General features: G+C 44.1%; 2 protein-coding genes across 3 annotated transcripts; one reads left to right on the forward strand and one right to left on the reverse strand.

The window, feature by feature from the left end:
• Nucleotides 1-35,984: 35,984 nt before the first annotated feature.
• Nucleotides 35,985-58,997, reverse strand: SRD5A1 (steroid 5 alpha-reductase 1). The gene is made up of 5 exons (XM_081088778.1): nt 58,518-58,997; nt 49,057-49,223; nt 44,984-45,085; nt 42,136-42,286; nt 35,985-37,179 (listed from the first exon to the last, which is right to left on the reverse strand). Exons 1-5 carry the CDS (start codon nt 58,796-58,798, stop codon nt 37,113-37,115), a joined length of 768 nt encoding a protein of 255 aa, XP_080944904.1. The 5' UTR covers nt 58,799-58,997; the 3' UTR covers nt 35,985-37,112.
• A 137-nt stretch (nt 58,998-59,134) lies between these two features.
• Nucleotides 59,135-85,945, forward strand: NSUN2 (NOP2/Sun RNA methyltransferase 2). Of its 2 annotated transcripts, XM_081088779.1 has the most exons (19): nt 59,135-59,514; nt 59,620-59,777; nt 61,939-62,043; nt 64,190-64,295; nt 67,271-67,342; nt 68,320-68,404; nt 69,342-69,534; nt 71,367-71,441; nt 72,691-72,821; nt 75,900-75,973; nt 76,798-76,928; nt 77,310-77,406; nt 80,149-80,333; nt 80,652-80,744; nt 81,313-81,448; nt 82,077-82,157; nt 82,482-82,620; nt 84,250-84,289; nt 85,004-85,945. In XM_081088779.1, exons 1-19 carry the CDS (start codon nt 59,410-59,412, stop codon nt 85,293-85,295), a joined length of 2,298 nt encoding a protein of 765 aa, XP_080944905.1. In that variant the 5' UTR covers nt 59,135-59,409; the 3' UTR covers nt 85,296-85,945. The 2 variants fall into 2 exon arrangements, with proteins under 2 accessions (XP_080944905.1, XP_080944906.1); XM_081088780.1 differs by lacking the exon at nt 82,077-82,157.
• The last annotated feature ends 33,597 nt before the right edge of the window (nt 85,946-119,542 follow it).

Below are 119,542 nucleotides of genomic sequence, written 5' to 3' on the forward strand. Positions count from 1 at the left end.
CAAGGTCTTTTTAAGAGCATTATATTTTAAACTAGAGGCCCAGTGCACGAAATTTAGTGCACGGGTTGGGGCGCGGGGGCGGGCGGGACCTCAGCCCAGCCTGCACCCTGCAGTCCGAGACCCCTGGCTCCTTACCAACTGCAGGGGAGGCCATTGCAGAGACCCCCCGCCACCTCTGCTGTGCTCTCCAGTCCTGGCTTCTGGCTGAGTGGCGCTCCCCCTGTGGGAGCACACTGACCACCACTGACCACCAGGGGGCAGCTCCTGCATTGAGTGTCTGCCCCCTGGTGGTCAGTGCGCATTATAACAATGGGTCCTCTGTTCTGTGGATTTGCATATTAGGGTTTTATTACATAGGATGCTCTTTTCATCTATATCAGAGATGAGTACATATTACTAAGTGCTTGACACTTCAGACATTTTACCAACATGAAAGATCATGTGTTGCTTACTAAGGCTTTTTGGCAAATGGTGTTAATGTAAAAACTGAACATTTTGGTTCATACGTTTTTCAGCCCTTGTATATTGGACATGTGCAAATTATGATAAGGATTAGAACATGTGTTAAACTATAAAAAATCACACAAAAGTCAGAAATATCACACAAAAGTGAAAAAAAAATAATCGTTATTCTAGGACCCTTTGCTTCCAGTGACTCAGACCAAAATCCTTGCAGTCATACCGGGCTCCCCTCTCCATAACCAACACATCCTCTTGGCTTCATCTGCAAGAAACAGCAAAACCCAGCTGCTATCCCCCACTTCATTCATTCCCCCACCTTTACCCCCTTCAAGTCATCACTTTTTCTAGCCTTTTTTAAAACAGTGCCTCCTAGCTAGTTTCCCACATTCCATTCTTGCCCCTTTTGCCATTTTCTCAACACAGCAGCTTGAGAGATCTTAAAAAAAAAAAAAAAAAGTACTACTCTTTAAAAATTCAGATTATATCACTCTTGTACTCAAAACCTTCCATGGCTTTCTTTCTCAATCAGCCTTACTATTACCTGCAAGTCCCTACAGTGCCTGGTCCTCCCTCTTCCTCCCACTTCCTTTCCCAGCTCTTCCTCTAACCCAGCCTGCTCCAGCCACAGCACAGCTGGCACACTCCCTCGGAGCCTTTGCACTTACTGTTACATGCTTGGGATGCTCCTCCCCCAGATGTCCACATGGCTCCCCACTCCAGTCTCAAGGTCTTGGTGAGGACTTCCAAGTAACTCTTCTTAAACTGCCACCTAACCTTCAGCACTCCCTACTTCCCTTGCTTTATTTTTCTCTTAGCATTTATCTTCATTAGTTTCCTAGAGCCATGAAACAAAATACCACAAATTGGATGGCTTAAAACAACAGAAATTCTCTCACAGTTCTAGAGGCTAAAAGTGTAAAACTGAGCCCTAACCGGTTTGGCTCAGTGGATAGAGCGTCAGCCTGTGGACTGAAGGGTCCCAGGTTCGATTCCGGTCAAGGGCATGTACCTTGGTTGCGGGCACATCCCAAGTAGGGAGTGTGCAGGAGGCAGCTGATCGATGTTTCTCTCTCATTGATGTTTCTAACTCTCTATCCCTCTCCCTTCCTCTCTGTAAAAAAATCAATAAATATATATATTTTTAAAAAAGTCTAAAACTGAGATGTCAGGACCACTGTCTCTAAGGGCTGTAGGAGAGAATCTGTTCCTACTTTCTCTTAGCTTCTAGTGAGTTGGCATTCCTTGCTTATAGGTGCATCACTCCAATCTCCAATCACTGCCTCCTTCATCAGTGCAAGGAGTTCTCCCTGTGTCTGGGTCTCTTCTCTTGTTATAAGGACAGAAGTCATATTGGATTAGGGCTCACCCTAATGATCTCATCTTAACTTGACTACATCTGCAAAGGGCCTGTTTCTAAATGAGGTTACATTCTACTGGTACCAAAGTTTAGGACTTAAACATATCTTTTGGCCAGACACACAATTCAACTCCTCTACACCATCTAATATAAATTTTATTTATCTTTTCATCAGCTGTGCCCCCTCACCCCAGTAGAATGTAAGATCCACAAGGAGAAGAATTCTTATTTGTCCTTTTCCATGCTGTGGGCCAGCTCAAGGACTGTGTCTGCCACATGGTAGGTCCTCAGTGAACACTGGTGGAATGACAAAGGGTCTACTGACAGACTGAATGGGAATGAAAGCAGGCACTTACCTTGCCAGCTCCCAGGATCTATTATGTAGATTGCCATTGTTTACTTCTTTTCAACATTTTAAGCTTTTCCCCTCTATAGCCTGATGCTCCATCTTTGCTGTTTGCCTCTAGCTAATTCCCTTAGTTTGATTCATCAGCCACCATTCAACTTCTTATAATTAGACCTGGGATTTTATTACTTGTGTATTTGGTCATAAATCTTTTTATGTAAATTAGAAGCAATATATTTCTTAATGTAAATCAAGAAGAACTGCTGAGAGTAAAATGCAGTTCCTGAGACTCTGGGCAAGGGAGGTCTTTCTCATTGCTTACCTAGTTTCACAGATGAGCCCAGCATTTTCCCTTTTTGGCCAAAACCCACTCTTGTCTCTCTCTCCTGATATTAGAGGAGGGGTAATAGTAGAGATCACATTATGGTTTGTTCTCACAAATAAATGATTTCCAAAGTGTGGCCTACAACGGACTTCTTGCACCAGAATTAGATATGCTGATTAGTTTAATGCAGATATCTGGCGCTCACCTGACTTTCTAGGAGGGAGGCCCAGGAATCTGTATTTTAAGTAAATTCCTGAGCAGTTTTAAACACAGTAAAGTTTGAAACCTCTGCCTAATATCGGGTTCCCAAACTCAACTGTTCACAGGAACTGAATAGGTAATGTAAGTAACTGAAAAAATCAAGGATGTGTATGTGTGTGTTAGTCAGCTACTGCTGAGTAGTAAGTCACCCCCAAACTCAGTGGCTTAAAATAAGTATTTACCATTGCTCACAAGTCTACAGACCAACTGTGGTTCTGCTGATCTAAGTCAGATACAGCCAAACTTGGCTTATAGATCACTTATATGCTGCAGTCAGCTGGCAGGTGAGCTGAAGGCAGGTGGTCTAAAGTGGCCACACTCACATGGCCGACAATTGGCTGGCTGGCAGTTGGGGCACCAGAGACTGGCCCATGTGCCTCTCACTATCTAGCAGGCTAGACCCAGCTTGTTCTCAAGATAGCTGAAAGGGAAAGCAATTGGACATGCACAAGGTCAGAACTGTCTCACCTTCACTTCCTCACCAAAGCAAGTGATGAGGCCTTGACAAGATTCAAGTGGTAGAGAAATAGCTTTCACCTCTTGATGCAAGGAGCTTCCTACTGCAAGGGGTGTGGGATACTGAAGGGCAATAACTGGGGCCCCAAAGTGACATGAATGAAGAGTGGTGGGGACCCTAGCCGAAAGGGTCCAAAGCTGCTCCTCTCCAGGCTGCCAGAATGCAGGCCCCACCCAACTGGAAAATGCAGTTGTGAGCCTGAAATCGCCTGATCTGAAATGTCAACCTCTAAGTAGATGCAGCTGGTTGCCCACCCAAGTCTTTTGACCCTACTCTGCTCTAGCTGGAAGGGCCCTGATGCTTCCCGGGTGTCTTCATGGCCAGGTACAAAGGAAGATGCCACATTCCTCACACCACAGAGTCTGTGGTTCCTGGTGATCAGATTCTTCCTGCCAGCGCTGAGGTAACTAAATCCTAGAGGAAAAGACTTTCAGGAAAAGCTGCCAAGACACTCCTGGGAGTCTCCCAGTTGAATAAAAAAGACTTCTAGGAGGAAACTCCCTTCTTCACCACTGAACATACTTATATCTGCATCGGACACCACACAATGCTGTAGCCATCTGGAGGCCAGAAGAGAGACGTGACCAACCCTCTGGGGGATGGGCCGAATGATGGAAAGAAGATGCTCTCAATTGCTTGCGAGCAGCAGACTTAACCATACCATGGCTCCCAGACCCTTTGGCATCTGATGTGATAACATTCCTTACTAGTTGAAGTATTTTCTGGACAGGTCACACTTTGATTTGCTGCCGAAAGCACCACGATATAGCAGTTAATTAAGAAAATGCTAATGTACTGTGAAACCCAGACTAGAACAGTCAGTGGGTTATGTCTAGCTTGTGGGTAATCTCTTGTCACTGATGGGGAGAAAGGGAGGTAGAGAGAGAAAGAAAGAGATCTGCACCTAGCAATTTGGACTTTGTGTTCACGAAGAGAGGTTTTCTGCAAACGTGAATGCTGAACTTTTTGGAAGTTTCAAGCAGTGGTGCCACTCAATTAAAGGAAATCTTTGGAGTGAGTTTTTCTGTAAAAATGAATGATCTCTCCTTTTTTTAATTATGGAAAGTTTCAAATGTATGTAACAGTAGCGAGAACGTATGTAATGAGCCCCTGTGTACCCATTACCCAGCTTTCATAATTATCAACTCATGGCCATGCTTGTCCATCAGAATCCTCACCCGCTTCCTCCCTCTTCAGCAATTTTGAAGCAAATCCTACATAATATATTATTTCATCTGTATATATTTTAATACATATTTCTAAGTTCTAAGCATTCTTGTTTTAAAACATAACTATATTATCTCATCCAAGTATAATTACTGTCTTACTTAATCTAATCAAATATCTGACCAACAATAAATATCTGAGTATCTTATAAAATTTTTAATTGGTTGTTGTTTTTTTCAAAAAAGATCTATACATTACAATTGGTTGATTTATATCTTCTAAGGCTTTTAATCTGTGATTTCTGCCTAATCTTTTTTTTTAATCTGTTGTTGTTTTCCCACAGTCTGTATTTTGCAATTATATCTCCATGTGGTATCATTTAACATGTTTCCTGTCATCTCTATTCTCTGTGAATTGGTCTCTGGATCTGGAGTCTTGATGGAATTTCAGTTTGGTCTTTTTAGTTTTGGCAATACGACTGCAAAGGTGGTGCTGTGTCCCACCTGGAGGCTCCAGCATCTGATGTTCTCTTGTGGTGACGTTAATGCCTTGGGTGAGCATTGCCTAAAACACAAGGTCCACTGTTTCCTCAGAGCTGAGTCATCACATCCAACCAGCACAGGATCCCAAGACTGCTCCACCCACCTAATCTGAAAAGCAGAGCACCCTGCAAATCCTCAGGTCTAACGCCTTACTTTCTAGGTGAGGGTTCTGAGGTTTGTCTGAAACCACAGCCCAGTCAGGATGACGAGAGTGGGGACCTCAGCAGAGCACATACTATGAGTTAGATCCCATAAAAAATTAACTTCATTCAGTCACACAGAATATGGAAGGTATATTCCAGTGGAAGGAATATGTACCAGAACTGGGGAGATGGTCTGTAGGAGACCTATAAACAGGGAGCCCCCAATTATGCTTTGATTCTCTTTATCCACGGAAGCACATGATCCTTCACCAGAAGGTGAGCTCTAGGGGGACAGGGAAGATTTTCAAAAAGCTCCACCCCCCCAAAAAAAGAAAGAAACTTTGTGAGGAGATGGATACATTAGCTTGACTACTAATCATTTCACTGTGTATAGTCATATCAAATTACCATGCTGTATACCTTAAATGTGTACAAATTTAATTAGAGAAACAGAAATAAATAAATGAAATATTTTTTTAAATTCATACATAAGTTAAATCATGTTAAAAAACAATCTTGGTTTTGAAAAGTAAAAAATATAATTTCAAAATTAATGTTAAATCCTATCTAATAAAAGAGAAACATGGTAATTGGCGTACAACCGCTAGCCTTCCCATTGGCTAATCAGGGCCATATGCAAATTAACTGCCAGCCAAGATGGTGGCCGGCAGCCAGGCAGCTTGAAACTAACATGAGGCTTGCTTGCTTCAGTGACGGAGGACTCCAACGTTCCCTGCCTGCTGCTGCAGGCCTCTGAGCTGCAACTCTAAGCAACTATGTAACAAATATAGAAGCTAAACAAAACCCCAGAAACCTGCTTTAGTCTGCCAGGCTTCAGCCAGCAGGATCGCAACATTGTAAGCAAAGGCCAGAAACCTACTTTCAGCAGCAGAGGCCTAAGAGCTGGAGCCAAGCCTCAAAGCTAAAGCTGGCCCAGAATAAAATTTTAAAAAAGAAAAAAAAGGAGTGATTGGGAGCTTCAGTCACCCCCAGCCTGAAAACAGCCCTCAGCCCCTCACCCAGACTGGCCAGGCACCCCAGTGGGGACCCCCACCCTGAAGGGTGTGTGACCAGCTGCAAACAGCCATCATCCCCTCACCCAGGCTGGCCAGGCAGCCCAGTGGGGACCCCCACCCGATCCAGGACACCCTTCAGGGCAAACCAGCCGGCACCCACCCGTGCACCAGGTCTCTACCCTACATAGTAAAAGGGTAATATGCCTCCCAGCACCGGGATCAGCGGAGCTGCAAGGCCTCCCGGCACCGGGATCAGTGTGACAGGGGCAGCGCCCAAACCCCCTGATCGCCCTGTGGCTCTGTGTGTGACAGGAGTCAGGGCCACAACTTCCCTATCCGCCCTGCTCTGTTCGTGACAGGGGAAGGCGCCCCAACCCCCTGATCAGCCCTGCTCTGTGCCTGATAGGGGGGAGTGCCCCAACCCCCTGATTGGCCCTTCTCTGTGCATGACAGGGTACAGAGCCCCAACACCCCTGATGGGCCCTGCTCTGTGAGTGACAGGGGTCAGTGCCCCAACCCCCTGATTGGCCCTGCTCTGTGCGTGACGGGGCAGCGCCCCAACTCCCCAATCGGCCCTGCTCTGAGCCCGACCAGGGGCTGCACCTAGGGATTGGGCCTGCCCTCTGCCACCCAGGAGCAGACCTAAGCCAGCAGGTCGTTATCTCCCGAGGGGTCCTAGACTGAGAGAGGGCACAGGCCGGGCTGAGGGACCCCCCCTCCCCCCTGAGTGCACAAATTTTTGTGCACCGGGCCTCTAGTAGATATATATTAGAAAATAGAAGTTTGTGAACATAAAAAATGATAAGCCTCAGGTATCTGTAATAGTAATTTGTGTGAAATTCTTATTACTTCACAATAAGGTAAATGGAGTGTTATGCATGCATTTTAAATGTCTAGATGATACATAATAAAAATAAATTAGTGGCCTCCTCTCCACAAGACTCCTTGTGTTCTCTCCTCTTCTTATAAGGACACCAGTCATTGGATTTAGGGCCCACCCTAAACCCAGGATGATTTCATCTCAAGATCCTTAACCAATTACCCTTGCAAAGACCTTATTCCCAAATACTATAAGGTCATATTCTGAGGTTCTGGGCAGACTATAACATCATATTCTGAGGTTCTAGGTAGACATGAATGGGGAGGGGGGAAGCACTATTCAACCCACTTCAGGGGATTATACAAAGCAGAGATCTTTTTCTACCAAAATAAGAAATCAAGAGATAGAGGGCTCTTGCCAGGGTGAAGCACCACTCAGGATGTCTGAGCTGACCCACTGTGACTCCCCTGGCTTGGCACCATGGCTGTCCCAGTCCTAGCCATATGCCCACAGTCAAGGATGGAAGGGAGAGGAGGGGTGTCTGCTGCTTGTGGCCATTTTTATCAGAAAATCAAAAATTTCAAGAAACCCTCACACTGGATTTCTCCTTATATCACATTGACTATAACTGATTATAAGACCACCCTTACCTGCAAGAGAGGCTGGGATATTGATACACAGAATGATTGGTAATGACTTGGGGTGGGGAACCTTTTTTCTGTCAAGGGCCATTTGGATATTTTAACCTCATTCACAGGCCATACAAAATTATCAACTTAAAAATTATTTGATCTATTTGCTATAGACCAAAAAAATATATTTGCTATATTTGGTCAAACAGTTAATTAGTGCCTTGGTAGGGCCAGGCCAAATGATTTTGCAGGCCTTATATGGCCCAGAGACAGGACATTCCCCACCCCTGGCTTAGACCAATCACAAGACGTGCTTGTGCTGGGCATATGGCCATGTTGGAAAAGACCGGGGTCATTAGCCAAAAGCAGATGGTGGGTTTGTGTAAGCCCAATGTCTGCCACCCCCAATCTCTTCTGAATTTGGTTCCTACAAGTCTGCTTCCAGGAGCCTTTTGTGACAAAATCCAGTTTCAGGTCATCATTGACAAGGTTGACTCCACCAAAATAATGTGCCTTGTGCTTTCTGGTCAGGGTTAACGGATCATCCCTTCTCCCACGTGACCCCGAGCAGGGCTTCTCAAGGGCTGATTTTGTCTCCCAGGGGGCATTTGGCAATGTCTAAAGACATTTTTGGTTGGCACATCTGGGGGTAGCTTTTGAGCACCTGCTGTGTGTCAGGAGCCTAGACGACCAACACAATCTCTGTCCCAGGTGCTCTCAGTGTAGAAAACACGGGCGCGCATGGTGTGCGGGTGATTCGGGAGTTAAAGTGGAAGGGAGCCTGGAAGAAGTGTTGCCCAGAGAGGTTAAGTCGACAGAGGGCGGTAGAAGGCAGACAGATGAAGGATGTTCCCGAGGAGGCATGGTGAGAGAAACAGTCCTGAGACAGAAATGCCCAGCACTCCCTGTGGCCAGGCCCGGTGGGTGGCAACAGAAATGTAATGTGAGGGTTACACTGTAGACCAAAGCCAGGCATGGAGAGACCATCTGTCAGGTTATAGCAGTTGGAGGCCATATCCGAAGTCATTATTAAAAAGTTTACACCAAGAGGCTCCCCCTGCCTTAGCAGGTGGAATTGTGATGGACAAGGTTGAAGGTAGGGACAGAGGTTGGGAGGATGTGGCCTGTTGAGAGAAGTAGAAAGTCAGTCATGGGTAGAGTATTAGATTTAGGAAGAATTATTTAGGAGAAGGTCAATTAAGGTAAGTAGCCTAAAAGCTCAGTGAACATGGTATAGTCAGAGTTTATTTCCTACTTCCATCCCGGTCCAGTGTGGGTCTGTGATGGAGCCTGGGTGTGAGGAAGGAGGGTCCCGGTCCATGCAGTCATGCAGGGATGCGGGCTCTTCCGTTTAGGAATTCTGCCATTCCCTAGGGCCTGCCTGGCAGTACTCTTGGTTCTCTGCAGAAGGCCAGCAGGAGAGGGAAGAAATAGGATGGAGGACCCTGCAGGAAGCTTAGAGGCCAGGCCTGGGAGTGGCCAACATGGACCTTCGGCCCACATCCTGGTTGTCAGAACTCAGACTCGTGGCCCCACCCTGGTACGAGGGAGTCTAGCAAGCATAGTTGAGCTGAGCGCTCAGAACAGAAAGGAAATGGGTCTGGCTAACATAACACTGACTCTGCCACAAAATGTTTCGGGGGTAAAATCATCAGGGCCCCATAATTGATTCCACATGGAGGAATGGGAGAGGGAGAATCGGAGAGCATCCAGGTTTCCACCGAGGAGCTTAGGGCAGGACGCCCTGGATGGTGAACACGGGAGCCACTGCCTTAGCAAGGAGGACAGTGGGTCTATTTTAAAAGCACCACAGGCACTTAGCATTGACTGCCTGTTTTACTGAGCAACCTGTGTTCCATTTATAGGAGAAATGCTCTCATATAAATGTATATATAAACATATTTCAGAGGCTTACTCTGCCATAGCAGATGGAATTGTGATGGACATGGTTGAAGGTAGGGATTTTATATAAATGAATATAAATCTACGATGTAAAAAGACTTTGTGAAACAGGAAAATTCTCATTTTTTCAGTATTTCGTTCTATCTAGTAAAGACCCTTCACTCTGTTATTTCTCCTTGATCCCTGGTGTTAATATTTACAGCAAGAAGCACTGACTGTTTATACACCAGCTCCACAGCTGCCACTGCCATCCCAGACACCGCCTGCAGATGGAGTCGTCCGTGGGCTGCTGTGCCCCACTCCCACTGAGCTCATTGGCAGCCAATCCAAACCTTTCTGCCATAGCCCAATGTATTAGTAAGCTGTGGCTCTGTGCAGGGAAGCAGTTCTAGGTAAACAAAACCTGGCTCTCTGTCTTATGGAGTTTGCTAAAATTTTCCTGTTCTAGGGCTTGAATCAGGGCACACAGCCCAATCTCAAACTCTTTGGTTTCTTTGGTTAAGAACAGGGACTGCAGAGCCAATTTGCTTTGCTCACGCTGCCTCTCCTCGCTGTGAGGCCTTGGGCAAGCTGATTAACCGCGAAGGCCTCAGTTTCCTTATCTGCAGAATGGGGACAATAGTTGTAAATTATGCTTAGCATTGTATAAAGGCATGAGGGCTTACCAGAGTGACCAGCACATAGCAACTGTCCTTCAGAGGTTCTTTAAAAAAGCTGGAATTCCCCTGGTTTCTTTTGGGTCCTGCTTATCTCCTTCTCTGAGGGGAAGACACGGTTGAGGGCACTGCTGCCTACTTTCTGCTCTTGGTCAGGCTCCAAATTCCATGTTAATTGAATTGAATATTGTACTGCTCCCCAGGTCTAATGAACTAATTAATTTTTCTATTTCTCTAACTATTCCCTGCTCCCTGCTGAACCCTTTGGGCATCTGTTTTGTTCTGTTGTGCAAACCGGGACATGAAGAGGAAGCTGGAGGCATCTCTAGTTCCTATCCTTGCCAAACCATCACTCAAGTTATAAGCTTCTGTACCTGACATTTGACAACCACAGACTCGAGACCCACAGACACGTGTGTCTTTCATCACAGGGTAGGGCAAGAGGTGAAAAACTGGAGGATCTGAGCCTATCAATCAAGATGGAATTTATATTCTCGAACAGATTACCAGCGGGCTATGTGAAAGCTAATTAACTAGGCAGGGAAGAATAGAGACAGTAAGCCAGTCTGGGGAAGAGACACGGTGTGGGTACCTGGCTGATGGGGGTTGAGGGGGACCAATAGGCAGATTCAGCGTGGAGCTTGAAGGTAGAGTTATCAGGATCGACTGCGGAGTGAGGCAGAGAGAACAGAGGTCTGTCTCTGGTTAGTGGCCAGTGTGCTGAGGGGAGTGGAAGCAGTCCCTGCGGGAACATTAGGTTTGAGACATCCCTTGACGTCCTGGAGAGATGTCCAGGAGGCAATTAGACACGCAAGTCCTACGTTTGGAAGAGACGGTCTGGAAAGGCGTGTCTGGGAGTGAACACTTCCTTGCTGGCCTGCAATCGGCAGCTCTGCATGAGCTTGCCCATTGGGTTGGTGAGGGGGGGTGGGAGGGTGACAAGAGCAGAGGAGCAGGATGAGTGGGACCAGGACCAGGAGGCTTGTCGTGTGTCTTTGTGAATTAGCTGTGTGGCCATCTAAGCCTGTTTAAATTTCTGAGTAGGTTTAAGATGTGTGTTGTCATTGTTCAAGGCCCCGTTCAATAAAATATTTGGGTAATTACTGCACTTGGTAAACTGGCTCAAATCCACCAAGGCCTAAAAATAGCGAGTTTACAGACCTGTGGATTCTTTTCTCATGACAGTGAAACCTCGAAGTCCCAGCCAGGCAGCTGGAAGGGGCAGGCCCCTCTTAGAGGCACCGACAGAGGCTGGACACAGAGACTCGCTGGCAGAGACCTTTCCAGTGAATTCTGTGCAGCCAGTAAAACAGATGCAGGCGATGGCTGGGCTCTCGCTAGTCCACCAGTCAGCTATTTGTTGAGAAAAAGTGCTCATCATAACGCTGCCTTCCTTCTGAATTCGAGCCATGAAGGGACGATGGCTGGAGGTCCCCAACTCGAAGGGTAGCCACAGTAGAAATGAGATGGTGGGTTGGAAAAGCACAGGGCAGGACGTGTATGACTTGTGACTGAGGAAGTCCATTTCTACGTTTTGATCTAGTAAATGATGCTACAGTGCTTCCTAATAGAACACAGTAGTTGTGGAAAAGACGTGGCATTCACTACCAGCAAAGAACATAATCGACAAGTGCCAATATTTAAGAAGAAAACATAGGAGAGGTTGTTCTTCCTTGCTATTGCCCATTTATTTACTTCCTGGAAGGGGAGGGGTGTTGAGTTTCAGCGATGAAGTGCCTCAGAGCAGCTCAGAGAATATGATCATTCCATGGAGTTTGAGGGCCCGACTCCTGGTTGGATTGGAGTTTGCTGTTCAAAGAGGGTGGGCTGGGTGAGCAAATCCCTTGCACAAAAGGGATGAGGAGGTCTGCTCCTGCCTGGGGACTATACTCACCTGGCCTCACATAGACGCTTTGAAGGAGGAGGATGCCTTAGGGTGTGTGATGGAAGGAGTCTCAGTGTCACCCGGATGGAAGTCAGACACCTACCTAGGTCCTGCCCCCCTGAGCAAAAGGCAGATCCTTCAGAGCAGGTGCTAAATGCTCTGGGTGAAGAAAACCTCAGTGTGACGGACAACGTGCACACCGGATGGAATGTGAGCCATCTCAGAGGGATGCGAAATTGGTGTTTCCACCAGTCGTCCTGAGGTCAGAGTTTCTAAGGGACAGAAGCAGCAGAGAAGCCGTGCCGTTGGCACACACTGTTATTTGAATGGCGCTAATATGCTGGTTTTCACTGTAGGTTTACACACGTATGTTCCTGTATAAGCAAACCCCCATGGGAGTTAGGGAGAGTGCCAGCCCTGTCCACTCTGTATGACAGAGCTCAGCAAGGCCTGGCTGAGAGCTGTGTCCCATATACACAGTGTCAGCTAAATAACAGGTCTGACATTTGGGATATTCCCTGCCAGACCTCGGTCTCCAGACCAGCCTTCCTTCCAACCACTCACGGTTTGCTGAAGCCTGAGGCCTCAGAACTCTTTGCTCAGCGAGCCACTGGCTTTCCTGTCTCTGACCTTTGGTTGAGGGTGCACCAGTTTTCTGGAAGATTTTCCCAGTAGGGTCTTTGCCTCTCCCAGTGCAGCCCAAACCTTCCAGGAAGAGGTCCAATGTGAACCTTTACAAAGCTTTCTCGGCCACATCGACCTAAAGTGATAGGATTAGGAGGTAGCCTTAGTATATGCAGGGACTGAAACTCTACCTCTGTACAGGAGAGCAGGGAAAGACCAAAGAAAGAGGATGGCCACTTCTCTCTGGGAAGTGATGGACATTATTAAGGGAAACTTATACAGTGGAACCTCGTTTCTCAAATGTCTCCCATCTCGAACAATTCGCTTCTCAGCCTGGCAACCCTTTCATGCTGATACCTGTATGATCAGTCATACATCTCTCAGGTGACAAAGCAGATAATGCACAAATATGAGTCTGTTTACCACTGTTAAAATCTCAGGATATTATGCTGTGAATATTTTGGGTTTTTTTTTTTTTTGCCTTTGTTGCTGCTTATAATTATTGTTAAATTTTCATTTTTACTGAACATTTCCTTTCCTTTTTTGTTAAATTTTCATTTACATTTCATGTCCTTTTTGTTTTTAAAGTATTTATTTATAGATTAAACAGTATAATAGATATGTACTGTATATAAGAAAGGTTAAAATAGGGAATCTGGAATTTGGGAGTCTGGAATGAATTAATTCAATTTACATTATTTCTAATGGGAAAAAGTTAGTTTTTTCCCATTAGAAATAATGGGAAATAGAACGAATTAAGTTTGAGAAACGAGGTTCTACTGTATATGAGGCACGTCTTGGATGGCTGCAAGATAAAATAGTTTCCCACACAGCTTGGCAGGTACTAGAGAATTATATAGGGGGAAAGGACGGTCATAAGTACTAACTAGTACATGAATGCTACCAGCTACAGAAATTACTTTACATGCTTGCCCAGGTCAAGACAACAGCCTATTCCAGGAACCAGCACATAGCAGGAGGCAGGGCACGGGTGCTGATGTATGTCAGAATGGACATCAGTTACCATTGGACAGTCTGTAAGGGGGGCTGTGAAAAGCAACCTTCCTTTTTGCCTGTGTCTAGTTCCTGGGACAGACAATGGCCACCTCATAGAACAGGCCTTCCTCCACACGTAGAGATTTACAATCATTGGGAAAATTACCATACTGATTTGGAAAATAAATGAGTAATGGGCTGCTCTCATTGCCTGGAACTAGGTAACTCTTGCTCTACGTAAAATTTCATTCATGTACTCAATGTTCCAACAGGGCGGCAGGCTGTGTCATAGCAGGAGTCCTGCAGGCAGGAGGCGCTCAATACCAGTGGGTGCGGCTTGTATTTGCCTGCCCGCCTCTCTGCTCCTTTGTAATTCGCAAGGCGGGGCTAGGGTGGTCCTGGCACTGCAACAGGCAGCCCGGATTCAAGGGGGAAGAAACGTGCCCAACAGCAATTGGGTATAGACCTTTTAAAAGAACTACGAAGTCCCGAACTAACATGAGACAGACACGATTCACCTCCAAGTGCTCCGGACCAGCAAAAGGAGGAGTCTGAGGACAGGCATGCATTTGAGGCTAAGGATTTAAGGAGTAACCACTGCATTCCAAGGGTGTGAGCCTCTGAGCCGGTAGCTTCCCAATGACCTCAACTTAGGGAACGACAGAAAGAGCAAGAGACAGAGGTTTTTCACACTGGTTTGAAAAATGTAGCACATCAGTAAAAATTAAAAGATCGAAATGAGTCAGTTATTAAAGTAGTATTCATGAACTCAACACAATTGCTGACATCTGGGTGCTAAAACGTACAAGGAAAATGTCCCTTAGAGGCAAAGAAGATATGTAATTTATTTGTCTTCATCTGTGGCTCAGTCAAATAATATTTCTAAAATCATTTCCATTTCTTTTTAAATAGAATATGTGCTTTTTAATTGGAACACTATATTTTATCATCCAGTAAGAGAGAATGATCTTGTTTTTTATTTTTTGTTTTTCCCAAAAGAAGCTGGCTCTTTTCCAGACAATGCACGTAGCATATTTTAGAGACATAGGTCATCACACATGTTTTGTACAAGACACAGAACTGTGGGAGGTGGGATGGGAGAAATATTCACTTTGTTCTTTTGCCACGAATTTCTAAGAATGAGTTTGTGAAATAGATGTGTCATAGAACATATATGCATAAATGCTATAGTTATGTTACTAGTTAATAAAGGCTTGATTAGTGACAGACATAAATCCCTTTCATGTCTAAACAATAAAATGACAAAGAAAAATCATGGGAATCATGGGTGTGTTTCTCACATTATTTCAGGGTGAGACAGAAAATTCTGTTTCAAAAGCATCATCCTATTTGCAAAATGCCTAAAATGAAAAAAGCATGCTGTGGAGGCAAAGGCATTTCCAGAATTCAAAATGTTAAAAGAGCCATGAACCATCGTTGCCAACACTGACACATCCTATATAATCCTATATAATAAAAGGCAAATATGCAAATTGTCCCCATCGGGGGAAGTTTGACCAACTGGGAGTTAGACGTGCACTGGCCACCAGGGGGCATGCAGAAACATGGCGGGCATCAGCAATGCAGTGCTGGCAGCGGGCAGCAGTGGAGGTGCTGGCAGCTGGCAGCAGTGGAGGCGCTGCCGGCCCCCATGGGCCCCAACTAGAGTGGGACCATGGTAGGATGGTGGAGCAGGTGAGCGGACAGAGCCAGGCGAAGGTGGGTGCAAGTGGGGGCCCCAATTGGCCCACTGATTGTCCCACAGATCAGCCCTAATTGTTGGCCAGGCCTAGAGACCCTACCCATGAACAAATTTCATCCACTGGGCCTCTAGTTATTTATATTCTGCTAGTTAAAGTTTCAAATGCTAGACAAGTTTAAATTCAAATTGTGGTGACTCAGGACCCAGTCTTTTCATGTCATGTAAGTTCATGGGGGGAAAAAATGGATGGTAAATATAAACCCAACACTAGAAAAATATATTTTATGTTTGTGAGTTTTTATGAGAGAATTATTTGAGGGAAAAACATGTATACTGTTTTCACCTGGTGGATAACGAAACATAAAATAATGGTTCAGTGGGTTAGTACAATATTTTAAGAATAATGCACGAAAGAGAAAAGAACTACTCACATACTACTTTTTCTTATTATGAGTCATGCTTAGAATTTTCTCACCCATTTCTGAATAGTAATTTTGCATTCTGCTACTTTGCCAAATTAATTTATTAGATCTAGTAGAATTTTTGGGGTTTTCTATGTACAATATCATGTCATCTGCAAATAATGACAGTTTTACTTCCTCCACTCCAACTTGCATGCCTTTTATTTCTTCTTCTTGTTTGACTGCTGTGGCTATACTTCCAGTACTATGTTGAATAAGAGTGGTTAAAAAGGCATCCCTGTTTAGTTCCTGATCTTAAGGGGGACATTTTTACTTTTTGCCCAGTGGGTTTGATGTTGGCTGTGGGTTTGTCATATATGGCCTTTATTATGTTGAGGTGTGATCCCTCTATTCCCACTTTGCTGAGACTTTTTATCATAAATGGGTGCTGGATTTCATCAAATGTTTTTTCTGCGTCCATTGATGTGATTATGTGATTTTTATCTTTCATTTTGTTTATGTGATGTATCACACTTATTGATCTGCGAATATCGTACCAATCGTGCATGTCCAGAACAAATCCCACTTGATCATGGTGTATGGTGTTTTTAATGTATTGCTGGATCTTTTTTGTTAATATTTTGTTGGAGATTTTAACATCATCAGGGATATTTGCCATAATTTTCTTTCTTTGTAATGTATTTAATTGCTTTTGGAATTAGTATAATGCTGGGCTCAGAAAATGAGCTTGGGTATCTTCCCTCCTCTTGAATTTTTTAAAATAGTTTGGGAAAGATATGTGTTAGTTCTTCTTTGAATGTTTGGTAAAATTTGCCTGTGAAGCCAGTGCAGGACTTTTTTGGGGGGAGGGTGTGTATTACTGCTTCGGTTTCATTAGTTGTAATCAGTCTATTCAGAGTTTCTGCTTCTTCCTAATTCAGTTTTGGAAGATTGTATGTTTCTAAGAATTTGTCCATCTCGCCCAGGTTGTCCAATTTGTTGGCAGATAGTTGTTCATAGTGTTTTTCTTACTATCTTTTGTACTTCTGTGGTGTCAGTTATTACTTCTCTTTTATTTCTGACTTTACTTATTTGGGTACTCTCTCTTTGTTTCTTGATGAGTCTAGTTAGAAGTCCATCAATCTTATTTATCTCTTGATTTTATTGATCTTTTGTATTGTTTTTTTAGTTTCTATGTCATTTATTACTGCTCTGGTTTTTATTTTCCTTTCTTCTACTTACATTGTGCTTCATTTGTTATTCTTTTTCTAGTTCTTTTAGGTGTAGGGTTAGCTGTGATAGGTTTACACAATGAAATACCACTCTATCATAAAAATAAAGGATGTCATACCCTTTGAAACAGCATGGATAGACCTGGGATTATTATGCTAAGTGAAATAATCCACCATGTAAATATAGGAAAAATAAAATGATGCAAATATTTGATTAATACCTAAGTCATGAAAAGAGAAGAAAGGAAAATAAGGCAGGTGGACCAAATAAAAAGCAAGTAATAAGATGGTAGATATAAATACAACTATGTCAGTAAGTATATTAAATGTAAATGGTCTAAATAGTCCATGAAAATGATTAAGACTGTCAGTCAAAGTTTTTAAAATCCAAATATGTGCTGCTTACAAGAGGCAGCCTTTAGCTATCAGGACACAGGAAGTTTGAATGTGAAGGGATAGAAAAAGATATGCTGGGAAAACCAAATGTGTTTGTTAAATATGCTCCATTCAGGCATAAATTATAATGCTACTGGCTATGAATTCAACATTAATTGATCAACTATATATGAAATAGATGTCTTTAATAAATAATTACTTAACAATGAAACAAAGCTATGTATTGATTGGTTGGTAAAAATGTTGTGACAGAAGCTCTTCATTTCATTTAGGAGCAATGGTTCAGTATTTGATAATTTGGTGCTGGTGGCAGCATTATAGAATCTCACTAATGTGAATAACAAGAGCTGACTGTATATAATGTCATAGAAATATGACATGCATCATGTCATAGATGGTGTCATAGCCCTTCCACAGCACCCCCTGTTCACCTGAATTCCCAGCCTCAACTTTTGGGGAATAAGATGAAAAGATTCACTTGTTTACCCTTTTATCTCTTTTATTTGTCTTGATTATTGGTAGGCTTGGGCACATGTCAGCTCTCTCTCTAATACTTATCTTTGTTTTGTTTAATTTAGTTTTTATAACCTACAAGTGTCCCAAGACCCAAGTTAAGGACATCTATTGTTTGGCCTGTGCAGCATTTTTTATATTTTTTAATTAGTTGCTCACATTTAAAAACCCAAAGATTCCATATACAATTTTGAAAGGATCAGGCATATAACTCTTCCTCACAACTCCTTGTGACCAACCTTTCAAGCTTTTGCCTTATAAGTCTCTGAGCATCTGCACAAATCAGTGGCTGGCACCTATAACTGAGGGTAGATCTGTCCTTCTTGCCATTCTTGTCGATACAAAATGGATAAGCAAATGAACTGCCTAAAATTCTGCCTTTTGAGAAGATCTCCCTCTAGCATGGTCTTCCTGGGATTTTCCTGACTGGGTTGACATGCTGCAGCTGTCCACTTCTAGTCGGTTCCTCCATGATGTGCAGCACCAAGCATAAAGCAGGCATGAGGGCTCTTCCTTCCCAGCCAGCTACACAGAAAGAACTCCTGAAGGAAAAGGTCACAATGCCCAGGGACAGGTGTCAGAGTCTGAAACACATGCTTATGCAACTTATTTGTGTCTCCTATAACCGCTGGAGGCCAGTTACATAGATGCAACACCCACCTGGTGATGAACTCGCTTCATCAGACAGCTTGATCCATACTTTTTCAGGGCCAAGTAACAAGCAAGAAACTTTTATTCAAAATGGAGAATATCGTTCTGCAGAAGAGTGGTCTTTGCTTCAAAACCTCTGGCTCTGTCCTATGATTTTATTGTTGAGACTTGCCAGAGATGCCCCTTACTTAAAGTATCATTTGATCTGCTCTATCATAAGGCTCAAGTGCTAGTGCAATTGCATTGCAACCTGGACTTGATACAGAATCTTCTCTTGCTCTGGTACCTTTGAGGTTATTCAGTAAATGGGTTGGAGAAGCACAGTCAAGTGTGATATATGCTGCCTCCAAAATCCTGAAGGCTCCCTAAGTGTGAAGCATCTTTTTAGTTGTGGGTGGAATAATGTGCAGCAACTTTTCTTTATCCTGGAAAAGAATTTTCTGACATGCTTCAGACCACTACATGCCTAGGAATTTTATTCAGGTTTTGGTTCCATGAATTGTCCTTGCATTTATCTCTTGCCCTCTGGCTGTCATGGGTCTTAGTAAGGCATCTATTATGGACTGAGTTGTGTTTGTATTCGCACCCCAATTCTCAGTATATTGAAGACCTAACCCCCAAATATGACTGTATTTGAGAAAGGGCCTTTAAAGGGGTCATTAAGGGTACATAAGATCATAAGGTGGGGCCCTAATCCTATAGGACTAGTGTCCTTATAAGAAGAGGAGATATTAGAACTCTCTCCATGCATGCACAAACAAGGCTGTATGAGGACAGAGAGAGAAGGCAGCCAACTTCAAACCATGAAGAGAGGTCTTGCCAAAAACCAACCCTGCTGGCATTTTAAACTTAGACGTCTAACCTCCAAAACTGTGAGAAAGTAAATTTATGTTATTTAACACAATGTGGTATTTTGTTATGGCAGCCCAAGCTGACTAAGACAGCACCTAAGGTACTTGTTACCTACTAATCATCAGATTCAATCTGAATAATTCCAGGAATGTAGAGGGTGAGTGTAATATTTCGTAGGATAGCATAATAATCAAGTTCTCCACAGACTGGATTATGGCAAAGGAAGGTGGACATAACTCTGAGACAAGATTGTAACGGCATATTGTTGGCTTGCCAAGTGAGAGCAAACTTCTTTGTGAAAGAAAGAAAGAAAGAAAGAAAGAAAGAAAGAAAGAAAGAAAGAAAGAAAGAAGAAAGAAAGAAAGAAAGAAAGAAAGAAAGAAAGAAAGAAAGAAAGAAAGAAAGGGAAAGAGAGAGAGAAAGAGAGAAAGAAAGAGAGAGAGAGAGAGAAAGAAAGAGAGAGAGAAAGAAAGAAAGAAAGAAAGAAAGAAAGAAAGAAAGAAAGAGAAAGAAAGAAAGGAAGGAAGGAAGGAAGGAAGGAAGGAAGGAAGGAAGGAAGGAAGGAAGGAAGAAAGAAAGAAAGAAAGAAAGGAAGAAAGAAAGGAAGGAAGGAAGGAAGAAGTGCATTTGTGAGATTAATAGCTATATATCAAATGCCAGGAGCTGTGTTGATATTTTCCAGCAAAGGTACCACATCTGGAAGAGCAGCTGCTATTGAAGTCTCTGTGTAACTAAATTAATGGTGTCCAGAGTTCCATTACCTTTGAAATGATGCAAGAAGTAAGTTAAATAAAAATATAATACTTTCAACTTATAAAAAAAAAGAGTACTCTGGTCAAAACTTCTGCAGAAAAACTATATGACCACCACCCTGTATCTATCAAGTCTTTGGCAATCATACTGAGCTCTGCAGTCCACCCAGAGACATGGTATTTTGTTGTTTATTGTCCTAGAAGAAAGGAAGCGTTTGAGGGACTTCCACTTGTTGCCTCCTATCGTCTGAGCATTAGGGACCCAATGTGCAGAGAGCAGAGCACTCTAGTGTGTATTCCAATCACTACTGTCAGGCACTGGAAAAATAACAACAAAATGAGTCCACAGCCAACAGGACCCACTGTGGGATTTGGATTACAACCCATTTATTATTTGACCAACGTAAGTCTTCACTTTGGTGAAACACAGTGATTAACATCAATTCAGAGTCAGTGTCTAGTGACCCACAAAAATCAGAGAGTTTCCCTTTCTCCATGGCACTTCCATCCTACTAACTGGATGCTGGCCATTTTGGGGAAGGTTTAGAGGGTGATGTACAGAATATACTTGTAGCAAAATCTCAGGGTTTCCAGTTGTACAATATTTTTAAAAAATATATTTTATTGATTTTTTACAGAGAGGAAGGGAGAGAGATAGAAACATCGATGAGAGAGAAACATCGATCAGCTGCCTCCTGCACACCCCCTACTGGGGATGTGATCACAATCCAGGTACATGCCCTTGACCAGAATCGAACCTGGGACCCTTAAGTCCGCAGGCCGACGCTCTATCCACTGAGCCAAACCGGATAGGGCAAGTTGTGCAATATTTGTTTAGTGACAGTGGGGCCTTGGACTCTAGCTCCATAAACACAGGGATCATGTTACTTGGCTCACCTTCATATTCCAGAACCAAGCATAGTGCCTGACACAAAAGGGAGCACATGAGTAGTTTCTGAATGAATGAAGCAGGGAAGAGTGTGGGAAAGGAACATACCCAGCTCTGGGCCCAGCTCACATACAGGTTTGGAAACAAAGACCATCAAGACTGGTCATAACCGTGGCCTGTTTGGCTCAGTGGATAGAGTGTCGGCCTGCAGACTGAAGGGTCCTGGGTTCGATTCCAGTCAAGGGCACATGCCTGGGTTTCGGGCTGGAACCCCAGTGGGGGGCATGCAGGAGGCAGCTGATCAATGATTCTCTCTCAACGTTGAAGTTTCTATCTCTCCCTCCCTCTCCCTTCCTCCCTGAAATCAATACAAATATTAAAAAAAAAAAAGACTGGTCATAAAGAGTTCCCAGTACACAAGGGTGCATCTGTATTCCTGGAGCGCTCCATTGATGACAACTTGACTGGACCAGAGCCTAGGTATCCAGAATTCTGAATCTCAGTCACTTTCGACCTCATTTGGCAAAGACAGCCTCTTTTCCCCTACTTACCTCACAGGTCTCCACCTCCAGGGTTATCCAAGTCTTAGTTCCAAGGATGAATCTTGACTGAATACAAAGAGGATTACAGAAGCACCAGATCCAGATCGTTTTCTGCGAATGAATATCAAATCACCTTTGACATCCATCTGATTCTGGACTCATGCCCCATACAAGTGCATGGGCGTCGGGTGCCTTAGAATCTGAGGCCTTGGCTCTAGCTTGTTGTTTGCTGGCTAAGATCCCACTTGCCTCTCCTTCTGCCCCACTTAGCTTGCCAGGCCCCTCCCACCTCTTGCCTGAGGCCCTTTTTGATACCTCTTTAGGTATTTGATCTAATACCATGCTTCGCAACATATTTTAACATTCTCTTACTTTTATTTTGTAATAGGTGTAGATAAACACAGAAAAGTTACAAAATAGTACAGAGTTCCCATATGCCCTTCCTGCAATGATCAAACCAGGAAATTAACCATGATAGAGCACACATCACTAAACCATGGATCTTGTTGAAATTTCATTGTTTTTTTTCCATGAATGTGCTTTTATTATCCCAGGATCCCATCTCTTATTTAGTTGTGTTGTCTCTTTAGCCTTCTTCAGTCTATCACAGTTCCTCAGTCTTTCCTTATCTTTCATGACCCTGACATATTTGAAGAATACCAGTTAGGTATTTCAGAAAATCTCTCAATTTGTGTCATGTGAAGTATTTTTAAAGGTAATATTGCATCATATTACGTCTAACTTAAAATTCCTATTTCCATATCACTTACAGAATAATAACTTAAATTTCCCATCTGGACAAGTGGACTCTTGATCATTTGATCTTGCTGTCATTTCATTCTCTTTATGGCTCTTAGAATCACCCAGTTCTGCAGCCATCCGAACCTATTCTAATAAATATGCTCCAGCATTTTCATCCTCACTACACCTAAAATCCGTTTTCCTTCCCCCTTATCCAGGTGAACTCCTAGTATTATTCAAGACACTATTATTCAGGCAAGTGATGTTAGACGCTACAAAATGTCGGAGACCACCTATCGTCTTCACTAGCAGAGAAGAGTAGAGACCCCCAAAAGCTAGTGACCTTTGAAGCCCTAGCAAAGGTCGAAGCTGTGCACCACCCAGTTAATCCAGATAATGGTAGCTGAAGCAACCTCCCCACCTTTACTCATGTAAATCCTTATTGATAAGATAGTCTGTGTGTCACTGGAACCTCCCTGCCTAAGGGCTATCCCATACCAGTAAAAGCTTGGCGAGGCCTGAGCTCCTGTGGAAGTCCCTCTCCTTGAGTTGGACTTGTCCGCCTGGTCCCCCAATATTTCCAAATTATCTCGGGTCTTTTCTCTCTCATTTGTGTGTGGCTCCTCTTTCAGACCCGAACCCTGAACCACGCAGGATGTGGAAGGAAACACACTCGACACAAAACCCCCACAACTTAGTGGCTGAACATAATAACAGTTCATTTCTCATTCACGCAAGGTCTCATGTGAACGTTCCTAGTTGGGTAGTTCCCCTGGGAAGCTCTCCTCCAAGTGGTGGAAACATCTTGTGGCACTGCCATCCTCAACAAATAACCTCTAAGATCACCATGGGACGGAAGAAAAAGAAGTTTGTATATATGTCTCATGCTAATACGTGTTCATGTCATTTCTGCCCATATTACATTGGTCAAGACTAATCATATGGTCACAGCCATATGCAAGAGGTTAGGGAAATGTAGTTTCCTGGATCCCAGGTAGAAAATGAAGCAGTTCAATAAAATTATGGCATTTCTATGTCACTGGCCACCCGCCAGTGAACAAATTGCTTTATATTTCTTCCCACATAATACAACTTGCTCACCCTCTTCCCAAGAGAGAGAACTCAGACACCTATCCAGCTGTAGTGTTATGCCCAGATTTCAGGATCCCCAAAAGACGACCAGGGAGCCAGCTGAGTCCGATGCAAAAGCAAAGAGTCTTCATTCGAGCTAGCTCGAGCTCCCCGTCCACCACACTCAACGACACAGCGGCAGGAGGCAGAGAGAGAGTGAGCTCTGTGTGGAGAGGGGTTTTATAGGGGGGTTAGAGTAAGGGGAGGAGAGAGGACTGTGGGTCCTGCCGATTGGCCAGGCGCAAGTCGGTGTCTTGTTACACAGGATGTGGTCGTATCTATGGTGCCCACTTTCTTTGATTATCATTGGTTAGTTTAAAGAAATCCTAGGTGTGGCTAGCAGAGGCTTGGGCTTCCGGGAAGAAGCTCCTTGATGAGCACATGGCTAATGGCTGCTGCTCAAAAATGGAGGATCCAGGGTAAGATGGAGGGCATAGCTCTCGCCTTGGGGCATGATGGAGGGCGTAGCCCTCGCCCTTTCAATAGCAGGCAACTCGGAGCCCAGGATCTCTGCATGGTTCAGGCCTCCTCATGAAAACAGCAGCAGTTCTTTTTGGTCTGATCTTCTGTGACCTGAGGGATAAGATCTGCCACCCCACTTTCCTGATCTCCAAAATACAGTGGTGGACCAGGACAGAAGAACTGCATGAAACTCTTCCATTTGGAGAATTATTCTATTAATTTTGGGAAGAAAGTCACATATGCGGACCTTTATACATGGGGACCCACTGTGCTATACTTTTATACAATTGGCAACATAGTATTTTTGTTTATACCAGTATCACCACAAACACATAAATAGTGCATTGTCCTATGACATTAGGATGGCTATGGTGTTGGGTGGTAGGAATTTTTCAACTCCATTATAATCTTACTAGAGGCCAGGTGCACAAAAATTTGTGCACTCGGGGGGGGGGGGGAGAGGGGGTCCCTCAGCCCGGCCTGTGCCCTCTCGCAGTCTGGGACCCCTTGGGAGATAATGACCTGCTGGCTTAGGCTTGCTCCCAGGGGGCAGAGGGCAGGCCCAATCCCTAGGTGCAGCCCCTGGTCAGGCTAGGAGTGGGGCTGATTGGGGAGTTGGGGCGCCGCCCCCTGTCATGCACAGAGCAGGGCGGATTGGGAGGTTGCGATGCCACCCTCAGTCACCCTCAGGGTAGGGCCGATTGGGGGGTTGGGGCGCCGCCCCCTGTCACACTCAAGGCAGGGTTGATGGGGAGGTTGCGGCGCCACCCCCTGTCATGCACAGAGCAGGGCCAATCAGGGGGGTTGGGGCTCCATACCCCGTCACGCACAGAGCATTGCTGATCAGGGGGTTGGGGAGCTCCCCCCTGTCATGCACAGAGCAGGGCCGATCAGGGGGTTGAGGAGCTCCCCCCTGTCACTCACAGAGTAGGGCCCATAGGGGAGTTGGGGCACCACCCCCTGTCACACACAGAGCAGGGCGGATCAGGGGCTTGGGGTGCCGCACCCTCTCACACTCAGGGCAGGGCCGATGGGGAGGTTATGGTTCTACCCCCTCACACACAGAGCATGGCCCGTCGGGGGCGGGGGGGTTGGGGCACCGCACCCTGTCACGCCCAGAGGCACAGAGCCGCAGGGCGATCAGGGGCTTGGGGAGCTCCTCCCTATCAGGCATAGAGCAGGGCTGATCAGGGGATTGGGGTGCCTTCCCCTGTCACAAACAGAGCAGGGTGGATAGGGAGGTTGTGGCCCCGCCCCCTGTCACACACAGAGCCGCAGGGTGATCAGGGGGTATGGGTGCTGCCCCCTGTCACGCTGATCCTGGTGCTGGGAGACATATTACCCTTTTACTATATAGGATAGATGCCTGGTGCACAGGTGGGTGCCGGCTGGTTTGCCCTGAACGGTGTCCTGGATCAGGGTGGGGGTCCCCTCTGGGGTGCCTGGCCAGTCTGGGTGAGGGGCTGAGGGCCGTTTTCAGGCTGGTGGGTGACTGAAGCGCCCAATCGCTCCTTTTTTTCTTTTTTTATTCTGGGCCAGCTTTAGCTCTGAGGCTTGGCTCCAGCTCTTAGGCCTCTGCTGCTGAAAGCAAGTATCTGGTTTGTTTGGGTTCTATAATTGAAACACTGTTTCAACTCCAGCTCTGAGATCCCGGCTGGCTGAAAGCAGGTTTCTGGGGTTTTGTTTAGCTTCTATATTTGTAACAATGTTTCAAACTGCAAGCTCAGAGGTTGGCAGTGGCAGGCGGGGAACGTTGGAGTCCTCCATCACTGACGCAAGCAAGCCTCATGTTAGTTTCAAGCTGCCTGGCTGCCGGCCGCCATCTTGGCTGGCAGTTAATTTGCATATTGCCCTGATTAGCCAATGGGAAGGGTAGCAGAGTGACACCAATTTGCATGTTTCTCTTTTATTAGGTAGGATGGGACTACCATGGTACACGGGGTCCTTCATTGACCAAAACATTATTTTGTGGTGCATGGCTATATTATCTTTGATTTGCAAATGAGAAAACTGAGGCACAGAATTAAAAGGTGACTTGCTCAAGGTCATGTGAGTAGGAAAGAGTGGAGTCAGGATTCAGCCCAGTGCTTTTAACTGCTCTGCGTGTCCCACTGCTGTTCACCTAAGTTGGAGCCATGAGGGGTAAAGAGTGTCTTCTAATGAATGTTAACTTACGCTACTGAAGCTCAGAATCGCTGGGCAGGTGGGGACTTGATAGAAGATCAAGATAGTGATTTGGTGATAAGAAAGGAGTTGCATCAGGGCTGGGAGAGAGGCAGTTGAGCCCCAAGGAGAAACAGAGTAAGGAGGTGTGACCAAGAAGCTGGGATGGCACCCTAGTTGCTCCGTCAGAATGATAAGTCAGTGCCAGCCATGTGACCAAACGGCAGATCACCAGAGTGCCTGGCTGCAGCAGCAGCAACTCGCAGAACAAAGCTCCAGCAGGATGGCTGGGGCAGAATTACAAGGTGCCTTTCCTTGTGATGAATTGCGCTAAAGCCTCTGAGGGTAAAAAGTAAGGAACGAAGTCCCTGCCAGGGAGAAGTTAAAATGCTAATAGGTTAAACAGGGAGAAGCCAGGGATTCTGCATCTATAATGGAAAGGGACTGGTGGGCTGAGGGAAAACTATTTGGGGTGACCTCAGAGGGCCAGCTTACCTGGTCCTCAAAACAGCCCCGAAATGTCTCTAGAAAACAGCAGGATGTGAGTTTATCTCTCATAAATTCTCCTTTTATTGAAGTCATATCTGATGTCTTCTCCCTGCCACCCCCCCACAATTGTTCTAAAATATAATTGGATTTCTAAACTATGGATTTAAATTTTATTTTAAGATTGTGAAAACTTGATTCAAATGAGTATTTTAGAGCTGAAAATCCTTTCTCTGATTCCCAACAGTATCTGCAAATCTCAGAACTCGGGTTACGAGCCTGCTTTAGAGGTGGGCTTGATCCGCAGTAGTCCTGTCCCCTCCTGCCTGGCCAGGCGAGGGAGGCTGCCACCGGAGATGGCTCTCCCACACAAGCTGATGCTGAAGCATAGTGGTCCCTCCTTTGGAAAACTGCTGTTTGAACTACTCTGTTATTCTGAGTCTCTTATTCTGTAGGACAACTCTGTTATTTTTAGACTGTAAAATACCTTTGTTTTTTGCTTGAATAGTAAAGATAAACTTAACTGTCTGACTTTTGCAAGCTAGCCCTCTAAAGGGGCTGATACACTGATACTGATATTAATTCACATATTCTGCCGAGTGTTTGTTCATCCAAGGTTACAGGTGTCTACATAGATATGATATGTACTCAAAGTTACAAGTTGTCTGACAGGTGTTTGTTAGATATGATATGTATTCAAGGTTACAAGCTGTCTTACACAAAGAACTAGAAGGATATAAAAAGGAAATACTCCCTCCTGTGTTTGTTCAGAATTTGACAGAGGTAATCTGCTCTGAACCTGCATGCAATAAAGATGACTCCTAACTAAATGGGTCATTAGGGGTCTTGTCCAGCTCGCTGATTTGTGATACAACAATCCAATGGGTGTCCAGACTCTCTGGCATTTCTCTTTTTGAGCCATAATGTACAGGGGTCCTACCAACAGGACAGGGGGTCTGGACATGGAATCAGTGGGGCAGAGCGATCCAAACTGCAGTGCCTTGAAACCCAGAGCAGAAATCTCCCCTGGAGGCAGCAGAGATGTGAAACAGGAATTTTAGGGGAATATAGGCAGGCTTAGGGAATTTTTAGAATTGGGGTCCATGGAAAAACACAGGGCTACAGGTGGGAGAAGGTACATTTCCATAAGACAAGGAAGCCAGATGCAGTTACATTTCCATAAGACAAGGAAGCAGCAACAGGTACATCTCCATAACACAAGGAAGCCAGGTGCAGGGAGCAGCCACAGGTGCATTTACATAAGACAAGGGAGCTGGGAGTAGCCAAAAAAAATCTATATTTACAAAATAAACAAGAAGGAAGAAAGCCAGAAAGAAAAAACAATGAGGGAGGAGGGCATCACATGTCCCATGTGGTGTTTGACCTTTGAGTTCAGGAGTTGCTATCGTGGCCAATCAGAGGGGATATCCAGACACAGGGTAACCAGTTTGCAGCCTTTACAAACTGCGGAAGAAGGGACGAGGTGGTTCCCTTTCCTTCTCCCCATGTGGGAGTCCATTCTGTGGGGCTCCTTCCCTCTCCCCATGTGGGAGTCTGTACTTGCTCTTTAATAAATTTCCACCTTTGCTATACTACTCTCTGTCCGTGGATTCATTCTTTGACTCTGGTGGACAAAGAATCTGGGTTCCAGTCCAAAAATTCCTTTTGAGATGGACGTGGCTGGAGGAGTTTGAGCAAGGATGTATCATGATGAAGCCTGTGCCTGCTGCCAAAGGACAAGGGGACAGGGAAGTGGAGGTGGCTTCTGCATCTCCAGAGGCCGGCAGTGGGAGACAGCCTGGAGCACGCTGGTTCGTGTCTGGACAAGGGTGGCAGCGTTTGACCACCACAGTGGCCTTGGGTGGAAGTTCAGACAACACGGAGGGTCATAATCCCCTACGAGACCTTGTGTTTATTTTTGTCACGTTTTCCTCCCGGCCATTGTTTTAGCTACTTATCTGTTTCTTGCCCGTCACTGTGCCTAGGCAGGGAGTATTTCATCTGCCCTCTGCCCCAGCACTTCTGACTGTGCTTGGCACACACATACTCAGTGCTCAGTAAATCGTGTTGAATGGACACCTTGCCCCGAAGATGCATCCACTGAAGAGGACACAGGTACAGTAAGTTTCTGCCTTGCTGGATTTCACCTTTGTCCAGGCAGCGGTGGGTGTGATCTTCCCACAGACAGTGGCAAACTGAGCAGAGAGCAGACAACAGGTGACTGATGCCATGCCCAGAGGCCTCCCTGAGGGAGGAGCCTGGCATGCAGATAGTTTTGGTGAGAAGCAGGTAAAAAGTAAGGAACGAAGTCCCTGCCAGGGAGAAGATAAAATGCTAATAGGTTAAACAGGGAGAAGCCAGGGATTCTGTGTCTATAATGGAAAGGGACTGGTGGGCTGAGGGAAAACTATTTGGGGTTAAAACAAGCCAGGCAGCTGGCAATGGTAAGAAGGTGGCCACTTCTGGAACATGACCTGACCTTACCCCTTCACACTAAGCCAGTCCCTCCCTCTATCCTGTGCCTTGTGCAACATTAAAGTGTAACCACAGGTTGAGGTCAGAAAGAAGGCCCAGCAGGCAACAGAGGCCAAGATGGAAGCCGGGGACAGTGAGAGGAGGAAGTCTGCCCCTTTGAACCCGGGGACAGTGAGAGGAGGACAGTGAGGACCGGCAAAGGGGCAGGGTGAGGCTCAGATGAACCAGGAGAGCACAATAGGAAGGGCTTTTGGCCACAGCAAAGAACATTTGTCAGGGGAGGCCAGGTGTGGGGGAGCAGCAAGCTCCTAGTAGGCTGCAGACTTGTGGGGGGGTGGAGTGGGGGTGGGGGATGGCCAAGAGGAAACAGAGCAGTGGGCAGGGTGGCCAGGGGCTGCCTTTGCTAGGTGACGAGCTGTGGGCTAAGGCGCCTGGATGCACCTGGTGCCCGAGGACCCCGCACCACAGGAGCAAGTGAGGGGCCACTGGCCCTGAGCAGACAGAGGTTGGACCCAGGGTCCCTGAGGAGAGGCTGCAGACCCCAGCAGCAGTAGGGCCATTTCCCTGTGGAGCAGGCTTCTGCCCCGCACTGGGGGGTCAGTGCCAGGGTCCCACATAGAATCTTAGTAGAGAGCTGGTCACAGTGCAGGCGGATGAAACATGTTCAGGTGGGGAAAACAGACAGCGGGTCATAGAAGGGTTCCCCAGGGTCATAGAAGAAGGTACAGGAACTACTGAATCAGCTTAAACCACAGGTTCTAAAGCCATGACTTATTTGGCAATCTTGGACTTACTCCATCATAGCCCAAGGTCATCCCCACATCTCCTCCCTGGTGAAGCTATCAGGGCTGTGGCAGCACTTGGAGAATGAGGTCAAATATCAGAGTGGAGAGGCAGACATGGGGGGAGGGGGTGGCTGGTGGTGGCAAACTGACCCAGACAAGGGCTTTAACTTCTGGCAACCCCCAGAGCCCAGGGAAGCATTGCCCAGTGGGTTGTAACGCGAGCCATGAAGGCCACAGCAAATTCTTGGCACCCAGCTCCTGGGCACTGATCTGTCTGGGTGAAAGGAACCTCGGGGTTAAAGTCTATTGTTATGACAGGGGCTAGCATGCTGTTCAGGCAATAACTCAGGGAAGTGCCAGAGAATGGCCACAAGATTTCTGTCTATAGGAGGACTTGCCTGCAGAAAGTGGGAAGCACAGTTGACTGAACATTGGATATAGTCTCCTAGCTGTTCTTATTTTTTATAGAAATCAATGTTCTATGCAAATAATGAGCACATAACTGTTTACTACCTGATCAATGCAACATATTAACAATAAGCCTCCTGATTTTGTTGAGTATGTGTCTGACAGCCTCATACACAGACTGCCTTTATCATAATGCTTTGCAAATGCTGTTTTGGTGTGTCAGAGAGACTTTGTGAGGAATTCTAAGGCATAGAGTAAAAATAAAAATACTAATGTCTCTTTCCCAATGATTTTGAAAAGATACATCTTTATACAGCCTTTTTTTTTTCACTAGCTTTTTTTAAATGACAAAATTGGGTTAAATTTTTTTTAATAAAGATTGCATTATTAGTCAATGGTTGCTTTTTCTGGTCAAACCAGTTGTGCCTGGAGAAACTCCACTATGAGCAAACCTGTAGTTTTTAAACTTTGAAATAAATGTAACAATATTTAATGGAGGGAAGTAAATAAGTTATGACTTACTAGTGTTAATGGGATAATGCTCATATTTGGGGGACTATCAATTTGAGAAGGAATTTTTATAGATTTCAACACTGAACATCAGAGAGCTATGTGAAAAGTTGACTGAGGTAGAAGCCTGGGAACTCGTGCATTATAAATCAAATCATTTCTTGACTTGTCCTAGAAAAGTAGGACAACTGTGCAGTAATAATTCTTGTGTGTGCATTCCATTCTTTGCAGTACCAAGCCTTTAAAAAATGAAATGATTTTTCTTTATTCAAATTCAAAAGTTATGTCCTTTTTAAATACAGCACTTGAAGTCTAAATTGTGTTTTGACCTCTAACTTGAACTGGAATTTCTTGTGGCAGCATGGTCTATATTTAGTGCTGTGATAAACTGTTTCCAAATCTCCTAATACCACATTTGTAATACAGTATACCATGTGATAAACACTTCTGAGCTTTGACAATGAAAGAAAGCTTTCACCAATTTTAAGTGCAGAAAAGATGAATGTTAGGAATATAATTTCTAAAATTTGTAATGGTTCACTTGTTAAATTCACACTGTGAATAATCTTCAAAGAACAAGCCCAAAATTAAGAAATTCCATCATTGTTTATAGTTAAAATTTCCCAAGTTTCAACAGAAATTTAGCTAAATTTTCAAACTCAGAGTTAAGAGATTGAGAAAATGTTAGTGTTTGCTATTTATGATCAAATGGTGATAAAATTGCAAGAGCATGAATTACCTGGCCTTTAATTAGCATTAATTATTTGACAATTAAAAAAAAGGAAGAGAGAGGATAAAAGAAGGAAAGGAATAAAGGTGGGAAGGAAGAGAAAGAAAATAAAAAGGGAAACAAGGGAAGGAAATTGCTAGTTTTCCAAAGTCGGTCTTTGCTTTCCATTCTCATCAGCGATGTATGTGTGGGAGTTTCAGTTGCTTCATGTCCTAACCAACACTTAGGCTTTTTAAGTTGTAACTGTTCCATCACATGTGGGGTGATACGCTTATGGTTTTAATGTGTTTTCCTAATGACTAAAGATGGCAAACATCTTTTCATGTGCTTATTTGTCACAGGTACATCTTCAGTGGAGCATCTGTTCAAATCTGTTGCCCATTAAAAAATACAGCCTTCAAAACACTCCTATTTTTCATATCTGCCTCCTTCCCCTACCCCTGGGAACTCTTCTCTAGTTAATTCTCATTTTATCTGATCTAAACTCCCTGTTGCCCAGCCCCTTACCCTGCCACCTCCCTGCCTCTCCCACAGTGCTACCAGAGACATCTTCCAGTGTCTAGATGTGCTGACGTGTCATTCTCTTGCTCAGACAAGTGCAGTGGGCCCTGACAGGCTCTCCATCCTCCCCGAGGGTGCCTCCTTCATGTGCTTCTCACCTGTTTTATTCCAGAGCCTCCCATTCCCCCTTTTGTTTAATTTGTTTGTTTTTCACCAACAGGGGACTAAATGCAGACCCAGGAAGCCTCCCTGTTCTTTCACTCCTGTGGCCTCTACAGGTATGAATGGCCTCTACCCAGGTTGTTATTTCCCAAGCAGACCTGTTGGGATCTCTGTCCTGAGTAAAAGAACCTAGCCCATGGCCCATCTCTGTATTGTTTTAAAATTTTAAATAAAACTACAAAGTGTAACATAACTACCCAGCTTTCTCCCTTGGGGTAAGGCAACTCTGGATTTAGTACCCATTCTCTGTTCAACTGCCCCATTCAGTGTGAAGAAAGTCATCAGACCTCAGCGGGGCTCATGAACTCCTTGTGCAGCCCCCCAACGCCCAGCAATGTTGGCAGAGAAGTGTGGAAGACCCTGCCCTGGGAATACAGGCCTTTGGTGATTGCCGAGAGCTCTCCATGGTCCTGCAAGTGCCGCTGTGCACAGCGCAGATTCCAAAGACTGGCCTTCCTCATTGCCCATTTTCTCCTGTTCTATTTATAACATCCTAGCTTTCCTTTCCTCACAATCTACACTTCATGGTCCATCTCTGTTTTAAACTTTTAAAAATACATAAAACTACAAAGTATAACTTAATCACCCAACTTAAATATTACTTGAAAAAAAGAAGATATATTTGCAGACATCTATCATCTATCTATCATCTATCTATCATCTATCTATCTATCTATCTATCTATCTATCTATCTATCTATCATCTATACTAGAGGCCTGGTGCACTAAATTTGTGTATGGGAGGCAGGGAGGGGTCCCTCAGCCCAACCTGCACCCTATCAAATCCGGGAGCCCTCAGGGGATATCCTACTGATGGCTTAGGCCTGCTCTCCGTGGTTCTCTGCTGTCTGTGGGGCCCACTTGACCTCTCCTGGGTTGCTGCTGGCGACGGCCAAGCAGGCCCTGTGTCGCCACTGCAACACGGCAGGCATCCCGCCCCGCACCCGGCTGCTCAGCGCCTGAGCATGTGCGTGCTGCCTACAGGTCTGCCATCTTTGCCAGGTTAATTTACATACTTGCTCCTGATTCGTTGTGGGTGCCGTGGAGGGATGGGCAATTTACATATTTGTCTATTATTAGTGTAGGTAAAAAGCCAGTGACCGTAACGCCTTAATGACCAGAGACCAGAATACTGTGGCCCCTGGCCCAGGCTGACCCTGCCCCTCAGTGAGGACCCCCACCCTGATTGGAGACGTGGCCAGCCTGCAAACTGCCTGCGGCCCCTTGCCCATGCTGGCCCCACCCCCAGCCGGGACCCCCCACCCAGGTCTGGGGCCCCCATCAGGGTAGGCCAGCCAACCCCCATCTGTGCACCAGGCCTCTATCCTATATAATAAAAGGGTAATATGCAAATTGACCCTAAAGACATAACGACCAGAACAACCACTGGACCATTCACTATGAGGCGCACTGACCACCTTTTGGTTTCTTTCCCCAGCCGGCAGGCTCCGATCACTTGATGGTGAACAGGGAACTGGGGGTGGATGGATGTGGGTGGCGCCAGGCCAAGGCCCTGCACCACTGGTTGCCCCACACACAGAGGGTGACCCGCAGCAGGGGCAGGGCCAGCAAGTGGGCAGGAACACTCTGTCCCTTCCCCCGGCCGTCAGGCACTGATCACCCGATGATGGAAGGGGAACTGGGGGTGGGTGGCAGTGGGGGGTGGGACCAGCTGTGGGCAGCTGGGGACGATAGCCTTGATCACAGGCCAGGCCTAGGGACCATACCTGCACACGAATGTCATGCGCTGGGCCTCTAGTTAATAAATAAGGAAAATACCATAATAAAAGGTAGAGTAGAATAACAATAAAAAACCTTTGAGAACATCTAATGAATAACCTACAAGATTAGAATGTCAACATGGACATGTTCTAGTTTGCTAACTCCTCTACGTCTGTTGGCAAACCCTCTTTCTCATTTCTGATCTGTATGAAACACATTTGAAAATCTCAAAAAAGAGAATTTTTTTTACAAAGTAAAGAAATAATCCCAATGGCTAAAGTAGAAATAACCATGTAGAAAAAGAAAAGAATGCTTAAAATAGTAATCTCAAAAAAAAGGCATTCCTGTTAAAATGACATGAGAATCCTGACAATCATCTCTGTTATCAAAATTGTTCTTAAATTTCTTGCTAATTTAATCAAACAAAAACAAAAGGAATAGATTCAAATGATGCCCTGGACAGTGTGGATCAGTTGGTTGGGCATTATCCCATGCACCAAAAGGTGGTGGGTTTGATTCTACTGACATGGCACATGCTCAGTTTATCAGCCAATCCCTGGTAGGGGGCATGGAGGAGGCAGCCAATCGATGTTTCATTGTCACATCAATGTTTCTCTCTTTCTCTAAAAATCAATAAAAGGTATTTTAAAAATATTTATAAAAAGATATTTGCAAATGTTATGACTGCAAAGCTGGAGAACCTAAGAATAACAATAACAACAAAAAAGTTGAGAGCTTATCAAGTAATTTCAGAAGCATGGCTAGATACGACAAATTAACAAACTAGTTATAAAAAACATTTAGGAACACACTGTCATTCACAATAAGCAAAATATCAATTATCTAAAAATAACCTTAACAGAAATGCATAAAATTTATAGGAAGAATGTTACTTGGCCCTATTGATATAAATAAGAATACTGATGTTATGAAATGCTAATGTAGGTAGAAAGTTTTCAGGGCTAAAAATTAACAAAAACGATGAGACTTTTGACAGAAATTTTATTAATCTCCTTAATTAGTATAATTAACAGAAAGACTGAAGATGATTTCCTAAGCTGTAAGGAAATGAAGGGCAGAGCAACAAGATAGAACAGGATTTCTTTCCATGTTAGTCATCCATCCAGTGTGTGCCGGGAAAGCAGAAATTCTGCATCAGATCTTGAGTTAAGCCAAACTTCTGCACACGTGGACCATTCCAATCAAATAGCAGCACTTAGAAGTAATCCTCACAAGGAGCTTCTCTGGCTCTGAACACATCTTCTGCCCAGCTGCGCCTTCCAAAACACAGGGGCCCGAATCCATCGAGATTGGCTCAGCTAGTGGAGTTTTCCTGAGATCCCAAATATTTATTGCTTATAGTTTCAAGTAATTATTTGGTCTGAAAAGGAGCCAAAGTTCATTTAATGTCTGTGTAATTCTAAACCCCTAAGGGACTCCAAAAGCCCATGGAGAACAGAGTTTCTACATGAAAACTAATGAGGGAGGGAGGCCCTACTTGGTAGGTGAGCGAGGGGAAAGGTGGGGGAGCTGATGAGGTACCAGGGTCTGGAGAGATGGGGGGCAGCAGTGAGTAAACTGACAGGACACAACTTCAGGTGTGTCCTGGAGGACTCCGGAACCTAGCACTGTTAGCAGATCAGAAGTGAACAGTCTCTTTCCCACTTCTTTTGGTTTTCACCTCTGCAAATGTGGCAGCAACTGAGGCAACACTGCCCCAAGAGACAAGGGAGGGGACCTTTACCAGTTCATTAGATTTTCACAGACAGTTAACAGCTTTCTAGTTGGAGATTCCTTTTAAATGTCTGGCCCAGTAGTACATTTAAAAATATATATATATTTTATTGATTTCAGAGAGTAAGAGAGAGGGAGAGGGAGATAGAGAAACACCAATGATGAGAGAGAATCATTGACAGGCTGCCTCTTGCACGCCCCACACTGGGGATTGAGCTCCTAACCTAGCATATACCCTGACTGGGAATCCAAACGTAACCTCCTGGTTCACAGGTCTATGCTCAACCACTGAGCCATGCTGGCTGGTAGGTAGTACATCTTTTTTTTTTTTTTACTGCCATTTATATTAGTGAACCTTCAAATGCATCTTAAACAAGAAATTCTGCTTCAAGATATCATTTTGCAATGTTGAGAGGTACTTTAAAAAAAGTGTCTTCAAAATTTCTAGTTCTAGCCCTGGCCAATGTGGCTCAGTTGGTTGAATGTGGCTCCATGCATCAAAAGATCACTGGTTTGATTCCATTGGGGCACATGCCCTGGTTGTGGGCTTGATACCAGGTTAGGGTACGTGTAGGAGGCAGCTGATCAGTTTCTCTTCCATCAATGTTTTTCTATCTCCCTTTCAAAAAAAAAAAATAATAAAAGAATTTCTAGATCTGGAACTTAGAAAAAACATCTCAGACCAGGGAATAATGATGGTTTATGGCGAGTGACCCGAGACGGGAATGTGCAGGAAGTGGCGACTGCCCTGCTGCACCTGCCTACTCCCACCCTCACACCTCCACAAAGTCCTTTTGTGGGGGACAGAGTAGCTTGCTCCTTATAAATATCTCAGCATCCTGCCCTGCCAGCGCAGTCACCTGGTGGGCCAGGCTGGAACAGTGGCAGGTGCCTTTCGTCCAGGCCTCAGACATCTCCTTTCTCCCTTCCCAAATTCTCTGCCTGCACAGCACCCGCAGGTAGAGGCCGTGCATTTCCCTGAGTCCCTGACTATACTGTGGGTACCCAGTGGGATGAGAGGGACCCAGAAGACAGACCATGCCTCTATGGGAGAAGGGACAACATTGCCTTGATCTTGTCAGAACTGTTCTATGGGATTGTACAAGGGCTAATGGAAGGTTTTGGTCCATAAAGGTCTTCAAAGATGGTGTGTACATTCTGGTCTTGTGCACATTCAGCTGGATGTAACCAAAAGTCCAAAATCAGAGAAATGGTCAGCAGTCATTACCCAGAGCTCCAGAGTCCTACCCTGGTATGCAGTAGAATACTTCAACCTGCATTTCAGTTTGACTGGTAAGTTATTAGGTAGCTTACAAATTTACTAGGAAAACAATTCCTAGGGTAAATCTTGGAAAAGATGAAGTAGCAGGAAAATGACAAAGAAATAATTCATTTATATAATCCCTAGAGAAACATTATAAAAAAAGCATCAAGTTGAAGATAATTCCACTGATAATGGACTTAAATCAAAAATGGAATTAGAGTTTTCCTGGATTTTGGATAATCTTCAAATTTCTCAAGGTACCACCTACAATAAAAAAAAAGGACATTAAAAAAGGAAATAATTTTGTCTCTTAAACATGTAATACATGCTAGCAAAAGGAACAATTTTTTTATTCTCAAGGCATACATATAGTTTTTAATAGTAATAAAAACTTTGGCATTTCAGATACATAGGTTGATTTTGTCTATATCATGGATAATTAGGTATATGTGATTAGAAAGTATGAGTCACAAGAAGTGACTCATATAACCCACCCTTATATTGGCAAGAAAAACTACTGATTTGTGATAAAGATGCAGATTCGCATATGGAGGAGACATCTTTCCAGACCTAGGAAGCGTGTAGACTGGGGAAGAGAGGAACCCAGTAGGTGTATCTTAATTATTTTCTGGTGACTCTGTTAGTGTTTTCCAATCCCCAGAAGAGAACTACTGCTTCATACCCAGAGTCTGTGGAATGGGCACCCAAGCTGGTAACTCTCAAACAGATCTGGGAAAATGCAACATGGGCTCATTCATCATTGAGCCCTGCACTCAGAACAAACAGGTCTTTTCCGTTCTGATGTAAATTATGTCAACAAAGGCACACTCATTCATTTTGGGGTAACAGCTAGTTGGGAAGGGCGGAAATTAGGTAGACAGAGTAAAAATTTAAAATAATTTGACATGATGAAGAAATAGAAAAATGGAGTTTCCGTGAGCTCAAAAGAATGCTAAACAGATTAAAACTCATGATGGAAAACAATTAGTTATTTGTTAATGTGACAGCAATATATGACAACAGCAAACAAAGTGAGTGAGTGAAGTCCTATGGAATTTAGATTTTGGTGAGGTTTAGCACTGTAACCCACAAATAGAGAATTATGGGAGACTACCATGTTTACTTTCAGATGCTGTTCTGTACAGCCAAAAGGACATGTAATGAGAAAAGTCCTGAGGAGCTGAGCAGTGGACCTGTGGATCAACAGCCTTTCCCAGATCAGTGATGTGCTGCAGACAAGAGTGCCTGTGGCAGATGTGGCCACAGACAACAGCAGTGCAAAGTGTGTAAAAGTGCATTATACATATATTTACTCATTAATCACTGACATTTTTTAGAGGCCTATGCAACTGTCTGAATGTGTATCCCCCAAAATTTGTACGTTAAAAAACCTAAGGTGATGGTATTAGGAGATGAAGCTTTTGGGAAGTGAGACTGGAGCCACATGATAGGATTAGTGTCCTGATAAAAGGGCTCCCCCCCAAAAGCTCCTTGTTCCTTCTGCCATGTGAGGACACAGTCAGAAGGTACTGTCTGTAACCCAGAAGAGGGCCTTTGCTAGAACCTGACTGTACTGGCACCCTGATCTCAGACTTTCAGCCTCTAGAATTATGAGAAAGAAATGTTTGTTATTTATAAGGCACCCTGTTTATGGCGTTTTGTTATAGCAGCCTGAACAGACTAAGCCTGTTTGGCACTTAAAACATGAACCATGGACTAGTTTCTAAGAGCTTCCCCATGAATCAGCAGTGTTGGGCACTGTGTTAGGAGAGGCAGGAGGTGAGCTCCTCTCCTAGAAACATCCATTGAAGAGGGACACACTAGCCTAAAAAGAACAAGAATGGAAACAAAGGACAGCCTAAAATTAGAAAAAGCAGGCCAATATGCCCACACGCCTGCAGAATGTTAGAGGGCTGTGACAGCCCTGCTGTGAAGTGTTATGCAGCAGGCTAAATTCTACCCACTGTCACAAAGAACCTCTATCAGAGCAGAATTTTCTCACCCAACAAGAAATATGTTAAATGAACTTCATAGAAACCATTCCATAGGAATAAAATATAACTTGTTAAATGATTAAACATTTCTCAATTATTTCATCACTAGGATCACAAATCCACCTCAAAAAATTATATTTAAAGATTTATGATTAAAGGTATCCTATAGCCCTAGCTGGTTTGGCTCAGTGTATCGAGCATCAGCCTGTGGATGCAAGGGTCCCGGGCTTGATTCTGGTCAAGGGCACATGCCCAGGTTGTGGGCTCAGTGCCCAGTAAGGGGTGTGCAGGATGCAGCCAATCAATGATTCCCTCTCATCATTGATGTTTCTATCTCTCTCTTCCTCTCCCTTCCTCTCTGAAATCAATGAAAAACTATTTTAAAAAAGTATCCTATATAATAAAGAGGTAATATGCAAATTGACCCTCACACCCCCACAAGATGGCTGCCTATGACCAGGCCGGCAGGGGGGTTAGTGGGGGACGACCAAACGACTGAACAAGCAGGCTGCGTGGGGCGACCAGGCTGGCAGTGGAGGTTAGTGAGGTACAACCAAACAACCGAACAGCAGGCTGCGTGGGGTGACCAGGCCGGCAGGGAGGTTAGTAAGGGATGACTAAATGACTGAACAAGCAGGCTGGGTTGGACGACCAGGCTGGTGGAGGGGTGGTGCAGTTGGGGGCAACCAGGCCGGCAGGGGGGGGGCAGTTAGGGATGACCAGGCTGGCAGAGGGGGGCAGTGGGGGCGACCAGGCCGGCAGGGGGGCAGTATGGGGTGACCAGGCCAGCAGTGGGGGGCAGTTAGGAGCAACCAGGCCAACAGGGAGGGGGCAGTTGGGTGCGACCTGGCCAGCAGCGGGGAGCATTTAGGGGCAACCAGGCTGGCAGGGGGGGAAGTTAGGGGCAATCAGGCCAGTAGACAGGTGAGCGATTAGGAGTCAGCAGTCCAGGATTGTGAGAGGGATGTCCGACTGCCTAAACCGGCAGTCAGACATTCCCCAAGGGGTCCCGGATTGGAGAGGGTGCAGGCTGGACTGAGGGGACTCCCCATCCCTGTGCATGAATTTCGTGCACCAGGCCTCTAGTATGCACAAATATTTTTAAAAGTGGAATAAGTAGAATGATTTCTATTATATTTTTCACTCATATTTCTATCTCTAGATCAAAAAGCTCTCACTCATGTAAACAGACCAGGGTTGGATGCCAATTTTTTTGTATTGATTTTGTGGCTATGGGGCCTGAACTAATGCACCCTTGCCTTCTGGTTGAAAGTGAAATGACTTCTGGCTGAGGACTACCCACTTCATCTAATTCAGGTTATGCTAAATCTGAGGTAATTCTTCAAAGCTGTTACTGTTTTTCTGGCTCAGTTTCATGATCCTACATTTCTCTTATGGAAGTCTTTCTCTAGCAGAGACAGGTCAGTGACAGCTGAATAAACACTTTGCAAGTGCTCACAAGTCATGCTCTTTGTATTCGAGTCTGATGAATGGGGCTGTGAGACCAAGGCAACATTTCATCAACATACTGTGTGTCCTTATTTTGTAATCATTACACTATCAATCAGTGTCTTAAAGACACACTGAATTTACAATGAATTCACTTTTTAAGTGACATTAAACTTAACAAATGGTAAGCCTGTTATTGCAACAGAGCCCCTCCTTAAAGGCTATCCTCCCTGTCTGGGGTCCAAGGTGCAGCTTTGAGACATGACAAGTCTACATCTGTACTCTATCACCTCACAGCTGCAGAAGCGTGGGCGGCCTGTGCTCTGGTCCAGTGCATAAGCATGATTGCCCAAGGCAGATGGAAGGAAGCCATGTGAAAACATGCCTCCTTAAAATTCCATGAAATGTTGCTCTCAAACCAGAATATCTGTTAGCACTTGGCACAGCTGACCCGTCCGACCTAGCCCTTAATGATCAAGATAATCATTTATGAATTAAATACTTCCATTACAGACAGAAATTTGTTGTAACAAAATGATGCTTTGATGCAGGAATAGCCCTGTGGACTGTTTTCTTTTGGAATCAGTTTATTTGATGGGCTAATTAGTTGGGTTCACTGGATTACTAGGAAAAAAAACAGCTTTCATTTTGTACTCAGTTTGTAAATCCAACATTTGTAAACATACACTAAACTGAATTGATTCATTGTTCAGCAATTACATTTGGTTTGCACCAACATTAATTTAAACATCAAACAAATGGCAAAGACCCCTTTCAATTCATGAATCTTTGTGCAAAGGATACCTCAGAAAATGAAATTATGTATTTTCTATTTCTGTATGTTACATATTCCAATGCTAAGAGGGATTCTCCTATTTCATTTTCATTTGAGGAGTGAGCCTGACAACTGGCCTGGCATGCTCTTGTTCAATCCTCCCCTGATCCAGTTTCTTAAAATACCAGCATAATCTTATTTGTTTTGATTATTAGAAACCAGCCAATATTCGCTTCTTAAATCCTAACATAACAAATATCTGGGAGTAGCATCTTCTCCCAGAGGTGATGGTAGTTAGAAAGGTAGAGGAGGTGGAGAGGGACGGGGGAGAGCACAGATTCCCTGTACACAGGACCTCAAGTTTGGCTGAGATTAGCTGGCTGTTGTCATCATTATTGATGCATGAATTCTAGCTTGTTTTATTCATTTTCTAGGACTTTGTAATGTGTATTTAGTCTAAAGTACTGACATATTATTTCAGTCAAGCCTGTTTAGAGTATGAATCCTTCTGGTTCTAAAGGAAGCATTTGAACATGATGTGGGGAAGGGTGGGGAGGAGTGCATGGAGTCCATAGTCCATCAGGAACCTAGGTGTGAATGGGCTCTGTGGGGGAGGATGCTGGGCCCTGCCTCCAGCTGCAGGCCTTCTGTGCTCTCATTACTGCACAGTCAGCATTCCTCCTTTTAATCAGCGTGTTCCAGGTCAGATCCCAAATGCCCTGCTTGACATTTAACTTGACCATCAAGTCCAAAGTCCAGCAGTGTAAATTCAGAGCCTCAGAACAGGTGGACAAAATGATAATGCTGATGTGTATCCACTGGTTTCTTATAGCTGGATTAGTCTTCAGATATTTGCATGGTTTTGTGCTTTTTAGACACAGCATGGTATAAACTGGGATTTGGCAATTCAAATTAATATTAACATTTCAAAAGTCTAACCTAAAAGCTGGTATAGTAAGGTCAGAGAACAAATTAAAAATGTTAAAAATGTTTTAAACTTACTGATGATGCTGTTGTGCTCTCGTGAATAAAACACAAAATGTAAACAGAGCGAAAGCCCCGCCTTGAACAGACCAGGTGGCCAGGCCATAGCCACACCACTCAACCACTTCTCCAAAGTAGTTGGCTGCACTTACGTATTCAAATAAGCCTCCTAGAAGAAAGCACAGACCCAGTGGTGCATTGACTACAAAATAATGCCTCAGGAAATATTGACTTAAGAGATAACAGTAAATAACTACTTTGGAGAACATAAATTCAACTATGGGAAAATATATCTTTTACTGAATTTTAATCAATGAAACACTTCCAACATTACTAGTTTTACTATTTCATATCATAAATTCTGGTAGTAACTACCTACCTGTATCAATATCTGTTGTTTTAGCTGAGAAAAAAATGCTACAGTTTTCATATACTTTAATATATATCACTTCATTAATTAATGGATCAAACTGACAAAAGCTGAGCAAGGACAGAGAATACAGAACAATTAATGAACCAGCTTAATAAAATGGATCTGTATAGAACTCTAGACTAAAAATTGAAGAAAATATTAATTTTCAAGGACAGATTCATTCATTCATTCATTCATTCATTCACTCACTCAGTCACTGGTTTACTCACTCATCAAAACTTTACCGATTCATCAAGTCTACATTATGGCCAGACCCTGGTCTAGACACTTAAAGTGAACTATGGATAAGATCCCCACCCCCCACATCTGGAACGTTAAACTTCAGTGTACTAAACAAGGAAAGCACAGTCTGGCAGAGGGTGTGGAGTTCTGTGGGGAGCAGAGCAGGGCAAGAGGGCTCAGAAGTTGAGTTGGGGAAGAGGGAGGTCATGGCAACAGACAGTGGCTGGGAACAGGCCTCCCTGGGTAGATGAATTTTGATCCCAGACTTCCTGGGAGGGTTGGGCTGCAGCTATTAGGGTGGAAGCCCTCTGGGCAGGAGAAGCAAAGGCTCTGAGGCCAGAGCTGCACACTCTGCAGGGCCCCAGTTGAAGTAATTTGAAATGCAGGATTTTTTTGTCATTTGTTCCTTACGTTGCTATTCTCCTTGTATAGTTTCCAGGTATGTAAGTGTGCTTTCCAGGTCCAATGAAGTTTTAGTCTTACCTACTTGATTCCTGTTTTAGAAGCTCTATTGATTTCTAACTTATACTTGCTAGTCCTTTTTATAGTGCGTGTGTGTATGTATGTGTGTGTGTGTGTGTGTACATATATATATATGTATATATATATGTATATATATATATATATATATATATAAAATCATTAACTTAAATCCCTTTTTATTTTTTTAAACATTTAAGTATTCACTGTATAATCTGTTTCTATTAACTCTAAGATCTGAGGTGTCTCACGTTTAATCGTGCTGTCACTCTGGGCGCCAGATTTCTTCATTGGCTCTGTAACCTTGGAGTACGGTCTGTGGTCTGTGGGGCTCTCTGAGGCCTGAGCTGACAGCAGGTCCCTTCTGTGTGCCCTGGCCCATGTATGAGGACATCACCCACCAGGATGACATGGATCTTGATTCATGGCTTGAGGTTTTTCAGACCCTCCAGGTGGCGCTAATGTGGGCTGCAAAGCAGCATGAGGGGAGCAATGGCCACAGATTCTGATGGGTGTACTTTGGACACTAGGACTCAGGTTTTGTCCTCTGATGATGACTTCCTTCCCTGACACCATATTCATACATTTATAATGACTTTTTAAAAATTTCATCCAGTGAAAGCAAAGCATGGAGAAAAGAAGTACAAAGCCAATTTGAGGAGAAAATGGACTAAGATAATTTGATATACAGTGGAGCCTTGACTTATGAGTGTCCCGACTTATGAGTTTTTGAGATACGAGCTGTCTCTCGGCCGATTTTTTGCTTTGAGTTGTGAGCTAAAATTTGGGTTACGAGCCAGCTTCAGATACCCCACCACTAGTTGGCGCAGTGAACGTCACAGTGAACGCCACAACATCAGCCCAGCATCACGTATCTCACTCGTTCACTTTTTGATTTGACATACGAGTAATGTGAGTTACGAGCTCCATCACAGAACGAATTAAACTCGTAAGTCAAGGCCCCACTGTATTTAAATTGTACCAGGAAGTAGCGGAAAATTAGATGAAAAAGGGTAGATAGGTTTTTATTGGTGTTGAGCATCTAGTGGTTTGGTTGACTTTTTCTTATTAATTTAATTAACCCTTTATATGTTATGAGCAATAATAATAGCTCTCAGTTAAACCAAGAAAGTAGATTTTATTTTTTTTTAATTTTTTTTTTTAACAATCGATGCGTCTTTTATTCACAAATAGAAGCCACGGAAAGTGAAATCTACACATTTGTACAAAGGGGTGGGCGCCCCCCGAAAAGCGCACCGCGGTCAGAAAACAGCCCGCTGCAGCGGGGACGCCCCCCCCCCCCCAGAAAGATTTTATTATCTCCATTTCATAGGTGAAGAAACTTGAGCTCTCCCCACCTCCCACCGCAAATTTCACCCAACATTTTTAATTGTTTTCAAAGGGAGGGCCAGTCAAGGTTATCTATTATGTAATATTTTTTAAAATGAAGTTTTAGACACCCTTTGTAAACCATAAATTCTTTCTTATATTCTCTCTTTCCAAAGAGAGATAACTAGTGTTTCTTTTTTGGTTAATAACCATTCAGCTGGCCAGAATTTATCATTTTAAAACAATATTCATAGTGACTGCTATGAATAATAGTGATTCACATTAAAAACTACAGCTAATACATATTACACATTAGTTACTAGATCTGACAAAATTAGAATAGCAAGGCATCATAGAATAGCAATGCAATTTTAGAATGAATTTTCCACTTTCACTACATACCCCTTGGAATTTTGTATCCAGTCTCCCCTGGCTGCCTGAGATTCCTCAGGATGTGATCAGAGTGAATGTTTATCAGCATGCCTACCAGCCACAAGACAAAACCTGAAGGAAAAAACACACGAGAGTATTACAGTTCATAAACTACAAAATTTATAAACCAAGGCCTGAAAGGACAGTATCACTATACTTCTTTATTATCATCCTATCTAATAAAAGACAAAAGGGGTAATTAACCATAACTCCGCTACGTTTCCCATTCGCTAATCAGTGAGATATGCAAATTAACTGCCAACAAAGATGGCGGCCGGTAGCTACGCAGGTGAAGTGAGCAGGAGGCTTGCTTGCTCCAGTGACGGAGGAAGTCAAGGTTCCCCGCCTGCTGCGACCTGCTCTAAGCTCCAAAAGCAACATCTCCAAAAGCAACAAAATTTCAATTATAGAAACTAAACAAACCCCAGATACCTGCTCTCAGCCAGTGACGGCAACAGAGTTTCAATTATAGAAGGTAAATAAATCCCAGAATAAAAAAAAGAAAAAAAGGAGAGGTTTGGAGCTTCAGTCGCAGGCCAGCCTGAAAACTGAAGGGCCCTCAGCCCTTCACCCAGACTGGCCAGGCACCCCAGTGGGGACCCCCACCCTGAAGGGGGTGTGACAAGCTGAAAACAGCCATCAGCCCCTCACCCAGGCTGGCCAGGCACCCAAGTGGGACCCCCACCCTGATCCGGTACACCCTTCAGGGCAAACCAGCAGGCCCCCACCCATACACCAGGTCTCTATCCTATATAGTAAAAGGGTAATATGCAAACTGACCCTAAGAGCAGAAAGACTGGGAATGACTGGTCACTATGACACACACTGACCACCAGGGGGCAAACGCTCAATGCAGGAGCTGCCCTCTGGTGGTCAGTGCGCTCCCACATGGGGGAGCTCTACTCAGCCACAAGCCAGGCTGATGGCTGCCAGTACAGTGGTGGTGGTGGGAGCCTCTCTTGCCTCCTCAGCAGCGCTAAGGATGTCCAACTGCAGCTTAGGTCTGCTCCCTGCTGGCAAGTGGACATCCCCCGAGGGCTGCCGGGCTGCCAGAGGGATGTCTGATTGTCTGATTGCCATCTTAGGCCCAATCCCCCCAGGGAGCGGGCCTAAGCCAGCAGGTGGTCATCCCCCGAGGGGTCCCAGACTGTGAGAGGGCACAGGCTGGGCTGAGGGGCCCCCCTCCCCACCCTGAGTGCACAAATTTTTGTGCACCGGGCCTCTAGTTATTAGTATAACATATCAGCCATAATTGATAGTAAAAATCATAATATTGTCCTTTATTTAGAAAGATAATTACTGTTCTCAGGTATGCTCAATAGGGCTGTTTTTCTAATAAGATTAATTATCTGATCTAGTCAAAATACTTTGACATGATGGCCACAATCCCTCTTTTTAGAATGACTGGTAGAAGTATTACTGATGGTTATAACAGCTGTGTGAGGCATGGCTTCCCCCTCCATTTGGCAGAGGAGAAGACTGATATCTCAGGGTGTGCCTCATCATGATGCACACGGGTCCCCAGAGGGGTGCTGGTTTCCAGGAGCTAATCTCTGGTCCTTCTCTCTTCCTTCTTTATAACCTCATTTGAACATTTTCATACATATACATGGCTTCCAACACTGCTGATTTCCTGCTCACTTTATCAGTATTCCTAGGTCTGCTCACCTGCCTCAGCTCCCAACAAAATCTTCCACTGCCACTGCATGCATGTGGACACTCCATAGCTTCCAGAATGCTTTCCCTCCCATTCTTAAAAGTCTTCAGAGAGCTATCCTCACTTACAGGAGACTTATTAGCATCACATCAATTAATGCCAACAAGAAAATGCAAAATGCCAAAATAGTGTTTTATGAAAGAAATAACTTGATTTGATTAAAAAAAAAGAGTTAACTTGATTGTTCTGAGATACTTCAAAAATGTGAAAGGCAGATGTGGCTTTTATGGCGTCATTTCATTCAGTATGAAAAAAATATGTATGCTTGAAGTAACATTATGAATTACTCATCAGTCATCCTGATGGTATTAGTTTTTTGCAATTAGAACAGGGACTTTAAAGCACTCTGGTCTGTGGTAAGGGTCTCAAAATGTCCTGATTTCGCCACTGTAGGCTGCTTTCTTCCAAGCATGTTAAACTTGTGGCCCACCAACTACAAGTTTGACATGCTTGTAACAGTTCCTACCAGATTTTGTAATATAAGTCACTTATGGAATCCGTGAATTTATAGCTGATTCACATTTTTTTTTTTTTCATTTCAGTATGTCACTGCTAGGTGATGTGGTCCCCAATTTGAGGTCCCAGAAAGTATCATGTTCTCAAAATTCCATGCTTACTTTATTCTTCTTCTAAGAGACAAGCTCCCTTTATTGTCTAGGTTAGGGTTCATCTAAGCTAAATATTTAATTCCATTTCTGGGGATCTTAAAAATTTTTGTATAAATTCTTTTAGATCAACAACTTTTACTGTTCTGGAAAATCTTCCGTTAGAATATTATCATTATTATTTGCTTATCTTTTCATGGTAAGTATCGTAAATGTAATCAATTAATTATTCCTGCAATTTCTTGTTAGTCTGTTATAAAACCGAGCTCTATGAAATAAATATAATGCAAAAAGAGTAACTTAGTTTGTTTTCCTATTGTTTTTTTTTTTCTTTTCATTTTCGATTCCTTCTCTTCAATTGTAAAGAAGCCAAGAGATCTGTGTACAATTTATTGGTGTCTTAAATTTTACAATGGCTTCCAAGGCATCTGCAGGTGATGTGGTCTGTCTGCAAAGCTCCTTTAAATGACATCCACAGACCAAAATGATTCTTTTGTTTTGTTATTATTCATCGAAATTATTCAAATAATTCATCTAAGGAATGATTCCTGTGAGAATCACAAATAAGCATTAAAATCCTTATCTTTTAGATTAAAAACAAAAACCCTTTCCTCTTGCCCCTCCCTTGCTACTTTTGGGAAACCAGTGTGGTGAGCAGGTTTAATGCCCTGCTCTGCTACTTACTCAATTTAGATGGTGGGCCATCTGCTTATCCCACTGATTATCCCTTTCTTCTGTGAAAGGACCCAATTTCTACTCTTCTGTAGTGTACAAACAATATTGTAATTTAGTGTTTTCTGGAGGCATGGATTTGTGGAGTTAGAAAAGGATCCGAAACACTTTTTCATCCATTCTTCCTTTGAAAGATAAAGAGGCAACTCCCTCCTATTAAGAATTCAGGTATGACTAGGGCACTGCCCTGGGAATAAAATTTTAATTCACAGAAAAAACTATGACTGAAAAATGTAAAAGTACTTTGTCAACAATAAAGTACATCAAATGTTAGTTTTCTCTATCATTACACATTTATATAGGGAAAAAGCCAAATGACAGGAAAGGTAACTTTATGGAGCTTTAGGATAAAGGGCTGTGGGGCAGCTTGAAAATTTGAGGTTTAATTTCATATCTCTTAGGAGGGGCTATAGGGGCAAGTTACATCTGAATGTGTGAGAAGTAACTGTAGGAGGTGCTCGGCTGTCTTGGATAAGATGGACAATTACTGCCTAAGTTTTCTCAGTGTTCTGGCTGCTCAAGATGCTGAACTTTATTGCTATATTTAGTTTTGCCTTAAGAACAGATATTTGTGCCCTGGCCGGTTTGGCTCAGGAGGCTGGAATGTTGTCTGATTTGTGCACAAAACAGTGTCGGGTTCAATTCTGGGTCAGGGCACATACCCAGGTTGTGGGTTTGATTCATGGGAGGCAGCCAATCTCTCACATCAATGTTTCTTTCTCTCTTTCCTTTCCTTGATCAAAAAAGCACAGGTATTTGCACTTTCAGTGTCTGAGTGGGCACAGGTGCTGCACACCTGCATCATCTCCTGGCTTCTGGGACACTAGGATAGCCTGATTCTGCCCCTCACCCCGCCGGGCAGCTAGGTCATGAACCATTTCACACTTTTTGCTCTCTCAAGAAGTGTGGGCTTTCGCACTGCAAACAACTGGAACATGAACATTGAAGTGATGACTGACAGGGTGGAGTGCATCACTAAGGTCACTCACCTGTTAGGAATCGGGGGTCAGTGACCCAGTCAACAGCATACACTGCATATTCGCTTAAGTATCTGCTCTGTAAGTAGCCATTATAGGTACAGAATATGAATGCAATTACACATGAGTACAACGGTGTAGGCTTCCCTCCTCGGATCAGAAATGGGAAAATCAAGGACCTGAGAAAACAAGAAACAGAAACAAGTTAAAAAGAACAATATAGTATTTCTACAATTCTATTTTAAGTGTCTTGGGGTTTCAATCTCACTTCCTTGTACAAAAATTATTCTCATAACACATACTGATTTACTCTATCTGTTAAAGGCACAACTTATAGATAAAAAATTAACCATCTTTCAATAATGTACACCATAGTGCACAAACTCAGGATTCTCATTATAAAGAAAGTGAAACCAATACAGAGTTACAGAAAACCAAGGGTTTCAAGAGGCTCTCAAAACCTCCACTATCTGAAAACCCATAGCTCTTTCTAGTCTGAGCATTTTATCACCCATCACCATCACCATCACAAATGGCTCGCTCTCATTTACTAAGCACCATCAGCTATAAGGCCTCCCAGCTACCTGCATAGCAGAGACTTTATACACATTCCACAGAAGATGAGATCAAGACTTGGAGTGATTAAATAATCTGTTCCAGATCACAGGGCTAGTGACTGGCCAAGCGTGTCAATCTGGGTAATTCAAAGATTGTGTTTTTCTGTTATACCATGCTGGCTTAGGTGCATTCTAAGTTTAAAGAGAGAGAGAGAATAAGGACAAGAAATTACAAACTTATGAAGAAAAGAGGATGCATGTTTCAAAATTATAGATGAATGAAGTGTTAAAGAAGCGACTCTGAGGAAACATTCTGCAAAGGGGGTAGTGTTTCCCTCCAGGACGTGAGAATCATGTACAGGGCGGCTAACATTTGATAGTTCTCCCAGTTCAGTTTCCAGTGCAGGGCTGAATTCTGAATGCAGCAAACACTGGCTGGCACCTTGTAAAGGTGAAACCCAAACCTCTGTTTTTCCCTCACACCCCTTTCCTACTCCATCACTCATGTCCTGTGCTGCGTAGTAACCTGAGTCTAGATTTGGTGTCAGCACTACCACCTGTTTTTGTACAGCCTGTGAGCTAAGAATGACTTTTACATTTTTAAGTAGTAGGGAGAAAAATCAAAAGAATATTTTATGACACATGAAATTCAAGTTTCAGTGTCCGTAAATAAAGTGGTATTGGAACAGGCCTGGTCACCTGTTTACATACTTTCTGTGGCTGCTCTGCAGTTACACTCGCAGACTTGAGTGGCTGTGATAGAGCCTGTTTCAACCCTCTGCATGGCTGCTTGGTGCACTGTAAATTACCATGACACAGTGTTTCGAGTGCTACGGGTATCCTTGTTTGACACATTTATTTTAGTATCAGTGATATCCTTGCCAAGGCAAGTGAAGTGTTCATGCTTTGAAGGCACAGTGGAATGCGGATATTACTAGAGGTAGCGAAACAATCTTTATTATGCAATGACATGCCAGTTTTGCCAAAAGCATAGAGGTTGGCACTACCAGACTACCCGCTCATCAGAGTATCCCCAACTCACAGGAAAGATCAGAAAAATGAAGAAAATTTAAAACAGAATCTCATCACAGAATTTCTTTACAAAAGAAATGAAAATGAGGCCACAACCACAGGAAGTTCAAGTTAGGCAAGCAAGCAAAGCCATGCCCCCATGGGGAATTAATCAGCTGCAGCTGTAGCAGCAGCCAAAGGAACGTGCCAGACAATACAAACTTGCAGGACTAGCCTTTCCTTGAGAGCAGCTGCTTGAGGAGTCGGGACACCAGGAGCAATGCCAATAGTCGAATAAAAAACAAGGCACAAGATCGAGTGAGCGGTCTTCCGAACTCTTGTTGGGTCCATCGATGTCACTGATACTGCTCAGTTGTTTCTTTTCTTTTTTTTTAAATTTTTTAAATTAAATCTTCAGTTGTTTATTTAAGGAATCAATGCCAAGGTTGACCTGACTGAGGAACAAGGCTCTTAAAATAGTCTGCGTGGAACAATTGGAAATAAGAGTATTTCCAAAGAAGTTGAGAAAACACGAATTCTATACAACCCAAAGTAGAATATACTGTTATAGCTGATGATAGTAAAAATGTGTGGAACAGAAAAATGGACCCATTACAAATTTATAAAACTTGTGAAGATGTGTTTAATGCTACTCCCTGTATCATCAGGTACTTTCCAGAACAATCTATGTCATGTGATTGAACCAATAGGGTCAACAGAGAATTTTACATTCTCTTCAGGGTTTATACAGAAAAATTGCCCTCACTATTATTGAGTTTTGAAGGGCTTTGGAAATTAGCTTTTGCTGCAGATCTGATAATGTTTCTTAGTGAATTCAACGCTAAACTATAAGACAATCACTTAAGTGCAAAACTTACACTGTGTTAAAGGCATTTCAATGCTACTTGACATTGTTTGAATGGCAAGTCATGTCAAACTGCTTTATATACTTTTTATGCTGTTAAAGTTAAAATAAGAGTGATGTCTCCATTCTTACAGAAACTTGCAGTGGATATAATTTCTAGAATCAAACTAGCTTTTTGAACCTTGATTTCTATATTTCAAAAATCATTTAATTGTGTAATTGAGGAGTTGTCACCTAATATTCAATTGGAAAATACTAATCTACAAAGTAATGACACACTAAAAGGCAAATACCGAGAAAATCTAATAGAATTTGATAAATGGCTCTCAAGGAATGAACATGCTCAATTAAAATCATAAACTCATGGACTGATATAAATATTTGGCAATGCCTCTGTGGAAAGACATTCTCTAAGATAAAATTTCACTGCAGATCAGCACTAAGAGGTGAACACTTACAACAGACTTTGGGAATAGGAAATACCAACGCTGAAGCCCAAGGATGTGAAATGTCATCACCCACCAAAGGAATAATTCCATCCTTCTCATTACAGCTGCATGACAAAAACTGCACTGAGATATTGTTATATTTTAAATTGTGTCAATAAAATTTCTGTGAAAATTTGTTTTCTCCTCTGTTATAAATGCCTACACAATATCCCCTATTTTGTCTGTTGGCCCACAAAGTTTCAATATACACTCTTTGGCCCCTTTCTAAAAAAAAGTTGTCAATCCTTAGTCTAGATCAGGGGTCCTCAAACTTTTTAAACAGGGGGCCAGTTCACTGTCCCTCAGACCGTTGGAGGGCCGGACTATAGTTTAAAAAACAAACAAACTATGAACAAATTCCTATGCACACTGCATATACCTTATTTTGAAGTAAAAAAACCAAAACGGGAACAAATACAATATTTGTATTTGCATGTGGCCCGTGGGCCGTAGTTTGAGAACCCTTGGTCTAGATTAACACATTGCGGACCAATAGTTTTATTGCTAGCTTTACCCAGTGGCCAGATAAGTTTCTATTGAATGAGTACAAAAACGTTTTACATAAATATTAAAGGCATGCTTTAAAATTAAATAACCATTGCATTTTGAAGTTATTTATTACATGTTTTTACAAGCTAATATCCTTTTAAAATATGATCTTTGTAAAACACTGTATAATATGAAGCGAGAATTCTCATGATCTGTCCACAATGTGTTAAAAACAGTTACAGTCTGGAAACATCACTTAGACTTCCTTAGAAAAATGTTCTTGCTCAAGACCCCGCACTTGGCTTTCATGCAGATGCTGCAGTCTGGGACATTTGTGCTTGAGGTGGAGACCATGCATCTATGTCCTCAGTTATGCAGAGTCACACTGACTTCTGCCTCAGCATGTGCCCTGGGGAACTTGGAAAAGACATTCATGAAGGACCCTGGTAGAAGAATTACTTCTCTTTGGTCTCATGAGAATGTCAGGAAAGTGGCCATGGCCCAAAATGGCCTTAAAAAGAAACACACGCCGAAACCGGTTTGGCTCAGTGGATAGAGCGTCGGCCTGCGGACTGAAAGGTCCCAGGTTCGATTCCGGTCAAGAGCATGTATCTGGGTTGCGGGCACATCCCCAGTAGGAGATGTGCAGGAGGCAGCTGATCGATGTCTCTCTCTCATCGATGTTTCTAGCTATCTCTCTCCCTTCCTCTCTGTAAAAAATCAATAAAATATATTTAAAAAAAAGAATTATATTTAAAGAAAAAAAAGAAACACACACACACACACAAGAATGACACAGGTCTATTCTATTGCTCTCTAATTTCTGCCCTTGAAGAGGACAGCAGTGACCCTGATGCCACAGCCAACGTCAGGAGAAGAGGCAGGCTCGGGCAATGATGCCTATGCCTTCAGAACTCCAGGAGGGAGAGAAGGTCCTCCTCTCCATCCTGTCCTTCCCCCAGCCTGAGCATCCTCACGTGGACCAAGTACTGCTGGCTCTGAAGACACAAGAGCCCGGTCTTTAGTAGCCAGACTTCTAGATGCAGGACGCCTTCCAGAAGGGAACACTCTGCTTCCTCTCAGCAGTTTTCAGACTTTCTCCTTTTATGTTATTCCTTTAGTTTTACTTTTCTTTGGAAACCCATGCAGTTGTTGTCAGAAAGTTTTCCTCTGACTTAGACCAATTAGGAGCCAGAATGGGTGGAGAGAGTGGCTTCCAGGTATGGCTTTTATCTGACCTGTCATCTAGTTAGACAGCAGCAGTTCAAGGATCCAAGCGGCCCCCGGGCAGTTTCTCACAGTGAAGAGTCACTTAGGGACGGAGTCAGGCTGAGATAGTAAAAAAAGCAGCACACCTGCTACCAGAGGTTCTCAACCTGTGGGTCGCGACCCCTTTGGCGGTCGAACGACCCTTTCACAGGGGTCGCCTAAGACCATCCTGCATATCAGATATTTACATGACGATTCATAACAGTAGCAACATTACAGTTATGAAGTAGCAACGAAAATAATTTTATGGTTGGGTCACAACATGAGGAACTGTATTTAAAGGGCCAGAAGGTGGAGAACCATTGTCAGACTGACATAACTTAGCACCTGTCAAGACCCAGGGTCCAAGGTCCATAGTGCCTGTTACAGCAGGTCTGGGTATTCCAAAGCCTTTTCTCATCTAAGAACTGCAGGGAATGAGCATTCCTCCTCTTTGAGAAAAGGAATTAAGTCAGACTGAAGTTGAAAATCCTTTACAATGGAAATTATCTTTAAGAGTAACTATGAAGTACTTGGACTTAAAGGTAGTTTATTTAGGTAATGTGTTATATAAATCCATTTTCTGTTGATAATGAGCTGAAGGCTCACAATAGCCAGGTTCCATGGAGCTACAAAGCATTTCAATTTTCTCACTCATCAGGCTGGCTGTGGACAGAAATCAGCATTTCTTCTCCATCATGTTACAATTTTTCCATTTTACTTTCTGTTCCATGTAAGCAGACTCCCTTTCACCAAATTGTTTTAATTACTTGTGGAAATTTGCACATTTTTGTGTCTGCAAGGCAACAAGGAATGTGGGACACATCTGATGATGGGGATCTGCTGAGCACAGACCTAGGGTGTCTGTCAGGAAGAAGAGACCCTGTGGGTATATGAAAGTCTGCAATCTGGGGGCCATTCAATACTCTCCCCCTGTGGGTCCCAACCTGTCATAGCAAAATAGTGACACCACATGCTTGAGTGGGACTTCCCTGTTGTCATGGATTAAAATGTTCCCACAGATGACCTGTGCCACCTATCAGGAAAGAGATCAGGTCCCTGGCACATTCCTTCCCACAGCTGTTCCCTCTTCCCATTCCAGACAAGACTTTCCTTCCCTCCCTGGCTCTTCAGCCAAAAAGATCTCCCAGATTCTCTACAATCTGTCTTCCACTCCTTAACCCCTTGAGTGCCAGGGAGCGCGATTGTGCTCCTCCTGTCTTTCGCCAAAAGTGCCAGGGAGCGTTATCAAAGCTTTGAAATGGCGTCCAGTTCTAAGTCTGCTTTTATTAGTGATGATGATATTGCTAAATATGTCAATGTAGTAAAGGTTTCCTTAAGTTTTTGAATATGTAACTTCATTTACTTGCGATTCATAATTTTTTTCCTAAACCTCTGCAAAATCAGCAAAAATGCCTTGGCAATTTTAGCATAGTTCCTAGGATATTGGTTGGCACTCAAAGGGTTAAGGGCCTATCTTGTCTCTATATCCCCAATAATGTGTACAGTGACGGATACACAGCTCAATCCTCAGTAAATATTTGCCAGATGAAGAAAAATGTCCAAGTTTCCCCTCTCCTGTAAGCAAATACCCTTTCCCATTTACCTTAGGGAACCCCTCCATCTGGCTTCAGTTCTCCCCACCCCCTCGAGAGGCTAAAACTCACCTAGAACAGGGCCTAGCCTCCCTCCTCAGAGCTCACACTGGGCCCCCACAGACAGCTGCCCTCTGTAAGTTGCTACCACTTGGGCCTGGTCAGTCTCTCTCTGGAGCACATCCCGATTAATGCTTCTCTTGCCATCAGCCAGACTCTGGCTTCATTCATACAATCTCCTCTCTTATTTAGGCCAGTATCACTTGCATTGCTCTGTGCAAATAAGGAACTCCATTAAGTGTTTCTGAGCTCGGCTGCATGGCTTGTAACAAGTGCTAAATGCAGCTGGTGCTTCTGTTCTCTTCCAAGTGCTCAATGACTTAGGTCAGATGACTGTTTAATAAATTAGTTGCTTGGGTAGAATGGAAAATGTTTATCTTTTCTATTTGGAAAAATTCAATGTCCCGAAACCACACAGGCTATGTGTAAAGTGACATTGTACAACTTAGATTAGGGAGGCGGCTGAATTAGGGAAGGGGATTTCAAAACTATACCTGACCTGGCAAATCCTCAGGGCAGAGTTTCTAGAGCTACTAGTCTAGGCACCAGGGGTTGCAGTCCCAGCAATCTCTAGTCCAATGGCCTTACATAAAATTCTAGAAACGATGTTGGCCTTTTGGGAGGCTGCATTCATTACTTTCCTAGAGTGAGCATAGAATGTATTAAACATCGTAACTTAAGTTCAAAAGCTTAGCCAGGCTTTCAAACAAAGCTCTGTAAAGTGCGCTCTTCTTTTCCAATGCCATGTCTTCAAAAATTTTTTATTGGCACTCAAAGCTGGCAGCAGCATACATGAAAGACACACAGAAATATAGGCATGGATCGGCGCACTTGTATGACAATCTAAAATGGTATTATTTATTATGTATTCAGCATTCAGATTTGCCAACACTATGAAAGCATTTTATGGAGCTGCCTTTGTTTAATGTCAATCCCACAGGCTGGCATCATCACTGTGTCTGTTTCATAGATGGGGAAACTCACTGGAAAGCAATTTAGTAATTCATCTCGGGTCCCAAGTGAAGGGAATTAGATAACATCTGGCAAACTGACTCCAGAGACTTCTTTTAGCCACTAGAGAAACGGACATATGGACAAACACAGGTCTGGTATATGTATGGCAAAGTGTATATAGACACGAGAGTTCTACTGATATTCAAATTGCATCCACAAATTTGGTAATGTTCAGCCACATTATAAAAAAATCTAGCAGTCTGACAGAAACTTTGTTTAATGAAATACTCTTGGAGTGTTGGGGTACAGTACTCAGACAGGCTTTGTTGAATATGAACTCTGCCTGCATAAAAGCAGATGACAACACACTGGACCAGGCAGGACTCCTGTGTCCTTATAACCATACAGAAGAGAAGTTCCTAGGTAGACACACACAGAGATACAAGCATGCTTACTTCCTCCTACCTCTATGCAGTGGGTGTTGTAAGGTAGGACTCCAAATCAGAGAGGTTCAATAACCTGCCCACATTCACAGAATAAGGGAGCCCAGCTTTCTTGATGTAGAAAACACTATTTTTAACTGTGCAGCCTTCTGAAGGCTGAATCAAAATTTTTAAATTTTGATTTCCAGCTTTTGTTCCACCTTTTGGTTTCGCTGTGTAAAAGTCAAAGCCTAAGAGCTGGAGAGCCCAGCTTATCAGAAGAACCTGAAGATCTCTCAGACACAGCCATTAAAATTCTTCACAAAAACCAAGATTTGGAAGTCCTCTATCTGTGTCTAAAGTCATTTCTTGGAAAGCTACTCCCCCTATCCTTGGTCCTGTGAATAATGTGGAGGTGAAAGTCTCAGAAGGGATCAATTTCTGCCCGAGTACTATACAGGGGACTTACAAAGTCCTTCAGGAAAGCAGCTTTCCAGGCAATCACCTACCCAGGAGAAAACAGCCCCACTGACAAGGATACCAAATGGAAAAGGCAGAAAAGGAGCCAGAAACGTTGCTGGGGGTGGGGCGGTGGGGGGGGGGGTGGGGAGGGGGCGGGGGGAGAAGAGGGGGTCACCTTTGGCCAGATGCTCTGGTCTTCAATAAAGCCCAGGATTATTGTATAGCTAACACTTTTCTAGGTTGAAATTTTACAAACAAGTGTTAATGTAAGACACATTCAAACCTGTCAAGAATTTTTGTGAGTTTATTTGAGCCCAACGGATTGTGATAATGTTCCAGAGAAATGGCAGTTTTTCACCTTGCTTTTATACATGACCATCAAAGGGGGAGATGTAAGTGGGTTACGTGAAATGCACTGGTCATAGATTAGGGAGGCGCGTGAAAGGGGATTGGACAAGTGAAATGACAGACACATGCTTCTTTCACACAGGTGGGTCACAGGACAGTGAAGCCAAGAATTAACTGGATAACAACAATGAGGAACTTTGTGGTCTCTGTCCCTCCCGGTGCATTAGCTGTGCCCAGCAGGGTCTCGATAAAGGGAAGTGACCTGGACACTCCAAAGGCATGTCATGATAGATGCAAAAAGACAGTACTACGCTCGTTAAGGTTAAGTTGGTCTTTGTCGGGGAAGATACCCGCCTAGGGCTGCTTTTAAAGTTTTAATTTCAGGCCATCCTTTGTGGTTACTGTAGGTCTCTGAGTTTGCAAGACCTCCACCGAGGCCTTCCCTGAGCTGGTCAGGTTAGCACGTGGCCCCTTTTCATCCACACAAGTCTCTTCTAGTGCCTCCCCCCCCCCCTCCCCTTAAAGTCCTTTCTAATGTTTCACCCACTTTTCCAGACTAATGTTTCTAAGCTAACTCCCTGTGCCAGGCACAGAAGTGGGGCCAAGAGGTGTAGGGAGAGGACACCGGGCACTGGGGAGTGGGGGTCCCTCAGGGAGGGGTCTGCAGGGGGAGGGAGGGTGCCTGGGGGCTGGCGGGAGCCCAGAGTGTTGGCGCCAAGGACAGTGGGGGAGGAGGGACAGGTAAGAATGGAGGGGCTGTCTCAGAGGGAGACTGGGGCACACACAAGGAAAGAGCAGCAAACTCGGGTGTGTGTGTGTGTGTGCGCGCAGAAACAGGCGGAGGGAGCCGGCTGGGGGGCCCGGGACAGGGGGAGGAAGGCGGGCCAGGGGCTCAGGAAAAAAGGAGAGCCGGGCGCAAGCAGAGGGAACCGGGTCGGGGGCGCAGGGAAGGGCGCGGGACCGCGGGCCGTTACCGTTGTACGTAGTGGACGAGGAACATGGCCAGGAGGACGCGGTTGGGCCAGTGGCGGAGGCGCTCGGCAGCCGTGCAGAAGCACACGAAGAGCGGCACGACCAACGAGGGCAGCTCCTGCACCAACCAGGCGGTAGGCGCCGCCAGCCGCCAGGCCGAGCGCTGGGACGCGTAGCGCCCATAGGGCGAGCCCACCAGCGTGAGCAGCACGAAGGCCACGAAGCCAAAGGCGCACTCAAAGTAGGCGAGCGCGTCGAGCAGGAACCGCTCCGCCAGCTCCATCACGGAGGACGGCAGGCTCGCTCCATTGCTGGGCGACCGTGGCGGGCCACATATAGGCGGTGGCAGGGCGGTGAGTGGTTGGGAGGCGCGGTTACCTGAGGCTGGGGTGGGCCGCCGCGCCCGGGACGCAAGCCGCTCTTCCCGGGCAGGTTTGAGGCGGCGGGGTGCGACCCTGGGGCCAGTCCCACCAGTCGCCCGCGCGCGCGGTGCGCCGGGGGCGGGACGGAAGGCGGGCCTGCAGGCCTTCCCGCCCCGCCCACGCGACGGAACCCCGCCTCCGGGGCGCCGCGCTCTCGCCGCTCTGCGCATGCGCGACATCGGGCTGTCCGCGGAGCTGCCTGAGGCAACGCGGAGAACCTTAGCCCCCGACTCAGAGACTCTCTGGGGCTGCTCTCTTTTGCCACTGTCACACTCAGGCTGACAACGGATCCCTTCGCTCGTTGTTTTCTGGGCGTAGGGGTCGCAGTGCTTATCACTTGCGTCTTGAAGTTTCCTGCAGGCCCGGGAGAGGCGGAGTGCACCTGCGGGGGCCTTGAGCTGCAACCCGGAAGTACGCGCTGCCGACGGTGGCGGGTCGGTGGGTGCGGGCAGCGTGCGCGACCGCGTGGGCCATGGGGCGGCGGGCGCGGTGCAGGCGGCTCCAGCAGCAGCAGCAGCAACGGCGGCCCGAGGGAACGGAGGACGGCGCCGAGGGCGCCGGAAAGCGCCATGACGCGGTAGGAGCCGGGGCCAGGCGGGCCGCGCCCACGTGGGCCTCCCAGACCCCGAGACCTGTGGGGCGGCTCCCCGAAGCCTGAGTAATTCCCCTTTTTTCCCCTCAGGGCTGGGAAGGCGGGTACCCCGAGATCGTCAAGGAGAACAAGCTCTTCGAGCACTACTACCAGGAGCTCAAGATCGTACCAGAGGGCGAGTGGGACCAGTTCATGGAAGCGCTCAGGGAGCCCCTCCCGGCCACCTTAAGAATTACTGGTTACAAGAGGTAAAAGGGGCCGTGCATTTATTTCTACAAGGGTTGGGATGCCTAAGGTTGAATTTTAAAAACGGGTGTTTTCCTGAGAAGAGTTAAAGGGCTGGATAACCGCTGCAAGTCAGCGGTGTGGATCCTAGAGTCTTGAAGCGTGGAGGAGGGAGCGCAGGGTCCAGCGGGGTCGGTCAAGGAGGCTGGAATAGGAAATGAAAAAGCGAACTGAGAAAGGGTGGACCCCTGGGGGTTCGTGAGCCAAGGACGCTTACCCTTTGGAACTCATGAAAATTTCTGACATTATCGAGTTTGGATAAAGCTTCTGTCTCTCTCATCCATCCATCCACCTATCCACCTATCCACCTATCTATCTATCTATCTATCTATCTATCTATCTATCCACCTATCCATCTATCCATCTATCCATCTATCTATCTATCTATCTATCTATCTATCTATCCACCTATCCATCTATCCATCTATCCATCTATCTATCTATCTATCTATCTATCTATCTATCTATCCATCCATCCATCCATCCATCCATCCATCTATCTATCTATCTATCTATCCACCTATCCATCTATCTATCCATCCATCCATCCATCCATCCATCCATCCATCTATCTATCTATCCACCTATCTATCTATCTATCTATCCACCTATCTATCTATCTATCTATCTATCCATCTATCTATCTATCTATCTATCTATCTATCCATCCTAGAGGACCAGTGCACAAAATTTGTGAATTTCTGAATAAGGGGCATTAGTACCCACACATATATCAACCGTGCATATATCCATGCATAAATCTACACATATAACCATGTATACATATGTGATGCTCAACTTGGAAATAAGCCTTAACAGAGAATTTTAAAAAACGAGCTGATAGGTTTCCGTGGGTACTAGTTATCATATGTTATTCTGGTGACAACTACTTTAATGTGGAACAGGACTTTGTGAATCAACAAATATAACACATTTTTAAATGTATGGAGAAATCCTCTTGATTCCTCAGCATGATGTTAGATAAATGAATTTGTCAGAAAATTATCAATATATACTGTGTACCAATATTATTTATTTGCCTTCTCCTAAAGTCATCTGGATATTGTATTATGAAAGCCGGATACACCAAACCTCTGTCTTTAAGTTACCTCATTCTCTAGGGCTTTCTCTGTAAATAGCAAATTTTAAATGAATAGTCTCAGTCCCAATCCTTAAATAGAAAAACACAAACAAAAATCTAAAGAAGTGGTTTGTTTAAGCCCTTGTGCATTATGAAGAGAGTTTGTTCTTTTGCAAGCTACATTCGGGGCCACACAGAAGTAGGAAACTGGGATAGTGTTGGATTCTGGTTTTATGTATAGCTAAAATCATTGTATAGCCTCAACTAGTATCTCAACTGTAGGTGTTTCGTCAATAATGATACCAAAACAGACTGCGTTGCGGTTTTGTAAATAAACTATTGTCCTGAAAAAAAAAAAAAAATTTGTGCACTGGGGGCAGAGAGCAATTCCTCAGCCCAGCATGCGCCCTCTCGCAGTCCAGGAGCCCTCGAGGGATGTCTGACTGCCAGCTTAGGCCTGCTCCTGGGGGACATCCTTAGTGCTGCTGTGGAGGCCGGAGAGGCTCCTGATACCGCAGCTGTGCTTGCCAGCTGTGAGCCTGGCTCAGGGCTTCTGGCTGAGCCACGCCCCCTGTAGGAGTGCACTGACCACTAGGGGGCAGCTCCTGTGTTGAGCGTCTGCCCCTGGTGGTCAGTGCATAGCCACCAGTCATTCTGCTGTTCAGTTGCTTTGCATATTAGCCTTTTATTATATAGGATATATAGGGTGTCGTCACCCCCCAAAGGTGTATATGCACATGTTGAAAATGAAATTATTTTAATAAACACTGCCTTTATAATTACTCAAAGTGTATACATTTTTTTGTAGTTAATATCCTTTCAAGATGAGTTGCAAGCAAAAATGGAACTGTAGGAATATTTAGGAGGGAAGGAATGCAGTAGTAGTGTATTTAGTTTGTCATCCTTTAGTGATTAAACAGTGAGTATTGTTTAGCTTTGAAGGAATAAAGAGGCAGCGATAAAAGAATGTCTTCTCTCCATGCAAAGGTGGTTTTAGCCTTTCAGGTTGGTTTGAAACTTGCTTTTTTTTTTTTTTTTAATAGCCATGCAAAAGAGATTCTACATTGCTTAAAGAACAAGTATTTCAAGGAATTGGAGGACCTGGAGGTGGATGGTCAGAAAGTTGAAGTTCCACAACCCCTGAGTTGGTAGGTACAACAAGGCTCCATGCTGTTGCATGTGTGTTTGGGATTTTAATCTTTCTCACTTGAATATATGTCTTGGTTATGCATTTGCTCTTAGCACAAAAGAACTTGAACATACATCTGAGATATCCTCATGTTTTTCACCCAATGCTTTTTATCGTTATTACTTTACACTGGTGTGCATGTTTTCATGTATGATTTGCAGCTGTCTGTATTTGAGTCATTGAGTTCAGTTAACTTTTTTCCAGTCAATCCAACCCCTTTGCTTTTGTGACATTACCACTTCTACCATTTCCATTTAAGCTCCTTGTTTTCTCATGTCAAACTGTTGCTGAGTGTTTACTTTCAGAAAAATGACAGCCTTAACCTGGCAAAGGTGCACAAGACTGCTCCAGCTGACTGTCTTACTGTCTCTGGTGCCCTGGCATGCTCCTGATCTTTGTGCTAACCTTTTTTTTTCTTTGCCCTATTCTGTAGGTTACTTATTTCTCATGGCCCATGTCAAGCCTGAGCTGTCTGAAGACATCTCTTGTGTCGACAGCATAGTCTGTCTTGTAAAATGCCTGGCATCAAGTCGTGGGGAGTCATTAAATTGTTATAGTTCCACATTTCATATTATCAACTTTGAGGTGTTGAAGATTCTTACAAAATAAGTGTGTGTGTGTATTTAGATATTTAAATAATTGCTGTAAAACCGTGAATTTAACCAGCATTTTCTGATAACTTTTGGAGGTTTTGACTATTCAAGTGTATGATATTATCTTTCTTTTTTACATATCCTTTAGTGATTGTAAACCAGGGTCAGGTTTTCATTAATCATGGGCTGTAGATTTGCTTGCTTTTCTTTCTTTCATTGGCCATTTGGATTTTTAGTGTCCATATCACAGATGTGTGCAGGGTACACATTTTGAATGAATGACAAATGCCAATGCTAAAGTCAGTATTCAGCTGAAGTTCTCTGTGGTTGAAGAATAGAAGTGAATCACTGTCTAATAATGGCCAGTCATTCTCTTCATGTTATTGATTGTTTTCATTTTCTGAACACAACTGAAGCATGTGAACAACATATTATATGATTTGGGTTTCCAATACTTAGGTTTTGTTTGTTTTTCCTCCTCATTATCAGTGATAACTGCATGGCAGTTTTATTGTATTAACATTTACTCAATCAAATTCACTTATCAGGTGTGGACTACCCATACATCTCTCAGCAAGCAAGTAAAGCAGACACCAAGATGCCTGATGGTTTTCTGTATTGCTCAAAATGCGGAAATATATAATACTAGAGGCCCAGTGCATGAAAATTTGTGCACTGTGGTGGGGATGGGGCGGGGTCCCTCAGCCACAGGGAACAGGCCTAAGCCGCAGTCTGGCCTCCCTCTGCGGGAGGCGACCAGGGTGATCAGGGGAAGGCGCCGCCCCCATCACCCTGCTGCTGCTGCCTGAGCCCATGGCTGCCTGAGCCCTGGGCCTCGCAGCCGCTATGGCTTTGTCCAGATGGACATCCAGAAGACATCCACTCTAATTAGCATATTACCCTTTAATTAGTATAGATTCTTCTTAACCTTTTGGTACATAATGAAATAAAATTTAGGAAAGTTTCTGGGAACTCTGTTTTCTGGATTTTTTTTTTCCCTTTACTATTCATAGACTCAGAAATATAGTAAATAAAATTGTAATCAAATGCTTGTCAAACATTCTGATACTTGCTCTACCACATTTTGATTGTGTGATCTATACTTCTTTAAATTTAAGAAATTTGTTATCTTATGTGTTTTTTATTTTTCTGATGATCTTTATGCCGTTGTTAACTTACCATACATAGTGAAGAACAGAGGATTCTGCACTTTTTTTTTTTATCAGATCCTAAACATTTATCATCATGGTTTTACTGTGATGGCAGTGTGTGTCTCCTGTGACCCCCTAGGCTCTTCTGTTTCTGCCTGGGCTATGGTACTTTTAGAACCATGCTCCTGTGTCCCAGGGGACATCATGCAGTGTTGGCTGACTGTACTGGAGTGGATCATGGAATGGCAAGCAGAACAAAATTGGGTGTCTCGGTGGCCATATGACCTGGATAAGCAAGAAGTCATTAAGAGAGCACTTTAATATATACGGTCCATAAACATTTTACTTCCTTTTTGGTCAGGTATCCTGAAGAACTTGCCTGGCACACAAATTTGAGTCGAAAAATTTTGAGAAAGTCTCCACAATTGGAAAAGTTTCACCAATTTCTGGTTAGCGAAACCGAATCTGTGAGTAGAGTTCTTTAGACTTGTTGGTTTCCTTAAAGTTAAATGCATATTAGTGTCATATTTTTAGCCCTATTTGTCAGTGGGAGTGATCAAGTAGGTAAAGTATGCAGGAAAGACACCTGCAACTGTATTTTTTCACCTGTAATCTGATTATGAAGCTGTTATCTTGTTTGGTTAAACTAACCATGAACTTTGATAGGGAATATTATCACAGTTGTCAGCTTGATTGTGTCTTGCTACTCCTGGGTTTGGGTGGCTGCAAAATTGGGGTGTGCACAGGACTCTGCTTTATAGCATGCCATTTAGGAGACAACCACTTATTCCACTCTCCTCCTTAGATGTATATGCCAGGTGCTTATAACAAGAAAGTAGTATGTTTTTATGGCTGTTACTTATTTTAGTAAAAGTGAGATGTTTAAACTCACTTTTTATCACTTCTGTTTTTTCTTGTCCTGTCTATACTCCATCTTTGCCATAACAAGCATACACACATACAAAAAAATACCTAAGCCTTAGCTGGTTTGGCTCAGTGGAAAGAGTGTCGGCCTGCAGACCGAAGGGTCCTGGGTTTGATTCTGGTCAAGGGCACGTACCTTGGTTGCAGGCTCCTTCCCGGCCTGGGTCCTGGTCAGGGCTCATGCAGGAGGCAACCAATTGATGTGTTTCTGTCACATCGATATTTCTCTTTGTCTTTCCCTCTCTTTCCCACTCTCTCTAAAATCAATGAAAAAATATCCTCAGGTGAGAGTTTAAAAAAATAATAATACCTAAATAGGACAACTTGGGTTCTCCTAAAATGTCCCCATCTTCACCCTCTTGGTTTCTTTGCCATCCCAGATTCCTGATTACAGTGAATATTTACCATCATGGTTATTGAACTTTTCACCTTTAACATCAAATTTTTCCCAAGAAAATAGCTATTTTCTGACACAGTACGTATTAAATGCCCATAAAGTTTGGATATTGTAAGCTTTTCCGTTCCCTTTTTTCCTTTTGGTATTCTTAACATGTTAAGCGCCCAGTCAGTCACCGGTGACTGACACTATACTTTCCGTCCGGAAGACAAAACAGGGTGGGCGATTAACGTGTTAATACTCTAGTATTTTCAATCAGGAGTTCCCCCTTCCTATTTTCTAATCTAGTCAAGGAAACCTTTCTTTTGTCAACAGATAATGTTATTTCTTTTTCCCTCTTCTGTATCCTCTTAACAGTTAATATGATCCCCAGGTTTTTTCCCCTGAAGTCACAATAAATTTAGAAACCCTCCACCTCACCCGGTTCTAACTTCTAGTTGATCCACAGCTGTTTCCTATCATTGTGGCTTTTTGCCCATTTAGGTAACCTGGTAAACTGGGCTCCTGTTTGCCTGGCTTTCCACCCCACTTCCCTATAGTTAGGAATATACTGGACTGAGTACTGCCTCATTCCTGATTCTGTACTTGAGGGGCCAGAAATAGGAAGGGTTCTCTGACTCTGTTTTGATTGAGATGCAAGGTCAGATAAAGAGTAACATGGTTAGAGAGGAAGTTACAACAGAGCAGAGGGTTTGTGGGGAGTGGAGTGGTACCCAGTTGAGTAGGTTGTAAAAAGCCAGATTTGGGAAGCTTTGAGAGGTGGAGGAGATGGGACTTTCGTGTCAGATATACGTATCATAGGGAAATGGTCCAGTTTTTATCAGAAGTCAGCAGGATGAGGTACTCTTAGTTATTTAAAGCTGGCTGTGAGACCTCTTCAGGATGTGTTTATGAATCCGGCCTAATTGCCAGGATGTCTATATAGTCAAGGGCCCGCAGTTCCCACCCCCACTTTAATGCTTGGAGTCAGTGTGCCTTAGTCAAATTAAGATTCAGTCTTCACAGACTCATTGCTGGTCCAAAATCCATATGGTGAAAATTAGCAGCTCTGAATGAATGTTCAAATCTGTATTTAGATTCAAACAGGCTGATGGGTAAGTATAAGATGAGTAGTGATAGCTATACAAAAGGCCCTTGTTGTAATGGAGCAGAAGCTTCCTGGTAGCTGATGTTTTATAGCTTTCTCCCCTGTTTTTATATTGATTTCAGAGAGAGTAAGGGAGAAGGGAAGATAGAAACATCAATGATGAAAGAGAATAATTGATCCTGCATGCCCCCTACTGGGGATTAGCCCTCAACCCGGCCATGTGCTCTGAGCAGGAATCAAACCATGATGTGGTCCATGGTTGGATACTGAGCCACACCAGCCGGGCTACTTCCCCTTTTTAAGCATTTGTTCTTAAGGTTGTTAAAATAGAGTTGTGATTGAGGCAAGTGCTGGACTTCATCAAGAAAATTTTGTCTGATTCTGAACTATTGTACATCATAACAGATGCTGGCCCACTAGTGAAGATCTTTAGAACAGACAATTTAGTGAGGAATTTTAAATCATTTATCTTGGGTATGAAAAGAGAGGAACAATGGTTGATGCTTTCACCTTTCTGAGAGACAGTTCTCAGGAGTAGAAAGCAGACATGGGCTGTTCCTGAAAAGGGACTGACATATAGAAGTTACAGTTTTAGCTGAGAGGGAAAAACTTGCAACAGTGACTTTGTCCTGTGCCTCCTTCGACTGCTGCTCTTGCTGAAGGTATTTCATTGGCATTGTCTGCCTTTGAGACATGTTCATCCAACTTCCAGATCTTCTCAAGGTAGGAAGTGAGGACTACATAAACTTAAAATTCCCTTTGTTTTAATGAAATTTCAAAATGCAGTGTTTTTTTAAAGGTAAGTTTTGGTAAATGGTCATCCTTACTTGACCTTTAGGTAGCAACCATGTATCCACTAGTATGAAAATCTGTCCTACCTCTTCAATGTTTGTGTGATAGCACTAACTCTTGTTCTATGTATGATTGATTCTATGGTCTTTTTCTGTTGCATTTAAAATTTTCAATTTCCAATATTGAAATTTTCTGCCCTTTTTAATGTCATTGCTGACTTTTTAAACATTTTATTTTCTAAGGGAAATATCAGTCGTCAAGAAGCTGTTAGTATGATTCCGCCACTGCTGCTTAATGCTCACCCTCACCATAAGGTATTGTGTATTATATAGAAAATCGTGGGGGGCAGGCTGCTGTCTGTGTTTGTACCGCTCTGTTGTTGAGACCTTTTTTTCTTAATATAATGAGGTTTTTTTTCCACTTTAGATAAATAGAAAGTGATAAATTTTTCTTAGGTATTTCACATTTTTGTCTTATTTGATTTTTATAAATTATTTAACTATTTTCTTCCTTAAAAAATTTTTTTTAATATATTTTTTTTATTGATTTCAGAGAATGGAAGGGAGAGGGAGAAAGAAATAGAAATATCAATGAGAGAAAAACATTGATCCATTGATTGGCTGCTTCCTCCACACTCCCTACTGGGGATCGAGCTGTGACCTCCAGGTGCACAGGACAACGCTCAATCCACTGAGCCCCACCGGCCAGGCAAAATTTTTTTCTTAATTTGTTTATTTACTATACAGATTATCTTTAGTGGTCTTGATTGAATAAATCAGATTAAAAGTCATATTGAACATGTGTTGAGACGTTGTTACATGCACTCTTTGCCTGAATTCATTTTATTATCCACACATCCCTGTGGGGGTAGATGCTACCACTATCCCCATTTTTCCAGATGAGGAAAAGGAGATAAGGAAAAGTTGAAGTGACTGGCCCAAGGTCACAGGACTAGTCGTTGGTTGCACTGAGATTTGAGGCCAAGTAGCTCTCTTCTTAGCAATATGTTATAGTGCTTCTTGCCTTTAGTATCTTGACTCATTTATCTCTAATTGTATTGCTTTTATTGACTTGTTTTGTAGTGCTGTCTGTTACCTCACTGACTTGAGGGCATTCTATATTACGAGATGCCTATCAGTTAAATATATCACATTGTAGATTCATTCTATAAAGAAATATATTTCGGTATTGGAATAGAAATAAAAATACTAGAGTGACTCAAATTGTTTTAAATTAAATGTAGAATGTTTGATTTCTTAAAAGTCTCAAATATTTCCTTGCTTTTTAATAGATCTTAGATATGTGTGCAGCACCTGGATCAAAGACTACACAGTTAATTGAAATGCTGCATGCTGACATGAATGTCCCTTTTCCAGGTATGCATTGGACTGGGGGTTTGGAGATAGCTATGCTACTTTGGTGGGATGTAGACAGGGAAAAATTAGAACATTGCCTGAAGCCTCCCTGAAAGTAGGACTGGACTATGTTAAGAGCTGCTGTCTGACTCCCCAGGTTCAAATCCTACCACCATTTACGAGGTGAGTTCGGTGATATTACTAGGCATCACTTATGAAATGAGCCATCAGTCCTGAACTTGGGGTGTGTGACACAAGATTACAAAGTGCTCAGAAAATGGCAGCTATTTCTGTAGTATCAGTGATGCTCCTTTATAGAGATTTTATAAAGATGCGGAAATACTGTGTATAGTGCTAGTTAGTCTCCTAATATTTTTATGTACCTTTATCTCCTACTTCCTTTAAGAGGGAGCAGTATTGATTATAAAATGTTACTAGACATATTTGCCTTTTTGCTGGAGATGAGAGAGGAGCCAGAGGGAGAGAAGGTGGCACCCAGGAAACATTCTACCCGGTACTTAGCCGTGGTACAGCTCAGACTTCCAGGGAACAGCTTTTAAATGTTCAGGAGTGTGAGACCCCACCCCAAGAATCTGATCCAGAGTCTACAGTGGTGCTCCAGCACACACGCAGTACTTAAACACTTGTCAGGTGATTCTGTTGGTTTGTACACCTTTCTCTCATCCTCCTAATTGTTACTAATAGGAAAGACATTTTTGGCACAATAACTGGTACAAAGTGAATAATTAGTTGAACAAATGAATTTTGAAGTTTTGAAACTTTAAGGGATTATGAAATCCATGCTGAGCCGCTGGGTTTCTGTTTTTGGACCACTTCTGTAGTCCTAGCCAATCTTTTACACTTGGATCCTCACCTCTCACATGCCAGCCTACAAGTTATGTATTTCAGGAAATTACTTGTGCTGCATATCACCCAACACTGAATTTTATATTCCCAGAGGGATTTGTCATTGCAAATGATGTGGACAACAAGCGCTGCTATCTGCTTGTTCATCAGGCCAAAAGGTTGAGCAGTCCCTGCATCATGGTGGTCAACCACGATGCGTCCAGCATACCAAGACTCATGATTGACGTGAACGGAAAGAAAGAGGTTCTCTTCTACGATCGCATCCTATGTGACGTCCCATGCAGGTATTTATATTGTCAAGAGTCCAGAAAGCCCAGGATCCGTTAAGGAAATAAATCACTGAAAGACTAAAGTGAAACTGCACATGAACACACAGTTGTCTGTATGATTCTTGTGGTAGCTGGTGTGAAGAAAGGCATCGTGACCTAAATGAGAAGACAGACACAGAGTTTTAGTAATAACGGAGACTGAGCATGTGGGACACAGTTTTAAAAAAGGGGTGGTTTTGAGAGTCTAAAAGAGAAAATACCTGAGAGGAAAGGGGCATCATAAACTCATGCATTTCAGGATGTAGTCACTTGGCGTGATTTGTTGATCTGAGTGTACATGCTTGTACTTCAGTGAGGATGTAAAACAGTCAATAAATTAAAACACATTGGGTTTTTATTTGTGACTTTTATATTGTTTAGCACAATGAAATTGGGAGTTCAAACTTTTGATGAACTGATTTTACCTGTTACCTGTTCACATACTTTTCTTCACATTTTACATGTAAATTTTAGGTTTTTAGAGTTTACTTTTACTAAAGTTTTATGCCATAACTGAATGAGTTTTTCCAAAAAGAAATGAGTGAAACTAAAGATGGCTGTTAAGTTCTCTGAGGCAGTGACATAGGCAATGATCACAAGGGTTTAATAGCTTTTGAACACATGATTTGGTGAGGCTAGAGTTCAAAAACTGCCACAAAACTTTGTTAGCACTAAGTAGTGTTTAACTGTGATGCATCAGCATTAACTTCATCTTGTTTAAACAAGTGGCAGATTGAGTAACAGAACTGAGTTTGAAAATTATAGCTGGTAGCACTGAATATGGCTGAGTTTTTAAATACCTGGAAAAATTTCCCTTTAAAGTAAAATTTAAAATTGGTCATGAAATGAATTTTTTTCTAGGTTGCAATTTTCTAATTTTCCCCTGGATCAGATGTTTTCCTAACCATGTTCATTTGATCGGGAGCCTAACTCATTTCTTAATAACAATATTGTGAGAGTAAAATGACCTTATGAGCATTACGTTGTGAGCAGAAAAAAATTCCTAAAATTATAGATTTTTAACCCATTGCAGTACAAGTGAGGGATGTCACATGAAAGCCATCATATCTCAAGACATTTCCATCCTGCAGACTCTGCACCTCAAGGACATGTGCCTAGACCATCAAGGAAAATTAAACTTTACAGAGAAAGCAACAGATGCAGGAATTACCTCAGAAAAACTGGGTAGATAAAATTAGACATGTTCAGAGAGATTAATGAATCAAGTCTATTACAAAATTTATGTGGAAATAGTTTCCATTTAATAAAGGTGGAGAATCAAAAATGTTTAAATGATATATAGAAAAATCTTGGTCAAGAAATTAACTTGGGTTTAATTGAATCTGCTATGGAAAGTTCTTTATGAGTCTGAGTTTATCATTGTTTGTGTAATTCTGATTAAAGTGCCACTCTTGATTAACCAAATTTCTAAGTAGCAGGATCAAAATAGGCTCATATGTATTCCTGGCTCTGTCTGTCTTAGGACTGAAAATTGTTTTGCTAGGTCTGTATTTCTCCTAAATGGAAGTAAATTACTATCTCTTTAAGTGTTCAAAGAGGTTTCATTTTCAAATCTTATTTCCTTATTGAGTTGAAAACTGAAGTATAATGAAAGATTTTAATGTACTAGAGTAACCCCAAAACAGAAATGGAAAGTTGATTGTAGTTTGCAAGGATTTAGGCTGTTTTCTAGTTGGTATTTATAATAATAATAATGCCTGTTTTATAATTTAGCTTGAATGTGACATATTTGTTAAACTCTAATCATCTACCTGTAGTGAGTTTTAAGTTCTTAAATATCTTTCCAGTGGAGATGGCACAATGAGAAAAAACATTGACGTCTGGAAAAAGTGGACCACCTTAAATAGCTTGCAACTGCATGGGTAAGTAAACTTTATAGCTGGCAGCATTGTTTGACAAATCAGTTGGTCAAAATTTATTGTTGACTCACCTAATTGGGCATCCAGATCTTTGACCCCAAGTAAGCATCAGAGTGTTAATGATGTAACTCACTCCATGGGAATTTGCTTGTATATCAGAAATAGTTGCTTTTAAAATCTTTAAGAGTAGTAAACTAAGGATTGTACACATTTATTAAAAACACATTTTATAAGAAGTTTTTATAACATTTCGAATTTTTTTAAGTGAAATGACTATTTACTTACTGTCTTATCAGTTGTTTTCCTGTTTTCTATTTTTTTTGTGTTTAATTATTTTGTTTAACATTTTTATTTCAGATATTTATTGTCCCTAAAATTTTTTTTGAGAATTCTTAAAAGGGAAAAGAATCTCATACCTTAAAAATAACTTCTGTCATGTCTAGTGTATTACAGTTTTATGTGCCTATGGATTTTTTAAGTTCCTGTTTAGAACAGTTTTGATTTTTTTCTTCATTTAATATTAAAATGATACATTCTTAACTTAAATGTACAACAGTGGCTGGTCTAAATATGTTAAGGAATGTTCATCATTAACTTCAACACCAGATTTTTTTTCTCTGTTAAATAAATACCACTGTTTTATGAAACAGGCATTAAAATTAGAATGTATTGAAGGCTACAAGTTGTTCATAGAAAGAAAAATCAAATATTTGTACAACTATGGAGGCTTTTTAATAGTGAAATTCATCTAATATGTTGAATTTAGTCATTAATCACTTTATGCTTTGCTTGTCAACATGCTGGGGAAAGTCCACAAACCAGTGTTTATATAAATAGATGCTTTTTTATATTTACACTAGAGGCCCGTCGCACCAAATTTGTGCACGGGTAGGGTCCCTAGGCCTGGCCTGCAATGAGGGCCAATATTCCCCAGCTGCAGGCTGCTGCCCAGCGCTTCCCTTGCCCGGCTGCCAGCTGGGGCCTTCCTTCAATCCACGTCGCCCCATGGTGGTCAGAGCACATCATAGCAAGCGATCAGTCTCCCGGTCAAACTCTGTGGGAACAATAAATTCACTTAGAATTTAAGGGTTTTTTTCTTAAATTGAAGTTATTTATCTTACTTATAGTACTTTGTATTTTATTGTAAGTCTGTCATAAAAACTTATAATAAATACGTGACATAAAGGGTGCCCATAAAGAATGTGCTGTCGGCTGTGTTTGGTCTCGGTGACTTAGTGTATCTGACCCTTAGCTTACAGCTGCGGATTGCTACACGGGGTGCTGAACAGCTAGTGGAAGGTGGCAGGATGGTGTATTCTACATGTTCACTGAACCCCATTGAAGATGAAGCAGTCATAGCATCTTTACTAGAAAAAAGTGAAGGTAAGCACGCTGTATTAATAGAAGTGTAGACTTTTTAAAACTATTGCTATAGTGCAGCGATTTTCAGTCCGTGTGCCGCAGAATTTTCGTAATTACTTTATGTGTGAAAAAGGTTGAAAATTGCTGCTATACTATAGACTTCTGTAGTCCTTTTCCTGGGGCATTTTAACTGTATTTAAGTATACAGTTCAGTAGTGTTAAGTACATTCATATTATGGTGTAGCCAGTTTCCAGAGTTCTTCCTCTTATAAAAATGAAATTCTGAATTCATTAAACAACACCCCATTATCCTCTTCCCATTGTTGTAGTCTCTCTGTCTCTGAGTTGGAACAGACTAGGTATCTCATGCGTGGAATCATACAGTATTTGTCTTTTTGTGACTTGCCTACTTAGCATACTACCCTCAAGGTTTATCTGTGTTGTAGCATGTGTCAGTTTCCTTCCTTTTTTCCAGCTGAATGATATTCCATTGTATGTATACCATCCACGGACGCTTGGGTTGCATCCTCATTATAATGCTGCTATCACCATGGTGGACAATAAATTTGAGTCTCTGCTTTTGGTTTTTTGGGGTGTAATACCCAGAAGTGGAATTACTGGGTCGTGATAATTCTGTTTCAGGACCCACCCCCATACTGTTTTCCATAGTGACTGCACCACTTTACAAGTCCACCAGCAGTACACAGGGTTCTTGTCTATATCCTCGCCAGCACTTGTTGTTTTCTGTGTTTTTGATAGTATCTGTTCTAATGGGTGTGAGGTCTTATAGCACTGTTTTATGAAATGTTCTGAAACAGCAATTTCCATAACATTTTGATGTAAAATATTATTTCTCCTTTTATGTTTTCAATAAAATGATAACCTTTCCTGTCATATTCTTCTTAAAGCAAATGAGAAATTTCAAATACAAGGAAATTGCAAATTTCATTCCAGAATAGAATGCTATCAAATTTACTGCATGCATTTTTGTGAAGTAAGTTAAGACAAGAGTGCATTTTCTGTGGTGGTATCTATAACAGTCTGGGCTTCCAGTTAAGTTTTCAGTGGCTGGTTGATCTATGTGTAGTGAGCCCTCTTGTCCTTCGGCCTGCATTTACTGTGTTTTGTTTTTGCTCTACTTATGTTTGTCTACAGAAAGATGTGATATCTGAGTGATGTTTTTTTACATGGTCATAATCTCCACAGTTTTGTTGGTGCTTTATCTCAGAAGGCATATAAAGAGAAAGACTGTGGGGTCATGTAATTTTATAGTAAACTAGATGCCCAGTGCACGGAATCATGCACCGCTGGGGTCCCTCAGCCTGGCCTATGGGGATTGGGCCAAAATCAGCTCTCTGACATCTCCCGAGGGGTCCGGATTGTGAGAGAGCGGTTCTCATGTGACACACCCCAGAATTGGGCTCCCTCCTCTCTGGTTCCAGGTGTGTCACTGAGAACCGCAGCTGTCAAGTCACCGCAGCTTGGCAGCTCCTGCATTGAGCGTCTGCCCACTGGTGATCAGTGCATGTCATTGCTACCGGTTGAATGGTCTGCTAGTCGCTTAGGCTTTTATATATATAGAATAGTTGAACTGGGCATCCTACTCAGTGATTAGGCACATGGGTTTCCAGTCTAGATCTTGCTCTCACAGCCACCATTAAACATGTGGTTGTTTCAGGCTTGTAGACTCTTCTCAGTCCTCAGTGACAGGCGTCCTGTGTAGACATGGCTTCATGGGAGCATATAGACCTTTGCTGAGCTTTGTACTTGGCAATTGCTGTGACTGGACAGGGTGTGATCCCCACCTGGAAGTACTCAGAGACTTAGCTGGAGGAAGGGCAGTCCATAGAACATTCAGTCTACAAACACTGAGCCAGCATTGGCAGCTTCTGACCCAAATGCTGGCAGGAGGGCATACTGAGCAGTGGACAGTGTTTGAAGAAACCAGTTTCTGGAAACCTCCACTATTAGTATTCACTTTTTTTTTTTTAATATATTTTATTGATTTTTTACAGAGAGGAAGGGAGAGAGATAGAGAGTTAGAAACATCGATGAGAGAGGAACATCGATCAGCTGCCTCCTGCACATCTCCCACTGGGGATGTGCCCGCAACCCAGGTACATGCCCTTGACCGGAATCGAACCTGCGACCTTTCAGTCCGCAAGCCGACGCTCTATCCACTGAGCCAAACCGGTTTCGGCAGTATTCACTTTTTAAAATAAGATTGTTCAGATGTACTAGTGGAAGTCAATACAATGTTTTGGTCAAAGGTGTCTCACTGCTAGATGCCCGTTGGGGATTCTCTTGATTTGTTGTATGTAATTATTATCTGAGTTTTCATAGCTTATGTGAGGCTTTGTTGGTGTTTCCTCTTCTGTGAGGCCGTCAAATCAAGGTCTGTGGCCTGTGAGTGGTAGTTCATGTGAAAGGTTTCCTGCCCATCTCACAGCTTCCGGTAATACTGCTACTGTAGACATGGTGTTTTTAAAATTAGACTGTTGTCCTGATGGGCAGTTTTAGAAAACTTAATTTGGACCTAAAACTGAATGTTTAAAAATTGCCACATTTCACTTTAAAATGTTACTTTTTTGGTTTTGAGATGTTTGTTAGCCATAAAGGCACGAAGGAGAAACCCAAATCATCTGACTGCCATGGTCTAAAAACCAGGAGTGGACCCTTAACTGGATGCTAGCCTGGTGATGCCTTTAAGGTGATATTGGCCATGGAATCAGTCAACCTTGAATGCGTCCTGCAGCTCTTCCCTAGTTCAAGAGCTTTATTGAGCTCCAACTGACATACCATAACATTCATTGGTTTCAGCTGTACAATTCTATGCTCTTTAGTAAATTTACTAAATTGTTGCATAGCCCTCACCATAGTCCGATTTTGCTAGTAGTTCATTCCCGTCACCCCAAGCAGAGCCGTCCTGCCCATTTGCAGTCACACCCTGTTCCCATTAGGAACCACAAATGTATGTTCTGTCAGTTTTGCCCCACCCAGACATTTTCTAAATAGAGAATCATGCAGTATGTGATCTGCATCTCATTCACTGGGCGTCATGTGGAAAAAATTTATTTTATTTTATTTTTTGATACATAGGTGCTTTGGAGCTTGCTGATGTGTCTTCTGAATTGCCAGGACTGAAGTGGATGCCTGGACTCACACAATGGAAGGTAATGTTTCTGTGAGGACTCTGGCTCAACAGAGCAGGTACAACCTATCCATAGTCCTGAAAGTTCTAAGCATCCACCTTTGGGTAATTTGAATAATAGCTTTGGTTATGCTTTTTAGAATCAATTTCAAAATTATATGTAAATAAATAGTATGATTATGCAAATATTTTTCTCTGGCAATGGAAGAGTTTTCCTGCCTCATTCTCCTAATTAGACATCAGCTTTGTTTATTTTCATCTCTATAAGTACAGCTTTGCTTTCTTTTATTGGCTGAGATTTAAGCTTTGTTTGTAATGTGCAAAAATTCATCTTTCAGTTTTAAACAAAACAATATGAGCCTTGTGTTTTTTCTTTTTTAAATTCCACATGGAAAATGCTTTATAAAATAATTGTCCTGTTTTATGGAATAAAAAATTATTTCCTTTTTTTTTTAAATCTTCACCCAAGGATCGGATACTTTTTCCATTGATTTTTAGAGAAAGTGGAAGGGAGGGAGAAATAAGGAGAGAGAGAAACATTAATATGAGAGAGACATTGATTGGTTGCCTGATGCATGCACACCTGGGGGCAAGGATCAAACCTGCATCCCAGGAACTTGCCCTTGACCGGGAATTGAACCCGAGATCCTTCAGTGCGCAGGTTGACATTCTAACCACTGAGAAAAACAGGCCCGGGCTATTTATCTCATTTTTATCTTTGCAAATAGCCTTCCTAGCTTTAGAGAGAGATGAAAATCACCATTTATCATTTTTGAGAGCATGTACACTGGCCTCTCTTTATTAGGGAGTGCTAGGGATTTAGAATCTTCCCCTCTCGTTTTGCAGGTAATGACGAAAGATGGGCAGTGGTTTGCAGAGTGGGATGAGGTTCCTCACAGCAGACATACCCAGATTCGGCCAACCATGTTCCCACCAAAGGACCCAGAGAAGTTACAGGCAATGCATCTAGAGCGGTGGTGAGTTTGTGGGGCTCTCAGAGTTTGGGGACATTGGGGAGGTTGGGCCCTCCGGCATTCCTGTGAGGGCTGGGCTGCGCCTATGGCTAGCTTCAGGTATGTAAACTTTTCAACACGTGAGAACTCCATACCTGTTAGCTGCTGGCATTGAGCCTTTGCGAATAATGAAGGTAGTTAGAACCTAATGGTAATACATTAGATACTGCATTAATTTTCTGCATATTACACATTGGCCATTCCTTGAGTGAGGGCTGTGTGACTATTAAGACATGACTTCACTATCACAGGTCATCTTTGTAGTACTTGTCTTAATATTTAATACTAAAAGAATGTATTTTGGATCAGTTAAAAAGAGAATTGTGTTTTGGTGTTTTTTTTTAGTCTTAGAATATTACCACATCATCAAAATACTGGAGGGTTCTTTGTGGCAGTATTAGTGAAAAAGTCTTCAATGCCATGGAATAAACGTCCACCAAAGGTAAATGTCTTCCAAAATACCACAGCATACCATGTGATCTCTTTGTACATTCAAGGCAGGAGCTGACAGGGGTCAGTTGGAATGTGTTTTGTGGGGTGGAGGGTGGCTGGGCCTGATGGTGTGTGGAGGGATTCATTTAAATGTTGAGTTTTCCAAACAAAAAGCAAATTCTTGTAAGGGATATGTAAGTGGAAAAGGCAGACTTTGGGAAATGCATTTCTTCTGCACCTTAAATCTAAATATTTTTAAGATTCTTTTACTGATTTTTTTTTTTTAAGGGAGAGAGAGAGGGGGGGGGGGGGCTGTCTCCTGTATGTCCCCCCACTGGGGATTGAGCCTGCAACCCAGGCATGTGCCCTGACTAGGAATTGAATCAGCAAACCTTTCAGTGCACAGGATGCCCCCCAACCAACAGAGCCACACTAGCCAGGGCTTAAATCTAATTCTTTAATAAAAATTGAAAACATGTAAAGACTGTTCTGTGGCTCAAAATCAGAGTATCCCCCCCACTCTACCCCCAAACTGTCTCTGAACTCTAATTCCCTACTGTAGGTTGGTTCCGTTTAGCCCATTTCAGTTCGATGGAACTCTGCTAATCTCAAGCCTGTCTTCACCTTGGCTGCGAATAATTACAGTTTGTCCAGGCCTAGCTAAAAAGGAATGGATTGGCCCTGACCTGTAGCAACGGATCTAAACTGCCTCCTGGGTCATTGTAAGGGCGACTGTGAAGCAGAGTGGCTTAGAAAGGACTGCTTTTCGAGACTTGACACAAAGTTGTGATTTAACATGTACTCTCCTCCTTGTCAGCTTGGCATTATTTTGTTAGTTTGTATGTCAGCCTTCATAGAACTTAGCCTGGAGTCACAGTCTGAAGGTCTGCATTTCTTTCAGATCCATGCTTAAAAATTAGGATAAATAATGCTTAGATTGTGGAGAAATAGCAAGTAAACAGTTTTCTGGGGTATGGCTAATCCAGATTAATATAGGAGTAGACAGCCTCAAACTGGCCCAGGATTGGAACTGGCACTTTGGGGCAGTCACCATGGCATTGGTGTTAGGCTAGAGAGCGTTTTCCTTAGAGAGTGAAGGTCTCTGTGTGGTGGTCTTGACTCTAATCGGTCCCTAACTCCCTGGTCGCGAGAAGAGCTGGCCGATCAGAGCACTGCTAACAGAAATGGAGCCCCAGCCACATGTGCAGTTTCGGTTTTCTTGCAGCCTCTTTTCTCAAGAAAAGTGAAATTAAAAATTCTTTTGTTTACCCCGGTATATTTAAGATGTTATTTTCATATAATCAAAATAAATTATTAATGAGGTATTTTATATGCTTTTATACTAAGTTTCTAAAAAAAAGTATAGATATTACACTCTAAGATGCACCTTTACACTAGTCACCTCTGCAGGGGTCAGACTGGTGACTACTGTACCACACACAGGTTGAAGGTCTGTTCACATAAACATACTTTAGATTCACTTGGATTTGTTGACATTTTGTTTTATAATCACCTATATAAATGGGTTTTGAAGTTTTAGTTAGTCTGCCTCCTCTGCTGTGGCATCACACTTTTTAGAACAACTTAGGGTCATTTAAATATTCTCCACTTTTCTCTCATATTAGTTTCTTACTTATTTTGTTGTGTAAATAAATTTTGGTTGTCTGTGCTACTGGGGCCTTTCTGAGATTCTTCATATTCAGGATGCTGGGATTTGGTGGAAGTGAAGACGTGTAGACATTAATCCAGAGTTTGAGTCAGGGAAGGCCGCACTGGCACAGTGCTGCTGGTATTCCGGGGAGGGCGAGATTAGATCGCTGGGATGGAGCAGAGAAAGCTTCCTAGAGAAAAGGGCATTAGTGATGGGCTCTGAAAAAGAGGCAGCATTTCAGGAAGCGGAGATGGGGATAGAAAGGATGTGGGCCACTGCTGGCCTTGCCAAGCCGTTTCAGGTGGTGGTTTTGTTTTTTGCCTCTTTCTACATTTAAATAAACTATTCTCTGGGAGGCAGTGTTGTATAATGTTAATAGCTTTAGAATCTCACCAGCTAGTCCACTTTACAGCTTTGTGAATTGGGGAACTTTTCTGTGCTTAGGTGTCTAATTTGTAAGCTCACTTCATAGGGACTAGGAATTACTACTTTTACCAATCTTGGGACTTATTAGAAAGGACATGTAGTTTTAAATAATTTTTCATTTAAGACTTTATATAAAAAGTATATGAACATTTAACATAAGTAAAACATTATGCTCCTTCTCAAAACCACATTTATAGCTTTGCCCCCGTTCAGACAGTTATTATTCAACAGGTATTTCCTTGGTCCCTGGAGGTACATTCTTCTGATTTTCACCGAAGTTTCTCCAGGTGCCCTGGAACAGTATCACTATCCTTTCCTACGTTGTGATTATTCCTATACTTGTCTTTTCCGCCCTGCCTACATTTAGGGATTGCGTTGACTCCTTTGCATCTCTCAGTGTGCCTTATACAGAGTGGATGCCAGCGGCATTTTAAATGAAGACAGGCTGGCATTATCTGCCAGCTGTTTATGCTTTTTGTGGGGTTATGGTAAAGTGATTTTAACCTCAAAGAAACAATGTCCATGAGTTCTGTTTATAATAGCAAGATGTTATATTTTCTATAAAATGTTATAGGAAAATAGTTAAGATTGATTTTGTGAGCTCCATTTTATTAAGTTTTTGTAGCAGTGCGAAGTGGATTTGAGTGTAAATAGACTTACTATTCCCTCTGACAGCTGCAGGGGGAGTCTGCGAAGCCAAGAGACCCTGTGCAGTCCAGCCCTGCAGGTCCCACGGGAGAGAAGGCTGTGGGCCCCTCGGAGCTGGAAAGGAAACTGGACACTGGAATTGGTGATGCAGAAATAGTACAAAGGACTGAGGATTTAGAGAATAATGGAAATAAGAAAGATGGCGTGTGTGGGTAAGAAACATGGTTCTGTCTTGAGCCTAACATTCTAGTGTCTTCCTAGCCATGTAGATTGACTGGGATCCCAGAGCCTTTCCTGTGGTGGTTTTTCAGCAGGCAGTGTGAAACATTTTGGCTGGCAAAGTACTCAGTTCAGTGTTAAGGACCTTTTGGTGTGGATGCTGCTGTCTGTTGTCTGGGGGAGAGATTTAAGACCTGAGGAAGCATGTGTATAAAGCCCCGTGATGCACAGAGCTGGGGGTGAGGGTTGAGGGTAGGGAAGAGTGTGCTGTTTCAGATTTCAGATGACTGATTTCATCCCACTTCCTTTAGTCCCCCTCCATCGAAGAAAATGAAGTTATTTGGATTTAAAGAAGATCCATTTGTGTTTATTCCTGAAGACGACCCATTATTTCCACCAATCCAGTAAGGATTAATTCAACCTTTTTTAATTCTTTAAAGAAATTTACTGTGGGGTTACAAATGCATAACTGGTAATATTTAACCATAGTTTTATTTTTATCTAGCTCTGTATAATAGCTGTATTTTTACTTTCTAATTGCATGTTACAGCTGGATGAAACTTTAGGGTGTGTTTACTGAACCCTTCAATTTAAAGTGAGCAGTAATCAGAGAAAATAGACTGCCCAAAGGTAAAGACAGTGGAGAGATGGAAGAACTCTGGACTCAGATCCTGAATGTAAATTACTCAGTTGAGTTACGAAATCAGTGGCCAAGGCTGCCTTACTCAGTTCCAATTTAGGAGATGAGGAATAGTGGGGCTGGGTAGGGCCTTAATTGGGAATCTCCAGGCAGAACAGAGAGAAAAGATGCTTAGGATAACAGTCTCAGGTTCTCTCTTCCTTGTTCATTAAGTTTTTGTATATATTTACCAGAGTGGTCACTTACGTTGTCTTGTTGGGGAGAATAGAGGGTGCTTAAAGACTGTCTATTAAATTTTTAATTACATTCATAAGCACCTGCTTTATTTGTAGGAAATTTTATGCTCTGGATCCTTCATTCCCAAGGATGAATTTGTTAACTCGAACTACAGAAGGGAAGAAAAGACAACTCTACATGGTTTCCAAGGAGCTGAGAAACGTGCTGCTGAACAATAGTGAGAGGATGAAGGTACAGGCCACAGATGGGGACTGATGCATAATTGAGGACTCCTGCTCAGGTTTCCTTGGGAGGAGCAGATCCTGGCACTGGCTCTCCCATGTCCAGTATGGGCCTAGGTCCCCAGAGCCCTTAGCAGGCCCAGGCTGCGTGGCCTGCGTCCCTTCTGCCCCACTGTCCGTCTCACTGTTTGTGTCATGGGAGGTAGGTGTCATGGGTTTGGAGGGTCTGGCTGCTGCTGCTGTGGTGTGGTGTCATTTCCATTTTCTATAGAGTGCTTCTACTTTTAGTTCCCTGTGTTCATTTGCTTTACTGTTTTCCTAAGTTGTTTTTTCCTTTGCCTATGTATTTAAGGTGTTGTGTGGACGTCCAGGACGTCAAAGTAGTTTATAACCTTGACTAGGACTTGGTGTCCACAGGGGCTCCCAGGGGGACAGGATCCTTGCTCCTGACAGCCCATAGAATGTGCTGACATAGTCTTGCATTTTCAAAGTTTCCTGGTCTTCAGAGGTTCTTCATTTCTCTTTTCCTTCTTTCATAAGGTACTTACAGTTCTGCCTCCTCAAGGTAGAAGGGATTATTTTAATTGATTATCCTGACTTTTATTTATGTGTGTTTCATCATATTTTTTAACTTATAGGTTATTAATACTGGGATAAAAGTCTGGTGTCGAAATAGCAGTGGAGAAGAGTTTGATTGTGCTTTCCGGTTAGCACAGGAGGTAATTTGGGGAACAGATTTGGACAGCACTAGCCACGAGTAAATGGGAAGCAGTTGGGCGCAAATAGGAGCTTCTGAGCCAGCCCGACAGGTCTGGATGGCTCAGAGCTGGGCTGGCACTACCAGCCATTTGAGTCTCTTGCGCTTTCTGAGGCTGGGTTTCCTGCTCTGGGAGGGTGTTTGCTTACAGATTATTACAGGTTCCGGGCAGGTGAGGCCTGGACATAGTCCTTGGAAAGGCCCTGAGGACAGTGGGTGTTCACTTTACGAGGTAGAGGGTGATTGATTGTTTCCATTCACAAAGTGACCTCTCTTTTCCCCACAGGGAATCTATACATTATATCCATTTATCAATTCAAGAATTATCACTGTATCATTGGAAGATGTTAAAATTCTATTAACCCAGGAAAATCCATTTCTTAGAAAACTTAGCAGTGAGACATACATCCAAGCCAAGGACCTGGGTAAGCAGTTTGACTTGCATGGAGGTCTCACTAGTCCTTATAAAGACAGTACAACTGTGGGTGTTTCCTCTTGTTGGATCTTTCTCAGTCTTAATATTCAATGCATTGTGGCTGTCTTTTACTGACTGTCAGTTTCCAGAGGGCTTTGTGGAAACATAATGGCCTCTCAGTGTATTGAGAGTCAAGGGCATCCCTAGGGTTGCCCTACTTCCCCAGACTCTGGGAGACCCTGCTTCTCCCAGTTTCCATTGATGGTGTGCAGTTATTAGGGCCTGGCCAGCCCACCAGCTGGAACTCCATGTCACCTGCCCACCAGGAAAGGTACCTTTGCATTAAAATGCAAAGAATGCATTTTTATCAATCCCATTAAAGCAGAATATGCAGTCGTTTTTTTAAAAAATATATTTTTACTGATTTCAGAGAGGAAGGAAGAGGGAAGAGAGAATTAGAAACATCAATGATGAGAGAAAATCATTGATCAGCTGCCTCTTGCACGCCCCCCACTGGGGATCGAGCCCGCAACGGGGGCATGTGCCCTTGACCGGAATTGAACCTGGGACCCTTCAGTCCGCAGGCCAGCACTCTATCCAACGAGCCAAACCGGCTAGGGCAGAATATGCAGTCTTGCTATGGCATTGCTACCTAGCCGAAATAGATTCTCACCAAAACAGTTTTTCGTAACACTGTTGATTTTATATTTCATAAACCTCCACTTAGATCACTTGAGTGATGTTTTTACTTAAGACTAAAAATAAGTCTATTCTTATTAATTTGTAGTTGAATTTATTGGGGTGATATTGGTGAATAAAATTATATAGGTTTCAGGTATATAATTCTATACATCTGTGTATTGTGTGTGCATCATCCCCAAGTCAAGTCTCCTTCCATCACTATTTATTGGCCCCTTTACCCTCTTCTACCTCCCCCCACACCTCTTCCTGTGGTAATCACCATACTGTTGTTTGTCTATGAGCTGGGTTTTTTTTGGGGGGGAGGGGGTTCTTAATCCCTTCACCTTCCCTCTTGTTAACTTTTATGTGTTCAATATTTCTGGCTCAATTTGATGAAAACTGAACAAATCGGTTATTGAGGTCATATAATCATTTGTTTTACATTTAAAACTGGAGGCCTAAAGAACGTAGCACATGTGTTGAGTCTGCATCCTCTTGTCTCCTCGGGCATAACCTCAATTTAGAGTAGAGATTATTTTAAAGGATAAAGGAGCCATTTGTACTTTTTAAATCCTGTAGTTGATTGCAGTATAATTTTTGATATTTTTTATGTGTTTCATGCTGTTTCTGGAAGTTGGAGCTGTTATCTAACCTTGAACTTTGAGAATTAATCAGTAGTTAGTCCCACCTCCCTGCATCTGAGACTTGCTGAGTAGCTTCACCTAAATCCCGGATGGTCTGGCTTGGTCCTCTCTCACATTGTCCTGAACCACGTTGTCCTGACGGCCCTACTTGGTGCTTAGTTGGCTGATGCCTTCATGTTTTTAGAAGAAAAGTCCCTTCTTCATTAAGATCCTGGGGACCCCAGAGTGTAGATTATTTCTTGTTCTCTTTTCACATAAACAGAGGTGTCCACTGACTAGGAAGCTTGGCCAATGCTTGTCTGTTTCTCTTCCAGCCAAGGGGAGCGTCGTCTTGAAGTACGAGCCGGATCCTACGTAAGTTAGGATATTCTTGCCATCAGGCTTTGGTGTTATTGTTGGGGGACTGTGGGTGTGCTTAGAAGCCTTTTATGAATGTTCCTGAAGACAATATAGGAAAAATTTAGTACTGAAATACTACATTCTTGTATATCATCATGAAAATATTTTTTATAGAATGTTCAGCTCAGGCCAAACATATTTTTATTTAGATAATAAAATGCATAGTGTGTGTTCTGTGTGCTTTAGAAACCTAATCCTAATTCCTGTCTTAAACAGAATGAGTGGAAAGATTGAACAGGTAAGAGAGATTGCGTTCTGCCTTCTCTTCTGTTGGTTCAGTGCCTGGATTACCTGTTAAGCATCAGTGCTGTTCTAGGGTGGGGCATGGGGGTCCCCTGTGGCTTACAGGGGGCCAGCCCTGCTTTCATGTAACCACCGACGCCTGACAAATGCTTGGAGGAGTAGATGGTCAGCCCTTTCCAGGAACGGGACAGAGAGCTCGGGTGGCTTCCCAGAACACCCCAGCTAGTGAAGGAAAACTGGCCAATTTGAGGGTGTTGATATTCAGGGTATGAAGGAGGAAGCTGATCTTTGAGAAAATCCATAGGATCACAGACTGAAATGCCTTCCCAGTGGTTTAGTGGTACAATTTTTGGAGAGACTGCATATTAAACCTCTTTAGAGGCAATGATGAAAGACAATACTTACACGAAGCCACTTTGTTTGTAGGAAACCAGATACCCTGCAATGTCCCATTGTGTTGTGTGGATGGCGGGGAAAGGCCTCAATGCGAACTTTTGTGCCCAAGAATGAAAGGCTGCATTATCTCAGGATGATGGGGCTGGAGGTGTTGGCAGAAAAGAGGAAAGAGGGGACTGCTCTGATGGACGAGAGTGCAGCCACCTCTGGGCCTCTTGAAGATGACGAGGTGAGTGCTGACCAGAGAGCAGAACAAGCTGCCAGTCCAGATGCCACCAGCACAGGCAGTGACTCGGCTGGGGGTGCCACTGTGCCCCGGTGAGGAGACTGCGGGGCCTCCACCTTGGTGTCTACAACCAAATCCAGAACTTCTGACCTGCAAAGTACATATTTTTAAAGACTGGAAACTGATGGAACGATGGACGCATCTATGAATGATCTCAGTACTGCTTTCATATGGAGTTTACTAAAAAGTATTTTTTTAGTTAGAAGTTGCTCATTTTACTTTGGCAAAGCTGGGTGCACTGTACCTGTTGCAGGTAGTAAGAGTTTCACAGTAAAGTCTTAACTTCCATCAAGAAATATAACTGCTCTTACAGAAATTTTCAGGTTCCCTTTGTTATGCCTATATTGCTCCTAAGTCCAGTATTTCTTTTAATTATTTATAGAAAGAATCTATATCTCCTGATGAGTTGTTGGAAAACTGCATTATGAGCTTTATAATAATTATGTTAAGTTGCATCATAGCAGTGCAACATTAACATGCAGTGAGGTAAATATCTGAGGTCTCAGATGACTTCTGTGCCTTTGTAATAAAGGATAAAATAAATCTTGGAGTAAAAGCTGTATCGTGAATTGTGATACTCATGAGGGTTTTATGTGCTTTTATTGATGGACTGCTTTGCACTTTGAGTTTTTAAATGGTGTTTGGGATCCTTGGAACATTAAAATAAAGAGTTAATGATAAATGTGTATGTGTGTATGGCTTGTTTTAATCTTCATGAGGCAGAAGGAACAAACTTGAAGGACTTCCCTGTGGTTTGTCTTTTATCCTCTAGAGGGCAGTATTAGTGCTGCAGCTACAGTGAGACAGATCTGGGTAGAACAGGGTTCACTTGTAGCAATTTGAGAAATTTGCCCAGAACCTGAATGGGCTCCTTCGGGCACTGTGGTTAGAGAGCCTGTAGGCAATGTTATTCAGGCTGCATGACTATTTCAGTTTATCACTTACTACATTCCTGCTGTGTGTCAGGCAGGGTTCTGGGAGCTGGGACACGGCTGATGATGACAGATAGTTTTAAACTTTCAAAAAAGAATAGTATGGTGAACCTTTATGTCCCTTTCACCTAGTTGTCACATTTATTAACACAATCTTGCTTTATTAACCTCTCATTTCCCCATCCATCCTACTTACTTGTACTATTTTAGAGTAAATTGCAGTAGATAATGACCTTTTTAAAAAAATAACCTCACTGCCCGGCCAGCACGGCTCAGTGGTTGAGCATCAACCTATGAACCAGGAAGTCAGGGTTTGATTCCCGGTCAGGGCACATGCCTGGGTTGCGGGCTCGATCCCCAGTGTGGGGCGTGCAGGAGGCAGCCTATCAATGATTTTTATCATTAATGTTTCTATCTCCCTCTCCCTTCCTCTCTGAAATCAATAAAAATACATGAAAAAAAATAACTTCACTAACTTTACACCTAAAATAGTAACAATTCCTTAATATTAAATAGCTTATATGAAATGTCTATATACTGAAAATTATAGACAAATAATTGAGATATTGAAGACAAATATATGGGAAGATATTCCATGCTCATAGATTGGAAGAATTAATATTGTTAAAATGCTACCCAATGTGATCTACAGATTTAATGCAGTATCTATAAACATTCCAATGGTAGTTTTCACAGAAATAGATAAAACAATTTTAAAATTTGAAACCCCAGACTTGTAATAGCCAAAGTAACCTTGAAAAATAAAGCTAGAGGCATCCTATTTCCTGATTTCAAATTATATTTTTGGAAAGCTATAGTAAAGCAGTATGCTATTGGCATCAAAACAGATCAATAGTACAGAATAGGGAGCCCAGGAATGCATCCACGCCCTTATGGCCAATTTTCAACAAAGAAGCCAAGAATATACAATGGGTAAAGAGCCTTTTCAATTGTGCTAGGAAAACTGGACAGCCACATGCAGAAGAGTGAAACAATCTCTCTCTTACAGCATACATAAAAATCTCAAAATGGCCAAGACTTTGGTGTAAGACAAACATGTGGCCCACACGAATATTTTTGCAGCCCAGCCAATATACCAGTATGTAAGAAACGTTTTAATAAAAATTTTGTAACTTTAATTTTTACAATATCCTGTTATACATAATTACTAATAACAAACTACAACGTTCGCTAATGACTGATTACTATAATCGTGTTGTGCATTCATTTCCTTTACGCGCCTACATGCAGGCACCCATTTTTCTACACTAATACTAGCAGCAAATATTTTAACAGCCAATTGCTATGTCATTAGTCTTGGACTAACTTGTTCGGTGTGCGCAACAGGAAATATTTTGCTTTCAGAGAACAAGAAAAGTATGTTGATTTGCGTTACACTTATTGTGCAGTTATTCAGTATCTGGTAAGTTAATGTTCAGGAAAAAATATTACTTTTTATTAAAATGTTCTATTATTTTATGTTAACAATTACTTATTTCAGCCCTTTGTATTCAGCATGTCTCTATCGAAATAAATCTACGTTTCTATGAAAATTGAAGCTTTTGTTTTTTTGTGGCTCATATAAACTTAAACCTTGTTTATTTGGCCCTTGTTAGCCTTTGAGTTTGACACGCTTGGTGTAAGACCTGGTTGATAATCAAAACTAGAGTTCAGACATTTGGTGTATGTGCTTGGCTGAGGAGCCACTGGGCGAAACTACCATCTGTGGGATTATGACTGAACGCCTCTAAGTCAGCAGCACCACGGTGTCTCCGTTGGCCTCGGATAGCCAGGTCCAGTGCGGAGAGCCCCTCGTCCTGGGAAACAGGGTGCGGCTGGAAAGGGGACCGCCCCCTCGCCTCGCACGCAACGCACATTTGTGGGGAACCTGGTGCTAAAACCATTCATAGACCTAGGTCGGGGTTTCCTACATAGTAGAGCAGCTCCCCCGCTGCGATCTATTGAAAGTCAGCCCTTGACACAAGGGTTTGTAAAAAATAAACTGGAAGGAAACAGTGGGTAAGGTTCTTGATATTAGTCTTGGCAATGATTTTTTTATTTTTGGATTTAACATCCTCTCTCCCACAAAAACAGCAAAATCAAAAATAAGTGGAACTACATCAAGTTAAGCTGCTTTTAGCAAAGGAAACCAACAAAATGTCAAGGCAGCCTATGAAAAGGGAAAGAATATTTGTAAATATTTTTCATGTCTGAAAAGCCAAAATATACAAGGAACTCATACAATATGGGGAGTAAAAAAAAAAAACAGCAACCAAATTAAAAAATGGGCAAAGCGCCTGAAAAGACATTTTTGCAAAAAAGACATACATGGTTAGCCAATAGATAACATGAAAAGATACTCAACGTCTAATCAGGGAAATGCAAATCAAAACCACAGTGAGATATCACCTCACACCTGTCAGAATAGCTATATATAAAAGAGCCAGGGGCTGTCACATCTGAAACAACTGGACGACCGAACAGGCTGCATGGGGCGACCAGGCTGATGGGGGTTAGTGAGGGACAACCAAATGACTGAGCAGCAGGCTGTGTGGGGTGACTAGGCCGACATAGGAGGGTAGTGAGGGGTGACCAGGCTGGCAGGGGGCGCAGTTGGCAGCAGCCAGGCCAGCGGGGGGGGGGGCAGTTGGGGCGACCAGGTTGGCAGGGGAGCATTTGGGGGTGACTAGGCTGCCAGGGGGGCCAGTGAGGGGTGACCAGGCTGGCAGAGGGGGGCAGTTGGGGGCAACCAGGCTGGCAGGGGGGGCAATGAGGGGCAACCTGGCTGGCGGGGGGGGGGGAGGGGAGTTGGGGGCAACCAGGCCAGCAAGGGGGGGGGCAGTAAGGGGTAACCATGCTGGTGGGGGGTGGGCAGTTAGGGGTGACCAGGCCGGTAGAGGGGGCAGTTGGGGGTGATCGGGCAGACAGGCAGGTGAGCAGTTAGGAGCCAGTGGTCCTGGATTGTGAGGGATGTCTGACTGCCGGTTTAGACCTGATCCCCAGGACATCCCCCAAGGGGTCCCGGTTTGGACAGGGTGCAGGCTGGGCTGAGGGGACCTCTATCATGCATGAATTTCGTGCACTGGGCCTCTAGTCATTAATAAATCAGACAAGTATTGGTGAGGATGTGGAGAAAAGGGAACCCTTCTGCACTGCTGGTGTGATTGTAAATCAGTGCAGCATGGAGGGACCTTGAGGGTGTTACACTAAGTGAAATAAGCCAGACAGAGACATCCTTGGGTCCCAATTTGACACATAAGCAAATCAAGGCCTAGATAATAACAGACATCTAACAGGGCAATATCTGGCATTGCACATGATATTTAATTAAGTGATTTATTTATATTGACTCATCAGTCAGGATCTGATCAGGAGAAACCACACAGTAATTTGAACAGGAATAATTTAATAGAATTACTAATTCAAGTAGGGCTGGGATAACAAGGGATTGGCTAACAAAAAGTAGACAATGCTGAAGAACTTAGGCAGGCCAGAGGGAAAACAGTTATGACCCCCAGGGCTCCAATAGCGCACCCCATACCCTGGGATGTGTTGGGGTGAGTGTGAACACAACTCAGTGAATGGCAGAGATGTTACTGTGGTTGTGCATGGACTGAACTTGCTGGAAATCCAGTCTGTAGGGTGCTGGGGGATCTTTCATGGAGAGGTATCTCAGCAGAGGCACCCTGCTACGAGAGCAGTAAGGAGGCACCGGGTGTGACTGGCCACAGCACCAGGAAGCTGCATATAGTGGAGTAGCCCAGGGAATGAGGGCACCAGAACAAAGAAAAACCACATCTTCCTACAGTGACTCTAGTGCCCTCTACCAATGAAGCATAACATGGTGCCAGTTGGCAAAAGATAGTCCAGGGGCCCAGATCCATTTTGGCAGAGAGGGTAACGAGGGATGAATCTTTTTTCTTTTTTTTAAAATATATTTTATTCTTGGTGGTTGTGATTTTTTACAGAGAGGAAGGGAGAGGGATAGAGAGTCAGAAACATCAACGAGAGAGAAACATCAATCAGCCGCTTCCTGCATACCCCCTACTGGGGATGTGCCCTTAACCAAGGTACATGCCCTTGACTAGAATCGAACCTGGGACCCTTCAGTCCGCAGGCCGAAGCTCTTTCCACTGAGTAAAACTGGTCGGGGCTCGAGGGATGAATCTTGGCTCCCAGAATGTTTGGTGCAGCCAGACCTTGGTGTCAGGAGACTGTAAATGGATAACTGATGTGACTCATTTAATCCAAAATCCTAATGGGGGTCGGGGTCATTACTACCTCTACTTAAAGATAACAAAAGAGCCCTAGCTGGTTTGTCTTAGTACTTAGAGCATTGACCGAAGATTGAAGGGTCTCAGGTTTGAGAGCATGTACCTTGGTTGCAGGCTCGATAGATCCTAACCTGGTTGGGGTGTGTGCAGGAGGCAACCAATTGGTGTTTCTCAAATTGATGTTTCTCTCTCTGTCTCTCCCCCTCCCTTCCACTCTCTCTAAAAATCAATGGAAGAAAGTATCCTTCGGTGGGAATTAACAACAACAGCAAAAAAGATAAGAAAATTGAAGCAGCATTGAGCAACTAACCAGACCTCAGAGAGTAAGTGACAAAGCCAGGATTCCAATTTTAAAAGGTCTTGACCAGCAGGAGCCGAGCCGAGAGTTCAGTGTTAAGGGGTCTCTGTCCCAGGACACCTCCCTCCAATGGACAGTTGCATTGCAACAGCTGCTTTTTAGTGATTTCATTTTCATGATTGTAGCAGCTTTTCAAAATTTCTGGAAATGAGTGAACCTCCAGAGGAACAAATGTGATATTTGTGTGTATGTTTTCCTGCTTCTTTTAAAATTAAGGCTATTGAAAGCTTTTAAGCTTTTTTGTCAAGTGTACATTTAGGAACTTTTCTCAATGCAAGGATAATGAGGAGGGCCTGCCTGGGCTGAGATGTGGATTGAATCCATGCATCTAATGTCACAGCCTCTCAATCCCTCGTTAAACTACAGTAACGATGTTTTAACAACAAACAGAGGGGAGGGGAGTATAGAAGAAACAGGACTTTGAAAGCTGTAAGGCAAATGGACAGATGGTAATAATAGAACCAGGAGAGCAAAACCCTATGCCAGTGGTGAGGACAGTCGAGAAGCACACTCCATTGTGCTCCACAGAATTCCTAAAAGGCGCAGACCTGGTGAGTCAGGATTGATTGAGGTGGTTTGAGAAGCAGCTGAATCCTAGGTCTCCCTCATCGAGCTCCCAGACTGGGGGCATTGAGCCCTGTGGAGGGCCTGGGTGCCACACAGGGGTTAACTTGTCTCAGGTGGGTCAGGACTGTCCACACCCTGCCCTTCTCTTGGCTCCCAGAATGTTTGGGGCAGCCAGATCTTGGGGTCCGGAGGAGTTGACTGGAAGACGCTTCTCTGGGGGACTGTCCAGCTCCAGAAAAAAGCTCTAAATAAAGCTATTGGTTTGCTCAGGGCTGGCCCCCGCTGGGTTTCTCTCCCCCCTCCCAAAGATAGCACTGGAAGGAGGGCACTCCCTGTGCAGCCTGGTGGGGGCCTAGTTTAGAAAGCATATTTTCTTAGATTATGATTATGAATTTTACATGTGGAAGATGACATTAAAAACGTTTTCAAAAACATTAATTGCAGAAAATTAAGCTCATGGGAATCTTGGCAGGTGGAGGTATGTAGAAGACCCTCCTTTCCAGCCTGGGCCACCCCATCCCCACCCCCACCCCCACCCACACAAGAAGTGGACCCACAGCTCTAGGAGGTGAGTGTGGGCGTGATGCTGAATTTCGTGGGAAGGGTTTTACAAGGTCTGGAGAACACCGGGAGCTGGAGGACAGGAAGGCCAGCTGGGGTCTTGCAAGCAGACCGGGTGAGTCTCAGATGGCCCTGAGCCCGCTGACCACCTCTCTTGCTTTGTCCCCTGGAAGGACCGAATGGGGTGTGTGCACCCAGGGCAAACACCGGTGTGGCTTTGAACCCAAGTCTCTGGGGACAAACAGTGTACCAACTCCTGGAGCTGCAGAGGCACCTGCACCTTGTAGGTGAATGTGCGTGGACCCTGGCTGAGGCCTCTCTGCTGGGATCCTGGCCCTGTTCCCACGGATCTCGGATCCCGCAGCTGCGGGCTTGGCTTTCTTTGGCTGGCCACTCAGCGGAGCTGCAACGGGGTGGTCTGGATTGGAGGAGGAACCTGTGTGCCAGGTGCCTTGGGCTGCTGCTTGAAAAGTGAAGGAAATGCCAGGTGAGCCAGGAGCTGGTTGGTTCCCTATGCCTGGGGCTGGGGGAGAAAGGGGGTGGGGGTGGGAATGGTGCATGCTGCTTCTTCAGAGATGACTAGAGTGAGCCCCAGGTGCTGGGAAGGTGAGATACACAGGGGTGGTGGGGACTATGCACCCCTAGTTTAGAAGGTTACACAGGTTCATGTTCTTGTTTGGGACTAACTCCAGCCACAGGCCACAAGGCACCCTGGTGTATGGTAAATAACAGAGATCAGATCCTCTGAACAAACCCTCCCCTTCCCCACATACTGTCCTTACTCCCTCTCCCCTTCCAGCCCGCCTTCCCATTTTCCATTTTCATCTTTGCCTGGTGGGAGCAGAGTCAGGGAGAATCACTAACGATGCCTCTCTCCAAGGCCTGACCTTCCCCCACCTGATTCACAATAGCAGCTCCCCATTTGGTGGTGGCTTTGCCCTCCCTTAACTGGAGCTGGGGCCCTGTGCTCACTCTCTGACTCCTGGGCCCCAGCACTTACAGTGTGCACAGCAGGTCTTGTGGGTCTCTTTGAGATCACAGACCAGCAGGTTAGAGAGCGTGGCTCTTTGATTTAAAGGCATTAAGAAGTGAATTGTCCCTATGGGATGGGAATGAATCGATCCATTTTATAGATGAGGAAAGAAAAGCATGTCAGCAAAGCAGCCACCTTCCAACCCTAGTCGGGGGGCTTCTCTAAGACCAATGTTAGGTGACAGGTGGGTTGGATTCCACTGAACTGCCAACCAGCAATCAGAATCCAAAAAGAGCGTCAGAGACCACTGTCCCTCCATTCTCACCCCACTCCCTGCATCCCTCACTGGTCAGGGGCCCAGGTGTCTGCCACTGGGTTCTCCCCCAGGGGTGGCACACTGTGGCCCCTCCTCTCTAAGCTCTTAATCCTGTTTCGTTATCTGTGCCACTCTCCCAGGGGAACCTACAGCCAGGATGAGCTTTCTCAAAAACCTGTTTTTTAAAAATTCCCCTGAAAGAGAATTGGCAGGAAAAGCATTTCTCTTCTTTACTCCCTGGGATTGTATTTGTATCTCAAAATTCTCGCCAACTCTCACAACCTAAGGCATTGTATTATTTTAAAATCAATTGAGTTTCAACTAGAAGCTGTACGTGAATATGATAAAGTGGAAGCCACACTTCAGCTCTGCTTCTGGGTCCCCCAGAAATAGCAGGCCTGGGGGTGATGTGGGGCTGGGCAAAATCCCAAGGACAGAGGGTGGCTTCCCGTGGCCTGTGCTCCGTAGCCACATGGCTAGCTGGCTATGTGAAATCAGGTGATCACAGTCACTTAAAGGGTCTCTCCTCTGTTCTTTCACTGCTAGAACAAGAGGCTCCATATATGACCTTTGATGTCCCTTCCAGCTTAGAAGATCGGTAGTTCCATGGGTGGATACTAAGCAACGCAACTATAGTGGAGTTACATTGAATATAGTGTGTGTGTGTGTGTGTGTGTGTGTGTGTGTGTGTATGGGGATTTAAAGTCAGCTAATTTTTACAGTCTTGGAGTGGGGAAGGCTTTTAAAAATATGACCCCAAATCCAGAAACACGAAAGAAAAGTTTCATAAATGCAGCTACATAAAAATCTCCTGTATGGAAAAACAACAACACCCTATAAAATAGTCAAGACAATAGACAAATGTAAAGGCTCGTCAAATCAAAGGGTTCAGTTCTCTGATAAAGACAGTGCCTTCAAATAAAAAAGGGAAAGATCAACAAGCAGAGAAATAGGAAAAATATGCAAACACTAGCAGCCAATAAATGTGAAGTATGCTCAATTTCATAAGAGAATGCAAATGTAAGCAGTGAGATAAAATTCATCCTTTTCTCTGTAGCACAGTATTGGCAAGGCTCCCTCGCACATTGCTGAGGGTGTCCATAGTGATTACTCTCTCTGGATGACAGCTTGACAATCCCCATCACATTTAAAGTGCTCATATTCTTCACTTGGGAATTATATTTTCAGGAACTTATACAACACATATTTTGGTGAGTGTGCAAGTTTAAATACCTCAGCATGGCAAGAGCAAAGGATTGGAAACCACTGGCTAACAGGAAATTGATGAACTAGATCGTGGTCGGCAAACTGCGGCTCGTGAGCCACATGCGGCTCTTTGGCCCCTTGAGTGTAGCTCTTCCTAAACCTTAGGAGTACCCTAATTAAGTTAATAACAACGTACCGACGTATATAGTTTAAGTTTAAAAAATTTGGCTCTCAAAAGGAATTCCAATTGTTGTACTGTTGATATTTGGCTCTGTTGACTAATGAGTTTGCCGACCACTGAACTAGATGATCATGTGTTCATGATGGAATAGTACTATGCAATGGCTAGAAGAATAAGGCAGCTCAGTATTTACTGGTATGTATCATAAGTATACATTGTGCAAAAAAGCAAGGTGAAGAATGGCCCAGATAGCCTGCCAGCATTTCCATTTTGACAGGGATACCTCTGGAGGGAGAGATACCCAGAACTTGTCACCGTTCTTGTTTCTAGGGAGGAGACTGGGCATCTAGGAGGACAGGAATTGGAGTGGAATTTGTTGTATACCTTTAAATTTTGTTCTGTTACATGTATTACTCGTTAAGAATAAATAGATACTTTAAAATAATAATGCTGCTAAAGACTGAATGCCTATATCTTCCCAGAACTCATATGTTGAAACCATAATCCCCAATGTGATGGTATCTGGAGATAAGGATGCTGGGGGATGATTAGGTTAGGAGGGTGGAGCCGCCATGATGAGTTAGTGTTGTTATAGAAAAGACTAGAGAGAGCTCGCTTCGTCTGTGCTCTCCGTCATGTGAAAACACAGCAGTCCCACGAGGAAGGGTCTCCTTGGAAGTGGTGAGATGGTTTGAGAAGTGCTGCAGACACCTGGAATGCTTTAAACTGCGTCCACTCCGTGCCCCACCTCCCCATCACAGCATCCGAGTGCCCGGGCCAGCCTGGAGGGCCTTGGCATCTAGGCCTTTCTGCCCCCCAGCCTCTCCATTGCCATGTGCCTTTGGGACCGTTGCCCTGGGGTCACCCACAGCAGAGAACCCTCACACGGACCTTGGCAGCAGCTGAAGCTCTGTCGCCAGGTGACCCGGAGAGACAGGCACACAGGCCATAGGCCTTTGCCGTAGTGCTTTCCTAGATGTGCTTGAAAGGCAGCTTTGAACTCAGCTGAAAACATTTTTTTGATGTTATTATCAAAACAACCATTTTCTTTTGTCTCTTGATCTATACATTTAATTTAAATGTTTTATTATAAGACATTTCAAACATACAAAAGTGGGGAGAACTGTACACTGAACCCTCCTCACATAACCATCACCCAACTCCAATAAGTAACACTGCCCTTCTCCTCCCCCCTTCCTCCCCGCCCCACTCCAGATTGTTTTAAAGCAAACCCAAGTCATTCTATCACTTCATTCATAAATTTCTAGGAGAAAAGATGCACTTTCTCTTAACACACCACGTTCTGATTTTCTCACCTAAAAAGTGCAAGACCCAGAGTTGAATACTGTTGTGCTCCAGTTTTTTTTTTAAAGGTCTGGATCTCAGCAGCTTTAAGGACACATCATGTCACTACTGCGTGTTCCCAGGGGACTGTCAGCTCCAGGAGGCCCTGTCAATCTTGTGCACAACTGGCTGTGTCTCTACTGCCTGCACTTGGGAGGCTCCGTAAGCCCTCGTGGAGTGACTGGGAATAACTGTGCTGAAACAAGCCATTTCCTCCCCATTTGCAGGGAACCAATTTCTTTCCAGGCTGCATTCCTACCCCCTGCAGGGCTCCACTTCTTGCTCTAATAAGCTCAATATCCCTGCAACGAAACCAGCTAGAATCCTAATTTTCATCTTAGTAGAAGTTGTCCCCCAAATGATTATCCAGCCCAATGGTTCTCCACTCTGGCCACCCACTTGAATCACCTGAGCAGCTTTGCGGAACACCCTGGGGCCCTAGCCTAGAGAACCTGCCTGGTCTGGGAGGGTGGGCGGGGCCCAAGCACTGGGGGTTCTTCAGGGTCCCCAGTGGTTCTCACCAGCAGCCTGGGTGCAGACTGCTGTCCACTCATCCTCCAAGCACCGACAGTGCCCAGGCACAGACAGGAGGATCGGCAGAAAGACTAACTGCTCCGGATTCTCAAAATCATTTGTTTGACCCAGTTTGTTCCTTTCCAGTCTAGGCAACAGCTGAAGCCAGACCATTAAGCCAGCAAGCACAGCTAATTGAAAACCACCAGGGGCCCCCTTTCCCGGGGTGATGGAGTAGCTGCCCTGGCCCAGCCCAGTCAGTCACCTGTGTCTTGCAAATGATTCCCGAGGTCTTCAAAGCTGGCAGGCCCCTTCCAAAGGTTAATGCCTCATTTTCATTCCTTTTCTCTTTCACAGTGAAACCTCTTTCTCAGGAGACTCTACAAGCCAAAGGGAGCCCTCCGTGGGCATCCCCTGGCTATTGAAGGTTATGTTCAATTTAGTGGGACTTGCTAACATACACAGGAAGGTATGGTAGGCAGAACTCTTACTTGACCCCCTCAAATTCCCATTCCCTAGTGAGGATGCCCTTTATAACCCACTCCCAGGACGGCCGGCAGAACCTGTGACTATGATGGGATACCAAGCCCATGAGGAAGTTGCACCCTTCCTGGTGTATGTCAATGAGTCCAGCCTCTGTGTCTCCTCAGGCCGTAAAAGCCAGGCTTGTGGTAGCAGATCAGTGATGGCAAAGGGGTAGGGTTGGCCACTCCCCTTCCCAGTGGCACGCTCAGGAAGGGCTCTGGGTCCTGGTCCTTCCACATCCAGCTCCTCCATCTGATATCCAGGAGCTCATCCTTCCGGAGGCCACTTCTCCACTGAACTTGAGCCTCCCTCCCCGCCAGCGGTGGTCCCTGCTGCTGTGCCCTCCCAGAGTGTCCCTGCTCCCCTCTTCCCACTGGGAAATGTGAGTTTTAACTGCACATTTTCAACGATTAATAACAACGTTTTATAGTGACTATTTGCTGAGCGTTTTGGATGCAATAGGTAGAAATTTCATTCTCAAATATTTGAGGTCTTTCTATTATGTCCCTGTTTACAAAGGACAAACTAAGGCTGGGGGGAGGTTTCACAACTTGCCTAAAGGTATGCACTGGATTCACAAGATCATGTGGTCATGACTAATGTCTGAGGCCCTCCATGGAACACTATGGACTTCTGGGGAGGTGGAGGCAGGAGCAGGTCCTCAGAGAGACAGAGATAGGAGTCCAGAGAAGGGCTGCTCCCCAATTTCCAGGTTTATGTCAACTTCAATGCCAATTTGACTTAATTTGGTTCTTGATATCTGTTCAAGTCCAAAGAAAAACCCTGGCTCCCCGACATGGAGCTAACATGAGCAAATTTGTTTTTTTGTAAACAAATAGTAGCTTAAATAAAATAAGCTACCATTTAACAGTTGTTTTGTTTTTTCATAAGAAATCTCTATGCATTTCAAACAGGCTAGGGGGAAAAACCTATAAAAGCAAATTAAAACAATTCCTATTTTGAACACACAGCAATGAATGTGGTTATTTGTTGCTTACACATGCAACTTTGTTCTGTATCTAAACATTTTATGAAATGTTATGATCAGCACCTACTGTTTTTGTCATCTGCATCAGCTCTAGGTCGCTAACATCGTTGTTGAACTATTTTTTTGGTGGCTGCATAGATTTCATTGAATTAATGAGCCATAGTTCATTGGATTACATATTGTTGAGTGTCTGTGTTGTTTTTGCTGTGATCAGCACTATTGCTACCATGCAGGAATAAGTCAGCAGTTGGCAAACACTTACTGGTTGATAAATTGACAGACTGTTCCATTAATAAGATGAAGATCTGAGAGACTGCTTCATGGAGAAGAAAACTCAGATCCTTGTGTGCCAGGTTTTCTAATCCTGGCTGAAGATTAGACGCACTCAGGGGGCTTTTAATAAATACAATGGCTGGGCCCAACCCCGGAGATTCAAATTTAATTGGCCTGGGTGTTCCTGTCATAAGCACTTTTTTTAAAAAGCTCTTCAGGTGATTCTAATTTTCAGCCAGGGTTGAAGAACACTGAAATAGGAGTCTATAAAATGGGTGCTTGTTTATATTTTAATAACTTATGACATGCCCCTCTTGTTTCTTTTTGAATGCCTTCCCATCTTGCTTACTGAGATGGCCAGGTTAACTTGAGTAGGTTAGCCAGTGGAGACATAAAGTAATTTATTTGAGAGACTTATTCTTTGCTCATTTTGAGAGATAGGGTTGACCTTGAAACTCAAACTAAACCAGGATAGTACAAGAGAACCAAATTGCACCCTGCAGGTGTGGCTCAGTGGTTGAGCATTGGCCCATGAACCAGGAGGTCACCAGTTCAATTCCTGGTCAGGGCACATGCCTGGGTTGCAGGCTCAATCCCCAGTAGGGGCATGGAGGAGGGAGCCAATCAATGGTTCTCTCTCATTGATGTTTCTATCTATCTACCTATCTATCACTCTCCCTTCCTCTTTCTCTAACATCAATTAAAAAACATATTGCAAATGTTAAGAGAACCAAATTGCAGGCCCATATTACTTATGAAGACAAAATAGTAGCAAAGTGAATGTCAGAGGGGTGGAAAATGATGATAACCCACACCTAAGAGTGTAAGGAATGTAAGGAAGATTTAATATTAGAAAATCTGAAAATTGTCATTGTGTTGAAAGAGAAAAACATCTTAGTAGATGAAGAAAAAGCAGCTGATAAAGGTAATCATTTCTGATTAAAAATAAAACTTTCTTATTAAAGCATGAGTAACAACAGTAAATGTTCTTACCCCGATAAAGGCTACCTGAAAATAACAAAAGTTATCCTAGTGATGAAACATTGAAAGCATCACTTTACTATCAGCATCAATACAAGGATGTCCCATATCTCTGCTTTTTTTGACATTAAATATAGAGAAAAGATATGTTAGAAAATGAGGTAAATTTGTCTTTATTTGCAGATGATATGATTACAGAGGTAATATAAAAGTCTATAATCATTAAGAAAAAAATGTGTTTAGCAAGGTAGCTGGATATAAAATTGACATACAAAAGTTAATATCTAGAAATGTACAATAACCTAACCCTAACTCCAAATTCAAGATACTAGTTGTCTCTGGAGGAAGAGGCAAAGTGATAATAGAAAGAGTGCATGTGAAGGTATCAGTTACCTGCAGTGTTCTCACCCTTGGGCTGGCTGGTGAACTCAGGAGTATTCATTGTGGAATACAGACAGGGAGATGCACGCACCTAATACAGAGGGCCCTGTATGCACCAGTGATGGTATTGTTACCGGCATTTAGGATGATACGCAGGCCTGATTTTGTGCATCTAAAGCCCAATTTTGTTTTTTAAAGTAGAGAAAAATGGAAAAGAAACCTTACTTTAGCAGAACTATCATATTCGAGAGGCACAGGAACAAATGCACTGTTTACAAGTCTTGTGGGTTGGCCTCGGTTTCCCAGTCTCCCTTCCAAGACTGACAGACACTCTTGATTCGAAGGGTGCATTGCGAAAGACTGAAAGGTCCTTGAACTACGATGCTGTAAGTTTGTCGGAAGCCAATTCCAGCATGTCAACAGGAATTCCCCAATCTGACAATGCTTCTGCATACAAACCCTGGCCTTTGATGTGTATATCTCTGCCTTGCCTTCTTGGGACAAATCCTGTATAATAAAAGGCTAATATGCAAATTGACCAAACAATGGAATGACCAGTTGCTGTGACACCCACTGACCACCAGAGGCAGACGCTCAACACTGGAGCTTCCCCCCTGGTGGTCAGTGCACTCCCACAGGGGGAGTGCCGCTCAGCCAGAAGTCAGGCTCACGACTGGCGAGCACAGTGGCGGTGGCGGGAGCCTCTCCCGCCTCCACAGCAGCGCTTAGGATGTCCAACTGCTAGCTTAGGCCCATCAATCGGACATCCCCTGAGGGCTCCCGGACTGCGAGAAGGTGCAGGCTGGGCTGAGGGACCTCCCGAGTGCACGAATTCCGTGCAACGGGCCTCTAGTTGTGTTAATAAAAAGCAAGGGTTCCTGAGACGAGGAGAACTTAGTTCCTTTAGCTAAGTCTTCTCTGACTCCCCATAATGCCTTTCAAAATTTTGTTTCATCTCTGGACTCTTATTTAATTTGTGCACAGCACCTTCTTCAGATTGCTGAACCCTTCTAGATGCTGGAACAAGCCCACCGGCATAAGTTCTTTCAGACGATCTGGATTTCTCCACCCCAAGCAAATACACCTTTTTGTCTGTACTGCTTTAGACTCTAGGTCTGCACGGGCCATCACACAGCTGTCACCAACCTCCTTAACACTGTTTTGGTTTTGTCTTTCTAGTCCCAAGAGCTTGTTGTAGATGAGGTCCAGAGTGTGTGCTGTGTAAACACTCTTTGAAGAAGTCCCCGCTGACATGCAGTAATGGAACATAGAGCTGGTCCAGGTGGCCTTCCTCTGCCCACAGTACAGGGTGTTAGAGGACAGTCACCCTTGTTCCCAGCAGGTGACCTAAATTGTGGCTGTGAGAGTGTCCAGCGGTGAGGCCCCTGAGGCCTCCAGGGCTGACAGCAAGGGTGACTTTTCCCGCAGATCCTGGGAGCCTTTACCTTGGCTCAGCCTGGAGGGCAGTCAGCTGTGGCCCTGATGCTACCTTCTGCATCTGGATCCTGACTAGCTTCTCTCCGGCACCAACAGCCATGTTCGGAGGTGAGAGATCCCGACTGACGTGAAAAACCAGGAGACCATTGAGCAACCAGGCGTCAGGGTGTTCATTTAGAGCAATGAGCCAAACAGAAGGTACCAACCAATTTCTGATTCATTCAGTGTGACGGGGCAGGCAGGAGGTTCCAGCCGCAATGCTCCACTGGCTCCTCAGGAGGCAGCAGGTGGGACAGGTGGATCAGTGCAGACCAGGAAAATCATCCCCCTGCCCCGGGGCCCCACACCCAGGCTCCTGCCTCCTTATGGCTCTGGGGGCAGGGACGGGGGAAGAAAGGGAGAGGGCTAGTGGAAAAGTGTGGATGCAGGGTGGAGAATTGACATTTCCTTGTCCTCTACCAAGGAAACGATTGCTGTCTGCTCACCACCGATGTCCGGGTCTCTGGGGGAATTCTCTCCCCTCACCATTTCAACTTTTTTGGAATTCTCACTCTTGCATGCATCTCCCTCCTCTTTCCCCTGCCAGTTTCGGGTCGATAATCAGCTTTTCTGAGTGGATTTCTGGCCCCTACCCTCACCCCTGGTCTGTTTAATGAGGTTTGGCTTCTCTTTTGGCAAAACAGTCACTGTCCATATAAAGTTTTTTAAATCAATAAAGTCAGTGACCTTCCAAAAAAAAAAACAAAAACAAAACAAACTTTTTTTTTTTTCTTCCCACCATCAAAACATTTATTAAAACCAAAGCAGAAGGGAACAGAGCTGTTAGGAAGGCAAATCAAAGTGCACATTGGAGGATGGAGCAGAGCAAGAAGTGGAGTGGAGGGGGCACTTCAAATGCCACAGGAGGGGCCCGTGAGCTGGGCTAGGGAAGTAGGCCCTTTACCCACTCCTCCTGCCCACCCTGTCGGTGAAGGTCCCTCACTCACCTCTCAGCCCTGCAGTAATCCCCTGGGGAGGGACCACCCCCTTGACCCACCCATGGCTGTCAGTCAGTCAGTTTTCCTCCCTCCCTCCCTCTCCCAATAAATAAAACTACTGAGGCCTCAACTCCTTCAGCGTGGGGCAAAGAACAGCTCAGGGACCCCTGCCCTCCCTCAGCCAGGCTCCCAGCGAGGGGGAGAGAAGGGAGCCTGGCTCCAAGGCCTATGCGACAGCACTCACCCCTACCTCAGGCAAAACCCCGGTTCCCCCAGCACCCTTGCCCCCAGGAGATGCAGTAATGGGTTCCCCCAGCACCCTTGCCCCTGCTGCTCTTCAGGCCCCGTCCCCTGCTGTCCTCTGGGGGGTTGGCTCCACAGGACTCTCTCCTTGGATATTATTCATCAATTTACCACCTCCCCACCCCTTAACCTCCCCAGCTCCTTCCCACCACTGTAGGGTGACTGCACTTTACTCTTAGAAGAAGGCAAAGTTAAAACCTTCTTTCACTCCGTTCCTTTGCAATCTGAGAACATAGCCTGCACCCACTGCCCACTCTTTGCCACCCTATTCACTGCTCAGCCCAGGAGCCTGGGCATCCCTGCCCCTCCACTGCCTTAGGGTAACTGAGTCACCCATTTCCTACAAAAGGACCTCTCCATGTTTGGGGCAGATGCTGCTACTTGCCTTACCATTTTCCTTACCAATGCGAACCCAATTTTACCTGAGGTATTACTGTAAATGAATGTTCCCAGTACCCCTTGCAGCTAAGGTGGGTGATGCTGGTTACGCCCACGCAGCCCATGGAGAGGCAGCAAGGCCCACTGGGTTCCTCCCCCAGACACCATTGTTTGTTTTTTGGAGGGTGGGGCCAAGCTCTCAGCTGGCAGGGCTTTAGCCCAAGGGCCTCCTTGCAGACCTCCCTGTCTGTCTATCACATGAGGCACCAATTCCAGAGGGAGGGTGACGGGGTCCTTGCAGGGGTTCAGTGGCCGTTCAGGTTTCACCTCTTCAATTAGTTGCCTGTGGACTGAGTCAAGGCATGACACCCATGGCCACTGGGCTTTCGCAAGGCTTTGCTGGAGGAAATCCCTGCAGCGTCATTGCTCTTCAGAGCATTATGGGCTGGCTGTGCTGCAGGAAGGCCATTCTCTGTCGCCTCTGCCAAGAATGCCACAGGCTCTTTTAGAAACACAGCTCATCTTGGCCAGAGCCCTGGCGTCTAGACAGCCAGCTTGCCAAGACCCAGGGCCTGTGTCAAGTGAAACTTGGGAGGTGACAGACAGGTTTGGACCACAGAGCTCTCAGTGCTGACTCACCCCAAACCCTCCAGGCCCGGATAGGCATCCTGAGGGCTGCCTCCTCTCCCAGAGAAAGGCACCCTCCATCCATGTCTGTGGGACACCGGCTCATACTGGCTGGCTCCCCAAGGAAGAGATGAAAGTGGGAAAGAGTCATTCTGCAGTTTTGGGAGACTCAGACAGCAGGGGAGGCCAGAGTAGGTGCTGGGAGCTGGGACCTATCCACTCCCCAGTTCCCCTGCTGCACCATGCTGTGCTCCGCTAGGGCCTCACCTGGCCCCCGTACCCTTCCAGGGACAGACTCCATCCCTTCAGCTGGCCCCAGTGGGAGGCTGCAGGCAGCTTCTTTATGGCCTGTAGGGACATGGGGAGGGCACCCCATCCCCCTTCCTGGGGTTAACCTGTTCCTAAAGGTACCCACAATGTCCCTGCAAGGCAAGACACACAGCTACCTGGATGGGGCTGTTTGCAGTTTGGGAATTTGAGGCCTCATCATTATCACCCAAGGGGCAACCATTGGGGGAGAATTGAGTCACAGCCGAGTCACAGCTGAGTCAGCACAGGCCTCAGCCACAGGGATTTGTCCCTGTGGTCGGGGCTGCTTCCAGTGCTGGGTGTCAAGAACTCAGGGCCAACCCACAATGTCCAGGGTAGTGCTTTTGTTTCCTTCAGATAAACACCCCAAAGTGGGATTGCTGGGTCCCATGGTAGTTCTAGTTTTAGTTTTTTTGAGGGACCTCCATACTGCTTTGCATACCAGTAGTGGCTGCACCATTTTACATTCCCACCAGCAGTGCACAACCATTCTCGCATCTTGCTTCTCTTTTGTTTTTATTTGTCAGATTGGAAACACATGGGGAGCAGGCCTGCAAGCAAGGCCTCGAGTCTCTCTGTGTGCATGCCCTGGACTAGTTGCCCCCCTTCCTAAGTACGTGGGAAGGAAACTAGGGAGATGGATGAGGGCGTCTGCTCCTCTGTTTCTGCTGAGAATCTGTCCGGAGTGGGGGCAGGGGCAGGACATCATGAAGATGTCCATGACTGCGGGGCCTTCCACTCCGCCAAAGGAGGAGGATGCGGAAATAGTAAGAGAACGCCGACAGAAAGCTGTTTTCCCAGGAAGAAATGTTCTTCACTTGAGTAACTAAGCTTTGTTCATAGCTGCAATAGAAAAAGGAAATTTGCAATTTGGAAAATGTGTGTGTGGGGGGGGGGCAGGGATTTCATACCTGCTCATGTCCAGTTTGTAAGATGTTTTCTCTGCTTTTCTGTGCTGCTGTTTCACTGGAGAGGGGCCATCGTAATCTTGGCCGTTTTATTAGCACTCAGCAATTTTCAAAGACTTGACAGATATAAATGCTTTACAAGAACTTTTTTTTAAAAATTACATTTTAACAGAAACAAGTTTCTAAAAATCTGTGTCTGTGACCTTCAGTGCACAGCAGAGAAGGATGGGGGGGAGCTGGGATCGCTTGTTTTGGGACCGACAGCCAACAGGAACATGCCGGCACTTGGGCTCCATTCCTCTCAGGCTCATAAATCTACCTGCCATTTTGCCCAAATCTGGAAAACATCTCTGACTAATGGAGAGGCCTGGAGATATGTACACTGAATACCAGAGGTGGGGCCGAATTTCTTTTCTCACTGCAGCTTTTAAAATGCTGAAATTCTGCTCTGAAAGCCTTCCTACCGCAATCACCTTTCAGGCGGTTCGTTATGAAGTGTATCCCGGCTGTGTTTGTGCTCTGGGGGGTCGGGGGGGGGGAGGGGAGGGGGGAGAGGCTGGGTTGTTCCTCACTCTCCCCTCTCACCCTGTGCCCCACTATGTACTTTGGAGCCCAGGAGGCTGACAAGCCCCAGGAATGGAGGAGGTTTTGACACAGACCAGGGAAAACTCCAACGACCAAGATGCTGCACTTCCATCCCGGTGGGATTTCTCTTCCATCTTTGTCATTTCCTGTGGCCAGTTGTTCACAAGACTCTGCCAAAGCTTCCATTGAAATGGCGTCTTAAGATGGTTTTATCGAGATACAATTCACATACCACACAATTCACCACTGAAAGTGTAAAACTCAATTGTTTTAATATATCCAGATATGTGCAACCTCAGCAAGCTTTAATACATTGTATCACATCAAAAAAGAAGCCCATACCTTTTAGCTATCACCTGCCTTTCGGCCCGTCCTGAGCAACACCAATCTGCTTTTGTCTCGACAGACTCCCCTATTCCGAGTGTCCTGCTCACCATCACACCACAGCACCCCAGCATCTGTACATGGCAGACTGCAATCCGCTCTGGGACAAATGAATGAATCTGTGAAGGGAGCCAACCAGAGCGCTGTGGTTTGAATGATTTGAATTCTTGGACAGAAGAGGAAGTGGAGCGGAAAAGGGAGGGGCTCCTGGCCACAGTTCACATTCAAGGTCACCGAGAGTGCCAAGCACTGCTGTAAGCACTTCACACGGATTAGATTATTTAATACAGAAAGTAGCCTTGGGCAGAACTCCTCTCCGCCTCATTTGACAAAGAAACAGGGCACAGAGAGGTGTAGGTGCTTTAGTAGGTCACACAGCAAGTGTCAGTGGAGCTGGATGCAAAGCCCGGTGGTCGGTCGGTCTTGCCATGCTCCCTCCTCCCCAGTTCACCTCTGCCACCCGCTTTCTTGTTCACGCACTCAATCAAAGCATAGAAAGTGGAAGGACTCATGAAGCCACCCCGGTCTTTGTTTTGGTCCCAGCCAGCGCTGTGCAGCTGCGCACTGAGAGCGCTGGGTCAGCATCCACAGAGCACTTTCATTTCGTCGTTGGTTAAAAATAGACTTTCTGCAGTTGGGTGAAAGGGAAGCAGAGGCTGGCAGACACCTCTTTTGTCTGGCACTCTTGCCTGGCCGTCCTGGGAGAGCAATAGTCCTACCCTGCCACTTTCCTGTCCTCAGGCTGCACAGGAGATGTGAGACAGCTGCTTCTCTAAATGCCCAGACCACCCAGGGCTGTGCCCGCCGGATGCTCTGTGCCCCTGAGATCCATGGGTTTCAGATTGTTCGTTGCTGGCTGTGTATGGTGGCTCTTTGCAGAGGCCCAAGGAACAAGTGGACTGAGGTTTCAGCTGCCTTGGTGCCTGCCTCCTGGGTACAGCACATTCTGCACATCCAGAGGTTGTGGAGGAAGAGTAGGTTGTCGCTCATGGTGGCATATATAGTTCCCTTTTCCTTGTGCCAACCAAGCCAGGAGGAGCAGTGGACAGGGAGTCAGGATCAGTGGCCCCATCCCAGCTGCCCATCAACAAGTCCTTGTCCTGTCTGAGCCCCACTTTCTCCATCTGTGCAATGGACAGTGTTGGCACTGCACCTTAGAGCCACCTGGGTAGCCTTGCCCTCCCCCGCCTGCCAGGACATTACTTCATGGGCCTGGGCAAGGCCTAGGCATCAGCATTTCAGAAACACCCCCCCCCCCCGCCACCCCTGTGCAGCCAGGGCAGGGAACCACAGGCTGAATGAGCCCCAGGGGTCCTCTAATTCGACAATTGGACACTTTTCTAATTTTTTAATATGGAAAAATAAACAGTTCCCCAAACAGTTGATCTTGTCTGACAAGGGAGAAATATCAGTAAACTTATTTATTCAACAAACATTTGCTTACTGCTTGGGGGAAGGTGAAGTTGACAGCTCGTGTTCACCCAGAGGTGGTTGAGTAGAAGCATGTGAATCAGCAGTGTCTGGTCAGAGCTGGGGCATGAGGAATGTCAGATGAGATGGAAAACCACAGTGGCAGCCGGATGGGGTTCTCGAAAGGGAGGTGGAGCTGGAGGGACTCAGGCACTGCGGGCCTTACCTGGCGAGGACAGTGTGGCTCAGTGTGGCTTAACAAGAAGTGCCATGGCATTTCTTGCTTAGTTATCGTTTGTCCTTCATTCACTCATCCATACTGTCTTTACATCTGCTGATTTGACTGTGATAATAAGTCCCCAAAGACACAGGCCCTGAGTTAGATTCCATCAGACACCCACGATAGTCAATCAGACATCAACCCAATCTGACTGAATTTCTCACTTCTAAATGGTCTCAATATGCTCACCACATTCTTTTGGTGACTCATCATTCATTTGAGAATTTGATAAATATTAATTGAACATTTTTGCACTTTGCTTGATGCCATGGTGATAAAAAATAGGCCAAGCATGTATTCTATCTTCTCCAAGGAGTCAGACAGATGAATAACTTTAATGGAAGATCAGTGTTTGCAAATTATATGATCATTTTTCAAGGAAAACCAATAGACTCAACAAACTCAACAAGTGATTTACAATAACAAGAAGGCTTAGCGATGTTGATGGATACCTGATTAAGTAACAAAAATCACAGTGTTTCTTGATTCCAGAAATAACCAACTAGAAAATACAATTACAAGTAAGATATTACTCACAATGATAACAAAAATATAAAGTGTGTAGGAATAATCTAAAACTATATGAAATTTCTGTGCTGAAAACTTAAAACTCTAGTGATGAACCTAGAAATTCATGTGAATAAATAGGAAGCAATCCATGTTCCAGAACTGATGACAAGATCATAAAGAAGACACTTCTTCCTAAATTAAGCCACACATCTAAAGCAAGCCCAAACACATTTGTAGCTGACTTTTTTTTTTGAGGGACTTGATAAACTTACTATAAAATCTGTTTGGAATCTCTAAAGGGTTGGAAAGAGAAGTGGAAGAGGGAGACTTGTCCTGCTGGATATCAAGACATTCTGTAAAGATGTAGTAATAAAAACAATATGGTATTTTGAATGAAAAAAGGACCCAATGAAATAGAAGACAGAGAGATACCCTGTACACATGGGAATATTATATACAATTAAGGTTGCATCTCCTTAAAGAAATAGAAGATAGTGTAAATGGATACCTTTGTTATACAGAAGGATGTGTTAAATAAAATCCCCAAATACTATATGACAAAATAAACTATTAAGGAATTTAGTTATACCATGATAAAGATTTTTGTTCAGCCCTGATGGGATTTGGGAGAAAATATCTGTAATGCCTAAAAACAATAACTGAAAAATAAGTTATTCAAGGAAACACTGAAATGAACAAGAAAAAGTCAAGAACCCCAATAGAAAAATGAGCAAAGGGTATAAAGAGGCAATTTACAGAAGAAACTTCAAAGAGTGTAGAGTTGTTTAAACTCACTAGTAATCACAGAATTGCAACCTGGAAAACACGATCACTTTGAACCCATTAAAACAATCACTTTTATACCCATTAGACTTGAAAATATTTGAAAGCTGGGCAAACATTTGTTACTAAGGATGGAACACTCTTTCATTTCTTGGGGAGCATAGACTAGTGAAATTCTTTTGTGCAATCCATCAGAATTGAACAAAGTTAAGCATATGAATACCTATGGTCCAGTAGTCCTGCTCCTACACGTGGATCCTAAAGAAACTCTCCCTCAACCACCTGTAGTTGGAGGTGAGTCTTTTGGGTGACCCAGCCCTGTGGGAGGCATCTCATCTAGGGCTTGTGTCCTGCCCCCAGGTATTCAGACACACAGATACCTCTGGGGACAGAACTCAGCAGTGTCCTCGGCCAGGACCTCCTAACTTTCCTGGATTTGGGCTCTAACCTTATTTGTTTCTTCTGAGAATTTTCCTGTGAGCTCAACTGTGCATTTAAACATGCATATACATATAAAATACCCAAGTTTTTTAGGCATGTTAAAATGGGAGGGTGTTCAGAATTTCACATCTCCTGGATTTTCCCAAGAAGAGAAGCAGAGTCTGGAATTAAAATCAATCCACCTCGTGCGGTCCCATTAACACAGCCCTGGCAACTCTAGAACCTGAATCGATGGGGACGGATGGAGAGGATGCGTTGGTAGCAGCCAGCATGTCACCCTCTTGGGTACCAGATCTCTTCCTCCTTTTCAGCCACCTTCTCTGCAATGTGAACCCAGGATTTTAGGTGTGTGTTGGTTAGACTTTGCTCTGCTTGTTGTGGCCCAGAACTGCAGCTTCCTGAATTTGTCTTTGGGCCTTAATTCTGTGATGTGTGAAATGAGCTCTCGCACCAAACACTGGCCTTCTGCAAACCTCACAAGCATTCCATCCACGGTTCACCTGGCCACTGGGTGAGAGAGTTGTAGAGGTTATGTTCAGGGTGGGAGTTCCATCCACCCACCAGGGTCTCCACCTGGCATTGAGATGGAGATGCCCCTTGGAAGGAATAGGGGACATTCTGGGAGACTGGAGGACTCTTTGGGTCGACATGATACCAGTAATTAACAATCTCATGGGACGATTGTCGAGTGGCTTAATCCATTGGATGATCTACTCTCCCTAGTCTTCCCACAGGACATAGTGAGAGGCACCCTGCCTGCTTCCACACCACCTGTGGGCCTAGCACAAAATGGGCAGAGGAGGGTATGTCCCCTGACATGTTGACTGACCACACAGCCTTTAGTACCTCTTTACAACAAACTCCTGGACACACCCAGCCCCTCCCTGCACCCACCTGGTCCTGCTGAGCCCGAGTCTCCTCACATTTTCCTGCGTAGACACCTGCCACCTCCCATCACCAGACTCCTCTGATCCTCCAACTATTCCCGGTCTCTGTGGCCTCTGCTGTAATGTTCCTGCCCCAGTGTCCAGCTCAAAGGCAGGGAGGTCCCCCTGAGTCCCCAGCCCACCCCAAATTGCTCTAGCTCATGGTACTTATGCTCATCTGCATGGTCATGTGTGTTTCTATTTCAGTGGGGCTCCTCCTCCAGCAGAGGCCAACTTCCAGGCCTGCACAGGATTTATTTTGTTCCCAGAGCTCAGTCTGGGGCTTGGGCACCTCAGACAGAGGTCATGCCCTCTGCGGGGCCCCTCTACCCATCCTGCTCCCTCCTGCCTCCCTTCTCCCAGGTTTGGGCCAGGGGCTAATGGTTCAGGTGCTCCTAGACCTAGGTCCCTGCACCATTTGTAGGGTTTCCCACAACTGGCCCGCTTCTGCCCAAGTCTCTTTGTTACCCTCTGTGGCCTCAGCCTCACTGTGAGTGCCCAATTTCCTGTGCATTCAGACTAGATGAGATGATCACAGACAAGCCTGGCCGAGGTGATTCTGTTGTAATTAACCTAGTTATTAAAAACAGGAAAGGAGCAAAGGAAGGCCAAATGTTATAGGCATGTAATTTGGGCAGCTTATCCAGGAAGCTAAAAATTTACATTCCCCAAGGGTCCAATGGAGGGAAGATAGACCCATGCCCAGTAAAATTGGAGTGACATTGGAAAGGTTCTTTTGTCAGTCACACCTGGGAATAAGTCATTGGCCAGAATATTTACTCCCCTAAACAAAGGAGGTAGGGCTCTCGGTTCCTCTTGCCTCTCTTGGGACTCTTGTTGCAGGGGGCAGGCTCTCTTGGCTCCCTTGCATTCGCTCACACACAGTGGACTAATGGACTGGAAATGATGCTGAACTGGACCCAGCCGCAACATGGAACAGAAGCTCTGGACACTGCTTTGCTTTCAGTTCTACTGAAACCCCAGTTATGCTTCTTCCAGGACTGAATTAAGGGAAATGGGACTTTGGAAACCCAGGGATGTAATTCCACACAAATAAAAATCACTCATCCTCCCGTGAGAGTCCCAGCAAATTCTTCTTATTGTAAGAACTCCACCCCCAGCACTCAGTGGGGGATGGGATACCCCAATTTCCCCTATAACACAGGGTTGTACTGCATGGGTGGCTGAGTTTGTGACTGTCCAGGCCCTTCCTTAAAGGCCTCGCTGCCCAGGTTTCGGGGGATAGGGCATCCATTAAGATGCCTTTGGAGGCCAGAGTCTGCCTTCCACATTAGGTCAGGCCTCTGTGTCTACTACCCTGAGTGGGTCTCCACCTGTGGGCAGGTCGTGCCAGCATGTCGTACAGGTGTGTCCTGCTGCCCTGCACCACCCCACTATAAGCCTAATCTCAGTTTGTATGCTGTCTTTTCAAATTTGTCCTCATCACTGAGAATTCCACTCCTGAGTCACCTGAAGAATGGCAGCCCCCGGGTAAATGAAGCACTGTGACCTGTGGTTTCTGGGCCAGCTGAGCCTTCTGTTATGACTTCAGGAGACCTCCCCAGTTAACCCTCACCCCAGCAAAGTGCACACATGGCGCTGCTATACTCCTGCAGAGGCCACTGGGGAATGTAAAGTTTTAGTTCCCTGGAGCTTTCTGGAACCTTCCTTTATTCCTTAGTCCCCTCCCACTACTCTATATCAGCCTCAACATAAATCTGGGGTCTCCTATCCCACCTCCCTTATTCGCCTGACATAGCAGTAGCACCTTAAGTATTATAATCCCTCCCCCCTCCCCCCTCCCCGCCCCCGTCCCATCCCCATGGCCGACACAGACACTTTCTTGGAGGCTCATAACCATGCATTTTCACTTTCTGTTTTCTCACGGCTCCCTCAACATTTCTCTAAAGCAAAAAATAACGGGAAATAGATATATCTTTCTCCGACTGAAGTGGAAAAAAATTTAAAAAGAGAACTCACAGAAATGGAATGGTAGAAAGCTAAGTGGGCAATTTGGGCCCATTCTGTGCAAATTCTGTGGTTTTGGGGCCCACGCAGCCTTGCTCCTAGCTGGGCCTCTGTTCTGCTGGCCCGCTGGGCCACAGTGAAATGCAGCTCTCCGCCCGCACCCAGGGCAGGGCAGGAACCGTTTATTGATGCATCTCTTACTTCCGTCCAATGTTCAGAATTGTAGGGAAGGAAAGGGAGCTTTTGAAAGAAAAACATATAGTTCTCCATATGAGAGGGAAAGTAAATTACAGGGTGAGTGCTAGACGGCTATTTTTGCCCAGGTGCCACTGGGTGGCTGGCTTGTGTCTCTTCGCCGTGGAGAAGGGCCGTCTCCTGTGTGAGGCTGGGAATCAGAAGGCATGTGTCCTGCTGTGGGCCGCTCTCAGCAGCAGACCCCCACTCGGCCACCCCCGAGCCCTGAGCCCAGAGGGAACCACCAGAACCAGGTCCAAGTGCAGAGGCACGTCTGCCCCTCCTCATTCCGGTGCGAGAACCTGATCCCACTGCAGCTGATCACTTCACACCCCTCTGAGGCTCCTGTAGTCCTGGCCTGGATCAGCTTCGGGAAAAAAAGTAATTAAACTCTCCCAGAACCACCCACACGTTGGCACATGCTGTTCGGAAGTTGCCAGTGTCAGAAAAGGAGATGAAGCCGAGCCTCTCTCTTTCCTGGTCCCTAGTTCCTGTCTCCTTCTAAGTGAAATGTTCTCTTTCTAGTTAACCCTTCACCAGGCCTTATAGCACCTACTATGCACAAGTCAGGCAGAGCAGAGCTGTGCACGGGACTGACTCCTGGCGGGCAGGTAGGGACGGGCAGTGGCTATGAGAGTGACAAGCACAGGGATTAATGTGGGGGGCAAATCCCATAAGGATTTGTTTTGGGAGCAGATTGAGCCTTCTGCTGGTGGACAGAGAGAAGCAAGTACCTGTGGTGGCCGGAGAACCTGAGGAAGGCAGCAGCTTTTCTCTCTAGGCTTCAGGCAGTGCTGCCTTTGGAGGTCCCAAGTGTGTTCAGGCCCAACCGTTGGGCCTACTGTGGGCTGGAGGGGCAGCTAGAGGGTTTTGTTTCTTAGAGGGCAGAGATGTATCCTCATACAGGGCTGGTGGGTTCCCTTCCTGGAGAAGATACACCTTTTTATACAAAAATTGGTGTTCCTTTCTCTTCCTGCTGATGTTCTAATGGTCCCAGAAGATGTCTGCTCACAGCCAGGTGGGTGGCAGGCAGTGGAAGGCGATGAGTCAGGACTGTGAGGAGGCAACTGCAGGACCAAATGGTGGGACTGGTTCCCTGGGCTGGTGCAGCACACACCACCCCCCACAGGTGTTCATTACTTAGAGCAACCGGACAGAGGGAAATCTAGTTAAAGGAAACGGTGCACTAAGTAGTTGGTGATTCCCCCCAAAGGAGCCATCATGGGGACTCCTACTGAAATGAGCTGACCTGGAAAGGCCTTCTTGGACCAAGCAGAATAGGGGTGGCCATGCCTCCTCTTCTGTCCCCAAAGCCTCCACAGGGGAAGAAGTGGGCCCAGTGTCCTTCCTATTGCAGGGCTTTGGGAGAACTGACCCAAGTGAGTGGGGAGAGGCAATGCTAGGCCCGAACCCCACTCCTCACCCCAGGGCTGGGATGCTGAGATGGACCTGGGCTCCCACTGTGGAGGTACAGTGCTCTTGGGGGAGCAGCATGGACAGAGCTCTGCGGAGAGAATGACCTACAGGTCACAGAGGAGGGAAAAAGGCTTTGCTGTAGAGTCCGTGGCAGGAAGAGCTGAGATTTGGGTGTGCATAGAAATTTCCACATTAACAATGACACCCAGAGTGGGCTTTCAGACTCATCACTGCAATCTCTCTGAACATCACCTTCTTCCTATGCCTCTGTTTCTCAAATCTGCCTCTGCCTTTCTCTTACAAGGATACTTGTCATTGGATTGAGGGCCCAACTTAAATCCCAGATGACCTCATCTTGAGATCCCTGACTTAATTACATCTGCAAAGACATGTTAAAAAAAATAAGGTCACCTTTATAGGTTCCTGGAATTAGGGAGTAGACATAATTTTTTGGGCACCACTATTCAGCCCAGTACTATATATATCTTTTCTCTTTATGTTCCAGGGTAGTGCCTTGTTCTCAGCTGTATATGTGTGTGCAGATATATTTTACACTCTAAGGCAACATGACTAGAAGTAACAAGGTCCCCATTTCTGGTGTCAACTTTATAATAGAATAGATGGGGACGCTGGACCCTGAATTTAATTTCCTGTACCTTAAAACACCCTTGCAAAAAAAAAAAAAATGAGATCTCGAGGTTACAGTTCCCTTGTCATAAAGAACCTTTCACCTTTGGAATAGGCTTGTTTTAAAACCTTCTATGTGTCAGGAAGGAAGTGTGCTTGAATAGGCTCTGAGTTTAGGACTCAGTCTGGGGCAATCTGAACCAAATTAAATGACAAGGTCATTTCCACTGGCCCCCGAGGGCCTTTCCAGTTTATTTATTAAATAAGTAATTGGCAGGGAGATTAGAAGTCAGAACCTTGGATCTTGTTTCCCACACTAACCTTCTAGAGTAAATGTTAGCAATCTCCAAGTTATCATTTACCCAAAGCAGCCTCTGGTCCCACCATTTGAATGTGGTGAGACCCTGGATGCCATGATGTCCAGGGCTCTGGGAACAGCTGACAGGACACAAGACCCCTGCAGGTGAGAACAGAGACCCTCCCGGTGGCCCCAGATCACAGAAGAGAGGAGATTGAGGCAGCAACGTTGCATGGAACACTGTGTTGTTTCAGAAATTATAGTTTATGGAAAAGCAACACCGTAAAATGTAGAAAATAAAGTGAGAAGAAAATCCTTGAAACAGTGAGACTAAGATTCTGTAAATCAGGTGTATGTGTGTGAATTTACTGTCAATGCAAAATGATCGTTAGTATTTAAAAGGGACAAAGTCTGAAGAGTGTTTGCTACAAATATTCCTTGGAGTCAGAGGTTTCAAAGTTGTTTTAGGATTGACTTAATGTAATGTTTTTGTGACAGGAAAGTAATCGACCGTGTTGAAGTGAAATCACATTAGAAAAATCAATTACGCTTTAAATGCCCATTTCCCATCTACAAGCTCTACCTCGCAGCGTTGCCTATGGGGATGATATGAGAAGATAGTTTTAAAAGGTCTTTGAGAAATTAAAAACTTTTCAAGTGTAGGAAAAGAAAAAATAGGAATGGTCCTCCATGGGAAACTTGTTTAGAATTATTTGATTGGATTTAACCTTCAAAATTATTTTAAAAAACTTTTCATGAGCAAAAACAAAACAAAACTCTGGCATAAGTTTAAAAAAACAAACAAAAAAAGTATTTTCAACAGTCACTGAATCCTGACCCTGTTGCCTCTCTCATGCAAGGTTATCCATGATCCCTACGGAAGGCTGAACAGATAGACTTTAACTCCATTTTTGTAAACAGACTGTGTGCCCATCTACCTCAATATTGCTACCACTTCCCTGTGCCTAAGTAAGAGTAACTTGTTTCCATTAGCATGTAGCATTTATTCTGGCATGGGAATAAAACTCAGTAGGGCAAACACTGATGTGATAGACAAAGCAGAGCTCACCAGCGTGCATTTTCCTCAGTTATCCTACCAGCACAGAGGCCACACCTGGAATTCTCAGTGTTAGGATCCAGGTGCAGTCCTATTGGTTCTTTTACTGTTGCCTTAAGAAAATTATGTCCTTGCACCCAGACTACCCAAGCTAGCACAGTCAATGCTCCCACCCAGCCAGGGTTGGAGATGCTCTGGGGTGTGAGTGACTGGGCACTTGTCCATCTCTATCACCCAAGAGAAATTCAGAGCCTATTTTTTAAAAAAAGATTTTTAAATTTATTTTGTTAGAGACAGAGAGGAAGGGAGAGAGTGAGAGAAAGAGAAACATCGATGTGACAGGGAAACATTGATGTGAGAGTGAAACATGCCAATGTCCTATTGATGGTGGATCTTCCATGTCTTCAACCAAAGAAAAGGATGTAGATTCACGGGGGATGAAATGAACAACCCCAAGTAGAGCCTAATAGCCACCTCAAGCTGTCAACTTGACCGTGCCAGTTCAATCGCATTGTTATTTCCAAAATCATGTGTTGAGTATCAGTTACATGCCAGGCATGGGGCTTCATGATTCCCACACATTGCCTGTCTTGTCACAGCAACCCTCAACAGTAGATATTAGCATCACAAGTTAGTTTGGAAAGTGGAAACAAAGTGTCTTGGAGCCTAAGTTCCTTATCCACAGGTGATAAGAAGCAGAGGGAATTCAAGGCTGTTTGATTTCAAAACCTATGTCGATTGAATACAAAAATCATCACAATCTCAGATTTTAAATGAAAAAAAAATGGGGTCTTGATTGGAAAACAATTTCAATTATTGACACAAGTGTGGAGAAATCCCTCTGATAAACAATTTAAAATAAAAACTGAAAGTCAACTTCTATATTAATGTAAAAAGTTAGTTGAGGTATCCTTTAAGTAGATTGAGTTTAGGAATGTGAAAATTGTCACTTTGCAGAATTACTGCTCTCTAACAGTTTCCAGAAAAGTAAATCTGTAAATCAGTATTAGTTTAGGCTATCGTGTTGTGTTAAGCACACAGTTTCAATTAAGTTGAGAAACTTTAATGGGGATCTTTGGCAACCACATTAATAAATCTTTACAATGCAAATGGAAGCTGAAGGAAAAATCTTCTAAATCACATTGCTGCTTAATTAGATTTGGTTCAGTTACATTTCATTGATTTTATAGAGAATACCCATGACATGCTCTAAAACACAGATAAATCAAAGCACAAAAGATCAGAGGGTACCACTTGATAAAAAGCCACCCACAATGGACCACAGAGGATAATGCATATGGAAATCACAAGGAATTCCAACAAATACTGAACATAGAACATGCAAGGACACAACAAACATTCCATAGAAAGACATCTATTGGTTTTAAAGTCTTGCTTTTGAGAATCCTTGTTTTTTTCCATTAGGACAGTACCTCTAGACTGTTTGATTTGTGCATTCACCCTCTTCCAATAGCCAACATTTCTTTCCTAGTTATTTTATGGCATATGCAATTTCCCCCTTGTTCTTTTGAGGACCACAAAATAGGACACCTTTGGAAAGAGTATACATGAAAGCCACAGTGTGAATTGTGGTGATAGTCTACATACCAGTAGCCCATCGTATGTAGATCAGCAGCCTGCCATAGTCATATGGCAACTGTGATCACGAAATAAAGTCACATCAGTTGAGGAGGCAAGCAGGAGTGAAACCAAGCACATCAGGTTGCAGCAGTTCTATTTTAGCTCACTTAGTGTCATCAAAAGTGGTCACCTGCCATCTATAGATGCAAAGTGATGGTGTGTCTACAAAGGAAGACAGCCACTTAATTTGCTCCAGTAGAGGAACAGGGAAGTGCCAGAGTTTATCCGCAGTGGGAAGCAGAACAGGTATTTATTCCCTCACCACATACTCCCTTACTGACCCAAAGGGGTGACTCCGAGGTTGACTCCCCCAGTCCATTCTATTTGTCTAGCCTTGTTATGACCTTGAAATAAAATCTTGCTTCCCCTTTGGATCTACACTATGTTCAAATACTCTGCTTTGATTGTCTCTTTGGCTAGCATAGTTTGCTCCTGTGTTTCTTCTGGAACAAAGCTAACATTGCTTATTGCCTTCCTGGATGTCAGCTGTGTTTATTTGGCCTTTCCAGTTCATTGACCACATCCTGCAGGTCAGATGGGCCCTGGGATTGAGTGATATTCAATACTATGTAGACTGGAGCCTGCCCAAATCAGAAAGATAAGGTAGAACCCAGCATAAAGCTAAGTAACAGAGCTGTATATTATTTTAATGACTTTGGAGGGAAAAACAAATACTGATTGTGATCACATGGGCTGAGGTCCAAGTTCCTACTATAGCTTCCCTGAATCAGTCAAGAGTGGAAAGTTGGCCCTTTGCACCAACTTGTTTTTGACACATAGTGGATCACTTTGGGTGTTTCCCAGCCAGCTTGGAAGACCTGTGGCTCCATCCAGCAATGGGCTAAGGATGTGGACCATGAGAACTGACGAATGGTTCATGGGTGGCATCACCGAGGATCAGACAGCACCAGTAAGACAGAGACCTTGGCTTAGTTCCTCCAGTTGACTTAGGAAAAACCACTTAATAACTCTGAGCTTGTCTCCTCCACTGGAGAGTGTATGAAGTTAGACTAAGTGGCCTCCCGAATTTGATGGTTCTACCTTCCTCTGAACTAGCACACTAGTTCTGCTTCTCCAGAAAGCAAATTCTATTTAAATTTTGCATGTTGTTAGAAAGGTTCAGATAAAACACTGGAATAGAATGTTTAGGTGTTTTGGGCTGTGAGGTTGGACTGCATCCTGCAGATCTATAGGTAGGGTCCCTGCAGGTGAGAAGTGGCAAGGAGCTGCCCAGTTCTCCCTCCCGGGCCAGTAGGACAAAGACCATGCCCTCTATGCAGGTGACTTTGCCCCCTCCCTCTCCCCCCTGCCGTTTCTACACCAGTCCTTCCCTCTTGCCGAGCTGTAGCTGAAGCCTAACTTACTCTGTGAAAACTTCCCTGGTTATCAATTAGAAACCCTCTGCTTGCACAGTGTCTGCCCTGCAGTTAGCATTTAGTCTTCACTCACTTGTTGCTGGCTCCCGTGTGTTTTTCTTGTCTTATGAGTGCATACATGGAAGGAGATGCACCTTACACTTCTGTATTCCCTATATCTGAAGTTTGGTTCATTGACTTAAAGTAGGGGTTTGGAGACAGAAAGCCAGTATATGATGACAAGGTAACTGTAATGAATTGTTGTAATTGTTCAATCTGAGCTTTTATTCAAGTGTGTTCTAATGAAAGCCTGTTGTAATGTAAATTTCCCAATACCAGTGAAAATGACATGTAAAGTGCTTATGACAATTTTGGGTTTCTCAAGCTCCTTCCCTCATTGTGTAGCCAGTTCTCACACCAACTTTGCATGAGTTTACAGTAGAGGGAACTGAGGCTCAAACAAGTAAAGTGACCATTTGATTTCCTATCCCCTCAAGTGTGGCATCCCCTGAAACAATATGCACATGTTCTTCCACAAGCTTTGGTGACCCAGCTTTGGACATATAGAAATATCTCCAAATAATGCATATGGTTCCTTAAAGGAAGTCACCTTTAATTTTAAATTAAAAAGGAAACTATTTGGAAAGAAATGAACTCAGGTGCTTCCCTGACAACCTGTCTCTGTCCTAGCTCTTTAAGGTCTACAGTGTGGTTCGATTACAATGAATAGCCAAGGGTCCCAAACCACCCCCTAAATGTCTGGTTTCCAGGATGGAGAATTCCTCTGTGGAGGATCAGATGAGTGAACGCTTAAAGTTCATTGTCATCAAATTTCGTGACTATTGTTACTTGGAGGGAACTTGAGCAGGAGGTCAGGCATTCTCAATACACTGCTGTTTTGGCTGAACAGAGCTGTGTGTGTTTAGGGGGCACAGAAAAATGTGGTAAAAAAATAAACATAGCAATAAAAGGAAGATTTGGTGAGTGGCCAATTGTATTGAGAAGACTCCACTCCTGTCCTGTGAAGTGAGGTTAGATTTCTGACAACCTTGGACA

This window comes from Myotis nattereri, assembly GCF_964212035.1.
Source record: "Myotis nattereri genome assembly, chromosome: 4".
NCBI lineage: Eukaryota > Metazoa > Chordata > Mammalia > Chiroptera > Vespertilionidae > Myotis > Myotis nattereri.

Coding starts and splice junctions, on each gene's coding strand:
- SRD5A1 (XM_081088778.1), bottom strand. CDS start 58,798: ATGGAGCTGGCGGAGCGGTTCCTGCTCGACGCGCTCGCCTACTTTGAG. Junction 45,086..49,056: donor TGACCCCCGATTCCTAACAG/GTGAGTGACCTT, acceptor TTTTTCCTTCAG/GTTTTGTCTTGTGGCTGGTA. Junction 37,180..42,135: donor AGAGCACAACAGCATCATCA/GTAAGTTTAAAA, acceptor TTTTTATTGTAG/GTGGTACCTTGAGAAATTTG.
- NSUN2 (XM_081088779.1), top strand. CDS start 59,410: ATGGGGCGGCGGGCGCGGTGCAGGCGGCTCCAGCAGCAGCAGCAGCAA. Junction 75,974..76,797: donor CTGGACTCACACAATGGAAG/GTAATGTTTCTG, acceptor CTCGTTTTGCAG/GTAATGACGAAAGATGGGCA. Junction 82,158..82,481: donor CTTTCCGGTTAGCACAGGAG/GTAATTTGGGGA, acceptor TTTTCCCCACAG/GGAATCTATACATTATATCC.